Genomic DNA, 144,179 nt, shown 5'->3' on the forward strand with positions numbered 1-144,179 from the left:
TATAAATAAAGTTTATTTTAAGCATAAAACAACCATGACCTTGTTATTATATCTCGTGAAAAATAAAAAAAACTCTATGAAAATAATTTTAAATAATTTTAAGGCAAAGCATAGAACACAAGAATTTTTTCTGACATTTCTTTTTTTTTGTAAAGGATGAAATAAAATTTTATCAGTGCTATAAAATGTACCCAATAAATTTTGGGGTAGTTGGACATGCATTCATTTTTTTTCTAACAATCATAGATATTTGCAAAGGTTTAGACACAAGAGAAAAAATGGTAGCTAGCATTAGGCAAGGGGGTTAACATTATATAACAAGACCTTTTTAAAAATAATGGAAAGTGTGGCTGACTTAGTCAACTCACTTCTAGACTAAATTGTTGCTGTACAATTGGGACACTTTAAAACTGGAAAAAAATGTGGCTGAAAGTGTACCCCCTCAGAGCTGAGTAAAAATGAGGTATAAACAACACGAAGATACACAGGTCTCCAATAATTCAGTTATATCTTAAGTTCATGCTATGTTCTGTGGTTCAAAATATTTTAAGTTAGTGCTTTATGGAACTCTGGAAATTCAATTATCCACTTTTCAGGAAGACATTAAATATCATACTTTGAAAAACAAATTTTAAGAGCAATTATTAGAGCTAGGTATAATGACGTCCAATTTTACACATGGCACTCAGAAGACAAAAGCAGGACGATGTCTTTCAGTCTGAAGCTATATTAGCCTACATAGTAATCTCCAGACCAGCTAGGGCTGCATGATGGAATCATTTGTTAAAAAATTAAGAATTTAATTACTAAAATGAAATTGTGGTTTTATATTTGGTACGGATCTACTAATGGAGCTCTTTGAGCTGGTTTGAGATGCACATACTTCACAGAACCCTTGTTTTCCAAGTTGTTCTGAGTAGTTCTCAGCAGCATGGCAAATGGATGTATGCTACATTTTTAGGAAAGGGCTTAATATTCAGTGTGTCTTTGTTCATGCAGACTGAGTCAGATTCTTCTACATGAAGGGTGAGGCCAAGTAGAGAACTCTATTACATTATGTGGAGATAAAAGATAATAACCACTTTAAATCTCTGCAACTTCACCGCACGTAGACTTTGCAAGAAAGTACACCATTTGCATTTTGTTAAGGCACTAAATTAATTGGCTGTACAAAAAAACCTAGCTTACTCTAAGAATCATACCCTCTAAAAATGTAATTTTATTTTGGATAAAGTGACAGGATTAATATATAGTAGTTCAAAATATAGCTATAATCAATAAAAATAAGAATCAAAACATTTTTAGAATGAATATCATAAAAAATTTAAAAGGTTTTATTGATATTTTATAGAGAAAATAACTGAGCAATCTATACTATGCCTGGAATGTTTACTTCACACCACCGTGATATTTTATGATAACATTCAATATGATAACATTGTTTACATTGTCAGTGCAAGATGATGCCGCCATGTATCTATCACAGTTTTCTTCGTGGTTGTTAATTGGGAAAGTGAGGATGTTATCACTCCAGCAGAGGTCTTCTTTCTTTGGGAAAGCAATATTGAATTAGTCATTTTACCAAGTTGACTTTCACTTGACTGTACACAGCATAAAACTTGACTTAGAATGTTCTAAAATAGAGCCTATTTGGTTTTACACATTTAAAGTTTGCATTTAATTAGTTGCAGTATATTTAACTGTGTGTAAATTGAATTTCTTTGATGATAATTTACCATCCTATTTTTTATCAGAATTGTGCTGCTATGAATATTGAGACATAATTTGGGATAGGAAAAATGCAAGTAAGCACACATAGGATATGAGGAACAACTGGATTCTCTTATCAGAGACTTTTTTAGCATTTCTTACCATTACTCACTCCTCAATTGTATATATTATTAGCTATAGTTGTATATACCTAATTTCAAATGAAGTAGTGCTGGAAATAAGAATTTTTTATTACTTACTTTATCTTTTGTAGTCAAGTAACGGCATATTGATTGGAAGACAATTTTCTGTTCAAAGTTGTGTATGCTGTAGCTGTTTGTTAAATATACATGTGTTTCAGTCCTTGTTTCAGGTACCATTTAATCTGCTCAGAAGGATGTGATGTGAATAACATTACATAGGTTTCAAAAGAGAATGATGAGGCATAAAATGCTTCTGTTATCAGCCCAAACCAATAGTGCATCCTAAGCTTGTATATAAAGAAATATTAATTTATGGTGCTAAATAAGGTAGTGAATTAAACATTAACACTAAGTATAGATAATTATTATCAGAAATATTTTTATAATGTTATCTCAACTAGAACTCAGTGGAACTTGAGTGTAAATCTTTATCAGGTGCCATACTAATTTAAGTGAAACTGTGGTAAGGAACAAAAGCCTCATGCCTTCTTCATATGAGTATTTCCTCTACCTACTAGAGGACTACCATGCACCATCTTTTAATAGTTTCACACTGAGTCACAACAAAATCATAAAGACCTATTGTAGTGATGTGGAGAGCAGGCCTGCTTTTTATCCTGCCCGGATCCCACACAGTTAGCTTTACACCCAAAATAACAACACACAAATTTTATTCTTTTAAACACTGCTTGGCCTGTTAGCTCTAGACTCTTATTGACTAGCTCTCACATCTTGATTAACCCATTTCTAATAATCTGTGTAGCATCACTAGGTAGTGGCTTACCGGGAAAGATTAAGCATGTCTGACCTGGCCGCTGGCTCCATGGCGTCTGTCTCACTGCCTTCTTCCTCCCAGAATTCTGTTGTCTTCCCCGCCTTCCTATGTTCTGACCTATCAGGCCAAGCAGTTTTCTTTATTAATTAACCAATGAAAGCAACACATAGATAGAAAAACCACCTACATCAACCTTTAGTTTCAATTAGACTTTTCTCATGACTTATGAAATACTACTCTACTCCATTAGCTTTCCTGGTAGCTCTGTTTCTGATGATCTCTGAGTTGTACTTCCTACTGATGAGAGCCCCTTCTGTATCAAATAGTCACTAACACTATCTATTCACCTCAGAATATATACAACTCTAAGCTTCTGTAAATGAATTTTAGTTTGGATTCATCAGCATTGGAGTAAAAAGTAATTCCTGTAGCAACTTCAAACCCATGTAGTAAGTCAACTTGTATGACCGGGCCAAATTCCTCAATGGATAGCAGTGACAAAAGGAAGTGTGACTCACTTAAAATATGGTCTACTGAGAGAAAGAAACATATTTGTAATTTGTTCAACCAAATATCTTTTGATTGTGATTTTTTTCCTGTACTTCAATAAATACAGAGTTTAGTTTATTAGTTAGTTTGCTTGTATGGGTTCTGGCTGTCTTTTTCAGAGATAATGCCTTCATCTAATCTTTATAAGAATAGTTCTATATACCATTTTTTCAAGTGTCTCAAACATGAGTGAATATGTTCACAAGAGTTTTTGCTGCTGGGCAATGATAAGACATCTAATATTTCATTCAAATGGAAGTTTTCTTGGATGTACAACAACAACACAAGCATCTATTATACCTATGAAGTCATTGGATTATCCAGTAAGAAAAATATCTGAAAGAAGCTACTTAAGGGAGTACAAAGATTTTTAGTTGACCATTTCAGATAATTCCATTCATGGCTGATTGACCAGAGCTATTGGTTACAACATCATAGTGTAAGAAATCAGGAAAACATAGTTTAGACAGTAGGGAGATTACAAAAACTAAGACAAAATATAAAGAATAAAAAGTCAGCCGGGTGGTGGTGGCACATGCCTTTAATCCCAGCACTCGGGAGGCAGAGGCAGGCGGATCTCTGAGTTCGAGGCCAGCCTTGTCTACAAGAGCTAGTTCTAGGACAGGCTCTAGAAACTACAGAGAAACCCTATCTCAAAAAAAAAAAAGTCATGCTCCAAGTGACTTACTTCCTCCAACTAGAGCCTAACTTCTGAAATTATCATATTCTAAAATTATTTTATTACTTGAATACTAAATCTTCAAATTTAGAGTCTTGGAATAGGTGATATTTCATGTCCATTTCATAGTTATTGAACTCAGTGGACTTTTCCACTTTCTTTTGTATATAAATAATTTGGTTCAAATATCATTAATCTACATGGAATCTCATGGAAAATTATTCCCCAATGTGACATCAGGACCTTAAAAATACTTAAGAAATTGGGATTATAATTTTGTAAAAGTTTTAATACAGGACCCAGTGAAATAGGCTTGTTATCTCAAGAGCTAATGTTTATACTATGAACCACACATCTCCTTAATCTTTCACTTATCTTCTTCATCATATTTCCTAGTTAGTACTTTGACCATTTCTTATGTGTGTTATAACAAGTAACATTCACAAGAAGTGAAATAGTTATTAGTGCCATCATTTTGGACCTCCAAAACAATGAGCTAAAATCATATGCTTTCTTTGAAAAATACCCCATCTCAAATACTTTATGATTGCAATGGAAAAATGTTACAGATAACAAAAAGAGAGAAGAAAATTATATGCGATGAGACATTCAGTGAAGAAAGGCAGACTCACTTTAGAGTGGTTAGAGAATGTTTGCATTAGTATCTAAGTTGCGGTTTCTATTCCAATGGTAAAATGCCATATCCAATAGCAACTTGGGGACCAGGGAGAAAAAGACTTATTTCAGTTTACAACTCTTTGTATAACTGAGAGAAGTAAGAACATGAGCTGAAGTCAGGAGATTGTAAGGTGAAACTGAAGCTTGTTGCTGGCTTGGTATCTAATGCCTTCATCACCCTGCTTTCTTAGAACACATGCTGGTGCCTATGTTTGGCACCACTCACAGTGGGCTGCTGCCCCCACATGACATGCATCCTTATTTACAAAAATTCCCAATATAATATTTGTAGGCCAATTTTATGGAGGCACTTTCTCAACTGAAGTTGTCTCTTCCTGAAAGAGTCTAGTTGGTTGCTAATGTTGGCAAAACACTAATCAGAACAACTGACTTCTTGACAACTTGATACACAAAGACATTACTGTTCAACTATAACCTTTGTTCTCCTGCTCACCTTGAACAGATTCAAATTTCTGATTCATCGTTGTGATGCCAAAAGCAAAATAAAGTTCCAAGATCAGGATGGCTCAATTTTATGCTTTCTTCTTCAAGGAAAATGTTCTCTTAGGCTCATGATCAGCCAAGCACACATGCAGCACTATTTCTAAGGGATCCAGTGGGAAACTTTCAGTATTTAGAAACTTTGCTGTTCATTCTACAAGACCTTATTCCAGGAAATAGAAAGATTTTTGACAGAATAGTTACCTTCAGTTGCCTGTGAACTTCAGAGAGAATTGCCACTAGTTTTGTACAAGCTGTTCTGACGTTCTTAGATCAGTCATGTGTCAGAGGAAGGACATTTTGTCTTCATTTCTGTAAAGCTGTAAATGTATCAGAATAATTGAGGGTTCTGGCTTCCTTGGGCACCTCATCAGGTTTGTCTGCTTCCATGCACTGGCATCTTTGACATCAACAGCATTTTCTTTTTCATACACTCAACACTCAGTAATTGTCTCCTACTCTGAGCTGATAAAGAAGTTATAAACAATATATATGTCAAAATTTCTGCATTAACTTGAGAGAAAAATCATACAGTGAAGATATTACTAAATAACTAAATTTGATGTGTAAAGCTGATATTTTAAAAAGACACAGTGAAACAAGAACAATACCTGTAAGACTACTTAGTAGAATCCAGTATAGCTCACATAGAATTGCCTAATGAAAAATAAGCACGATGTTGTACAACACATCACAGGCTGGATGAACTGAAGTAGGTTAGTATATTAAAATATACTAAAGACCTATATTCACAGTGTAAAAATCATCCCAGAGAAAGCGAAGAAGGCTAAAAGCCTTTTGAAGTCACAAGTAACAGTGCTCTTCCAAAAAAACATAACCCTTAAATCATAAAATCCACAAAGAAACTATCAAGTAGAGATGCAAAAGTAAGGAAAAAGGAAAATCCCTCCCAAAATAGGGCCCAAATCTATTCATTTAATATCATTAAGAAACTAGATTAAAAAAAAACCTCAAGACTTTGCTTGATGATAATGCAAGCCATTCAGAAGAGTAAAATAAGAACTTCTCTTAATGAAGTGGGCCAGCTCAGTACAAAAGTTAAATTCAGGATGAGAACCTGAGTAGTAACAGAAACTATATCAATGTTTCTGATGCTCTGACCCAAGGGGATGCATTCTGAGATATGTTAGTAAACAATTTTATAAATCTGTAAGCATTGTAGGATGCTTCCAAGAGAACCTACACAGTATAATATTCTGCACACCTTGGCTCACCACCATACTCTCCTGCTCTACCTGCTTTGTTTCTGTGACATATTTCTTATTTCCTAATTCCTTATTGAACAGTTACTTTAAAAGTGATTCCAAATATGTCTAAGTCCCTTTCATAGCAACAATCAATGACTAACAATTTACTTTCCATTAGTAAGTAATACAAATGTTTGAATCTTTCCAACCAACTACCGAGATCATGCAGTAAATAGTAAATTGTACATTGTCACTGAGTTTGATCCTTTATTTCAACAAAGTTTTTTTTGTTGTTGTTGATGATGATGTTGCTTTTTGTTTGTTGTGTGTGTGTGCTTTGTTTTAGTTGCCATAATCTTCATGGTACTTAGAGATAGGTTTCTGTTGAAGACATACATGGTGGTATCACCTTCTCTATTGATATCTGGGCTACAATCCAGGTCAGAAAATGTTTGTTATGTCTAATACACACTTTCTTAAACATTCCTTAGTCTCATTGTATTCAATGAAGTAGATCTCATAACAGCTACTGTCACTGTGTGCAATTAGTTACTGGGGCATTTAGTCTTTAATAATTTTTAATTTCACTTTAATATTAATTGAGTCATGCTTTTTACTTTTAAATATGAATATATTTTTCTTACATTTGGCAGCCACACAGATGTAATAGCCCAGGGTTAAATCAAATAAACACAATCACGAGGCTGTTATTTGGACAAAATCACACAAAGATTTAAAGAAATTATATTTTACCTAGTATGGCAAATTTGCTTATTCTACAACTACAAATACCCCCAAAATGGGTTGTGCTACAGTCTTGTTGAGCAACAAAGTCACTAAATGGAATGTTTTTTAGTTTCTTGACAATCTTAAATATCTACTTACACAAATTTAATCATTGACAGAAATGTCATTATGCCATTCAAAACATATGTTTATACATGTGTATGATTGTGTGTTGAGTGTGTGCAGAAAAAAGAAAATCACACACTGATAAAATAATTAAGATAAGCCCACATTCTTTGATTCTAATCAAATAAAGTATAAAAATATTACTTTTTGGAGTCAACTATTAGAAAACAAAGAAACAGAATACTTTAAAAGTGAATAAGGTATAAATTTAAATATAGAGAAAAAAAATGATCAAAACAAATTTGGTACTTAGATCAGATGTGCAAAGCATCTGTTCTCTTAGTTCAGTTTCACTAGAGCGTTGGGAGATCCAAAGTGGTAAACATTAACAACACAAAAGCAGCAGCCAGTGAACACGACTATAAACATAATCTTTTGTGATGTAAATGGTTTTATACAAACTAGAAATTGAGGAAAATATTAAGTAGTTATCAAAATTTATGCTTAATCTTAGTTTTCAATTTTAGTTAAGTGGTTTAAGTTCCCAAATGCTTTCTTGATAATATCCCTCTGTGCTTTGGTTAGTCTATATTGTTTCAGAGGCAGAAAATGGAAAATAGTGAAGGACAAAAGAGAAAAGGAGTCACTAAAGAAGCTGACACCTCATTAGATTTAAAAAATGCACCCTGTTTTTCCATGAATATCATTAAATCCCCAAGAAGACTAAAAAGTCCTATCAAATTCCAGATGGTAGAAACAAGCACAATAGCTCTACTCGTTCAGAAATGTGCACTCTACCAGAACAGAATGAGAATTAATTCAGCAGCCTCCTAGGCCACACCATATTTTTTAAAAAAATTGTTTCCTCATATAGTAAAATATTTGACTTCCTAAATATCATGAAAATATTCCAAATAAAACTACTTCATCCCAAAAAACTCAGAGAACAAGGAATAAGGTAGAAGTCTATTATATACCTAGTGTATGAGAAGTGAGGTGATGTAGAGATATATTTGCAGCAGAAAACCACACTCTAGGGTAGATAAAGAATCCCTAGTCTCAAGGCAGTTAATACTTCTTAAGAAAGTAAATTGTATGAATTAAGAAAATATAATTAGCCAGGTAGTGGTGATGCATGCCTTTAATCCCAACACTTGCAAGATAGAGGCAGGCAGATCTCTTAGTTGGAGGGCAACCTGGTCAACAGAGCAAGCTCCAGGGCAGACATCAAAATAACACAGAAAAAACCCCTATAGAAAAACAAATAAAATAAAATAAAATAAAATAAAATGAATGTGTGTGTGTGTGTGTGTGTGTGTGTGTGTGTGTGTGTGTGTGTGTGAAAACACTAGAAAGTAAAACAAGGAGACCTAGAACATTGAATGATAACATTCAGGCAGGTGAGATGGTTCAGTTTGAAACATGCTGGCCACCAACCTGTTGACCATCTTAATTCCAAGAAACCATGGAGTGGAAGGAAAGAATTATTTCCTGAAATAATACTATTACTTCTATACATCTGCTAACAGACACAAATAAACACAAAGACATAGGCATAGGCACACAGAGAGAGACAGAGACAGAGAGAGAGAGAGAGAGAGAGAGAGAGAGAGAGAGAGAGAGAGAGAGAGAACAAGAAGAAAATAGGATGCAGCATAGTATTTTCATTATTTGGTGCCTGGCCTTGGTCATGTCAAGCATCTTCTTCTCTCAGTTGTAGGCAGAGCTTCTCCTTGTCCCAGCAGATGCTCGCAAATGCTCAGTAAATAGCTCAGGCTTATTACTAGCTAACTCTTTCATTTTAAATTAATGCATTATATTAATCTACACTCTGCCATATGGCTTTATTTTTCTTTAATCTTATATCACCTGTATCTTCTCCATGACCAACTGGAGACTGCTCTGACTCCACCCTTCTTCTCTCCAGTGTCCTCGGTCTGGTTTTCCCATCTAACATTATCCTGTATAGGTATTGGCCAGTAAGCTTTTATATAAACCTAATCACAGTGAATCTATCCATACAGGGTAAAGAAATAATCCACATTTCTTTCTGTTCTATTAAAAAGAAATGTTCTAACTTTAACATAATAAAATTATATACAAAAATAGTTATTAAGTAACAACTATAATTATAAAATCCAGTCCATTTTTATTTAGCAAATTTAGAGAAAAATGGTATATTATTTATCTTTGTGAGTGTAAATATTTATACCTAATTTAGTTTTATCACAACTAAGGAAAACTTTATGACTTTCTGGTCTTCAACTCTATCAAAGACCCCAGAAAGATGAAGTATTGCTTAATGGCTAGGACATCTGGCTGTTACTATCTCTTTTTTCAGTAATGTTGATATATATAAATTTGGCCTACAATTTTGGCACATCTGACAGACATTTCTGAGAAGCAGGGAATTTTTAAAGACTATCTCACCGTGTATTGGCAAGGTTTAGCAGTAGCTTTTATGTATCCTGCTGTTCCAGTTTGTATAGTATACTGCCCGAAATTAAGGAAGAGCAGTTTCTTGCCCAAGTGACTAGCTTTTATCATAAGGGAAGTAAACTGTGTATGGAGGTTCTTTGGTGTCCACTGTCCTTTTTCAAGTAGATTGGTGTTGTCAGGAGCAGACACACCTCACTGTCATGAAAAGTCTCAGGTTATTAAACCAACTATCATGCCATATTCTATAGGTCTTTGTAGTGTTTAAAGACCATATATATCTAAATATATATGTTTATGGGCTTGAAAACATACCTAAGATGGTTATAAGTTTGACTATTATAGATGACTATTAATTTCTATTAAGGGATTGAAAGATGGCTCAGAGGTTAAGAGCACTGACTGCTCTTCCACGGGACTTGAATTTAATTCCTGGCAACCACATGGTGGCTCATAACCATCTATAATGAGATCTAATGCCCTTTTCTGGCTTGTAGGTATAAATTCTATTTTAAATGAGTTGCATAAACACTATATCCAAACAAGAGTAGAATCATATATAGATTATAACAAAATTAACTTTAAATTTATCAATAAGCCAAAATCCATACCATTTTAAAATACTTTGTGATGAGTAGACTTTTTGGTTTAAAGTAGATTCAATAATCTATACTTTTATTTTATCTTTTTTATTATATCCCCCTTTTTTCCTTAAGAAAGAGGTCTTTGAATTTAAGCTCTTTTGTGTAGCTTTTTTTTTATTATGACTAATAACAACTTGTATCCTATCCGTCTAAGCAAGGACAGTCATAGTTGATTGGATAACCAATGCCTGTCTATACCCCATCTCCTGGGAACATGGGTATCATTCTCTAGATGGCTTCTTCTTGTCTGTGCATGCAGTTGTCTTTGGTGGAACCTTGAAAAAGTCAGAATAATTGTTAGGTCTTGACTGGAGTATTTTGTAGGAATGGATCATCATGGCCAGAAGCCTATAATTGTTCTTACTGCTGGATCACTTGACCTTCTGTTTTTATTGGTGTCCTGGTTCCCTTGCTCTGAAAATAATTTAAAAAGGTGTTTACATAACTGCATAAATACAAGTATAGTCTGTGTATTGTACACAAGCCAAAATTCATTTTTTTGTTTTATGTTTAAGCAGGCAATTATACATAATATGTCTTAAGTTCTTCTGGGTTTATTTCTTAATGTTTGAAACAAAGACTTCTAGGGAGTCTTCTACTATCAAACCTGATCCATATCAATTTGGAATGAATCAACAGCTTTCATTTCCTGTGAAAATAAAAGTATATTCACTCCCCCAAAGTGACACAACTTTTATATTAAATTTTAAGCCATTTAAATATATGTATATATATATATATATATATATATATATATTAGTTTAATCTAGCAGTTTTTATAATACAGCGTGTTTTAGTAATTAGAAAATTCAAAGGCAGCACAATACCATACAGGATCCAGAGTCTCTGTTTATATCTCATCTTTACATGACTTTTCTTTTATATCAATTTACTCCCCTTTTCATAGTTTTAGTTGCTACTTTCATATTATATATTTCTTTTTATGACTGTCTATAATCTTTTCCTTTTATTCCTCAAGCCTTTGTGTACTTTTAACTATACCATATCCCATTTGATGTTTTTCTTATGAATCTGTCATTATTGTGTATCTTTAATCTTTTTCTGACTGCATGAAACTGACAAGAAGTGATATGGGGTTTCCCTCTGTGTGCTATGATTACCACTGACAAATAAAGGAACTGCTTTGGGCCTATAGCAAGCTATAAGGGAACAGAGCTAGGAGTGAAAAACTAAGCTGAATGCTGGGAGAGATAAGGCAGAGTTAGAGAGATGCCGTGTAGCCTCATCAGAGACAGATGCCAGAACATTAGCTGGTAATTCATAGCCACATGGACATACACAGATTAATAGAAATAGTTAAAATTAATATGTAAGAGTTAGCCAATAAGAAGATAGAGCTAATGGCCAAGAAGTCAATTAATTATTACAGTTTCTGTGTGATTATTACAGGGCCAAGTGACTGGGAACTAACTAGCAGCCTCCTAATAACAAAGAAGCATGGCTAGGACCTCTGCTTTTACTTTGACTGCTGGCTCTACCCTGATTGATTCCCTTTGAGCCTAGCTTCATGATGGAGATACCAGTGCTAGCCATGTTTACCAACATCTCTTAATGGTAGAAGTCATTTGTTCTGCACTTCCTATTTACTAAGATAATATATCCTTCTCATGTCTTTCTTGGGGCCAGAGACTATATAGTTATAGGCAGAGTTCTCGTTAATCATGGTAGAAAGTAAATTATTGATGAAACTCTGAACTCTTCAGAGAAGGACAATTGATGGAGTATTTTCTTTATTTGCCAAAAATAAATGGACTGAATATTGTAACTGAAATTCTTAAGTGATAACAGTTTTGTTATATATGGTTTTACAATGTAAATTAAATTTTTCCTTTTTAATTAGATAAAAAGGGGTGTAGCCTTCTAGAATACTCCTTTTGTACACTGTGGAAATGTTCATAAAAAGCTTATTGGCTGCTAGCTAGGCAGGATTTTTGGAACAGAGTGAATGCTAGGAAGAAGAAGGGTAGAGTCTCGGGAGTTTCAAGCTAGACACAAAAGAAACAACATGAGTTCATGGGTGAGGTAAAAGAGCCCCAGAGCAGCACATAAATTAATAGAAATAGGTTAATTTAAGTTGTAAAAAGTTAGCAGCAGGCAGATCTCTGTGAGTTCGAGACCAGCCTGGTCTACAAGAGCTAGTTCCAGGACAGGCTCCAAAAAGCCACAGAGAAACCGTGTCTCGAAAAAAAAAAAAGTTAGCTGAAGACAAGCTTAAGCTATTTGTTGAACATTTATAATTAATAATAAATCACAGAGTGGATACTTGCGAGTGACTGCTGGAACACAGAAAATCTCTGCCTATACTCTGTTGGTCCTAATACTAAAGCAAATGATAAGATTTATATAAAAGTTCTAGTTCTGATGAGAGGATTGAATGAGGAAAGAATTATGAGTATGATGTAACAATTTCAAGTTGCCAAAGATACAGATGTTTTGTGGGGGCATATTAATTGAGTTTGAATGGTTTTGTTGTTCTTCTCACAAAACAGTTCTAGGAGGATAAATGAAGAGGCATTTTATCTCTCACTCTAGGTTCATAATTCAGACAATTCTTGGCTCAAAGATATGAACATGAATTTTTGTGTATTTTATAAAGATAAATATATGGAGCATAAAATATGTAATTGTATATAATTATCTTTAATCCTCTGTTTCTAAGACAGATCTTTAAAAGAGGCTCTGAATTTAGTGTTTACCTATTTCTTTGTTTTTTAACTTGGTTTGTGTTTGTTTCTATGTTTATATTTTTCTTAGTTTCAAGGTGGAGATACAAACCAAAAAGCTCTTCTCTTCCAAAAGTTCCAAATGTGGAGCAAAGACAAATAATTATTTCCTTACATGACTGCTTAATTATAAGTACACATTTATATTTCAAGGAGTTGAATACATCTAATTTAAAAATATATTCACCATATACCCACACAAGTTCATAAATTCAGAGTCTTTTGACATCTCTCAATGGAAGTATTTCCTGGTAAAATGAAAGTTCTCCTTTACCCTCAAATCAGAGCCATCTGTTGTGTTTATTCCTTACATTGAGTAAAACAATTGAAGAAAATTATGTTTTGAAAAATAAAGTCATAACTTTATGCTGTGAGACATTGTTCTGTATTATGTCAATTATATCTTAAATAAATGCTGATTGTCCAGTAGCTAGGCAGGAAGTAGAGGCAGGACAATCAGACATGAAGAAGAAGCAGGTCAATAAAACAGGAGAATTTGGGGAAGGAGAAAGCCCATTCCTCTGTACTCATGACCAGCCACAGAAGAAGTAAAATGTGACTGCCTTGCTGAAAAAAGGTACTGAGCCATGTGGCTAACATAGACAAGAATATGGGCTAATATAAGTTATAAGAGTTAATATGAAGCCTGAGCTAATAGGCCAATCAGTTATAGTTAATGTAGATCTCTAGGTGATTTCTTTGGGACTTAATAACTGCAGGAACTGGGCAAGACAGAAATCCAAACAATTTTAGAATAAATTTTGGTCATAATTTTAATGATAAATAGTCACTTGAAGTAACAGATTAGATTTCTAAAAAATATGTTTCTTGGAAATCTTGCATTTTTTTCAGAAATGGTTTCAGATATATTAAATTTTATAATATTTTCTTAGTCAAACATTACAAGCATAACAGGAATTTCTTAAGGTAACATAGCTATCATAACTTAAAATTTATAATCTAAATAAAAGATTTAAATACAAATAATTTATTCAATATTTAATTTACTGGTATTTTTGCAAAATTTCAAACCTTGGAAGAAGTGGCTGAAGTTACTCTGGCCACAAGTTTCTCCAATAATTCATCAGTAGCTAGCTCTCACACAGTATAGATACCCTGCATTCTCCTCTAGCCTGAAATTTCCAGCCTAAGGCTTGGGCAGTCCTTTCTTCAGTGGCTCTTCCCTATATAATTCAAACATTTTAATTATATGTGCTTTTCTATCTCTGGTTTTTTTTTTTTTTGTTGTTTGGCCACTTCATTTGGTTCTTCATTGTTTCCTTTCTTCACATGGCTCAGAATCATGTCTACACTTGGCTAAGATGCTTTACTTTCCTCCAAATTTAAAAATAATTATATAAATATGTTATGAAATTTTCTCAATTATTTCAATTTATCTTTTTTTCTGATAGTTATCTTGAAGTGCCTGCATTCCTACTATGCTCACTTAGAGAATATTTAATCAAGAAATTTCAGTTAGATTATTTATGTACTTTTAATTTAATTTTTCATGATTCCCATTTTTTCTTTTGAAACTGGCTAAACTTTCCACTACCTGGTTGTAAGAGTTTTGCTGCTATTTTAGCATTCATGTAACTTCTGGTTATGCTTCTATTTTCTTATTTTACTCTAGGCTAGAAGATACATTCTGAAAGTTCATTTGGGTCTGTTCACTTGGATTCATTGTTGAACATTATGACTATTTTGCAGTTGGACATTGGAAATTTTATAATTTTAAGACTATTGATTTTCCCATTCTTCTGAGGAGTAACTTACATTCAGAAAAACGTTCTATTTTCAGGCCTGATGTTATTATTTTCTAGTATAATATTAAAAAAATTCTACTTTCCATGTCACTAGTATTTCCTTAATGTAAGTTACGATCCTCCTGGATATCTACAGATACTGTGAGAGTGTAATGGAGTCTTTGCTCCAGTCAGAGTATACACATGGTGTTGGACAATGTGGCACTTATGACAGATGTTGTTAAAGTTTAGTCTTACCCTGTACAAATGAACAGATCTGTATTCCATAAATGAATTGAAAGAAAGCCTAGGGCAGTCTAGAACTCCAGAATTGGTAACTCAGTCTAGTTCTGACAGCTCATCTCCTGAAATTCTCCCTTTTGTGCCCTAGGATGAATTATTATAGCACTTTCCTCCATGCGTTTTCCTTTCTTAATGACTACAAGATTATACTAACTTTAATTCAGAAAAAATAAAATGCTTCTTCTGCCCATTGGTGTTGGCTAACTTAGAACAAGATAGAAGGAGGAATATTTTGCTACGGATTCTCCTGCCCTGTCTACAGAGTTGGATGCTTCCTGATACACACCCATGCATAATCTATTTTAGAATCATATTCCATCAATAAAATAAAAATATCTTGCACAAATATTGTTATATAAATATTTGCATTTTCTATCCTTTGTCTGTATTATCAACATCTCCTTACATGAGCTCATGCTGCACTGGTAATATTGATTATGTATAGTTTCTGATATATTTAGTCCATCCTTATGAATATGATTAGGTATAAATCACAAATCAAAGAACTTTTGTATTTAAAATCAGAATAGGTGAAACAATATAAGCATTAAAATGTGAAAAGTTGCTTTTCATATCTTAGACAGTGTGTCACACCTATATTGCCTGGAATTGTGGTTCCTTGGTCAGTGTACATGTAGAAAAGATGAACATACATACAGAAAATCTGCGATTGTGACAGTCATGTGCTCTGACTGTGATGTATGAGTATTAGCACAATTTTAGACACAGCAAGAGTAAGGAGGAAGGAAAGTAGCTAATCTTAAACTGTGGAAGATCTTGTCTTTCCTCTGAACTTGTCCTAGGGAAGACCTTTCTATTTTCATATGTCTGAGACACCAGGGTCTTTGACATGGCCACACTCATGTATGCCAATAATAGACATTAGTTCTGGACTTCATCTGCTCCCCACATATGGTAATGCAATTTCTACATTTTTTCTGTTTATTTTGATGTACCTGATCAAGGTTGATGGAGGAAGAATAAGGGAGAGCTTTAGGGTGAGCCTTCATTTGTCTGCCAAGTTATATCAATTTTCTTTTCTCCAATGAATTTCTATCACATTATTCTCATGCTTTCATACAACAATCTAAATGTTCCTATAATATGGTGCAAATTAGGAGGCTGTGGTCTTATATAGAAATCTGAAAGTAAAAAGATATACCCAAATATTGTAACTCATCTTATAATTGATCATTAAACTGGAGTATCTAATTGATCTATGGCCCATCAACTAATAATTTCATTTATTTTACCCATATATTTTTTGTCAATTTAAATAATTAAATTCCTGCCTTCTTTTAACTTCTGCTGACATTTATTCTTTTTTCTCAAAAATATTTTATTTTAGTGTGTGTGTGTGTGTGTGTGTGTGTGTGTGTGTGTGTGTGTGTGTGTGTGCATGCTTATGGGTTCATGAGTGCATGCGTGTTTGTAAAGTTGGAGACCAGAAGACCATTCTTTCAGGTGCCATGACAGGTAATTATGGGATTCTCTCTTGTTATCTGGGTACTGAGGTCTGAACTTCAATTCTCATGATTGCACAGCATATATTATGAACCTTTTCTATCTTTCAGAACTTCATTTTGTTTGCACATGCTGTGGAGTTCCTGTAAGCCATTATTATTTCTTGATGCTCAAAGTATAATACAAATAATTGATTTTTGGAAACATCATTGAATATTAACATTTATTTTTGTTGTTTTTGAGATTGTATCACAATATTTTTCTTTTCTTTCCCCCCTCTAAACTTTCCAATATACCCTACCCTATTCTCTTTCAAATACATTAGTATTGTATGCACACATTTATATATACATATACATATATATTCTTAATATAACTTCTTTAGTTTATGTAATCATTTTATATATGTGTTTTATATACAGGATACTGTATGATGTACAGCTGACTGATACTGGTAAACCAACTGGTGTGTTCTTCCCTCAAGAAGTTACCTCTCTATTTTCTACTTTTCATAGTTGTCTATAGTTCTTTGCATAGGGTTGAGGCCATCCCATTTGGCATTTTCATCGGCATTATTATATTGTTCAGCTCACATATGGTTGTTCATATTGATGAGGCTTTTTGGGTATTGCATCTGATATTACTGGGGGACACAATATTTCATCAAACTCTTTGTGCTCCTCTAGCTCTAATAATCTTTCTGCTCCTTCATCCTCAATATTCCCTGAGCTTTAGGTGTGGGAATGCTTTGTAGATGCATTTACTGGGACTGCAATCCACAACTCCACATTTTAATTGGCTGTGCCTTTCTGTAGTTGTCTCCTTTTAATATATTATTTTTATATATATCCTGAAAATTCTTTTTTTTTCTTTTTAAAAATTTCTTTTATTAAAAATTCCCTTCTCCTCCCCTCCTCCTCCCCATTCCCTCCCTTCCCTTCCGCCCATACCCCCACTCCCTCCCTCTCCAGGCCAAAGAGCCATCAGGGTTCCCTTCACTATGTTAAGTCTAAGGTCCTCCCAACTCCCGCCAGGTCCAGGAAGGTGAGCAACCAAACTGACAAGGCTCACACAGAGCCCGTCCATGTCGTAGAGACCAGGCCCATCGCCATTGTCCTTGGCTCCTCGGTCAGCCTCCACCATCAGCCACCCTCAGAGAGTCCGATTTGGTCGCATGTTCCATCAGTCCCATTCCAAGTGGACTTGGTGGTCTCCCATTAGTTCTGTCCTGCCGTCTCAGTGGGTGAACGCATCCCTCATGGTTCTGACTTTCTTTCTCATGATCTCTCTCCATCCGCTCCTCATCAGAACTTTGGGAGCTCAGTCCGGTGCTCCAATGTGGGGCTCTGTTTCTATCTCCATCCATCGCCAGGTGAAGGTTAAGGATCACAGTGAGGAGCGGGCTCACTGTGAGCCTTAACCTTCACCTGGCGATGGACTCTACAGTATCCTGAAAATTCTTATTTACATATAATGTGTTTCCACCATATTCACCTCTTCCTATTTCTTTTTTACTTCTAACTCCTTCTAGATTCATCACAAACTTTTTTCTATTAATTTAAAACCTTAATTTTTCTAATTAGTGTTGTGCATATGGTCATGGATATAAGGTTTTTCACAAGTACAAAGCATAGTTAATGTACCAGGATCTGCAAACCTAAAGAAATCTGATTGCCTTTCTCTAAGCAGCAATCAAGTCTCACTATCTCTGCAGCTGTGCATCCTGGCTCATGTGGACCCATAGCATATGTGCTGGAAGGGTGATTAGCTTGATACTGGCCAGGTCTTAGCAGGCCACCACAGATGCTGTAATGGGATGTGGGAGTGTGATAGTTCTGCAGTCGAGACAACACTGATTTGTCCTGCTCTCTCCAGTCTCGGAAGCAAACACACTCACCGCCCCATCTTGAGTGATGTTTCTGTAGCCTTGTGGGGAGGGTATGTTATACAGATGTGTCATTTATGGGTAAACACTTTGCATACTTTTAATCGTTTTATTTTGACCAAGTGTGAATCCATTTATTTAATATTATGTACTACACACACACACACACACACACACACACACACACACACTCACACAGAAGAACTTCTGTTGAAGAGTGAGAACTGCACTAATCTATGGACATAGACATGAGGAAGTCAGGACCGCGAGGGGTGTGCCCACCCACTGAGATGGTGGGGCTGATCTAATGGGAGCTCACCAAGGCCAGCTGGACTGGGACTGAAAAAGCATGGGATCAAACCGGACTCCCAGAACATGGCAGACAATGAGGGCTGCTGAGAAGCCAAGGACAATGGCAATGAGTTTTGATCCTACTGCATGTTCCGGCTTTGGAGGGGCCTAGCCTGTTTGGATGCGCACCTTACTAGACCTGGATGGAGGGTGGAGGACCATGGACTTCCTGCAGGACAGGGAACCCTTACTGCTCTTCGGACTAGAGAGGGAGGGGGAGGGGAGTGGGGGAGAGGGAGGGAAATGAGAGGCGGGGAGGAGGTAGAAATTCTTAATAAAAACATTTAATATTATGTCTATTTAGAAAATAATACTATTAGGTTCTCTACTCTGGCTTCTCCTTGGTCACAGGTTCTTGGCAAGACTTAGAGTGTTCTCCTATTGAATGAGCCTTAAATGAAATAAAACATTTTCAAAATCTAAAGTAATTCCCAAAGTAGCCATATAAAAATAAGTTTTCATAAATTATGATTAAATAATTGAAACATTGTAAAATAAATAATATAGTATACATTGTTAATTTTGTAAAGTGTGTACAAACATAATTTTATAGCTCTATTCTATAGTATCTAGTATAATATGTATATAATATAATATTTTGTTAGCATTTATTTTTGAAACTTAATATATAAAAAGTTTTTAAATTGCCACTGCTTTAATGGTAACAAAATACTTTGAATTGATAAAACATATTTGTCTGTAGATAGGTAGACAGAAGTGTGGATTGGTGATTCCTCTTTTCCAAAACAAGCCCAACTTTGAGGTTAATAACCATTGCACAAATGTCTTTGCTCTTAGAACCTCACTAATATCTTTTACTTCTGGAAAAAACTTTTAAAAGTTTCATCATTCAAACTCAGTTTATACTAATACTTCCCTGAATGAGTTTTGAATTTATAATCAGAGCCATGACTAGCTCAACTCCAAAGGGGGAATTTACCAATCAGTATCTACAACCACACACGATAGTGCTCATCCTTCTCTGTACAGTAGCATTTTTCAGAGAAGGCTGCAGGCAGCAGGTGATTCTAGAGTCAATAAAAAGAATTAGATAAACAACACAAAGGTAGCAGGTTACTTGTGATCAATGAATCTGATTTTTAATTTCAGTTGTAGCTGATTTCTTTGAAGAACAGCTTCCCAAAGGTATAAAGTAAATAAGCTAACAAAGCCACCAAGCATATTAGATATATGTATGGAGCGCAGTCAATTGTTTGATCAGCAGTCTCAGCATTATAAGAAACGGAGGATGCATTAAACAGTATTTTTATGAATTTTCCTACATGGAAAACTGCCATTTTTTGAAATATTTGTATCAGAATACACTTCTCCAAGACTTGAAGTTAGTGTCTCACTGTATATTGTTTGCTATTTTGTGCTCCTGAAAATGAAGAATGTGATTTCAGGTATTCTAGCAATCTCAAAGAGATCATAAACTTGACTGTGTAGTATAGTGTAGTCATTAGAATGTAATGGCAAAAGTATACAAGTTTTTTCAGCTAGAGAACTGTTATTTAAACTCAACATGCTCACCAGGCTTATGATTAATCAGAATTCATCGTGGCTAGGATATTCAGACATACTGCAGAGAGACAACTTGTTCATCTTTGTGTAAATGTCCTAAATGCAATGTGTTGCTGGAGGAACAAGGATACAAGATAATATAATTTAATTAAACAAATATGTTTCCTATTCTAATGGAGTGTCAGTCTATTTCCTTTAGTTCATTGTTTGTCATTCATAACTTAAAACTTATATTCACTTGTTCAACCTGCATTAATTCCACACTACGATACAGTTACTATACAAAGAGTAGGGTGATGTCCATGAAGCTCCATATCTTAGGGATATTTTGTTCTTCTGAGAGGTGGGAAATAGGTCAGATCAAAATATTTTATATATGCCACATTATGTCATTAAATGTGCTGTAAGTTTACTTTTTTGATGATACCACAACAGAAGATTCTTGGGTTAGAGTGACTAAAGTATGCTCATGCAGTATATGATAAAAATCTGCTAGTATTAGTTTATTATCTTCAAACTTGAAAACTGGGCAATTAATCTTTTGAGGTATTTTAAAATTCACAGAGACAGTTGAAAATACTTTTACGTATTTCTTTGGCACACACATGCTTTGTTTTGCTTTTATTTTCTTTTGATGGCAAAGCTTACATTTCTTGCATGAACAGCTCCATATTTGAAAAAGATTATTTCTGTTCAAATAATAAAGATTGTTTCTAATCTTGACTCACATAACATTAGATTCCAAATCAGATACCTCATATGCAGTATGTAATTTTTGAGATATTGAAATTTTTTTAAAATACAATTTTCCTGAAAAATACAATCAACTGGAAAACAGCCACTTCAAGAAAAAAGCTAAAGTGTTTCTAAAAAGCTATGTATTATTTTTATAATAAATTTAAAATAGCAAGAGTTACAGTATCATTAATTTGACAGAACATTGTCAAAGCACTAGTCCCATCCAATATTAACATAATATGTTGTGTTTTTCATTAAATTTTTGTGTGATTATAAAATAAAGTTTGATTCTAAAGAAATATAATAATATTTAATAATTTTACAAATATAATGTTAAACTTGGAATTTTGATTGCTTTAATCTTTGAATACTACTGTGGAAAAATGGCTTAATAAAATTTAAGATACCTCAAAATAAAGTTAATTTTTAATGTTTTATTATTTTAAAGTTTCATACATTTTAGTACTATCTGCTTCCAACTCTCTCAAAGGGCCTCCATAATATTTATCTCAAAATAAACAATGTCTTAGATACTTTTCAAAATAAAATATAATAATAATAATAATAATAACAATAATGATAATAATATGATTATTTCCATTTTTCCTCTCTTCAGTCTCTTTAATTTAACCCTCATCTTCTCTATCTTGACATCTTGGCCACTTTCTATTTAACTGTTATTGGTATAGACACACACACTTATATATAAATGTATATATATATATATGTATATATATATATTGACTAAATATATCAATATATTCTGCTCAGTCTATTTCATGATTTTAGGATTGACCACTTAGCATTCTATTGGACAATCAATTATAGACTTATTCATGGATAAGACTGACTTTTTGCCTTTACCTAAGGCTCAAGGAACATCTGAAAAGGGGAGCAACAAAAAATTTAAGAGTCAGAGGACTAGAAACCTGCTGTGATATTATGTCATTTAAAGTGATATAAAAGTTTCCATGATACCTCATGATGGTGGACTAAAAACCTTTGAACAACTATACCACCAATAGACATGATATAATAGAGAGGAGATGTCTCATGGTGTCTCACCCCTAGAAAAAACTACATGTTTTCTGTTTTAATGTTACTGTTGATCTCCTGAGTGCAGTTAGTGCTGTCCATATGGTCATAAGTAAGTGCATATATCATGAAGCATGGGCAACTTGCCAATGGATAGAAAAATATTTGTAAAACATATATTTATAAGAATTTTATTTTTACAATTTGTGAGCTACTCATGCACACTAAAAAAAAAAATCACCTAAAGCTGATTGAGATAATATCAGCCCAGAGAATTGTGACAGCTATGTGAAGAAACACAAAGTTCCAAATCTGACCAACAGGTTGTTGAAAAGGTGATCATCAAGAGGTTCAAAGCTGCAACAGGACAGCTCTCACATATTGGTGTCCATCACAAACATTGAAAAGGAAAGAATTATTGGGTAGTACATCAGGAAAGTTGATGAAACCATTGTAGACAGTAATATGACAGCAATATTCAAATTCATGAAGAGTCAAAGCTAAAATACAACTATATGATTCAACAATCTAATTCTAGAAAGTTTGCAATGTCCATATAATTGGTAACTTAGTAGCAAGTGTACTTAGGTAGGATATCTTAGAAACTACCCCATTGTTGATCATAGTATTTTGGTGTGCAGTATATGGGAAAAACTTGGTGTGTGCAATGGAAAAATATGTTAAGAAAACTAAATTAAAAATTATCAGAAAATATGATATATAAAACACATGGTCTTGGACACCTTAAATGAATACCCTTGTGATTCTGAAACACAATTGAGCTGCAATGATATTATGCTGCATGATAAAGAAAAGAACTTGAAGAACCAAGACTTCTCATTCTCACCTATAGGTGGAACAGATAACAGTGGGACACATAGGAATATAGATGGGGAAATGTTACCCAGGATGATGATGGGAATAATGGAGACATCGTGGTTAAAGGGGCGAGTCCTTCAGTATATGATGCTCCAATCTTCCTCCTCTGAGAAAGTAAAATTTAAATATGCTCATCATATACATCAAAATGAGGTTAACTACATGACAAATAGGATTTTCATGAATCTGAAAGGATGACCAAAAAATAATGTTGAGCATCTTAAGTATATACTAACTATGGTTAGTTATTCATCAATGAAGTTTTCAATAATCCATTTAAATTAATATATCACATGAATAAACATTTCTTATCATTTAAGTGTTTAATCCTCTTAGAATTCAAATATTTAAAGTCTACCAATAATCTGAAGAAAATTAGGTTTTGAGTTTTGGAAACATGATTATGTTATCTTAGAGCAGACTGGAAATATTAATCCTGTTAGAATTCAAATATTGAAAGTCAACCAATAATCTGAAGAAAATTAGGTTTTGAGTTTTGGAAACATGATTGTTATCTTAGAGCAGACTGGAAATATTCTTTGTGAAATAATGTACATACATGAACATTTTGAGATTAATTAGTAAAGATTGGGAATATAATCATAGCCTACAAAAACATTAACAACAACAATGGCTAAAATGAACTCTGAATAGTGGTAACTGGGAATGACTCTCTACCTGGAATAGAAAGTTGGCTTCTCTGTTTGGAAGTTCATCTAAGTTCACTGATCAGCTGGAATGGTAAAGTCAGAACTAGTCTTGCAAAGCAGATTTAGGCCAAATGTTATATTTAAATGTATTTTTCAAATAAATTTATTCCCTTCACAGATGGATACAATAAAACCTAAATAGGAAAGGAGTAACTTATGAAATCACAGCCTTTAAGGAGTAAGGAGTGCGCGCAAACCAACTTTTTACCTCCTTTTTGATGTGGGCATGTCTTTAAAAATCCATTGCAGTTTCATTAAGCCAGTTGATCTTAAATTGCACATAGAGGCTGATTTTGTATAATTTCTTTGATATTTTATAGTTCTATAGTTTTATGAGCACTATAAATGACACAAGCTTATAAATGGCATATAAGAACACCTATCCTCAAGAACAGGGAGCAGCTTAGCTACTGACTTTGGAAATCTATTAGCAGTCAGTACAGCTTAAATTTCAACAGACTTTCTAACATGGCCATTCATTTAGTGTAACATTAACTGAGTACTTTGATAATAGATCTTCATTACTTAAATGTTCTTTTCCTTTTTCTTTCTCTGAGCAAGTAATGCCTGACCCATATAGAGAATGATATCTTTTGGTGTCTTTATGTTAACACCTTAGCAATACATCTCCAAGCACAGCACATTACATCTCTGAAGACATGGGACACACTAGAAGGCAAAAGGATAGATACCCAGAATACGAAGCTGTTAAAGTGTAAATGTAAAACCTATCATGGTGGTGTTTGTGAAATCTGGAAGCAGTGTTGTTTCCATCAAGTACCTAGACCTGTGGGCCTATCTCTAATATTTTCCAGACCATTCAAGAAGTTACATGTGGAAAGCACTCAGAATGAGGCATTCTAAAAACATACAATTTTCATTTTGGTTCTTAAAACTTAACTAAGACTCTGTTTATCATTTAAACTATTGTCTCCATTGAATCAAATCTACCTAACTATATTTTTAGAGAAACAACAGGAATGCTAGTGCTGTCAGTACTAGATACAATTTCCTTCATTATAAGTGAAGTCACTCCTGCTGAGCCTGAGGACTCTTCAGCACTTTTGCTTTCCCTGAGAGAGCAATACTTGATTATTCCAAACCTTAACATTGCCACACAGGATACACCTGCAATGTCTCCAGATTCACCTGCAATGCTTTTGCTAAGTTTAGCTTTTCAAAAGATGATATAGATTTCATAAATAGATTATTACAGTATGTGTTCAGAAGCAGAAGGCTCACACAAAAGGCTGAAAAGGGAATCATTTCAACCTCAAGCAGAAAGTTATTATTATCTCCATCCAGGATCCCAATTAAAGAATATCCAAGAGAAAACAACACTAGTGAAGTTAATAACCAGCATTTCAAATTAGAACTGCATGTTTAAAGAGTAAAAATAAGGGAAGGAGAGCCACCTCTCACAAATTCCATAGCAGTTATTTGGAACATAATCAGTATATGTAAAATGGAGCTATGAACAGATGCCCTTAAGGTCATCAGATCAAATTATTTTGCTCTTAAATGTAGTCAAGCAAAGTATAGCTTTACGTTTTACACAAATTAAGTAGAGTGATAGGAAAAGTATAGAGTACAGTGATTGGCTTTTATCTTGTGTAATGGACAAATTGATAAAATGAAATTCTTAGCCACTTGTCAAATATTAGGGACTTAGTTTTTCAGAAGTTTGGGTACAATTAAAAGTATTTTGGATGACTAATTATCACATTGTCAGTCTTTAAATAGTGATATAAATGTTGATCGTGATAAAGAGATGTGTATATATCAAATATCAAGCCATTTTTAATTACTTAAAAAATCCTCAAAACAATGCTCAAAGAAAAAGTAAAGAGTATTATAACATTTTAGGAGACTACCGGTGACACTCTCCCACTGACAGAGCTGGCAAATTCCTCAAGCAAGGTAATAGTCGGTACTAGTCTTACTTCAATTTCCTTTCGTGTGTTCAGCTGATTTTAAACATAACCGTTTTTGTATAAAGACCACTATGCATTTTTCTAATGAACTGGAAAACATCACTGCCTTGTGAAGTATATCATGATGGATATTTCTATTTTAAAATGATACAAGAAATTTTCAGCAAGGTTAAACAGGTGTTTTAAAAAAGCACAAGTAATGATAAACCAGTATAACTTCATCTTGGGCTTGAAATCCATCTTATAGTAAAAAAAAAGCTAGATTCTTTCTTGTGTATGTTTAAGTCTCTGTTTCTCAAGGGTTGGGCTATGCCTTACTTGTAATCTTAACTAAAAATTGTATTGTACTGCCTACTCCAGAAGTCAGAAACATTGAATTTGTTTCATAAAGTTGTTGTTGTTTCAGGAGGTTGTTATGACTGTCGTGCAATGCTACCTTTGTTTTAAAAAGTTATTATGACCACCTAGTGATATGGTCACCTTGCTATGACTAACTTATTAGAGGTACCTTGTTATGACCATTTTTTATGTTCTGCTTCTGTAACCCCATTTATTTGCCTGCCAAATCCTCAAATTGAAAATCCCAGCACCTGAACAATAAGAAGTCAGATATTATTGTCCTCTCAAGATCTGCGAAGAATTTTTTTTTTTTTTTTGGTTTTTCGAGACAGGGTTTCCCTGTAGTTTCTAGAGCCTGTCCTAGAACTAGCTCTTGTAGACCAGGCTGGCCTCGAACTCAGAGATCCGCCTGCTTCTGCCTCCCGAGTGCTGGGATTAAAGGCATGTGCCACCACCGCCCGGCCATGTGAAGAATTTTGATGGGACCTTGATGGGAATTACATTAAATCTATACATTGCCTTTGGTAGAATTACCATTTTTTACTATATTGATCCTCCCAATCCAAGAGCAAGGGAGATACTTCCATTTTCTGGTATCCTCTTCAATTTCTTTCTTAAAAGACTTTCTTCAAAGAATTTCTTCAAAGTTCTTGTCAAATAGTTCTTTCACTTCTTTGGTTAAAGTTAGCCCAAGATATTTTATGCTATTTGTGGCTATCGTGAAAGGTGATGCTTCTCTGATTTCCCTCTCTGCTCTCCTATCCTTTGTGTATAGGAAAGAAACTGATTTTTTGGAGTTGATCTTGTATCCTACCATGTTACTAAAGGTGTTTATCAGCTGTAGGAGTTCTTTGGAATTCTTTTTGGAGTCGATTATGTACACTATAGTATCATCTGCAAATAACGAAAGATTAACTTCTTCCTTTCCAATTCAAATCCCCTTGATCCCCTTATGTTTTCTTATTGCTATTGCTTGAACTTCCAGCACTATATTGAAGAGATATGGAGAGAATGGACAGCCTTGTCGTGTTCCTGAATTTAGTGGGATGGTTTTGAGTTTCTCTCTGTTTAATTTGATGTTAGCTGTCAGCTTGCTGTAAATAGCTTTATTATATTTAGGTATGATCCTTGTATTCCTGATCTCTGCAAGACCTTTATCATAAAGGATTGTTGAATATTATATGGAAAAACAAAAAAACCAGGATAGCCAAAACAATCTTATATAATAAAGGAACTTCCGGAGGCATTACCATCCCTGACTTCAAACTCTATTACAGAGCTACAGTATTGAAAACAGCTTGGTATTGGCATAAAAACAGAGAAGTCGACAAAAGGAATCAAATAGAAGACCCGGATTTTAACCCACAAACCTAGGAATACCTGATTTTCGATAAAGGAGCTAAAAGTACACAATGGAAGAAAGAAAGCATCTTCAACAAAAGGTGCTGGCATAACTGGATGTCAACCAGTAGAAGAATGAAAATAGATCCATATCTATCACCATGCACAAAACTCAAGTCCAAATGGATTAAAGACCTCAATATCAATCTGAACACACTGAACCTGATTAGAAGAGAAAGTGGGAAGTACCCTACAACATATGGGCACAGGAGACCACTTCTTACATATAACCCCAGCAGCACAGACATTAAGGGCAACATTGAATAAATCGGACCTCCTGAAGCTGAGCAGCTTCTGTAAAGCAAAGGACACTGTCACTAAGACAAAAAGGCAACCTACTGACTGAGAAAAGTGCTTCACTAACCCCGCAACAGAAAGGTCTGATCTCCAAAATATATAAAGATCTCAAGAGACTAGACTTTAAAATGCTAATTAACCCAATTTAAAAATGGGGCACTGAACTGAACAGAGAATTCTCAACAGAAGAACTTCAAATGGCCAAAAGACACTTAAGGTCATGCTCAACCTCCTTAGCTATCAGGGAAATGCAAATCAAAACAACTTTGAGATACCATCTTACACCTGTCAGATTGGCTAAAATACAAAACACCAATGATAACCTTTGCTGGAGAGGTTGTGGGGTAAGGGGTACACTCATCCTTTGCTGGTGGGAATGCAAACTTGTGAAACCACTTTGGAAAGCAGTGTGGCGGTTTCTCAGGAAATTCGGGAACAACCTACCCCAGGAGCCAGCAATCCCACTCTTGGGAATTTACCCAAGAGATGCCCTATCATACTACAAAAGCATTTGTTCAACTATATTCATAGCAGCATTATTTGTAATAGCCAGAACCTGGAAACACCCTAGATGCCCTTCAGTTGAAGAATGGATGAAGAAAGTGTGGAATATATACATGAGAGTACTACTCAGTGGCAAAAACAATGACATCTTGAATTTTGCATGCAAATGGATGGAAATAGAAAACACTATCCCGAGTGAGGTAACCCAGATCCAAAAAGATGAACATGGGATGTACTTACTCATAATTTTTTTCTACCCATAAATAATGGACACTGAGCCTATAATTCATGATCCTAGAGAAGATACATAAGAAGGTGAACCCAAAGAAAAATATATAGTTATCCTCCTGGATGTTGGAAGTAGACAAGAGTGCCGGGCAAAAATTGGGAACTTGGGGGTGGGATGAGATGGAGGTAAGGGGAGATGAGGAGAGAAAAGTGTGAAGGGGAGGATGGGAGAGCTCAGGGGAATGGCATGGTTGGGATAAAGGAAGGGTGGATATGGGAGCAGGGAAGTATATATCTTAATTAAGGGAGCCATTTTAGGGTTGGCAAGAGACTGACTCAAGAGGGGTTCCCAGGTATCTATCACCATAGAACCTTCATCTGGTGTTGGATGGAGATAGAGACAGAGCCCCACATTGGAGCATTGGACTGAGCTCCAAGGTCCAAATGAGTAGCAGAAGGAGGGTGAACATGAGTGAGGAAGTCAGGACCGCGAGGAGTGCACCCACCCACTGAGATTATGGGGCTGATCTAATGGGAGCTCACCAAGGCCAGCTGGACTGGGACTGAAAAAGCATGGGATAAAACCAGAACATGGTGGAAAATGTGGGCTGCTGAGAAGCCAAGGACAATGGCACTGGGTTTTGTTCCTACTGCATATACTGGCTTTGGGGGTTCCTAGCCTGTTTGGATGCTCACCTTTCTAAAACTGGATGGAGGAGGAGGACCTTGGACTTCCCACTGATCAGGGAACCCTTACTGCTAATCAGACTGGCGAGGGAGTGTGAGGGGTGTAGGGGAGAGGGAGGTAAATGGGAGGCAGGGATGAGACAGAAATTTTTAATAAAAAATAATAATAAATAAAAAAGAAGTCATATATTCTTTGTTGTATTATATCTTGGTTATTCCTATTTTCTCTTTGTGGCCTGGTCTTCTCTGAAGAGGAAATAGAAGGCAGAGGTGGAACCTGGTATGAGAGAAGGGTACTGTGTTTGGAATGTATTTTATGAAAGAAGAATTTATTTCCAATAAATAGAAAAAAAGAAAAGAAAACAAAAAAATTTTTCATGCATCCAAGGCTGATCTCTTGAAGCATGCTTTAGGGAGAGGAAGACCCAATACAGAAATATAAAGAGAAATAAAAAGCTTTCTTTATTTAATTTGGTCATTATGATTTAGGTCAGTGGTCCTGATCTTCACAAGATTACTGTCTGCTATTATTGGAAATACTCTCTGAGTACTTGGTAGGGTTTTTCTGAGGCTCCAGTTTGGAGTTCTGGCCAGAATGTTGTAAGAAGGTGCACAATTACAGCTAACGAAGTTGGAACCATCTTGAGCAGCTGGTACACAAAAATGATCTAATAGTAGTGCTATCAGTGTCATGACATCATATCAACCAGGTGGAGTTGATGGGGGGTCCCATCTTCTTTCTGGAAATTTTAAAGATTACTGTAGAAAAATTCATTATTCATTGTGGAATATATATATATATATATATATATATATATATATACATACATATTCAATGGAATGTATGATATAGACAAGAGTAGGTATGAAGAAAAGTATAAAATTTTTCCAAAATTCTTTCTTCTTTCTGTCTCATACAAGATGGCTAATGATATGAGACAGAAACTGAATTTTCTTTTAATAACATGCTTAGATTTAGAGAAAGGTAGCAATTTTCCAACACCAAAGCCATTTTTATGTGAGTCATGACTATTATTTTACTAGGCAGTATATATACATTCAGAGATTTTTACCTTGCAGATGACCTGTCCTCATAAGTCATAATTCTCTTTGCTTGGTGTTTTTTTCTGGATAATTATCTTTTCTTCTTTAGGCATCCAAACATCCAGGGTCTCGACTATTTTTTTTTTGGAAGGAAAGATTTCCTTTTTTATTAAAAATTTTCATCTCCTCCCCTCCTCCTTCTCATTCCCTCCCCTCCCCTCCACCCATACCCCCACTCCCTCCTTCTCCAGGCCAAAGAGCCATCAGGGTTCCCTACACTATGTTAAGTCCAAGGTCCTCCCAACTCCACCCAGGTCCAGGAAGGTGAGCAACCAAACTGACAAGGCTCACACAGAGCCCGTCCTTGTCATAGAGACCAAGCCCATCACCATTGTCCTTGGCTTCTCGGTCAGCTTCCACCGTCAGCCACTTTCAGAGTAATTGGTTTGGTGAGATGTTCCATCAGTCCCATTCCAACTGGACTTGCTGATCTCCCATTAGTTCTGTCCCGCCGTCTCAGTGGGTGAACGCATCCCTCACTGTTCTGACTTTCTTTCTCATGTTCTCTCTCCTCCTGCTCCTCATCAGGACCTTGGGAGATCAGTCTGGTGCTCCAATGTGGGGCTCTGTCTCTATCTCTATCCATCGCCAGATGAAGGTTCTATGGTGATATGCAAGATATTCATGAGTATGGTGATAGGAAAGGGCCATTTCAGGTTCTCTCTCCCCAGCTGCCCAAGGAACTATCTGGGGGCATCTTCACAGATACCTGGGAACCCCTCTAGAGTCAAGTCTCTTGACAACCCTAAGATGGCTCCCTAAATTGAGATATATATGCTTCCCTGCTCCCAATCCACCCTTCCTATATCCCAAGCATCCCATTCCCCCAAGCTCTCCCCATCCTTCCCTTCATGCTTTTCTCTCCCCATCTCCCCTTGCCCCCATCCCACCCCACCCCCAAGTTCCCAATTTATGCCCGGTAATCTTATCTACTTCCAATATCCATGAGGATAACTGTATGTTTTTTTTTTGGGGGTTCATCTTATTGTCTTCTCAAGGATAACAAATTATAGGCTTGATGTCCTTTAATTATGGCTAAAAACTGATTAAGAGTGAGTACATCCCATGATCATCTTTTTGGGTCTGGGTTACCTCACTCAGGATAGTGTTTTCTATTTCCATCCATTTGCATGCAAAATTCAAGATGTCATTGTTTTTTACCGCTGAGTAGTATTCTAGCATGTATATATTCCACAGTTTCTTCATCCATTCTTCCACTGAAGGGCATCTAGGTTGTTTCCAGGATCTGGCTATTACAAATAATGCTGCTATGAATATAGTTGAACAAAAGCTTTTGTAGTATGATAGGGCATCTCTTGGGTAAATTCCCAAGAGTGGAATTGCTGGCTCCTGGGGTAGGTTGATCCCGAATTTCCTGAGAAACCGCCACACTGCTTTCCAAAGTGGTTGCACAAGTTTGCATTCCCACCAGCAATGGATGAGTGTACCCCTTACCCCACAACCTCTCCAGCAAAGGTTATCATTGGTGTTTTGTATTTAGCCAATCTGACAGATGTAAGATGGTATCTCAAAGTTGTTTTGATTTGCATTTCCCTGATAGCTAAGGAGGTTGAGCATGACCTTAAGTGTCTTTTGGCCATTTGAAGTTCTTCTGTTGAGAATTCTCTGTTCAGTTCAGAGCCCCATTTTTTTAAATGGGTTAATTAGCATTTTGAATTCTAGTCTCTTGAGTTCCTTATATATTTTAGAGATCAGACCTTTGTCAGTTGCAGGGTTGGTGAAGATCTTTTCCCAGTCAATAGGCTGCCTTTGTGTCTTAGTGACAGTGTCTTTTGCTTTATAAAAGCTGCTCAGCTTCAGGAGGTCCCATTTATTCAATGTTGCCCTTAATGTCTGTGCTGCTGGGGTTATACATAGGAAACGGTCTCCTGTACCCATATGTTGTAGAGTACTTCCCACTTTCTCTGCTATCAGGCTCAGTGTGTTCAGATTAATATTGAGGTCTTTAATCCATTTGGACTTGATTTTGTAGAATATATAAGGTCCAGTTATTGTTATGTCATGTGCCATGAAGTAAAGGATTCAAATAGTTCTCTTTATAAGTTTAATTCTCTCACTTTTGGGATAATTGTTATTAATTTCTCCTAAAAATTAGCACAACCTTTTTGCCAGGGTTCATTGTCTTCTAACAAATTTTTAATTTCATCAGTCCTAAAGGGCACTATAAACTCTGCTGGGTTGATTCCTGTTTATTGATGAAGATTCAGTTTTTATTTCAGAATGGATTCAGAGACATTTTCCACATAAGTATTATTTTTTACTTGGTTTATGTGGTAAAAATATCCATTGTCAGATAATATCTTCCCCATGCATTAAAATTTCTGTAGAAGTAATTTTGGAATGCTATATGACAAGAATGCAAATAAGATTTTTATTAATCTAATTCATGTGTGCCTCCTATAATTTTCTTCAATAAGAGTTAATTCTTTCTCAGTTTCAGCTGTTAATCACTTGGGACTATTTAATTCTTTGTCACCAACTAAAGTTTTGTTTAAATGAACTATTAGATCAGGTGTTATCCTAACAGCTGGTGATAGACTAGAAATGTTTCCCAACAATCTTTGAATGTCATTATGACTTCAAAATTTTTCTCTCCTTTTTTGTGCCTTTTGTGTTCAAATTTTTGTAACCCTTTTCTATAAACTAGATAATTCACAGAATTTCCTCTGTGTATTTTTCCAGGAACAATTTTTAATACCAATATAGGACAAACTTTATTTATTTCTTCAAGCAGTATTTCTAAATTATCTAGGTTTAAATCACATAGCAAAATTTCATCTATGTAATGGTAAGTTATAGATTTAGAAAATTGTTTACATTTTATTTCCAAGGGCTAACTTACAATGTATTGGCACAGGGTAAGACTATTGAGCATTCCTTTTTGGAGCATGGTCATTAATATCTCCTACTAGGCTGAGAATTATTATAAATAGGCACTGTGAAGGCAACATTTTTTTCTGTAATTTTCTTGTAAAGGTATATTGAAGAAACAATCTCTTAAATCAACAACTATAAGAGGCCATACTTTAGACTATAGGGAAGGCAAAGGAACTCCAGACTGTAGAGGGCCCCTAGGTTGAATTACCTTGTTTACTGTTCTTAGATCTGTCACCATTCTCCATTTTCCATATTTCTTTTTAACAAGAAAACCATGAAAATTTAAAGTGCTGGTTAATACTTTAATATGGTGAGCATTTACTTACTCCTTACCAACTGTTCTAAAGCCTGCAGTTTCTCTTCTGTTAAATGCCACTGTTTAACCCATATTGGTTTCCCAGTTAACCATTTGAAAGGTAGGTACCACTGGTGCCTAATAAAGTTTTGAGAGTTACTTTGTGTCCTTGTACAAACCGAATCACTGGTGATCTTTGTTTATAATATCTTTCACAGAAACATGAGGAGTTTTTATATGGGTATTCCATTGCTGCAGCAGATCACAACCCCATAAATTCACTGTAATATTAGCCACACATGGCCTCAGTCTTTCTTTCTGTCTTTCTGGCCCTATGAATTCAAAGTGTCTTGTATTTTGTTTTACTTGAGATACGGTTCCAATTCCTAGGAATTGAACATCTGCCTCCAGAAGAGGCCAATACAGATGCCAGGATTCTGGAGTAATGATAGTCACATCCATACCTGTGTCAGCAATTCCTCAACTAAAATGTTATTTACATGCAGCCTTAGATTTGATCTTTCATCATTTATAGAAGTCTGCCAAATATATGGTCCCTATTTCCTATTGGAATTTTTGATACATTTTCCATGTTTATTCCATCATCCAGAACAGTTTTTTTTCAGCAGGCTATGGATTTTTAAATTTTCCTGGTGAGATATGTCCTCCACAGTGTCTAGGAATGACAGGACCATGTTTGACTTGAGTGCCTACAAGGGCCCAGAAGGATTTCCCCAATGTTATCAGGTTGACTTGTCTGTCTTTTGTTGATCTAAATTTAATGGTATTGTGGTGACAATTGCCACATCTTCTATATAATCCAGAAAATTGAGACCTTCTATCTCTGTCATTCCCAGAGGAGAAATTATTCCTAGGAATTTCTTGTCTACAATCCCTTCTCAAATGTTCTTATTTTGCCACAGTGGAAACATTTGGCATTTTGCTATCTCCTCATACCTGTGGGAATTGCTTCTTCCACCCAAGATTCAGTATTAAAGTCAAATGTTTCAACATTTATTGTATGCAGGATCCATTCATCCATTATTACTGTTCTTACCTTTAAAGGCCCAAGTATATTTTTGCATTTAAAGTTGGCATTTTCAAGCCGGGCGGTGGTGGCGCACGCCTTTAAGCCCAGCGCTCGGGAGGCAGAGGCAGGCAGATCTCTGAGTTCGAGGCCAGCCTGGTCTACAAGAGCTAGTTCCAGGACAGGCTCTAGAAACTACAGGGAAACCCTGTCTTGAAAAAAACAAACAAACAAAAAAAAAACAAAGTTGGCATTTTCAAAAGCCATTAGTTTAATACATGCTCATCTAGCTTCTGGGTCTGTTACTCCTATTTGTACAGTCTTAGTTAATCTTTGTAAAAAGTCACTAAAGGTTTCTCTTTGGCCCTGTTTAACACTATTATATGATTCAATTCATTTCCTGGTTCTTAATTCCCATTACTAAATTTTGATATTTGATGATATTAATTCTGTCAGCTAGCTGTTCATTATTAGTCTGTAAAGACTGTATCATTACTAAAAATTACTTATTCTTGACTGTCTTATCATACCATTTTTAAGGATATAGTATGAAAAAAATAAGTCCTAATATTCAATAAATATATGTAACAGGAAAACCATATAATCCTTTCAGAATACCATCCATACTATAAGCAAAAAGCTTATTAAATTTCTGGATGGTAATACTATATGAAATTATATAGTTTTCAAGTTCATTGATTTATTTATTAATCAAATAGTTACTTTTGTTATAAGATTTCAGCAAATTGTAGGTGTAATAACTGCTATTGGCCAGAAGGTGTGACCATTGCAGCTGCAACCAGTGGTGGCACAAACAATCCCTCACTGCTTTGGTTCTGTGTGATGGTGTTTGTTCAACATTGACAAATATGTTTTGCTTGAGAAACTAAGAGAAATTAAATCAATTCTGTATATGGATCAAGGAGCCCAGAGCTCGCTAGTAGGGAACAAAAACCAGGAGTTGCTCAAGTCATGCTATGACAGGAAAAGCATCTGTGGGGGATAGTGTGCATGAGTCTGGGAAATTGCCAAGTAGCCATGTAGTAGCTCCACTATGGCCAGGTTCTGGCAAAGTAACATGGATAGTATGTGAAATCAAGCTAGCCAGGCAGGAGTGGGAGATCTTCTGAGCTGGAGACCTTTTGGGTTTTTCAGGCCAGCCCACCTGGTAGGCAAGGAGTTGGGATTCCCGAGGGTGGCGGATGAAGATGGAATTTATAAGGTAATCCCTCACTAGCTCAGAATAGAGTATAATAAAAGGTTCTTTATTCAGGGACAGACTCATAGGTCACAGTCCTCAGCACAAATGGGGAACAGGACCCGCAGCAGTGGAGATAAAGCGCACATGTGCACAAGCTTTACAGCTGCATTTATAGTATAAGAAACTACACCCAAGTGGGCTAGTATCTTAAAGACTATTGGCTGAGGAGTTCCCAAAGCAAGTGTGCACCACTACTGCCCAGTGTCTATGGTTAGTGTTGCTAATGGGATCAAGGTCTTGTGTCACTATTCCCTGAACTATAAGGCTAGTCAATGAGGCTGTTCTACTCTCTGAACTTCAGACAAGCTTCATTTGTTAAAATAGAAATGAAATATGACTACATTTCCTGAATTCCCATATATACACTTTGCAGTGTTTAGATGAAATTAAATGAGCTTTGACATTATAACAGCTATTAGAGAAGCACACTATGTTCTGCTCTACAAATGATTTTTACCCTACTCTCAGTGTCACTCAAAATGTAACCAGTATCACAGATTATACTAGTAGTGTATATTTTAAATGAAACATCTTAAAGGCTGGGGATGTGGTTCAGTCAGTAACATGTCTGACATGCGAAGAAGACTTGACTTTAAATTTCTATCATTATAAAAACAGAGTCAGACATGGCATCATGTTTCTATATCTTTATTGCTTGTTAGGAAAAAGTAGTAATATCCAAGGATTACTAGAACTTTTTGCTCAACCAGTGTATGCTGCAGTGATTTTTGGTACAGTGAAAATGCATTTTTCAAAAATAAAGTACAAAGCAACTGACTAAAACAGAATTTAATCTTTTGTCTCTACCATCCACATGTGCACACACACATTCTATATATACACACAAAGAGACAGAAATGTGTGAGAGAGAAATAAACATGCATAGAAACAGGCAAAAGTGGAGATATTGAGAAGGGGAATGCTTGTACACAGATCCACAGATGCACGCGCACACACACATACACACACACACACACACACACACACACACATACAAACACACACACACCACCCTAAACTTAACTTTAAATCTTATTTGGTTAAATTTGTCTAGCTGGAAAATTCTATACTAAGGTACTCTTTTTCCAGGTGAGGTAAGACAAAATCATTGACATACTTGTATACTTGACAGGTTGTTCATAAACAGGATTAATCATCTATCACTATCTTGACAAGGCAGACAACTGTGTGGTGCAGGTTATCTATAACATGAAATATAAATGTTCTCCAAAACTCCCTGTGCACAGAACAGCCATGTAGAGTCATATGAGAGTTAGGTAGAGGATGGTAAGAAATGAAATGGTAATTAACACTTATCGTAAGGAGTTAAGATATATATATATATATATATATATATATATATATAGAGAGAGAGAGAGAGAGAGAGAGATGGTTTAAACCTTGAAGATCAAATCCCCAACAATCTATTACAGCAAGTTGAACATTCTTTTTATTAATTTAATTAATTATTAATTATTTTTTATTAATTATTTTTATTAATTTAATTAATTAATTTTCTTCTCTTTTATTTTATTTTTAAAAAAACAGACTATCTTTTACATTTTACATATGAATCCTAGTTCCCACTCCCTCCCTTCCTCTCATTCCCTCAAGCTTCCCTCCCAACTCAGCCCCCATCTACTTCGCAAGAGGGCAAAACACATTGTTCTGAGGAAGGACCAAAGCCCTCCCCACTATATCCAGACTGAGCAAGGTATCCCTCCAAAGAAAATGTGTTCCAAAAAGCCAGTACAAGAAGCAAGGAAATCCTAGATTATTTTACATACTGACCACAGATTCCCCTCCCTTCTCACAAGCTGAGAATTCTAGATGACACTTTAAATTCTTGTGAAGCTCTGCTTTCAGAAAACAGAGAACAGTTGGTAGTACAAAAGAAAATGAAGGCTTTGACCATGCTTATGCTCTTAGGTGCCCTTTCTGCCCATTAAAGGCTTGCTATTGCCATGTTGACTCATTTTTGTTCTTAGAGAATAGAGTTCATAGTTCTGATTATACCATATTACTCAATTTAAAACCTTAAGAAGGTCAACATACCTACTCAAAATAATGAAGCACACATTCATGGAGCCAGAATTTTAAGTCCACTCTGAGCATACATATACTTATCGAAGGTGAAGAAAGAACTGTTGGGCTTCCAGATTGTTAAGAAATAAAATAAGGCTGTGCAGCACACTATGATGGTGGCTGGGAAAAGGCAGCACATAATCATGAGGACCATCATATAAAATTAAACCCTGGGTTAGGGGGAGCCTCTCAATATGTCTGGGCCCCAGGATGTCTTTTGGCCAAAAATTCTGTACCTGTGTCAACCAAAGATTCGTGGGGCTCTGCACATAGCCACTTCGACCTGGGAGAAGATATTTATCTTAGCATCAAATATTACATTGCCAAAGGGTTTGCAGACCACCAGTCACAATAACCAGCAAATTATGACCAGGGCCAGAAGTTTGTGATTACACACAGGGAGACAACATAGCCTTCCATCACACACAGAGGGTGGCCTAGCATGAAGTTATGATACTTTTTATTAATAACACGGATAGTGCTGACCATGATGGTCTCTGCTAGGTTAGCAAATACTTCCAGGTCTGGAAGCCTATCTGAACAGTAGCAAAGCATCAGAAGGGATCAGAATGCACCCAGAAGATAGAGAATGAAGTTTGAAACTGCATCTTTTAGCTCTTTGGATAGAAAGTTGATAATAGCTCTGAGCTTTCTGTCACCTCCAAAAGAGAAGTCTTATCTGTTTCTTCAATGTCACCTGCATGAGGTTTGTCTCCACCATGTCCCATCCACCAAAACTTTGGCCATGCTTTACCTCCCTATTCCTTCATCCCTGTGAAAGAAACATAATTTCTTACCCAGACAACAGCTGTAAAATCAAAACAAACAAACAAAATCAAGGTGGTGCTAGGAATATTGAGGAGTATTGAAGTTGTGGCTGTACTTTGGTGGAGCTATTCCCCATGAGTAGAAGCTTAAAATCAAATAAAGCCTTTGTAAGAAAGAAACACAAACTGAAGTTTGAATGTTAGTAAAAGTTGCCTTCTTATTGAGCATGGAGATAATGCTGGGCATGCAGACATATGTAATGAAGAATCAAAGATAACTTTGGTGATATCATTTGGGGAGTCATCTTACATTAAGTAAATTTTTAAGGAAAAGATGATATAAACAATATTTATTATACTAGTATTATAAATTACTTTAGGCATTTCTTAGCATGTGCATTTTTGTTCCCAACATAAGATTTTCTATCAATGCAAACTGCAAGGCCTAACTACCTATGCTGATAATAAATTGTAGCTTTAGAGAAATTTATTTTTTTGTTAATAACTAAGTATATCATGAAAAATTCAAATTTTAATAAAAAGACTCTTAATTTCCATTTACAGCCATTTTTTGTACAGATAAAAGCAAACATATTTATTTCTCTGGACACAAACAGAAAAAAAAAACAAAAACAAAAAAGAAACTAGGCATTTTTTCAATAATTTCTTACTGTCTTCAATATCATCATATTCATTTATAAAATCTCATTACAAACAGTTATTAGTTATCAGATATAATTAGAAAACCTTAAGAACTTCAGTGCTATCCCATTAAAAGTCTTATAATTCCCCTCATAGACAAGTCACCATGCAGTTATAATGGTTAGAAATGTAACATGTTTTTCTGTGTAAAAATAAAATTATGTTCATCTGATCCATTGGTAAGGATATTTACCAGGACTCTCCAAGTAGAGTTTGATGATAAGCCTCAACACTGTAAATGCTGAATATCTAGAGTATAATACACATGTTCTAATTGCACAAAAGTGGCAGGGCAGTGGAACACAATGTTTTTTTATCTGCAAAATGTCATTCTTTATAAAAACAAGATACAGTTGCCAATACTACGGCATTAATCTTCACTAATGTAAAATCAATATTTCATTGTAAACTAATTACAATGGACATTAAGCAACAAAACTCTCCTTTCTATCCTAGTGACTTAGAAAGAAAAGGCTGCCAGAGAACAAGTCATCTATGGCGAAATGTTAATTAGTGCACTGAAATTTATCACTTTTATAGAATAAGTCATTTATTTGGTGATACTATTTTAATATTATGTTACTGATTTACAGAAATACCTTAGTTCTCCTTATATACTATCTGGCAAGCAAAGAACACTAGGAATTCATCTGGATTTGAATATATGGGAACTAAGAATCCACATAATTCAATAAGATAGAAAAGGAGGGCTGGGGATCTGACTCATCCGATAAGCATGCTTGCTCCCAAAGACTGAAGCTCTGTGTTAAGATCTCCTGAATTCATATCAAAAGACCGCATGTGGCTCCCTTTGCTTGTAACTCCAGTGTCTGTGAGAATCCCACTGTTGTTATAACAAATTCCCACAAAGAAAGTGACTTAAGATGCATTTTTCTTGTACTAAACTTCTTGAAGTCGACAGTAGTTCTCAAGTACTATATGTACTAACGGTTTTAAAGTTTAGAAGTCTATAATAGCTCTCAAAAGTCTAAGATGTCATGCAGGCCACCTTTTTTCCTGGAGCTTCCTGAGGAGAACTTTTTTTCTACTATCTGGGGCCCAACTACTAGTATTGGCTTGCAGCTTCTTTCTTCATTTTTAAAGGTAGCAGTGCTGCATTTTTCTGACTTTTCTACAGACACATATTGCCACAACCACATTCCGGACAAGGGCCTGACTTGTGTACTACAGAATTATTTCCCAAACCAGTATCTTCTATCATAAATGTATGTTCACAATATCCTTGTAGAGACATTTTGGGTAGTTGTACGCTCTTCACTTACTGTGATACACTCTCAAGTGCGTACATGAAAAAGGAAAAGGTCATGACCAATATGATCCCAAGAAATACTGTTTTCCCTCACTACAAGGGGGGAAGGAAAACTATTTTAATAGCTTTACACACCTCTCACTAATGCTTTCTGAGGGCAGACTGTATACCACACAATATTAGGTGCATGTGAAACTGGAAAACATAGTTCTTGAATATTACTCCTGTTGATAACCAGTATAAGAAAATGAAATAAAGACAAATGGTGATTGTTAAAGGAACATCTAACAAATAGTAGGATTATATTTAAATAATGAATATGAGACACAATCCAAGCCTTAATATGGACTATTTCTAATCTAGTTAATTTGGTTATGTTCCTGATGTAAAGTTTCAAGTTGTTATTTTACCTCAATTTATTAAAATTTCAATCGCTATGTCTCTGTCTTAGACCATTAACCTCTGTTTCTGAGAACTATAATATAGTTAGAAGACTGTGTCTTAACCAGAGCCGTGAGTTTATGAACTGGTTTCATCTTTGGAGGCGTAGAACAAAGATACACAATGGAAGCTCTTTACAACTGACATGGCTGTTAACTTAAGACTGGGAGGCAGAAAAGATGTACTCTTACCTTTCACAAACATATTTGGTAAAACATTGTGACTTTTCCATTTTTTTCCTGGTTCATAATGGTATAGATCTTGTACAGTTGCAAAACTGGGCAAGGTTCTGACTTTATTTTACTTTAAATGCAAGGTTAATTGGAACTTTAAACTGGTAAGTCATAAAACTTACTATTATATTATAGTTTGCCTATTCCTATCTACTAAAGAACTATTGTCTGTTTTATTTAGCATAGTAATTATTCTAGTATATGTAATTGATAATAATAAATGTATGCAAATATTGATCATTCTGCTGTCTCTTACACTTTTTCCTTCATTTATATCTTGTATGTGACATTGTGTTAATTCAGAATTGACATTAGAAGTCAACCTCTCTGACAGATAATAAATTACCCCGAATACATGCTAAAATTTTTCCTTGTGTCACTTATATTGTTCAATAAGTCTTTATTATGGAAACATCAAGTAAATTAAGAGGAAATGCTGGCTTTTGCTTTCATGCTCATGTGACAGTGGCCACATTAAAGCACCCATTTCATAGATGGTTATTCAGCCACAAAGTGAGATGCGGAAAGAAGCAGAACACGGCTAATAGAAGAGATTTTATTGTCACCAGACACTGGAATGCTTTCTTTTGTCAGTTTGTGTGCTTTTTCTCTGCGATATTTTTGACATTTGGGAAATAAAAGGAAGTCGCATATCCTGGGAGCAAAATGACATTGATAACTTGGGAAGCTTGACTGCCATTTCCCCAATTTGAAAGACTTTTCCCTTCCAACACAGAAAATGAAGTAGTTAGAAATGAAAAGCAAACTTAAAAGAACACTTCTTCAAAGGAAAAATGTTTTATATTTAAAAATAAGAACCACAAGAAATTCAGGTTTATAAAAGTACTGAGAGAAAGAGTTTTCTTTTTTCTTTCTTATATAAACAAATGTGAGTCTTCTCCTAAGGTATAATTAACTGAGATGGAAACAGAACGCTGAACCAGATGGGAAGTAGGTCAGCTCATTTGAGGTTCTGGCTGCATGAGCTTGACAGCTAGCTGAATATTTCTCTCTATATAGGAGATATACAGGTTCCAGTGATTTATTGGTCTTTCTTTCCCTAAAGCCTCTTATATAAAAATATAGAAAAGAAAATCCATATTTTTTCCATCTTGCTTAGAAGCAACCTACATTGGGGACTTGCATGTAATTATGAAGTGCTATGTGCTGTGCTCAAGTGCTTTGAAGATATTGCTAATTACATTCAAACGTGAGGAAATATGATGGCTGTTATAAAAATGGTAGTATTTTATAAATACTACATTTTATACAACATTTAATTTAAATTAATGTATTCATTAATAATTGATACTTAAAGTTAGATTTAATCCTTTACATCACTAAACACCCATATTTATCTTAAAAACAGAAATATTTGTGTGCTTCCTTTGCTAAAACATACTCTTATTTTAATTTTGCCAGCAATGGACTACTAGAAGAAGTTGAAATAAATCTTTCACAGGAGCAAACTCTACCATGATTGATCCATTAACACCATCTGTCCCCTGTGGAGGACATCAGGAACTATTCATCATGTGCACCTCCCTCAGTGCTGTTATGCCTTTGCGGATGGACACATGCTTAGTTTTGTTCTCCAGTTGCCAAAAAAACCCTGGTTCTAGAATATATTGAAAACCTGTTCTCTCTAAGTCTGCAACTATCATGAGTATATTGCATGATGCCTACATTCCAGCTCACAAGTTACTCGCTCTTCAGTCAAGAAATCCTCATCATCCTGTTCACAAGCTTATCTGCTTTTTATGTCATCACATGTATTCCTGAAATGAAAAACAGGGTTAGTGATGAGATATGTGAGATATAAGTATTATACATTTTACCTCCTACTTAAGAACAACTAAATTGGGGATGTGAGCATAATTATGAAATGGTATATGCTATGTTCAAGTACACTGAAAATATTCACAATCACATTTGAACACAATGGAATATAGTGGGTGAAATATATAATATATTCCTTTAATATTTGTTAAGAGACCATCATGGCCCATAGAACACCCCCCCCATTTTTTTGTTTTTTTGAGACAGGGTTTCTCTGTTTTCCTTTGGAGCCATTCTGAAACTAGCTCTTGGAGACCAGGCTGGCCTTGAACTCACAGAGATCCACCTACTTCTACCTCCCAAGTGCAGGGATTAAAGGCGTGTGCCACCACCACCCAGGCCCATGGAAAACATTTTGGCATTAAAAAGTCTTACAAGTTTTTCATATGGAAGTATTATCTGTGACCTTTAGCTTCAGTCCAACTAGAAATGAATTCTAAGTGAACAGATAGAGAAGTATACTTCAATAATACGTATTTAGTTTATGTTTTATGAAGAAATGAACTCTGGTTTATTTAACTGGATAGAATACAGAAAATGCTTATATGTGTTACTTTTGTTAGTAGTATTTTTAAAGAAACTCTATTTATTATTTGATTTTTCTTCTGGATATTTTGACCTTGTCCTACTCCATTCTTCTTAGAATTATTGCTTTCATTATAACCCATGCAAGTTTCTGCTTACTTTACTGCAATAGACATTTAAAAGGTTTCTAATGTTTCCAATGAAGTTCTTGAAATTTTTTTCAAAGTGTTCTGTTAATAAAAATAGTCACAATATTTATCTATTTAAACTCATTCTCATTTCACATGTCTTTATGAAATTGTTGAATCAAATAGTCAACATTTTCTTATACTTCTTCAATTGTACCTGTACCTCATCTGTTGTATGCTTCAGTCACATTCAATTGCTTTCAATAGCCTGAATGGCCATGCCCAGAGTTGTGCTTGAGCTTTTGATTTCCAGCATCATTCATCCTGCCTCTAGTTGACCTTGATTTACATTGCACATATTTGTATTTCAAAATTCAGACCAAGTATTCACCCAGGTATATCTTGATTCTTTAGACAGATACGTTCATCACATTTTTGTATGGTTTCATAATATTCTGAGTATTTCTTCAATGTACCATATAATAGTTCATGAATTATCAAGCAGTTAACTGACTATAGACTGTAACTCTCCTAAAGTCTAATCCAATGTATAAAAAAGGTGTGAAAATCATGATAGAAAGTAATTAAAGTGGTAGACTATTTTGAATTCAATGTAAGGGAAATGGCTATATGTTAAACTCACTTGTATATGAATCAAAATTATGTTAATCTTTGTGAACTGCTCTGTTCATTAAAATCATTCATCATATCATTTTACTATGGCAAATGCATTTTGGCAGGTTATCTGTGTTGACATAATGGTTAGAAAGTAGAATCAAGAAATGAAATATGTGTGTTTACTTAAGAATGTTATAAGCATAAGTAGTCATCAGTGTTCTTAATCTTTGCTATTCTTACAGGTATAAGATGGAATCTCAGAGTTGTTTTGATTTGCATTTCTCTGACAACTAAGGATGTTGAGCATTTCCTTAAGTGTCTTTTAGCCATTTTAGATTCCTCTGTTGAAAGTTCTCTGTTTAGGTCTGTACTCCACTTTTTTATTGGGTTATTTGTTCTTTTGATCCCAATTTCTTGAGTTCTTTATATATTTTGGAGATCAGACCTCTGTCTGATGTGAGGTTAGTGAAGATCTTTTTCCATTATGTAGGCTGTTGTTTTGTCTTGTTGACTGTGTCCTTTGCTTTACAGAAGCTTTTCAGATTCAGGAGGTCCCATTTATTCATTGTTTCTCTCAGTGTCTGTGCTACTGGGGTTATATTTAGGAGGTGGTCTCCTGTGCCAGTGCAGTTATGTGTACTTTCCACTTTCTCTTCTATGAGGTTCAGTGTGGCTAGGTTTATGTTGAGGTCTTTGATACATTTGGACTTGAGTTTTGTGCATGGTGATAGATATGAATCTATCTTGAATTTTGCAGGCAAATGGATGGAGCTAGAAACCATCATTCTGAGTAAGGTTACACAGACTCAGAAAGACAATTATCACATGTACTCACTTATAAGTGGATTTTAAGCATAAAGCAAAGAAAACCAGCCCACAAATTACAATTCCAGAGAATTGAGACAACAATGAGGACTCTAAGAAAGACATATATAGATCTAATCTACATGGGAAGTAGAAAAACCAAGATCTCCTGAGTAATTGAAAGCATGGAGGCCTCGTGAGAAGGTTGAAAGGGAGAGCAGAGGCAGGGAGGGGAGCAGAGGAAAACATAGAGTTCAATAAAAATCAATGAAAACAGAATGTTCTATCATCACATCCCAGTGCTAATTCAGTTAAGTCTTCTAACCTCAAGCATTATAAATTGGACAAAACACAAAAGGTGTGAAAAAGGAACCTGGAACCAAAAAGGCTTATCATCCAAATATCTGTAAGTCTTGGTTAATAAGTTGGCACAGGAGATAGAAACACTTGCCTCCCAAACCTGACAACTCAGTTTGAATCTCATACACCAGAGTGGAAGAGGATGACTCACTAATAAAAATTTTCTGTGACATCATGAATAATATCAAAATTTATAATTTAATACCTTACCAATTTCATTAAAGTATTTAAAACTTTATTCTAGTAAGTCTGCCTAATTAAAATACTTTAGTTTATAACTCAGGGTGAAGAATAATTTATGCAAATATGCCATATTTTTTCAAGACTGTGGCAATAAATGTTTCAAGTAGACGTGCCTTAAAATTTCCTCAATATACTTTTAAACAACGAGTTAACAATGCAGCTTGAGAAGAAGAGAGATGGAATTAGATAAAGCAATATTTCAGAGTAATCTCAGGACCCCTCTGGCAAGTGGAGGATGTCTTGCAAAATACTTTATACTTTTCAACTGGCCTTGTTCTTTGAAGAAACTAATTTCTTCAAATTGCCCAAAGTGTTCAAATATCGTACTATTGTACTTACAAATGTGACACTGATACTTCCTTTGTTCCTGGGAATCACATTTTGAAATGATACTTCAAAAAATACATCCTATGTGCATTTAGTCCTCCAAGAGATTTTAAGATTTAAACAGTCCAGGAAGGTTAATTAGTTTACAGTATACATTTGTGATATACTATAATTCGATTATTAGAAACCATGACCCATATATGAGCTACATAATTTCTTCATCTTACAGTGAATAAATCATATGGCCAAGCTATGAGCCTTGTTATACACCTGGAAGTCCCAACATCCTACCCCAGAGATACTGGCTTATCCATGTTTATTACCACTCTATCCACAAAATCTAAGAACCGGAAACAGCCCAAGCACCCTTTCATTGGAGATGAATAGTTAAGTGAAAGTGGAAATAGGAAAAATAACAGTCTTTGGTAGGGAATGGGGAAGTAGGTAGCAAAGAGGGATAGAAGAAAGGAAAATAAATGTCATTAAAGATGTTTGAAAAGCCATAGGGAGTCAGGTAGTGGAAGTACACTCCTTTTATCACAGCACTCAGGAGAACTTAATGCTGACATTTACCCTGACCTAAATAGTTTATAACTCTATTCTATTATCCTTGTACCCACAGTTAAATGGAGCTTGCATCTGAACCCTTTTATCCAGGATATGAAGACCATTAAATGAAAGTATAACAACCAAAATGCAGAGAATAAGTGACTTACTGTACCCAACCTCAATTGATATATTTATAATAAAACTCCCACACCCATGGCTTGGAAAAAATGAGGAATAGAGACCAGGAAGAATTTCAGAGACACAGACAGAGGACTAGGATGTCAACTATGCAATATTGTCTTTGTGACATGAGACAAAGCTGCACCCATAATATCTCAGCAGTGTGGTTACCTAAATAGCAAATATCAGTTGATGTATCAAAGCATATGAGTAAAATTTCACAAAACCTTGCTACTAGGTGAAAATCTACAGGCAGTCTCTGACAGCTAAGAAAGAGAGTCTTCTCCCTGTTGATGAACATCCTGACAGGTCATAATATTGAGAAGGAGTATGGGATAGTAGAAGGGCTTGAAAGGGGAGAGGAAGGGGTGGAAATATTATAAAAACTAATGTATGTACTACTCGTACATAAATTCTCAAAAAAATTTAAAATAAAAAAGTTTAATCCATAAGTCAAATACAGTTCATTGCTTGTTTTAAAAAGTAAATTTAGTTAGTTCACTGCTATGCCTACTTATTCCTCTTCTATTTGTCTTCTCACAATATTGAGATAGTAGAAAAATTTGGGGCAAAGTCTATATGTCCCAAAGTACCTCAACTATTTATATTTAACATCACTTGAAATTTTTTGCTGACCATTGCCAAAATTTGCAAGAAATAATTGCCTTAATTACTTTTAAAAGCTCTTTGTAAACCACAACCTTTTTGCCAATATAAATGTTCAAATGTTTTAATATGTTTATATGCACACAGAGACATAAAATCAGACAGATGCATTCGCTCATTATTGTATGTCTTATTTAAGATGATCTAGCCCACATTAAATTGTCTTCCACAAAGTATAAGATCATCAGTGTTCTTTGCATAACAATTAAAAACTTTTATCCATTATTTACATTTTTTTTTGCAAAAATTGGCATTGTACTTTGAATTCTTACCAAGTATACTGAAATCTAATATGTAGTAAAATGAACTTTAAACTAATTTACAGATATGATTTTATACACTTATATTTATATAAAACGGTCAATTCCAGTATTGGATTTTCCTGCGTGTGTGTTAGCTGTTTGGGCTGTGTTTATTCCCTATTATTTATGGATTTTTTTTGACTATCACAGTAACAGTAAAAACAGGAATAAAGCAGAAATTCTCAGTAAGGAATGTAGTCAGACTGGCTTTTGAGGACTAACAAGGCAGGGTCCCGAAAAGATAAGCTTGAAGAGAAAGAACTCAGGGGGAAAAATTCAAGGGTTCTCAGTCATTGTTGAGTTAAATACACAACAGCTCACTTATTTGCAGCCACTCCCTAAAGCTTGAAAAAAAAAAACTAGAGGTTGAGATGAACAACATCTTGACAAGGTGAAAACAATGCTGCTGACTTCAGTCACAAGAGCGAGAACATCAAAAACTCATTAAGGTAGAGAAAAGCATTAGGATTATTAACATAGGAGTAGAGAATTAAACTAAAACTTGCTTCAGTGGGTGAACCCATCATGGTCTTGATCTCTTTGCTCATATTCTCATTCCTTCCACTCTTCAACTAACTTTGGGCACTCAGTTCAGTGCTCCGATGTGGGTCTCTTCCTCTGTTTCCATCAATTGCTGGATGAAGGTTCTATGGTGGTATTTAAGATAATCATCTGTCTGATTATAGAGCAAGTCAAGATTGGGCCCCCTCTCCTCTATTGCTTAGGGCCTTAGGTGGGGTCATCCTTGTGGATTCCTGGGAATTTTTCTAGAGCCTGGTTTCGGCTAACTCTATAATACCTCAATCAACATATCTCTTTCTTTTCCCTCATCTCTGTCCTTCCTCCATCTAGACTATCCCATACCCTCAAATTCTCCTCTCCCCTTTCCCTGACCCCCTCCCCTCCTCTTCCCCTTCAACTCTCTCTTCTCCTCCACCCCCATGCTCCCAATTTTGTCAGGTAATCTTGGATATTTCCAACTTCCAGGTGAGTCTATACATGTTTTCTTTGTGTTTACCTTATTTCTTACTTCTCTAGGATCATGAACTATAAGCTCAATGTCCTTTGTTTATAGCTTGTACCAACAGTTTACCTGAGTGAATAGGAGCTCGCCAACTCCAGCCAGACTGGGAAGGAACAAGCATAGGACCAAACTAGTCTTTCTAGATGTGGCTGACAGTTGTATAGCTGGGGCAGACTGAGGGGCCACTGGCACGGGCATTGGGATTTATCCTACTGCATGTACTGGCTTTTTGGGATCCTAATCTCTTTGGATGTATACCTTGCTCAGCCTAGGTATACTAGGGAGGGCCTTGGTCCTTCTACAAAGCAATGTGCCTTACCCTCTCTGAGGATTAGATGGAGGGGGTCATTGGAAGGATGTTTGGAGGGAATGGAAGGAGGGGAGGGAGTGGGAACTTGGAATGTTATATTTTTTTAAAAAAATCTAATAAATAATAAAACAGATTCATATCGACATGAAAAAAACTTGCTTTGACACTGTACTAGTGGCTTTTGTGCTATTGTGACAACAATAATGGAAAAAATTACTTAAAAGTGGAAAGACTTATTTTCAGTTCATATTTTTAAGAGTTTTGGGCCATCAGAGTAGGTAATGAGTGATAGGGAAGCTCACATCGTGATGGTAATCATGTGACAGAGTATTCACATTGTGATAGATAAGGAAGAAGAGCAAGACATACCCTAAACAATGTAAATTTCAAGGTCCTGCCACTAATGACCTAATACATCCTTTAGATAAGCCAAACTTGCTACAACTTTCACAACCACCTAAATGAGCACCAGTAAGAGACAACATATTCAATAAATTTACCTATGAGCAACATTTTTTATTCAAAACATAATAGACCCTAGTTGAAAGTGCTTGTAAGTACCAAAGAATCAGGGCAAATTCTAGTAATTCAACTATGTATCTAAAAATGGTCAAGAATATTTAAATAAATACAGCTATAAAATTTCTAACAATTCATGCTATTTTAAAACTACCAAAAAAATAAAAACTACCAACCTCAGAAAATGAAAGAAGAGCAAATTATAAGAAATATAAAAATTACATATTTGGATTTAACAAGTATGCCAGGTGTGGCATTGTGTACTTGTAACAGCAGTACTTAAGAAATAGAAACAGGAGGACAAGAAGATGAAGGTCAGCCTTGATAAACATACTAAGTTTGAAGCCGTACTGTGATAAATGAAATTCAGTCTCAAAAAATGATATAGAAGAAACCATATGATAGAATTAGTATGCATATAATTGAATACTTTTGAATCCATGTTAGAAATTTGGCTAAGGGCAGGTGATGGTGGTACACACCTTTAATCCCAGCCCTCAGGAATTAGAGGCAGGTGGATGTCTGTGAGTGCAAGACCAGTCTGGTCTACAAGAGCTAGTTCCAGGACAGGCTCCAAAGCTACAAAGAAAACCTGTCTTGAAATAATAATAATAGTAATAATAATAATAATAATAATAATAATAATAATTTTAAAAAGAAATGTGGATAAAAGAATTCATATAAGTATAGTTATAGACTATACAAATAAATGCCAAATGGAAACTTTTATATTTTACAAACTAATTTGAAGGAAGGAAGAGGGCCCCTCTCTGTGGCTTAGAATTCCATGGATTTATAATAGCCAGAAAAGTAAGGAGGAAAGGTTAGAAAATGCTAATCATATTGCACCAACTGTCAAAAAGTAAAAAGAAATGAATTATTGTGTTTGGCATACTTTATTACTACTTTTATTTGTTTAATTTTATGTATACGGGTATTTTGCCTGTATGAATGGGTATGAACTCGACACCTGCCTTCTGCCCAAGGAGGACAGAAGTCATTGTCAGGTCCTTTATATCTTAAGTTAAAATGGTTGTGAGCCACTACACTAGCTCTGGAAATTGAAACTGACTGTCTGATTATTTTAACCACTGGAGGATCATTTCTCCAGCCACATCTCACTTTATTTGTATTCATTCCAGGAATCTAAGATATGCAATAATAATAATAATATCCACATTTAATATAGGTCTTCTCATCAGAAATTTCTTAATCCAAAAACTTCCTCATAAGCATACCACCATTTTTTTCACAGTGATTCTAATGCTAACATGTTGAGAGTCAAAAATGTTTTGTGTCATTATTCTTGTAGAAAACTGAACAAATGTCTATTCATCCAGCATATGGGAATGAAAAGAGATGAATACATGGATATCATCGAGTTCAATCCATTGCTGAACTGCTGAGTTTTATTGGCTCTAATTATAGGAGTATGAAGAAGAAGTTACAGAATTGAAATGATTCAAAGATAGCTGCATCACCAAAGTCCACCACAGGATGAACAAGATCTCACAAATGCTTGAAGCCTAGAGAACACTGCACAACCTGGAAACAGATAACCAAATTAGATGTGTCTTTCCTAGTATCTCAGTTGCTCTGAGCCTCATTCAGTCAGTTTAGTCTGTCTCTACCTCTTCCAAAGAGCTTAGCAAGTCCCTCGCAGTCTTTACTGTTTACCTAAGCTTAGAAATAGAAGAGTCTAGTGCATCTACACAGTTTCAGGGACTCTCACAATCCCTTGAGTTGGCTACTTCTTGAGCCTTAGGAGCTCCACTGCAGAATGGAATGTTTTCCTTTCCCCTAAACATCCTGCTGCTTTACTTTCTTTATAGCAACCAGTGTCTTGAAGTGATTCCAGTTTAGAACATTCTGTATTTTCAGCACCATTGAATATCTTGATGTAAAATGTTCTGTGTTCCAGCACCTCTTTTGCATCTTGTTTCACAATGAAATTCTCCACAACTTTTGGGTTGTGAGAAAACTGCACTGTAACATGATTATCAAAACATCACTTTTTAATTTGATAGAAAAATAAAACATTATTTTAAAGCTTTAACATTTTATCTATTGTGTCTTAGGATCAAAAAAATCTAAATTTCAGTTCTATTTAAAACACATATAGAATTTATCAGTTCCACAACAGTCTACAACTCCAAAATCAAAGTCTGTCCTGACACTACAGGCAATCACTTCAGTAAGCTGTTACTACATCAAGAAAATTTGTATACGTAGTTCAAATACATGGAACAGAGTAATCCTTTATATTCCAAGAGGGAACATTATGGACATAGTAAAGACTGATGAGATTAAATCAAGACCAAACATCAACCAGTACAGCAAATACAAAGTGCTAGAGATCTATATCTGATATTGTTAGCTTAAAACAGAGCTTTTTAGGCTCTAGCATAGTCAAAAAGACCATCCTTTCAATTTTTCTGCCTGTAATACACAGACTATCTTAGATGAGTTCCATTCCACTAAATTCCTACATTATTCCTTAGAGGATATCCCCATGATCTTGACTTCCCTGGTATCATTGTACATCTTTGGGATGCTATTGCAGCTAAGGCTTCATATTCAAAAGACTGATCAGTGACTTATTCTGGGAATTTGACCCAATTGGATATTTTCTGATCTCGGAAACACTGTAGAAGAATGGTACAAAACGCCATGATCCCCTGATGAATGCTTATTTCCTGGCTACAAAACTGATGCCATGTGCTCAATGTTATTGAGCTTTATTGTATGCTTTGTATAGAGCGTGACATCGTTAGGCAACTATTGCATTGGCTTTCATGTATTGAACTAGCGAAGACACTGAATTTCTAGTTTTTAGCAAACAAGTTCATTGACATCATTAATTTTGAATCTACTATGTTGAATAAATTTTCATTTTCACCAAATGTAGCCTTTGATAAGTAAACTTTTACTTTGGGATACCGCTTCTATTGTCTCATGCAGAGCAGAAGTTTCCAAATTCTTTTAAAATTACAAATATATAATCATTGATATATTCCTTCTCTTTTCCACAACTTGACCTTGCTCATAAACTTTTCCTTACCAAACTTGTTCTTGTTCTTATCTTTATGGTTAATATTTTGTTCCTTTAGATGAGAATAAAGATTCAAAATTATAAATAAGTAAATAAAAAGCACATAAGAGAACAAACAACTTAGTTACTATGTGTGCTTTTATATGCAAAAAAATCTCAAAGAAATCTAGGCAAGAATTAGACAATCTTATAAATCTACAAGCGTAGGCAGTTACAGAAGAGAAAGGTAGAGTAGTAGAAGTAGAAGTTCCCTTTTTTGACCTGAACTTCAAACTTGTTATTAATTACCAGTAAGAATTTGGTTGAATAACAGGTGATAAAAAATTATAGATAGCCATTACTGAGAGTTAATAATTCAGAAAATGCAGAAAAATAAGTTATTTGAGGTCAGGAGAGCAAGATTTTCTTTTTTTAAATGGGATGTGGTGGTTTGAACAAGAATGATCCCGTATGCTTATGTTTGAATATTTGGTCCTCAAATGGTGAAACTGTTTGGGAAAGATGAGGACAGACTCAAGACAGACGTTTTAGTACCAGGAGTATGGGTGTTATTGTCACAGGCCTAAAAATGGTTTTAGGAAAATGTGGATGACTTTTTAAATATAGACTATTAAAGCAGTTAAATGTAAGCAGAGCTTAAGGACCTATCCTTATAGGTAGTTTGAAGACAATAGTGCTGTGAGCAATGTGAACAATCGAGAGCCAGCTCACGAGATTTCAGAAGGGGACAATATTAGCAACCAGGCTAGACATCTTTCTGGAGATATTTTGAAAAAGACTGTGGCGATTTTGTGTTTTTTCCCTAACACTTTGCAAAATGCTAAAGTGAAGAGTTTCAGCCTAATATTAATTCCAATGCTTGAACATTACTGATCCCTTTTATGCAGATCTACAATGAAAAAGTTCAAACAGAGCAAAAAGAAATACAAACATAAAATTTGAGGAGAAAAAGAAAAACAGAAAATAAAATTTTGAAGCCAAGGTTTGGGCTGAAATACATGACAGACCTATGTGAAATGGAATAAACCTAGTATTAATCTTGGGGCAAGGCCTTACTGAGTTAATGTAAGGAAAGGGTCAATGGATTTCCTCCACTGAAAATGTGACTATAAATAAAATATTATGCAAATGTAATTCAGGATGGAAGTCACATTCCATCCTGATGTGCCATCCTAATTAGTCTTAATAATACAATCCCAGAGTCAGATATAGGGATAAAATGCCTTCACCTCTTACCTCTCTTACTGCTCTGACCAAAAAGGCGTCAGGCTTTTGTCTAAGCTTGCCTTATCACTCCTCTCTCTGACCTGTCATTCACTTCTTGTCTCTTGTCTGTACAGATCTCCAGATCCTCTGATCTCCATGTAAGCTTTATTTGTCAGAATTCAAACGAAACAGCACAACTCCATCCCAAGCAGACAATCAAGTTTAGCAGCAGCAACACCATGATTCTGGCTATAAAATACGTTGGTGAAAAGAGGTTGTGGAAATTTCCCCCACAATTAAGGAAAGCTACCAAGGCCAGGCATGTCTCCTTATGTAATCCTTGAGAGAATATTGAATGAAGCTGCAAAAATGAAGCCTGAATTGTGTTGGACACTCAAAGAAGTTGAAGATGATAGGGTCACTGAGATACCTGCCAATGGAAATTGCATACAGATGGGAGAAACAGCATAAAAGAGAGAGAGTGAGACAGAGACAGACAGACAGACATACACACACATACATACACACACACAGAGAGAGAGAGAGAGAGAGAGAGAGAGGTTTTAGTGAGAGAGAGAAAGAGAGAGAGAGAGGAGAGAGGAGAGAGGTTTTAGTTTGCAAAGCAAGAAGGAAAGTTCCATCTAAACCACTTGACCACTGACATAAAAGTACATTATTTGGAGTTGTTTTGATGCACTTCATTCTTGCTTTGGTATAGTATTTCCTCACTATGCTCCCTTTCCTTCCTTTTGGTGTATATTTCATATGTAATTTGCTTTTTAAAAATAGTAATGCAGTTACAATTAAGGGATTGTCTTTAGTTTGAGAATGGATTTTAGTTATTAAAACTATGCTGACATGATAAAAGACTTTGGGGACTTTGAAGTTAGATTAAGTGCATTTTGCATTGGAAACTATAGGGGTCAGAGAGTAGTACGCACTGGCTTAAATGAGAACCACCATCATAGGTTCATTTGTTTGAATATTTGGTCTCCCGTTGGTGGAACAGTTTGGGAGAGAGTATAGGGTATGATTTTGTGGAAGAAGGTTTGTCCCTGTACCTGGGCTTTGCCATTCCAAGTTAGCTCTCTGTTTCTTCCTCTTGATTGTGTCTGTCTCAAGATGTAAGCCCTCAGTCACCGTGCTAAGACCATTTGTGGCTGCTTTTAGTTATCATACCCACCTTGATTGTCATAACTTCAACCTCTATAAAATGTTTTTTTTTTTCTTTTTCTGCTTGGTCATGGTATTTGTCCTTTCGATAGAAAAATAAGACATTGAAATTCTTGGTTCAATTAAATTGAGGAGCTTTGAAATGTATCAAAACCTTGGTTAACAATCCAGACTTTTGATTTCATTAGATAGGTGAAAAGGGGGTTAGAGTCATTATCACTAGTGCTATGATATTGGAAGCTCTTTCTGCAGAAGCAGCAACAAAATCGCACACTAGCCATACTCTGTTATAAGGGACTTCTATACAAATTTTCTTGACTACTCTATGTGTTGCACTTTGTTCCAGGCCTGATCCATAGGGAGGCATCTTGGTATAGCAATGGTGTGGGGCTTGAATCCTTTCCTCTGTCATGATTTATACCCCCGATTTCATGCACCCTCTGAACAAGCAACACTGGCCAATGAGTTAGGATTCCTCCTCATTCCTTCCCTTTGAGCTTTAATGTACAGACTTTGGCATATGGATTGTGTTGTAACCATTCAATACCACAAATCTCCACCAATAAAAGAGAAAGTAGAATCTATTTGTTGGCAATTGTGTGGCAAATACTGCGCCCTTCCCTAAAAATTATGGCAAGATTCTTGGGTCAGTTAGGGTGGCTGCTGTGATGAAACACCATAACAAAAAGAACTGTACAAAGAAAAGTCTTGCTTGACTTGCATTTCCATATCACTATTCATCACTCGTTGAAGTTAGGACAGAAATTAAAACAGGTCTGGAAACTGAATGAAAGAACTAATCCAGAGGCCTTGGGGTGGTGTTACTTACTGGCTTGTTCATCAGCCTAACTTTATTTTTTATAACCCAAGACCACCAGCCCAAGAATAGCAACACCTAAATCCCACAGGGCCCTCACCCATCAATCACTAATTTAAAAACTTCCCTACAGTCAGTCTTATGGAGGCATTTTCTCAATTGATATTCCCTTCTTTCAGATAAATCTAGTTTGGTCAAGTCGATGTAAAACTAGCCAGGATAACTTGAATTTTATCATGTTTCTGAACCATTATGAACAAGTAAATAAAATAACTTTTTTAGTTTGCTCATTCTATAGTCTCTATTCTTTGCACATTAACAAGTTTTGAGTTATTCTCTGCAATAATCCCTATCAAATACACAAAAGAAGTTGCTTTAATGTTTAAGAAAAGAAGATTAGTGGGTAGGTAAAGAAATAGAAAAGTTTGGAGAATGTCAACCAAAACTAATGAGGCATAAAAATAATTACGGCAATATGATTAATAAGTTGAAACTTATTTTGAAGCATAAAATTAAAAGTCATTTGAAAATGTGCTACATGGATCAAATTTCTGATAAAAGACAGAGATTATTGAAAAAAATCTCATCACCAGGAATAGGCTACCTCCTTAAATTTTATTGTTAGGAGGCAGCTGAGGCTTCCAAATCAATATAGCATGTATTGTAAAAGCTAGTACTCTACTATATTGAAAAATGTAAAAGAAATTGCTGAATTTCTAGATGGATATGACCTATCAAAAATAAAAGAGATAAGAAATTTAAACAGAGTTATAATAAGCAATGTGATTGAAATAGCAATAAAAATTTCTCAAGCTCTCTCTCTCTCTTTCTCTCTATCTTTCTCTCCCTTTTTTCCTCCCTCCCTTGACCCGCACTGTGGAGCACCCCCCTTCCCTTAATAACAATCCTCCCATGCAAAAAAAAAATTTCCAGTAAAAAAGTTGAAGTCTGTTTGGATTCACTGATGAAATCTATCCGACTTTTTAAAGGACTTAGAGTAAGGTTTTTCAACTTATCGTCTAATGTAGAAATGGAAGGATCATGACAAAATTGTTTGATGAGGCAAGTTAACTCCCAATTTTACAGCCAGTTTGGATACAACAGTAGAAACCTACAGAACAATTTCCTTGATGAATAAAGGTGAAAAGTTCACATAAAAATGTTTCTTAAATTAATTCAAAAACATTACCAAACCAGTCAGTGATGTAAGAATGATATAATAAATATACAGTAACTCTAATGCATCAATCACATACATGAAATCAAGGACAGAAATCACAAAAATGTTTGAAAAGATATGGGAAAGTGTTTTAATAAAATACGACATCTTTTCATGTTGAAATTCCTGGAAAGTTAGAAATAGATTTAACATACACTAATAAATGATTCTTATATATGATAAATTTAAAGCCAACATCATATTAATTGAGAGAAAAAAAGCACTTCTATGACAATTAAGAGGAAGACATGGATGTCATCCTGGCTTTTATTCACAATAGAGTTTGAAATATTACTTAGAGCAGTAAGAGAGACAAGGTTAAAAAAGAGGAGTGAAAATAGGAAGGATGACTTCAAATTATAATCCTTCACTCAGTAATGATTTATTTAATGTTCACATTTTCAATTACAAACACAAAGTAGAAAGAGCTAGTAGAGGTAAGGTGAAGCTATAAGCATGCTATGCTTATCTATTCCAAGGGGCGTATTTCCTGATGCAAGGCTGTATGCACTCAATTCCCTGTTCCTCTGTAACTTCACTGAAACCAATTAATCAAATATACTAACTTAGGAGAGACATATTATCCAAACCACTGAAAATCGCCCCCAAAATTTTAATGTCATTCTCCATCTTTTGTGTCTGTGGTAATATTTCACTGTTCATTTCCTATTCTGTTCACTTGGGTCTTCTTTTCTTAATTTGGTTTCTTGCTCCAAGTATCTGTAAATCTTATTAATTTTCCTGCAGGACATAGTATTAGATACATTGATTACTGGCATTGTTGTATTTGTTTCTAGTTCAGTAATTTCAGGGTCTGGTTGCCATATGTGATGTGTGTATCCTGAGCTAAACCTGGAGTTTGGGGTAGTAGAACTTGTGGCCGAAGATTATGTATGTAAGACAGAATTAGGCAGACTTCATTCAGCCAGACTCTGGCAAAGAGTGCTCACATTCTTTCTGGCCAAAGAGATTATTTTTATGGCTTGAGAGAAGCCTGTAAGTTGATAGAGTGGGTCCTGGGAAATGCTTAGTAGTTAGAAACTGTGCAGGCAGAGAAGGCAAGAGTTGGATGGGACACTGGATGTAGGTATCCAGGTTATGTCTGATGATTGGGGGAGGTTATATGGACATGAGTATCAAGTGTATTTACCCTTCTAGACCCTGGGGAAAGATGTGGGTGATCTGGATACCCATTGTATTTTGTGAACTTGAAGCAAGAACTTCAATGTGTATTGCAACTCTACCTGGAGGCATGACACAAACATTATTTTTGGAAGGTTTTTTATTACCCTGCTTGGATTGGGTTGTCATTGTAGTTTTTAGTTTGTCATTGGGCTTAATTATTAACACCAAGAAGAACCCTAAAGTTCATCCTTCAATCAAGGCAAGCTCTTCCTTACCTCCAACGTGGAGACACCATCTAATTCCTTTCCTGCCAGTAATCTGTATCAGTCACCCCCTCCTAATGCATAATCCCTGACTCAGTCTTTTGAATAAAGATGCTAAAGATCTTGATGTGGTGAGGAATAAGTCTTAGCTTCCAGTTCAATGGAAAGTTTGCTATGTCTCTTGAAAGAAGTATTTACCACTTGATGGAGGAGGGTCATCTGTCTATGTGTTACTTTCATTAGTTAATAAAGAAACTGCCTTGGCCTCTTTGATGGGACAGATAATTAGGTAGGCAGAGTAAACAGAACAGAATGCTGGGAAGAAGGGAAGTGAATCAGTCACCATGACTCTCCTCTCCAAGAGTGACGCAGGTTAAGATCTTTCCCGGTAAGACACCACCTCGTGGTGCTACACAGATTAATAAATATGGGTTAAAGCAAGATGTGAAAATTAGCCAATAAGAGGCTGAAACTAATGGGCCAGGCACTGTTTAAAAGAATACAGTTTCCGTGTAATTATTTTGGGTAAAGCTAGCCGGGTGGCGGGAAGCGGCCTGAGGTTCCTTCTACAACCACTCTGGACCTGAAACTTCTAGTGCATAAGAGCATAGTGGCATGGCAAAAAAAAAAATCAGGCATTCTCTTTCTGTGTCACTAGGAGGATAACTAGTAGCATTCTATTGTTTTTATTTTTTGTGTTCCAAAAAGTGAATGTTCAGGCTCTATTATAATCCATAGTCTGCCATGATCTTTCAGCACACTAATATAATATGGATATATTCTGCCCCAAATGGTACTTACACAAATAAGATTATAGCACCTTTCCTAAGGAAAGGATTTTTTACTTATTTTTAATGGGCCAATGAACAAATTTAATCAAAGAAAAATATAAATATCTAAATTTAAAAATATATGAAATTGTCTCGAAAAACCAAAAAAATATATGAAATTAAAAATAGAAAACTAACAAGTGATACACAAATTTTCCCATTATCCATTATGATCAAGAACTTCTGATCCTATATATTTAATCAAGAGAAATGAGAAGATACATTTAAAAAGCACTTCAGATGAATGTCGATAACAACAGTGTTCAATAACTAAAATGGGTGGAATCAACTCAGATGCCATAAAGTGACTCACACTAAGCACTATGGGAAACACATACACAGAAAGGGACATGCTCCTAACATAGGCAACTACTTAGATGAACCCTCTACTCCTCAAAAATAGTGCTAAAGGAAGGAAGATAGAAAACACTACATATGATTTCAGTTATATGAAAGTTCTAAATAACTATACTAAAGTGACCAAAAGCAGTTACATTGGGGCTGCTCACATTTTAGGTGACAATGAGATATTGAGTTGTGAGCTTTCCAAGCTACTGCTCCCTATTTGGTGATTGTAAGTATAACTTTAAAAGTCTATTTAACTATTCTATCAAGTAAACTGCTTTAAAGTGTTAGGAAACATGATAAGACAGTTAACTCTATGAGAATTCTTCAGCTTGAAATTTGTTCCTTAGAAGAATTATAGTATGTTAAATATGATTGTAGCTAAAACATTCTGTAAGTTCATAGATGGTAGTCATTATTGTTAATCTCAGTTGTGCATTTTTATTTTATCTGGGTGAATTTGGAAAAGTATGCCCTGGAAGGGATAACTGGTCAGAGATGATGCATCCAAGAGTGGGCAGCACCATCCAGCAGTGACTCAGATATAAAGACTTCAGAGAAAATATTTCCTATGCCTGTCTACTTGCCCTCATTTCTTTCTAGGGACTGAGTCTACTTTGTAGGTACAGTTGCTCTCATCTTTCTCTTACACTAGAGATAAATTTTGGTTGCCTTCTAATTTTCACTGAAAATTCTTATTCTTCAAGATTCCTCCTGGTTCCATTCACAAGACTGGGAATTATAGGCACTCAGCCTTGTGGAACAAGCAGCAGTAAGTTCTGATCATTTGCAAAATGAAGACAGACATGTTTGGTCTATTAGCCAACTATGCCAAAATTGTGTAAGCCAAGGTAAAAATAATTCTTTTGATTTTTTATATATGTATACAATACATACTGCAATATATATGTATATATATATATGTGTGTGTGTGTGTGTGTGTGTGTGTGTGTATATATATATATATATAGATAGATAGATAGATAGATAGATTGCCTTATAGATATAAAGTTTAATAAACCCATGAATTAGAGAGGTAACGATGTACAGCCTTGCCAGCTGAAAGAAAATTATATCTAGTGGCCCATATGGACAGGTAGGAGAGAAAATCGTTTTTTAGATCAATAGCTGATTAATACATGCCAGGAAAATTGTTAATCTTCTCTAGCTAAGAACTGAATCTGGTATAGCAACTGCATTTGGGATAACTACTTGATTAAGTTTGTGATAGGTAGTCCTGAAAATGGATGCCATTGAGTAGTTTTCATACAATGAAGTGAATGATTCTAGTACTAGGGACTCAAATGGTTTCCACACATTCTGAAAATTTAAATGGGTAAGTATGTCACTAACTCACACGTGGTAGGCATAAGCTGTGAGAGGCTAGTATTTGTAGGTAAGCAGAAACAGAATTATGGGATAAAATGAACTTTCACCTCAGTATTAGAACATAGTTTCTAGAGATCCTGATCACTGATTTTTTCCCACCAGTTATCATAGTAGTTTATTATATTGATGACATAATGCTGACATGATACAGACTGTAGCAACAAATATGGACTGCTAATAAACAAATGTGTATTAGAAGATGAAAAATAAATAATAAAATTCAAACCATAACCTCAGTAAAATATCTAGTACCTGTGATAGAGGCAAACAAATAAATTTTTTGTTTCAGATTAATATGCTTCATCTAGTCCTTCATGTCACCAAGAAAGAAAGACATCACTGGTGTTCTTTAGATTAGAGGACACACTTTCTGACTCTTTGTGTTCCTATGACTGATCTAAGATGGTACTTAGAAACCAGATATTTTTCAGTGCAGAAATATTTCCATCAAGTCTAGGTTGCTTTGTAGCCCACTCTGCAATTTGGGCCATATGATCCAGAAGAACTGATCAACCATGGGGGAGTCAGTGAGAAATAAGGATACTGTTTGTAACATTTGTAGACCCCCATAGATGAATCACAGCAGCAAGCTAGTAATTGTGGAGTTTGCTGCTAACATGTGCTGAGAAGCTCAATTGCAACCTGAATAACTTTATACTAGCTACTAGGCTATAGGTCCCTTTGGAAAAGGATAAGAGAGAAGTTAATGATAAATTTTTGGCATTTCGTACCAAAATACTTAGTCAAGAGGACCAATAATTCCAGGGGCTGTGGTCTACAAAGTAGCTCAAGTCTGGTACACATATAACAAACTATGATTATCTGTTGCCCTCAGTCAGAGTAGGCATTTGTTCTGGATGTTCCCTGCTTGTAAGACTAAACAGACACTTAATAAATTTCCAGATTATTTCTCTTATGTCTCTACCATGACAAAGCCAGAGCTCTATATGAATCACATCATTGTGAGTATTGCTTTGAGTATGCTGTTCATTACAATAAGCATGCTCACCTCTCATTTATTGATTCAGTGCTGCTATTTAGTCCTTGTTTCTATAGAAATGCATCACATTTAATCAATTGAATTGTGCCTGATCTATCTTACATGCTAAGAAGAGGAATGACAGATATCATCATAGATGCTTGTACTCTTTTTTATACAACTGTCTCTTATGGTTCTAGTGAAAGATATGCTATAGAGACTCTTTTGTTTGGAAAGAGTTTAGTTTGAAAGCCAAAACTACTAGATTATTAAATTTTACTTGAACTTTTTGGACCTCTCATAAATAGTAAATCCATATCATCTCACAGTAAGTCATCCTGTGTCCCATACTTCCTCCATTCAATAATGTGAATCATTATTGTCATTTTTTAAGTAGACCAGTTTAAAATTTAAACATGTTCTTGATGGTCTCATATTTACAAACTCTATTTGATCTAGTTTTATTTCCACTTTTTTCAATATATTTAAAAGCTATTCATACAAATATTTGCCTGAGCTCTGTTTGAATACATTAGAACACTAATGAAGTTCTATAGAGTGATGACATTTTATTGAAAGGTCACACTTTCTACTTCATGTCAGGGGCCTTGCTTACTCTTGAGCCTGAGTATTGGCAATGATGGCCTCCTAGGCATCATGGGACATAAATATTTGGTGTGCCAACATGTGGCTGACGACAACCATGTAAAACCTGAGAAAGCTTGGAAGGAATTCCAGACACAAAAGAACAGAGTTAATCATGGCTTCTGGATAGATGACATCTTTTTTTTTCAGGTGGGCTCTGTTTGCTGGCAGTGAGTAGGGATGCTATGGCTACTTTAAGAGCATTCCTTCCCGGTTCATGCTTCCAGCATGAAGTCTGACTCTTTCAGGAAGCTGAGCATTTACATGGGGCTTCTGAGCAGCATGCTACTAGTTGCTTAATGGTGACATAGACCAACTGTGACCCTGGAGCTGGGGCAGCACGCATGACTCTCAGAAGCAGAAAACTCAGAGGCAGTGCCTCTGCCATGTTTGACTGGGCAGAGCCGAAATGTAGAACTGCAGTGTTGGTCCTAGCCATGCCTGCTTAGCCTAACAAAAACAGGAAAAATTTGATCCTTATCAGAAAATAATTACAGATACATAATAAAGACAAATCCAGATGGAAAAGACATCTAAATGGGTCATGGTGTTGGATAAATTTATATAGGCTTGAGAGAGAGCAAAGAAATAGTTATTAAACACAAGTAAATGGTTTGTTAAAAAATAAAAGTCTTTAAAGGAACTGAGTACAGACTGAGTCATTGATTTAAGAAGTAAAGAAAAATAAGCCACATAAAGATGGAAAATACATAGAGTCTGAATTATGTATATTATTCTATTTTTTTTAAATTCTGGGGACTGCTAAGCTAAACCAACATATATACATTTAGATAACTTGACTTTCAAATCTGGTCTAAGGATAGGTTGCTTTGGAAAAGAGGTTCTACTTTCCTTCCACAGAGGATGAGAACCTGTATATTTCTTCCAGACTAATGTGGTTTTATAGAGCAAGACCCCTAAAAGGTCTCCATAATCCCCTAAAATCCTTCGCCCAACAAATATCAGGAAATAGTTTGGAGAAAATAATATCCAGATTTCCAATTTTTTATAAATGTTTGTTTACATTTAAAGGGGGTATGATATAGAGATGAATAATTTGCATTGGTATGGATTTTTGGTGATTGATCCAATTTAAGATAATTTCGTTATATGTATGTTCTGGTCTTGATTAAGTTATTTTATTTGTGAAGTTCATTTAAAAATGTAATCTATAATTAAGAATACAGGTTAATAGTAGTCATTTAATAATAGTCAAACTTGTAGTCATGTTACTTAGGTTTTCTAGATAGACAGAGATGTATTTTAGATGGATAGGTATTCTTCAAGCCTTTCAAAGATTAAAAAAATATGGCATTTAAGATTTTTAAGAATTTAGGACTTTTCGTGATAATGAGACACATCTGCTCCTGCAGCACCAATTGCTTCAAGAGGAAGATGAACATTGAAGAGTCTCCTTACGGAGTTTGTTAGCCATTTGGGCAGAAATTGCTCTTGTCTGGACAGCTTGTTGTAAAGTTATATGAACTGGGACATGCAGGGCCCACAGAAAAAAGGACTGCTGAACTTGTCTAAAGGTAAGATGATTCTTCATGGTTCCTGCTTCATGAAAGAGTCTGTCAGACATTCTGCAGGACAAAGAAAAAAGTGACTGACAAACACCCAATATAGGTGGAACTGTCATTGAAATTTCCTGCTTTGTTTAAAAGTCTGCCAGATACTATAGGCCTGTAGACTGAAGATGGGTGCCCCAGTGTTAGAAAAAAAAACTTTGTATGACTATACAGGCAGTGATATGTCTTTGGTCAATTCTAGAGTTTTGGAAGTTGCTTAAGATGCATTTTCTGTTAAGTTAGACAATATTATATTCTTCTAGTGTTTTTGGTGGATTTGAAGAGTAGGTAGTAATAGTTTTTCTTAGTTGTGATAATGTATATATATATATATATATATATATATATATATGTATGTATAAGTATATATGTGTGTGTATGTATGTACATATATACATATATAATTATTGCTTGATAACTGTTTTGTTGTATGCAGTCTTGTTATGGCAAATAAAAACCTTGTTTTTAGACAGAAAAGAGGAGGTGATTTGGGATTATCCTCTGTATGTTGTGAATAGCATTGGTAAGTAAAGAATCTACTTTGGGATTATTGCAGCACAGAGTGGGGGCAAAACAGGAGTACCAAACAGATGGAGGAAGAGACTGTAGGGGGAGGCAATGAGATGCCCTGTAGGTGCCAGAGGAGACAGACACAGGACATGGCACAGAAACTTACTGGTAGGCCGCAACCACATGGCAATACACAAATTAATAGAAATGGGTTAATTTAAGATATAAGAGCTAGCCAATAAGAAGCATGAGCTAATAAGCAAGCAGTGTAATTATTTCAGGTCTGGGTAGCCTCTGCCTCCAAATATTTATTATACTGACATTCTTTCAGGGATTATTCCATTGTGGGATGAACAGAAAATACAGGATTAATTGACTCATACAATACTAGAGAGGGCAACACTGTAAAGGTAGGGATTTTGATGCATCTTCTAATAAAGAAGTAAAAACTATTTCTCCAGACAACATAAACTCATCAGAAACTGAGACCTCAATGTTTTCAGACCCATTTGGGGCCTTCCATATATCTATGCCACAAGCTACAAATCAGGCTTCTTAATTTAAACTACTGACATCCTTCTAGGCTGGATATTAAACTTTCGTGATTTGTCTTCCAATTTATAATGAGACTTTCATTTGGACGTTGGCAATGTGATGTTAATGTCTACTCAGCAGAAGATGCCTTTCTCCCTGAAAAGCATAGAAATACTTAAGAAATTTATGTGCTTCATGAATTGAAAAGTCCTGTCCTCTGAGGTCATTATTTACCTCTGGTACTTTATTCAGAGATGTGAGAAAAATTAAAATTTGGCATCATTATACAACTTACTTTCTCACAAATTTTCCCTATATTATATACAGAAAATATTCAGTTCCTTGAGCCTCACAACAAACTAATTCAAGATTATTAGTTGGAAAACATTGCTGACTGGTCAGAGGTTGCAACCTCTTCATGACTGGGCAGTTTTTCTTAATAGCTCTGCAACATGGAACTACCTCCCTCCAGCATAACCTCCTGCCTCTACATGACATTATTTGGAGAATATCATGGGGACTGGAGGACTGAACTTATCTGAAAGTTATTTTCAAACAATATGCTTGTCTCTAATCTAGATTCCTGATATATCTTTGGCTTAAACTTTGTCAGATTCCTGATAGATGATTTGTGCTAGCAGTTCTATTGTGGGACCCTACTGTTACATACAATGCCTTATAATAGAAGCATGCTACTTCATGCAAATTAGGGTTAGTCAACCAGGCTCCCCAATTCCTATATACTCTTGAATCCTTATACTCTTTGAATAAAGTTGAATTAATTTACATAAATCTCTCTTCTGGGATCTGTCTCCATTTTATGCTCACAGACTGTATACAAAGCTGCCCATTGGTGGTTTAAAATTGTCCTTTCTTTTTTTTTAAACTTTCATTATTTGCAGATGATATGATAGTGTACATAAGTGGCCCCCAAAACTCCACCAAAAAACTCCTACGGCTGATAAACTCCTTCAGTAACGTGGCAGGATACAAGATCAACTCCAAAAAATCAGTTGCCCTCCTATACACAAAGGATAAGGAAGCAGAGAGGGAAATCAGAGAAGTATCACCTTTCACGATAGCCACAAATAGCATTAAATATCTTGGGATAACTCTAACCAAGGAAGTGAAGGATTTTTTTTTTTTTACAGTTACAATATTTTATTTGTATTTGACAAAATTAAAGAAAATACTCTATTATCTATTTTATCTTTGTGAGTCTAAAGTTTCATATCAAATTTGTCTTTCATCATAACTAAAAAGACATACTTATAACTATTATATTTCAACTCCATCAAAAGACCACAGAAGAATATAATATTACCTAAGTAAACAGGAAGTGCATTGTAAGAACTTTCAAAATTCTAGAAATGACAGAGATTTATGGCTGCCTGGACAGTCAACTAAAGTTCTTCTGTAACATTGGAGCATCCATCTTCAGTCTAGGCCTAGAGTGTGTCTGGGAGACTTTTCATTGAAGCAGGAAATTTGAAATTGTCTCACCTATATTGGCAGTTGTCAGTCATTTTCCTCTGTGTCCGGCATAATGTCTGGCAGACTCTTCCATGAAACAGGAAACTGTTCCATCTTGTTTTGCAAAGTACAGCAGTCATTTCCCTTGGGACTTCTATGTCCAGTTTTCTATCCTTATGGACTCTATCACTCTAGAATTATTGTTATTATATACTCTATCATTCTAGAATCATCGTTATAGACTCTATCACTCTAAAATCATCGTCGTTATGGACTCTATCACTCTAGAATCACTGTCATCATAGATTCTATCACTCTAGAATTATGGTCATTATGTACTCTATCACTCTAGAATCATTGCCATTATGGACTTCATCACTCTAGAATCATTGCCATTATGTACTCTATCTTTCTAAAATAATTGTCATTATGACTCTATCACTCTAGAATCACTGTCATCATAGATTTTATCATTCTAGAATTATGGTCATTATGGAATCTATCACTCTAGAATCATCACTATTATGGACTCCATCACTCTAGAATCATTGCCATTATGGACTTTCTCACTCTAGAATTATCACCATTATGGACTATATCACTCTAGAGTCATTGTCATCATGGACTTGAGCACTCTAAAATCACTGTCATTATGAACTCTATCACTCCAGAATTATTGCCATTATGGACTCTATAGCTCCAGAATCACTGCCATTATTGATTTTATCACTCTAGAATCATTGTCATTATAAACACTATCACTCTGGAATCATAGTCATTATATATTCCATCATTCCAGAATTGTTATCATTATAGACTATATCTTTCTAGAATCATTGTCATATACTCTATCACTTGAGAATCATTGTCATTATGTATCCTATCATTCCAGAATCATTGTCATTATGTACTCTACCACTTGAGAATCATTATCATTATGTTTTCTATTACTCTAGAACCATAACTATGTACTCTATCACTCTAGAACCATAAGTCCACATAAACTATTTTAAATATTTCTTGGTCATGATATTTTATCAGTGCAACTGAAAAGTAACAATGTAGTAACAACCAAATTTTGCATTTTTAAAATCAATAATAGAAAAATATCTTCAAGGGATATGCACATTTCAGAGTACCTGAATTAAACACTTCATTCCTCAGCATAAGATAGTGAAACTGTATATCAAAATTTGTTTAAAACTACTGTAATTTATGGAGATTTATGAAGTAAGATGTCCCTTTCAAATATAATAGGAAATATTTTGATACTCCAACCCAAATCTATTCATTTTATATTTTATAATCTAAAAGCAAGTCTCATAGTAAGTAGGATAAACAACATACTAGGTAGAAATAGAGAGCTACCCAAAAGAATATAAAAGATCAAATGGTGATTGTTTCAACAACTGGAAAAGATTTTTCAATTTTAGTTATATTTAAATAAACAAATAAGTATATAAATTACAGTTCTGAGATGGGTAAGAGGTTAATATTTGTTGCTCTGGCAAATGTCAACATTAACCATTTACACAGCTCATATCCACCTGTAATCCCATCTTAAGTGATTAGACAACCTATTCTGGCTTCTACAGACACTCATGTGTATAAATACAGACCCACATACATATAAATAAAAATAAAAATAGATATTAAATATCAACCATTAATTGAAAAGTATACTATATTACATAGATAGGTGTTCATTATATAGTTAAAATAATAATGAGTGATTAAAACAGTAGAAAATATGGGGCTCTGTCATTTTCTCCATCCAATGCCAGGTGAAGGTTCTATGGTGATATGCAAGATATTCATAAGTATGACAATAGGATCTGGACATTTCTGGCACCCTCTCCTCAGCTGCCCAAGGAACTAGCTGGGGGCGTCTTCCTGGACACCTGGGAACCCCTCTAGAGTCAAGTCTCTGCCAACCCTAGAATGGCTCCCTTAACTAAGATATATATTCCTTGTTCCCATATCCAACCCTTCCTATATCCCAACCATCCTATTCCCCCAAGCTCTTCCATCCTCCACTTCACACTTTTCTCTCTCCCCATCCCCCCATCACCCCATCCCACCCCACCCCCATGTTCCCATTTTTTGTCCGGCAATCTTGTCTACTTCCAATATCCAGGAGGATAACTATATGTTTTTCTTTGGGTTCACCTTCTTATATAACTTCTCTAGGATTTTTTACGAATTATAGGCTCGATGTGTAGGAGCACCAGACTGAGCTCTCAAGGTCCTGATGAGGAGCAAAAGGAGGGAGATCATGAGCAAGGAAGCCAGGACCGCGAGGAGTGCTTTTACCCATTGAGACGGTGGGACAGATCTAACAGGAGACCACCAAGTCCAGTCAGAATGGGACTGATGAAACAGGGGACCAAACCGGACTCTCTGAATGTGGCTGACGGTGGAGGAGGACTGAGAATCCAAGGACAATGGCGATGAGCTTGAACTCTACAGTATGGATGGGCTCACTGTGAGCCTTGTCAGTTTGGTTGCTCACCTTTCTGGACTTAGGGGGAATTGGGAGGACCTTGGACTTAACATAGTGAAGGGAACCCTGATGGCTCTTTGTCTTGGAGAGGGGTGGAGTGGGGGTATGGGTTGGAAGGGGGGGGGGAGGGAAGGGGGAGGAGGAGGGGAGGAGATGGAAATCTTGAATAAAAAAAATGAGGGAAAAAATAAAAAAAACAGTAGAAAATAAAAGTATATTGTAGGATTAATATAGACAAGGTAGCAAAATATCACATATAAACACACTTTACAGTGTCAAATAATACAATGAGCTAAATTGCACTGAATATAAAAATTTGTTTCTTAGACCATAAAATTATAAGCTAATGAGACAAAGTAGCACATCAAAAATATTAAAGGTAACTCATTTAAAAGGAATTAAAGAAAAATATTACAATAAGATGTGAAAATCAACTATTAAAGTATATCTACTGAATATGAATTAAATTTATTATGACTATAAGTGGGTAAAATTTGCCATTAAAAAGATTAAGATTTTAATAGTAAATACAAATATGAATGAAATGTTAGGCTATTTTAAAGAAATACAAAATAATTCAGTAATGAATAAATTTTAGAAATTAAAACTGAAAGGAATTTATTAGCTGATAATTAAATCAAAATTTAGCCTAGTTGCAGTCATATCATATGAAATAAATATTAGAGATAATGATATTATCAACATAAATATACACATTTATATGTAGACAAAAATTTAACATATGCTGGTAGAACAATCGAAAATTACTATGTAAATACAATAGAGCCTTAGAAAACATAAAATAGAGTAAGTATTTGCAAGAAGAAATCGCTTGGATTATGAGAACATCAAGAATTGTGGAAAGTATTCTTTAGGTATCTGTATGTTATATTAAATGGAAATGTTTCAGTAAGAATGCCTTAGTAATAATATCAATCATTGTACTATCAAGTCACTTCGAACTGAATATCCAACATAGTAACAAAGTATTTTATTAAATTTAAAAGAACTAAACATTATTCTAATCATATTTCCCATAATAAATTACTACTTAGAGACATCAATAATAAAAAAGAACATGAAAATTCCTGAACATGAAATTAAAGAACAGAATTCTAAATAATGTATACATAAGAAAGATTTCTTAGATGACCTGAGAAATTACTTTTAACTGAACAAAAATAAAAACAAATATAAATATAACAACATAGGATTGTTTCAAATAAAACATTGCAGCATATTATTTGGTAATAATAGTCCTATGGCATGAGGGAGTAACAATTCAAATATATCAGTAACTTTTGAGAAATTTATGAAAAATGAATTAAATTACATAAATACAAAACCATATCACATAAAAGAGATCATGGGAGAAACTGAATAAAAAGGAAAGAGGAAGAACAATAGTATCAGTACTATCCAAGTTTAGTGCTTCTGGTACTTCTTTACAATTAAACTATTAACCTGTCAAAGAAGATTAGACATAATTATACCATTATCAGTGTGAAAGGCAACATCACAGATGCTTTCCATGTTAAAATGCAGTGATTGGCTATTTTGCAACCTTTATGAATATTTCAGACATCATCTAGTATCTGAAACATACTCAGTATTAAATAGCTATTATAAAATTTTAACTACTTCAAAACAGTATTACTTTTTAGCCACTAAAAAGGAAGATATCATAAGAAAAGAAAAGCACTATACTATGTTAGCAAAATAAACACAAATCTTATGAAAATTAACCCAATTGAAAGTTTCACAACTCAGTTTTTTCATTAATAAGATCCTTAATAAAGGTTTTGATTGATCATAGTTTCATCAGCAAAAATCACTTAAACCTATATTTTATTTCCCAGTCATATTGCACTGAGTTTCTGAGTCGTTGATCTTCTCTGTCAAACACATTGCTATTCAAGTTTGCATCTTTTCAAATGCGTTCAGATCAAGTCTTCTCAATTAACATGAGGTGCCAACTCTCAGATTATACTTTTAGGGAGTTTTAATATATAGATCTTTATTTTCTTTGGAAGTTTTTATACCTTTTTTCTTTACTGAGGCATATCTAAAGTGCTTTGGATCTGTCACCATTTTGTTTTTTGCTTTTTTTAAAATATGAATTTATTTATTTTACAACATAACCACAGTTTTCCCTCTCTCCTCTTCTCCCAGTCTCTTCAGCTCTCTACCCGCCAATCCACTCCTTTTTTTTGTTGTTCAAAAAGGGACAGGCTCCCATTGCTATCACCATAGCCTGGCATATTAAGTTGCAATAAGACTGTGTGTCTCTATTGTATAAGGCTGGGTGAGGCAACCTGGTATGAAGAACAGGTTCACAAAAGTCAGCAAAAAATGAGAAAACAGCCTTTGCTCTCACTGTTAGAAGCCTGCAAGTAGACCAAGCTATACAACTGTCACATATATGCAGAGGGGCCTAGGTCAGTCCCATGCAGGATCCCTGGTTGTAGTTTCAGAGTTAGTGAGCTCCTATGAAGCCAGGTTAGTTGTATTTGTTTTCTTGTGAAGTCCTTGACCCCTCTCACTTTCACAATCCTTCCTCCTTCTCTTCAGTAGGATTCTGGTGAGTGAGGCCTACTATTTGACTGTGGGTCTCTGTATCTCTTTCTATCAGTTACTGACTGAGGACTCTCTGATGACAATTGGGGTAGTCACCAATCTATAAGTATAGCAGAATATCTTTAGACATCATTACCAAGACTTTGTTTTCTTAATTGTTATTTCTTTCTACGTTAGGTATCTGGCCATCCAAATTCTGGGTTTTATTGCCATAGACAGTGTCAGTAGTGGACTCACTCTCATAGCATTGGTTTGCAGGCTGGACCAGTCATTATTGGACACTCCCACAGTCTCGTGCACCACCCTTACCCGTACCCCATTACGTCCCATAAGCAGGGTCAGACTGTAGGGCAAAAGTTATACAGCTGGTTGGTGTCCTAATTCCTTCCCCAAAGAAGTCTTGCCTGGTCACCAAGGATGGCCAGTTTGGGCTATTTATCCATTGTTGCTAGCAGTCTTAGCTTGTGTCTGTTTTGTAGATTCCTGGGATTTCCTTGCACTGGATTTCTACCTGATTCCCAAATAACTCACCTTCCAGTCATATCTTTCAGTACTCTCCATCTCCATTAACATTAGCAAAATAAATACACAAATTTCTTAATAAAAAATAACTCAAAAAGGAGGGGAGAGTCATGAGCAGAGGAAGTCAGGACCATGAGGGGTGCGTTCAACCTTGAGACGGTGGGACAAGATCTAACGGGAGACCACCAAGTCCAGTTGGAATGGGACTGATGGAACAGGGGACCAAACTGGACTCTCTGAATGTGGCTGACGGTGGAGGAGGACTGAGAAACCAAGGACAATGGCGATGAGCTTGAACTCTACAGCATGGATGGGCTCACTGTGAGCCTTGTCAGTTTGGTTGCTCACCTTCCTGGACTTAGGGGGAATTGGGAGGACCTTGGACATAACATAGTGAAGGGAACCCTGATGGCTCTTTGGCATGGAGAGGGAGGGAGTAGGGGTATGGGTGGGAAGGAGGGGAGGGAAGGGGAGGAGGAGGGGAGGAGATGGAAATTTTTAATAAAAAAATGAGAAAAAAATAACTCAATTAAATTCTTCATAATTCAGTTTTATTTAGCACATTTATATAAAATAAATTTTCCAACACTAGTCACTTAATTATTAAATATTATTATTAAGATATCAAAACAGCAAAAAATAATAGAAAAATGAGGTAATCTTAATTAATGATAAAACTCTTTAGTAAAAGTCAGTATATAATCCTAATAAAATCTAAGAAATGTATATTTTAAAAAGAAATATCAAATAATAAAAGAGTAGATTTTGCAAAAACAGAGAGACCAACTAAAAACCTAAAACTTTCCAGCATGTATGGGACATGATAGTAAATATTTGATGAAATTTCTACTAATAGCCAGAACAGATAATAATTTCTGCAATCATTCCTATAGTCTATTATTTCACTGGATATCATTGTAGTGGCAGAATAATTAAAATGCATCAGTATTAGAAGAGGCAAAATGGTATTCACATATCAATATTTTATAAGTTATTAGACATAATGAAGGTATTTAGAAATTTTTTTAATTACAAGAAAATACATAAACAATTGTTTTCTATCCCTGAGATAGTAACAAAATATAAAATGAGTATTATCATTATTCTATAAAAACTCAATTAAAATGTTGTACATTAGTATTGTTCTTTTAGTGTATACACAGTTTCCCTTACAGATTAAAAATTACCCATTTTCGAGGAAAGACCCATTAAGCACGTGATGTTGGGGGGTAACAGAATTTGGGATTTAAAATACAGGAGTAGAAGTGGTAATTTGTGGAGGTTTCTTCAGGAAGAACATAAAAAAGCCACAAATTCTTAGGCTCATTATTTTGAAAATACATTTAAAACTAGCAATATATGACTGAAACATGCAATTTTTAAATAATGTAATGTTTATCACATTAACCAAATAATGTCTTAAGTAAGGTTCCAGAAAAAAATGACAAAGTAGTGTAGGGGGACTTATACTATCGCGAATTTTCTAAGCATTTCAAAATTTAAAAGAAAATGTTTTTGAAATGGATATATATCTGTGGTAGAGACAGTGGATTTTCTTGAGCCCCACTGTCCCCCAATTTTCTTCTAATTTTTACTGATATGTGTATTTAATGTTATCTTTCTTTACACACATGCACACACAAACACACACACACACACAAACACACACACACATATGCATTCCATAGTTTATGAGTGTTTCCCTAAAGTTCAATTTCTAACTGGTCTGTAATAGTAAAGATCTGTTGAAGTCAGTTTTTGAGGAGTGAAAACTTAAAGATCAGAGAACAGAGCAGGCAGCACTACTTACCCTCCTTGAAATCCTCCAGCTGAATGGAGTATCCATTTCTCTTCAAGCTTCAGACTGAATACCATAGGCTCTTGTCCCTCCTCCTGTCCGATTTTCTTCTCTCTGCCCAGCCATAACCCTTCCTGTTCTTAATCTCCTGAGTGTTGGGGTTAAAGACGTGTGACTCCCAAGTACTGGGATGAAAGATGTGAGCCTCCATGGCCTGACTGATTTTATCTTTTAGTTAGTCTCCATCAATCTACAAGTAAACCCAGGGAGGCCTTGAACTCACAGAAATCTCTCTGCCTCTGCCTCCTGAGTGCTGGTATCAAAGATGTATGCCACCACTACCTGACCTTTATGCCTAACTAGTAGTTCACTCCACATACTGATGCTCAGGCAAGTTTGTTTCATTATACCTAACAAATTGTCCACCACATTTTTCTGTACTTGGTATATGCTCCTATATCCACCCCTGTGCTTGTTGCCCTCAGTGTTCAGAAGACAGAGCTAGATCCCCTGAACTGGAGGTCACAGAAGGTTGTAAGGGTGGTATGAGTTGCTGGGAACCTGAACTCATATCCTCTGCAAAGAGAAAGCAAATGTTCATCTTCATTGAACCATCCTCCAACTCTATGCTATTTCATTTAAGAAATTTAGAAGACAGCATTCCAAGCAAACAAAAATAAACCATGAAAAAATAGGCAATCAAACCACACCTTATTTTAAGCTTACACACTATTTATATTTCCTTCAAAAAACAGTCATAGATTTCACCGAGTTGTTGCTCCCAGCACATTTTCATCATTCATGGTTAAATTTGAACATTCCTGGCATTTCTACTCTTTTCAAGTCGTATTGATTTAAAATCTGAAGCACATAACCACCGGATTATATGACATCTCTAGACTTTAAGACTTATCATTCTTTATTTGTAATGACACATTATATTTCAATAGATTTCCTTGCTGTAAGTTTAGGTCTAAGATGTCTTTGGTAGTAATTGATTTCAAAATCAAATGCCAGATTTATATTGATTATTACCATGAACCACTCATGATTGCTGTGACTTCTCTAACATGATGGTTAATTTTGTATGGCATGTCATGCTAACCTAGAGTAATGAGAACTGACATTCTGTCTGGCTTAAAGTGATTGTTTTATCTACTACAGAGTGAAAAATTACAGTTTCACCACTGTAGCAAATTAGGTAACATGGTGGGACCAACAATTTTGATTAAAAGACAGCTATGGGGCAAGGTTAGAAATCACTGAGAGACTGGTACATAAAATGATAGGTCTGATTAATTTGTAAAGAAAGTGGCATTTAACAAATAGCAGTTTATTATCAATTTCAGATAAATTGCAGATATTAATTGCTTTTATAACGTTACTTCATGAGAGCATCAAATGTTTCCAAGGTGGTTGACATGGTGAATTCTGTAATAGGTACTTGCATTTAGGTCAAACAGGGATGATATATCTTTATATGTGAGATGATTGCATTTTAACAAAGATTAATATAATTATTTATGACATAAATCATTGGTCAATATTCAAATAAGTGTAGTTGAGATGCTGGTCATAATATAAAATAAAACTTTTAAAAGGCTGGCATTCTAAGTCCTAAGAATTGCTGTCATAATCTAATTCACAAAGATCTCCATGATGAAGAGCTTTCTCTCTGCCATCAAGAAGAAATAGGATTCCTGATTCTTTTGTCAGGCTGTTATTTAGAAAGAAAGAAAGAAAGAAAGAAAGAAAGAAAGAAAGAAAGAAAGAAAGAAAGGAAGGAAGGAAGGAAGGAAGGAAGAAAGAAAGAAAGAAAGAAAGAAAGAAAGAAAGAAAGAAAGAAAGAAAGAAAGAAAAACATTTGTGTGCTTTGTTGCTGTTGTCTGTCTTAACTAATTGGGATTCTGTTGAGGAAAAGCACTTAATGTTAGAGTTATTTCCCAATGACTGGAACAAATAATCAATCATGTGTTTTCTTTGTAACAATTATGAGAATGTGCAGTTTCTGCTGTGGAAGAAAACTAAGAAAAGTATTGTGGAGACATAGAAAATATATCATATTAGTTCCTAAATATAACTAGAATATGTGCTGGAAGACTATTTATGTAGTAAGGTGGTAAAACAAATGACAGACACTCACACATGTGTTATAGAAATGACTATATACTGAAGGAGAAAAAAATAAAAAGAAAGATTTGAAACAAACCTGGAAACTATCTAAAGTTACTGTGAGATGGGGTTTCTGTATGATGTGAATATGTGTTGCTCTCATGGGTTGATAAATAGAGCTGCTTTGGCCTGTTGCAAGGCAGGAGGGACATACAGAAAATCCAAACAAAGATACTGAGAAAGAAGGGTGGAATCTGAAAGACACCATCCAGCTTTCCAAGGAACAACATGCCCGAAGACCAGAAACACCACATCCCCATGGCAATGCTTAAGTTAATAGAAATAGGTTAATTTAAATGTAAGAACTAGCTAGTAATAAGTCTGAGCCATCAGTCAAACATTGATAATTCATATTAAGCCTCTGCTTATTTAGAAACTAACATATGGAATAATAACCCTCGATTTACATAAAGTTAATCATTACTCAGTTTCAGAAATTTATAAAGTGTTTATAGTATGTTCTTTGGTCATGCTAGAAGAAAAAAGCAAAACACAATACAGAAAGATGAATTTGATATGAGTAACTATGTAAGAAGTATAGTTTTTCTTTGAACTCATTGCCCTACAGTTAATTAAGTTGGATACTGAGCATATTCTAAGTTTTAAAATGAACATTGCTTCTGTACATAGTTGTGAAAATTATATCATATATCACATTTAAAATGCTTTAAGTCTGTAATTGGTTTGCTGAATATGAAAGGCTGTAAGCTCTCAATTAGACGCTGGCATTTCTGGTCCCATTCCCCTGTATCTTGCATTTGGATATCAATTGGATTTAAAATTTTAAACTTCCATGTACTAAACATAATTAACACAAACAAGAGACATTCTGCTCTGCTCACTCAATTTAAGCAGATGCCTAGTTCTGTCTGTAATTTAGTATCATGGCTGTCTAGAAGTAAAGATTTTCAATTTGGTGGCAAAATATAATTAGTCTATAAATACACTCTAAATTGAACACAGTTTCCCCTGACATCTAAGTCTAAGTAAGTTTTAAATGAAAATTTCTTACACTAAAGGAGAAAAACTAGGTTCTTGAGGGCATGTTTTGTAGATTTTATATAACTAGGAATTTGAATTTTTTTCTGAATTTCCATTTGCAGTCCCCTAAATATGATCTCATTCTTAAAGCTTAAACTCTATTTAGAAGACTGTAAAAACGAGAACACTTACTATTTTTTGCAATTTTTTTTCTAGACATTGTACTTTAAAATATCAAGGATGACTTAGGTGTTCCTAAAACATAGATATCATATTATATAAGAGCAAAGAATTGCATAAATGCTTGGAAGAATTTGATTAACAGAAGTACATTTAACAAATTAACAACAGTAACTACTTAAAATTGTTCTTCTCATGTAAACATAAAAGAAAATTGAGATTGGAAAAGCTTTTGTTTCTGATTATCAATTATATATACAGGAAACCGATACCTTCAGTACTTATTTCAATTTTCAAAGTTTTTCACATTACTGGTATTTTAAAGTAAAATCTGTAATTATATTAGCAAATTCTGTTGTCAAAAATGAGACATGGCTGTTTGTCAGCTAAGAAAATAAACAGAGCTTATTTACTGTTTTGGTGAGGCACAGATAATAGATTCCCAGAATGAGTTGCGATTTTTATAGTTTCCAAGTTTATGTCCTCCACATGCTAATTTTTTTCCGATTATGTTAGTATGAGTTTTACCAGTTTTATGCCAGTTCATCTGCTTCAGCATTCAAAGTGACTGCACTGCATTCCATCCTTCATAGACACAAATCCAAACCAATGTTAGAAAAGGCATCTCTATTTTATATCTAGTAATGATGCAAAAGAAGGTGTCATCTTAATGTTTTGTAATAACAATCAGAAGCAATTACTAATTCATCTAATCAAAATTATTTTTCTGGAAATGAGTTTCATGATTCCCTGTCTTTATCATCTGGATCACCAACATCTCTTCTTGTCACTTAATAAATAACTAAAATATACCAATACAATTTATTCAACATCACATATTGCTATATAAACTGTGTGAACATTTACATATTATTATACAATATGTGTTTGCCAGTCTGTGACAGTGTTAGCATTCATATTGACTGGAAATCTGGTGGTAATGGCCTTAATGGCAAAATACCAAGACTTTTTTCTGTGTAATAATCCTGTACACTGTAAAAATGTCCTGCTGTCATTGTTACCAAAAAGCTGATTGGCCAGTAGCCATGATGGAAGTATAGGTGAATTAGCCAGATGCAGAGCAATCAGGATGTGTACAAGTTTGAAAATATGCTTAGGCTTGGGAGAGAGAAGAAAGTGAATATAAGCAGTCTTAGATTAAAAATATAGTTTTAAAACAATAAAAATAAAGCTCTTAAAAGAATATAGTAATATAAAAAAACAAAGCTGCATAAAGATAGATAATACACAGAGATTATGGATATTATATGTTATTATGCTGTTTTTAAATGTTTTGCATGCTAAGAAATACTGGATTATAAAAGCTGCTAGATTAAACCAACATATACATTTAAAAAATATCTTTACTATGGGCTGGAGAGATGGCTCAGAGGTTAAGAGCTCTTACTGCTCTTCCAGAGGTCCTGAGTTCAATTCCCAGCAACCACATGAGGGCTCACAGCCATCTGTAATGAGATCTGGTGCCCTCTTCTGGCCTGCAGGCATACATGGAAGCTGAACACTGTGTACATAATAAATAAATAAATCTTTAAAAAATATCCATCTTGACTACAAAAAGTTAAGTCAAAAGTTGTGTTATTTTGGGAAAGAGGGAGAGTCTGCTTTTATTTCTACAGAAAATAAAAGACTATGCATTTATTCAAAGTTAAAATTGATCATGTTCATTCAAAAAGACCCCCTGAAATTCTGACTACAAATATAAAAAGTAAATCTAGAACTACAATGCATGTAACATATATTTTACCTGCTTGATGTAATTTTCCCCTATGTATGTGGTGAATATGTTTTATTACCTTTGGTTAATAAAAAAAACTGTTTTTAATAAAGAAGCATCTTTGGACCTATGTAAGAACAGAATAAAGCCAGGTGGAAAATCTGAAAAGAGATAAAGATAAAGATAATAACTAGGCAAGCTAATTATGCCCACATCCGCAAGAGATAATATTATGGATATTTATTATTCCTTATGTGGGGATGGTTATTAGTTGTCATTGGTAATGATCAGAAAAAAAGCTGAGCAAATGAGTTAATGCAAAGATCTCTTTCAGAAAGAGAAAAAGGAGAAGTTGATATAGAAGTTATAGAATAAATGTGTAGATTACTGAATCAACTTTTTAACTAAAAATAACTATTAATTTCAAAGTATTTTACATGATATTTATTTTGGTGTATTGATACAAATTTAAAGTTATTTTTGCTATACTATATATATGTTCTCTTGTTTGGAGTATTGTGCTTATGAAACTCATTCAAAAATGTATAATTAAAACTGCTCATTAAAAGTCATCTATAATAAAGTTATACTCATGTGGTATGTGTTCAAGGTCATAAAACTGATATATTTAAATATCTGGTCTTCAAACACTTCAACTACCTACAGAATATAGCATTTATTAAGCTTAATAGCCTAAGTCTTTTCATGATACTGAAACATGTCTGCTCCTGGCATCACCAATCTACTCCAGAGAACATGATGAACATCAAATAAACTCCATATGGGGTTTGCTTTCTTTATAACAAAAGCTAGCAATGGGGGCAAAGAAAACTGCTCTTGCCTCATTTGTTGATAGTTACTGTTCAAACTGAAGCAGCAAGGTGCAGTAAAAGCAACAGTCAAATATTGATCAGACACAATAGGATAGTTTTTCAAATATCCTTGATACTCAAAAATTTCTGTCAGATATTCTGCTTATATGCCAGGAATGGATGGTCTAAGTTTACAGAGGATATTGGGTGACTGTCCAAACAACCAACTATTTCTGTCATTTTCTCAACTTTTGGAAGCCACATTCTGTGCACTTCTTGCTTACTCGGTTAAAATTATATCCTTTGATGGAGTTATTAGATATAGAACTTTAGACTCACCAAGATAAGACAGGTAGTATAGTATTTTCTCTAATTTTACCAAATGCAAATGGACTAGATATTGTAACTGTAATTCTTATTAGATAACTATTTTGTTATATATTGTTTTACTATGTTAAAGTTAAAATTTTGATTTTTAATTACTAAGTTGAAAAGGCTATGCTAAAATTCTGTACACTGTGAAAATGTGTTACTCTCATTTTTAGTAAAAAAAAATATTGGTAGCCTGGCAGAAATTATAGGCAGGCCAGTCACTCATAGAGAGAATAGACCATGTACAATATGATATGTAAGCCATGAGCCTTGTGGATGCACATAGATGATCATAAATAAGTTAATTTAAGTTATAAGACCTAGTTACTAATGAGCCTGGTCTATTGCCTGAGCATTTACAATTAACATTAAGACTCTGAGTAGTTCCTTGGGACCAGGTGCTCGGGACAGAAAATCCCCACCTACAACCTTGATATGAGATCTCTCAGTTTCTATATCCAGAGATCATGCCTCTATTCTACCATTGGGGATTCTTAGCCACTAGGAATTATAAGCAAAAATAAATCATTTCTTATTTAATAAGATTTTGTTATGGTGTTTGATTAATTTAACAGGAAAATAGCTGAAACAATGAGGTAGATTATGTCATAAGAATTATATTGTGCTAAGCTAAACACTCAAACATGGGTATATTTAAGCTCAGTCACTCGATCTTTGACAAAAGTATCAAAAATATAACTGGTGAAAAGAATATTTTCAACAAAGGATTCTAGGGGAACTAGATATTTACATTCAGAAGAATAAACCTAGATCTGTGCCCATCATTTTGCAGAAAAACAAATGTCAAATGAGTCGAAGACCTAGGAGTGAAACACGGAAAGTGTTGAAAGAAAACATTCTGTCTCTCCATGATGAAGCTACAGAAATTGTTTCTGGACAGCTTTCTATATACCTAAGAATTAAGACCACTCTTGACAAGCTGAATTCATAAAATTAAAAAGCTTCAGCACTGCTAAAGAAACAACCAATCAGGTATGGAAGAGGCAACATAAAACAGAATCTTGGCCAGCTATATATGACAGGTGATATATATTCATCCCAAATATATAAAGAACTAAATAAACAAAGACCTAATAAAACAACATATACATTTGAAGATATGGCCTTGGATGTCAATGGTGAGTTTACCAAAGAAGAATGTCTAAAAAAATACCTCAAAAAGTATGAGCAAACCTAGGAATTAGGAAAGCACAATTCAAAGCAACTTTGAGATTTTATTTTACTCTAAATATCATATTCAATATGGTAACCCAAAACTTGACAGATAGTCATTATAGGCTGCCTCTCATCAGAGGCTCTTAGTGCCAAATCTACATTAATGAATACAAAACCTGGAGTAATTATAGAAAAAGGACATGTAAAAATGGACCATTTCCAGAATATGAGGAGTAGGGGAGCAATAGAGTAGAGGAGTAAGGGAAAGAGAATTTGATCAGATAAAGGGGAAAGGTAGGTTGCCCCATTAGGATTTGTGTGTGTGTGTGTGTGTGTGTGTGTGTGTGTGTGTTTGTGTTAGGTGGATGATGGTTAAATAAATCCATACTGTTCAGGCTTTCAAATTTTCCATTGAGATATGGGGTATCAGGTGATATTTGATTGGTTTTCCTTTGCATGTGCCTTATGTTTGTTGTTGTTTTGGTTGTTGTAGCTCTCAATTCATTTTGCTATGTCTTCTTAGTGTTTTATTTATGATATGCCACAGAGATTTTCTTTTCTTATAATGTATGGGCAAGTTTTTCAATTAGTTTTGGGAAATTTTATTCTATGATCTTTTTGAAGATTTTTCTGACATTTACTTGGGATTCTTCTCAGTCATCTATTACTATAACTAAAAAGTTTTGATTTTTCACAATGTCCCACTTTTTCTGTGTTTTGTTTTTCTATGTGCTTTTAACATTTTATATTATTTACCTATTTGATCTAGGGCTCCTCTTTTATTTTTCTGTTTTGATTCATGCTACTTATTAGGCTCTGTTTGACTTTTCTTGTTGAGTTATAAGGTTTTCAATTCTATTTCTATTTTCATTTCAGATTTTGTCTTCTTCAATCTCCTTATTGAATTCACTCTCAAACTCTGGACCTTATTTTCATTTCTATTAAACTTATGTTTGTATTTTCTTGTAATCAATTACACATTTATTCTTCTCATATTCTTTCTCCTTTATTTCATTAAGCTATTTTTTGTGTTTTTGTGTGTTATTATGTTTATTTTATTTTTATATTCTTTTTATAAAGATGTAGTTGTTCTTTTAAATTCTGTGTCTTACTAATTTTGTATTCAAATATTACTGTCAAACATTTCTGTAGGACTGAAGAGAAGACACTGTTTTGAACAGACTCATTTTTTTATTTTTTGCTGATATCTGGACATGTGGGCTTCTTTTGTACAGTTCTAAGTATGATAAGGACAGAGAAAGTTAGGGAAGAATAGAGGATGGTTAGGTCAATTAGACCTTATAGCAGAAAATTGCTTGGGTAGAATGAAGTAGCATGAACAGATGAGAACAGATGGGCTTCCTGGTGTAAGCCTAGAATGTGATGGTAGATCATGTTTGGTAGAAATTTTGGATGTGGCATGGGAGGGGTTATTGATTTGACAAATATGAAGGGACGATCCTGGCAGCAGTCAAGAAATCACAGTATGTGGGGGGAGTTGGATTATTCAAGAGCATTCTGTGGGGCAAGTTAGATCTTCTGGCTAGGGAGAAGGTTTGGATTGATCATGGAGTATTGCATGTATAGACCCGAGAGAAGGTTAGGGAAATTCAGGCTTGGTGAAGACATTAGAATCAGCACAGAACAGATCTGAAATTGGGGACAGATATACAGGACCATTGTATAAGCCTAGATATTACTTTTAGCATTTTGTGTGGTGGTCAGACAAAGCCAGGATAATCTGTATGACTGGAAGGAAAAATGGTCCATTCAGGAAAATTCATCAAGCTATACTGAAAAGTCTGCTAAGATACTCATCATTAACAAAAGAAAGGAGATATATTTATATATAACTTTAAAAGGCTAGCTCTTTAAAACAGAAAAGTGGTTATTGTTTATTTAATCTCTATTTTATTAAAAATTAGATTTTATGAGTATTATATCAATTCCCCCTTCCCTATCACATATCTAACTATTTCTTGTCTTTCACACTCTCTTTCAAATATTTTAAATTATTGAACAATTATATTTACTATTGATTATATAATCATATAATATATACATTATATAATATTTATATTATTATGCATCATATATTTAACATATAATATGTATATATTTCAACTTAATTGATTTAGTGTTTCTGATATTTATTTGTGTGTTCCAATATTAGCCATGTGTGATTTGATAACATACCAAAGGGATCATGCCTGCAGAAGAGTGAATTTTCTTCTCTCAACAGATAGTAATTACCTATATCTCCTCATTAAAGGGTGGAACCTTATGAAATTTTACCCTCCATATTGGTTTGTCAAAATTGCATTAACTTCATGATTCACCTTCACTAGCAAATTCTACAACTCAGAATAGATTTATTTATAGGAAATTCCATTTTTAATTCTGAGTAAATTGTTGGAAGACATTCAAACACAACTAGCATTTAATTACTGAGTCATTGCATTGCGATGATCATGGAGTTTCATGGTTATTTTGCAACTAGAGAACATTTTAATAAGTTTTATTTCTTAAGAAAATAAATTCTTATTAATGCTTTCCAAGTATTTCAGCCTATGACTTTTTCCTATAATAAAGAGCATGGGGAAATCTCTACAAACAACGCACTATTTATGTGTTCTTAATTACCATGTGATATAGCCTACATTGCTACAATAACATATCTATGAAAATGTACCTGTACTATGTAAGGGTTTCTAAACATTCACTCCTTCTTTAATAATAATAAAAGAAATGCAGGAGATTTACCTTAAATTTCTTCAAATTTCAAATAAAGCACTATTAATCATATAGGCTGACAAGACAAATTAAAGAGATGCCTTGTGGTTAAAATATTTTTAACATACTTTTGATACCTTGAGTACTATGGTCAGTTTTATTTCTCATATTTGCACCCAAAGAAAGGCTGTTACAAGAGAACCAGCAGGAAGTTGTTTTAATGTTGTTATAAAAGAAAAGAATAGAAAAACCCATAGACTGCATAGTTAAATTAAAAAATAGTTAGATATTTCATAATGGAAAATAGCTTAAAATTTAGGGATATACATATTTCTAATAGACATTCCTTCATTCTGGTTAGATTTTAATGGAATCTCTATAAATATGGTGGAATGTTCTAAGTCTCAACAGATTTTTCTCTACATTCTGCTGTTGAAATAAGTTTCCAGATTGCATGCCTCTTCTATATATGTCTTGCTTGCTTTCCTTAAGGCAGTGTTGCTAGCCATGTGAAATTCTTGCTCTGAACAATGGTTCCTGCCCAGCACAATATAGAAGATCTGTTGTTATACACCGAGAAAAAGTTATTTGTGTTTCAATAAAAACCAGTATAGAACAGTCTTTCAAAACACCCCATTTTCTCTGCTATTTTTTAATTAATTGAGATTTAATTGAGGAAACAAATGAAATACATTTCTACTTAAATTTAATAATGGCAGTAGCAATGTTTAATTCTAATTGTGTCAACTTTGTTAATAATCCAGACATTGTTACATGTAAGACAGGTTCTCTAGTATATGTGGCACATAAATTAACACATTTCATCTTTAATAATGAATAATTTTATAAACCAGGGTTCTGGTTTTATTTCTATTGTTGTTATAAAATGGGTTGGTCTCCCCCCACATAACAAAAAAGCCACTTTGTAAAAAAATGAGTTTATTGAAATTTCAATCCCAAGTTATTGTCCATTTTTGTGAGGAACTTAAGATAGGAACTTCAAAAAATAGAAGCGTCACATTCACAATAAGAACAGGGAAAGGAAGTGCATATATATATATATATATCTCCAATGATCCTTTGTTTGATTGTGACCACTACATTTCTCTATTCTTATACAGCTCATGTCTCCTTGTCTGGGAATGATACTACCATAGTGAGAAAGTTTTTATTATATAAACAAACTTAAATAAGAAATTCCCTACAGATATATAATCAGGCTAACCCAGCTTCATACTGAATGAACACCTAAAGTGATAGACTTTCAGTTTTCTTTCAGAAAAGCTAGGAGGAAAGACTGCTGTTTGGCTTTTCTAGGTTTTCAGAGGGTAGTTAGAAGTTCTGCTGCCTTTTTTTGTCTGTACTAATCAATTAGCATTGAGGATACAGATTTCAGTATTTTCATTAGTTATCTTGTAATTATCTTGCTTTCTTCTGTGTCCTACCATATGTCCAGCAGGCTCTTTCATGAAGGAGGAAACTTGAAGTACTGTCTCACCTTTAGGCAATTTCAGCAGTCACTTTTCTGTAGGTTCTGCTTGTCCACTTCACACAACATATCATAAAGCAGTCTGGGCAAGAGCATTTTCTTACCCAAATGGCTAACAAACTCCTTAAGGAATCTCTTCGATGCCTATCATCCACTGTAAGTAGGTTGGTACTGCCAGGAGATGTGTCTCATTGTCATGAAAAGTCTAAATTCTTAAAAAAAAAAATAAGTGCCATATTTCATATTATTTGGAGTGTTGAAGATTATCTATGTAATTTAAATATACTTAGAAATCTATCTACTTGACTACTATTTTGGAATATTATAAATGGCTATCTATTAATCTGTATTTCTTAACTATACATTAAATTTTTAAAGAACCTACACAAACAAAATACTTTAAACAAGAGGAAAAAAAGTGTAAGAAAATTGACTTTAAATCTGTATCAATAGACTAAAATCCTACCCATGTAAAGTATTTATCTCTACATCATATTTCCTTTATTATTTATTTATTTATTTAGAAAATGACTGTGACCATTAAAATGAAAATAAACATTCATAAACAATCATTTTGGAAATTTCAGCATAGTTTTCTCCAAAACACTTGCTGCAGTTTGTTGGGTAAAGTAAGTATTTTTAGGAGTTAACAAAGACCGTGAGGGGCCTTATTCCATTCATCAAACCACATTAGCCTGGAAGGAATTGACAGGTTGCCATCCTCAAAGCAGAACCTCCTTTCCAAAGAAACATATCCTTAGACTCAAATTTTTGAGTCAAGATACCTTTAATTTATTTAATTTAATTGATTTAGCTTAGCAGTTCCCAGAATCAAATATCTCTCTGCAATCAAAAAGGTCAATGAAACCACAGTAATATACACAATTCAGACTCTTTCTATATATTCCATATTTATGTGACTTATTTTTTAACTTCAGAGGGAGTAGATTATAGGCATAAATAACTTACTTTACTGTCCCTTCATTGTTCACATGCTTCCTTATAAACTTTCTACTTCCTTCTTGGTGGAACTTACTTGATATATAGGAAAAAAAATGAAATCAAAAGATCTGTTTCTTGGGAAACTTAAGAATAGGGGATTCTTTATAGCAAATTAATATTTTCTTCAGGGATAAGATAAGAAAGAAAATGTTTCCTTTAATGAAAAACAAAAGAAGAATAAAAATCATATCCATGTAATGTGCTTTGAAAGCAAAGAAATTAATAACAATAAAACCATACTACCGGAAACGACTATTTGCAGAGAAGATATACAAATTGAAAGAGAGAATGTGTAAGATACTATAATTAAGAGGTAGTGACTGTGCTAGAGTTATATTTCTTTGCTTACAGCCATCTGATCATTGGGTTAATGTATTAGAAATGCATCAGTTTTGCACATATATGTAAGACTTGTTCTTCAAGTATTTATATTGATACTTCAAGGATTTTCCCCAAAGTTTCAAATGAAATTCTTGTTTCCTCATTCATATCCGGTAAATAAAGCACAATTGTGGTCTCCAAGGAGTTTTGATGAACAAATACCTCAACTATTTATTCAAATCACTATTGGAACAAAGAGAGAGAGTCCTTATTGGGGTAGTAAGATATTGAGATTCTGTTGTGCTTTAATGTTAACTAGTGAACAGATTCCTTTCCTTTCTTCTTTTCCCATTTTCTTACTCTTGTTTCTCATATAATCTTTCATATAATCTACTGAGCTCCAGGCTATTGTCTGTCTCTAATTAAGGTAAAAACAACATTAGCAAGGTAAAGAAATATATTGTTAGAATAAACTCCCAAGCAATATGCATATAACGTGAAAATAAAAAGTGTAATTATAGTGCAAGTGAGGCAAAGCAATAATAGAAATCAATAGCATCTAGGTGTGGAAGTAAGGAACATGTATACATTTTCTGATTGATATGATATAAGTTCATTTAAATAAAATTAGAAATGGAAAAGGCATAAATTTAAAAATCTATTTTTAAAAATATGAATCTGAGTGTTTTTGTGAGGACATGTGAACATGAGTGGAGAAGCTCACAAAGTCGATAAAAGAGAACCAGAGACCTGCGTGCTAGAGTTATAAGCCCTATATGGATGCTAGAAACAGAAATTCATTTTTCTGGATGAGTAAGAAGACGTGATAACCATTGAGCAAGTTCTCAGCCTCTTAAAAATTTTTCTTCAAAAAAGAAACAGGGTAAATACATTAAATTATAAATGGTTTAAATCCTGTAATTTCCAAGTAGCGTGATAATATGGAGCACTGGACTGAGCTCCCAAGGTCCAGATGAAGAGCAGAAGGAGGGAGAACATGAGCAAGGAAGTCAGGACCGCGATGGGTGCATCCACCGACTGAGATGGTGAGACTGATCTAATGGGAGCTCACTAAGGCCAGCTGAACTGGGACTGAACGAGCATGTGATCAAACCGGACTCTCTGAAGGTGGCTGACAATGAGGGCTGACTGAGAAACCAATGATAATGGCACTGGGTTTTGATTTTACTGCATGTATTGGCTTTGTGGGAGCCTAGTCTGTTTGGATGCTCAACTTCCTAGACTTGGATGGAGGGGGAGGGACCTTGGACTTCCCACAGGGCAGGGCACTGTGACTTCTCTTAGGACTGGAGAGGGAAGAGGGGGAGTGGGGGTAGTGGAGGGGAATGGGAGGAGGTGGAAATTTTTAATAAATAAAAATTAAAAAATGGTTTATTAAAATATATTTAATAAAGCACATATGATTGTAAATGACTCCAAAGATTTCAAGAGTCATTTTAATTATAGAATAATTTAGAGTTTAGAAGAAGTTTCTTGTATGACATAATTTTGCTTTGTGAATTTATAAGATATAGATCTAGACTATTAAAGGAATCATTGTCATTCTAATAGATTTTAAGGCCAAAAAATGTGATTAAAATGATAATTACAAATGCTTATGTTTTTATGAAGTGAGATTCTAAAACAATTTATTTCAAAATAGGATGTCATTAATATCATAGTTAAATGTTATAAAACTTTCCCAGGAGTTAAAATAATTCCAAAATCATTATCAGCAAGAATGACTTGAGAAAAAAATATGGATGGATCTCTGAGTATGAAGCCAGCCTGGTCTACAGAGCATGTTGCAGGATAACCAGGACTACAATGAGAAACAATTCTTAAAAAAGAACAAAAAAGAAAAGTATATAAGAAAATAAAAGATATCATAAATGTAGAAAAATAACATATACTTTATGGAGATACTGTAAAGGTCATTTAGTATTATAAGTTCATTGAAAACAAATGTTATAAAAATAATACATGAATACTATCAATAGCATGAATTCCTTGTATATTTTCTGCATATTCAACCTACTTTCAATAGAAATGAGGAGTTTTAATCATATTTACTTTTGTTATATATCCTTGTAGAGATATTTCATTTGTAGTTTAATAACAAAACCTTGTCTGAAAACCAGAACACAAAACAGCCACACTAGTCTGCCATACAGGCCAGGCAGTGCTAGCACATACACCTTAATCCCACATATCTTCAATCCCAGCAATCACACTAGTTAGCCATAGAGGCTGGGTGGTGCTGGTATACACTTCTAATCCCAACAACACTGGAGAAGGATGAGGCAGGATGACACAGGAACTAGTTCTCTCTTTCAATCTGAAGATTTCTTAGATGTATGAGTTCTCTAGTAACTTGGCTGCTTTGCTTTTCTGATCTTCAGGTTGAACTCATTATCTGTTTCTGAGTTTTTATGACTCTTTCTGCACATACTAGTTTAAAGAAAATAAATACTGGCAGTCTGGAACTCACAACATACTTACAGTATTGTCAGTTATAGTTCTGTGCACATGAACTTGGGTACAGAATAATAAAAGAGTGAACAACTGATGTAGGATTTCCCTCTGTGTGCTGTGATTACCATTAATAAATAAAGAAACTGCTTTGAACCTATACCAGGGCAAACCTTAGCTAGGCAGAGAAAAATAAGATTAATGTTGGGAAGAATAAAGGTGGTGTGAGAGATATGCCATGTAGCCCCACTGGAGATATATGTAGGAATGTTAAACCCAGTCACGTGGAGATACACAGATTAATAGAAATGGGTGGAATTAATATGTAAGAGTTAGCTAATAAGAAGTTGGAGCTAATGAGCCAAACAGTGATTTAAATAATATAGTTTCTGTGTGATTATTTCAGAGCTGAGCTGCTGGGAACAATCACCCCTCCTTACAACAACCAACAAAGCAGAATTTTTAAAAATGCTTTCTTTTATATTTTTTCTTCATTTATTTTACATACTGACCACAGTTTTCCCTCCTCCTGCTCATTTTCTTTACTGACCTTCTACCCCTAAATCCACAGCTCTGTCTCTATTCAGAAAGGGGTAGGCCTTCCATAGCAAGTCAACAAAACAGGGAACATCAAGTTGACTTGGGACCAAGCTCCTCCCCCCTGAATTGAGGTAACCTAGTACAGGGAACAGGTTCCCAAAAGCCAACTGAAGAGCCAGGGGCAGGTCCAGATCCCACTGCTAGGAGCCCCATAAAGAAGCCAAGCTATGCAACTCTCACACATGCAGAAGGTGGTAGTTGGTCCTATGCAGGCTCCTTGGCTGTTGCTCCAGAGTCTGTGAGTTCCCAGAAGCTCCGGTCAGCTGTCTCTGTGGGTTTGCTTGTCATGACCTTGACCCTCTGGCTCATACAAACCTCCCTTTCTCTCCTCAATAGCTCTCCTGGAGCTCAGCCCAGTATGTTTGCATCTTTACAAACCAAATGTCTTACAAAGCAAATGTCTAAAAATGTCACGTTAGAATCAGAGTCATAAAACCGAAACAAGATAATTTGAGGAATTGTATATGAAATGGCCCTATGTTCTGAAGAAGGAAACATTTGATAATATTAACTGAAAATTTGCTTTGTAAAAGAGTAAAGAACTAAGGCCAAAACTCCACTTATATAGTCACAATTGTATCTGAAAAATATTCAGATTCAGAATACATAATGATTGTTCAAGAAGCATTAGATATTTTTAAAAGTCTAGATTGAGTTTTATTGTTATATTTAACAAAAGAGAAACAATATTCTATAACTGTTAGAAATAACCAGGCTTTATAGGCAATGGGAAATAAAAATTAATTCTACACATTGCACACATCCTGCTTCACATCCTACAGATACATTATTAGAAACAGATAAATTCTTTTTGTCATTGACTTTGGAATAATAATTTTATTACATTAATTTATGATAGCATAAAACAAACCCCATTAGGAAATATTTAATCAAATTATGATGCATTGAGTTTACATTTTATTAAAAAAGTACTGTGAATAATAGTATAATATTAAATGCTGAATATAATTTTGCTCTGTGTCTTAGTTAGGATTTCTATTGCTGTGATGAAACACATTGATCAAAGCAATATGGGGAGGAAAGGGTTTATTTGATGCTTGTCTCATCATAATCACAGATGAATCTTAACCCCCAGCTGTTGCATATTTATTTGGGTCAGTGTACCATTTTCATAAGGACATCATAAACTCTTGTTCATTCTCTATTCTCTCCTCACTTTCTTCACTGATGCAAAATGGAGATAAGCATAGTAATCAAAATAATTCAGATTTAGAACAAACACATTCAGAAAACTGTACTTATTTCTCATTTTTTATTTTTTAATTTTTTTTATTTATTTATTAAAAATTTCCACCTCCTCCCATCCTCCCATTTCCCTCCCACTCCCCCCACTGCCCCTCCCCTCCCTCTCCAGTCCTAAGAGAAGTCAGGGTGCCATGCCTTGTGGGAAATCCAAGACCCCCCCCCTCCATCCAGGTCTAGGAAGGTGTGCATCCAAACAGACTAGGCTCCCAATAAGCCAGTACATGCAGTAGAATCAAAATCCGATGTCATTATTATTAGCTTCTCAGTCAGCCCCCATTGTCAGCCATGTTCAGAGAGTCCAGTTTGATCACATGCTCATTCAGTCCCAGTCCAGCTGGCCTTAGTGAGCTCCCATTAGATCAGTCACACTGTCTCCATGGGTGGATGCAACCCTAGTGGTCCTGACTTTCTTGCTCATATTATCCCTCTTTCTGCTCTTCATCTGGACCATGGGAGCTCAGTCCTGTGCTCCAATGTGGGCCTCTGTCTCTTATCTAGTTCCTTGGGCAGCTGAGGAGAGGGAGCCAGAAATGTCCAGATCCTATTGCCATACTCATAAATATCTTGCATATCACCATAGAACCTTCACCTGGCGCTGGATGGAAAAAATGACAGAGCCCCACATTGGAGCACTGAACTGAGCTCCCAAGGTCCTGATGAGGAGCAAAAGGAGGGAGATCATGAGCAAGGAAGTCAGGACCATGAGGGGTGCGTTCACCCATTGAGATGGTGGGACAGAACTAATGGGAGATCACCAAGTCCAGTTGGAATGGGACTGATGGAACAGGCGACCAAACTGGACTTTCTGAATGTGGCTGACGGTGGAGGAAGACTGAGAAACCAAGGACAACGGCGATGGGCTTGGACTCTTCAGCACGGACAGGCTCACTGTGAGCCTTACCCTTATTTCTCATTTTTAAGCCCTGGATTTTATGAATAATAAATACACTAACAAATTAATAAAAAAATAAAAATAAAAGAAATAAAGAGAGAATTAATCAATGGAAGAAATATAGAAGGCTGATAACATTTCATAGTTCAATTGTAAGGGTACAACCATATCCCATCATACACACATGCACATATAGCTTATCCAACAACTGTCAATGACAGATCACAACTGTCTTTTTCTCCAGTTACAAAGGGGTAAAAAGAAATCTGGCACAGACAAACTGAAAAATAGTAAATATAAATTTATATCAAGAAAAAATTTAGATACATTTGACCAACCTTTTTATATTAAAAAATTGATGAATGTGCACATACATGATACAAAGATAGTAAGAAGATATTCCTTGGAAGTGGAAGGGATACACTTATTGTTTTTAAGGAAGATATAAACAGTCCCTACAATATATTCATAAGATCAGATTTTATATAAATAATTAACTTATACAGGTGTACATGAAAATACACATGACATGAAAGTAGAGAGAATCTTGTCTTGAGGAATGTAAGGATCAATTTATTGTTTTTAAGGAAAGTATGAATGTGCCCCCACAACATGTTCATGATATTTTCAACATTAGAATTTAACAATAAGCAGATAAAAATGGACAAAGTAAAGAAAAACTAGAAATTATAGTATATATTAAGAATCCAATTTTACAACTATAGTATTCATGAAGTTGATCCTAAAACATGTGTTTCATCAAGCACAATGCTAATTATCTGGATTTTATATGTGTCAGTTGAATATCTTCTCATTTAAGTTGGAAACCATCAGGGGTGGCTTACCAGGTGTATGGTGGGGGATGCTACAATGTTTGCATTCCAACAGGACAGAATCTTTGATTGCCGTATTAGAGATAAAATTACAACTTGTCAAATTTTTTAGCTTTAATCACAGATGAGAACTCAAACAGAGGATCAAAACTGAAACTTAGTCGATATGATCGTCATGCTTAAGAAAAGAAGATGGTATCACATATAATGAAGAAAGGGGAAAGATATTGGGAAAGATTCCCTAAAATGATGTAGGATACAGATACTGGGTCTCCTACTTCACAAATCATGAGAGTCACAAGAGTGGGAGTGCTAGCCCTGATCCTCACTGGTTGTAACACACAAAAAAGCAGGCTCTTCTACCCACCTGGGCAGCATCCTAGAGCTGACCCTGTAGTCAGTGGTGCAGTTGATCCAACCCTGATGGCATAAGAGCAGGAGAGTTGACCCTGACACTCCCTCATATTACCCTGAAAAAAAATCAAGAGAGACGTGTAGTGAATCGTTTTTTTGTTCTTCCATCCAGCTCCCAAATAATAAAGAAATTTCTTATTAATTATGAAAGCTAGGTCTTTAGCTTAGGCTTGATCCTAATTAGCTTTTATAACTTATATTAACCCAATTATATTAATCTACATCTGTCACTTGACATTAACTCTCTTCTGTCTTGCTCCTCCTGTTACCACTTGCGATCTCCTGCCCCTTTTTCTTCTTCCCAGAGTCCTCTCTTTCTCCAGAAGTCCTACTTAACCTATTCTGCCTAGCTTCTGGCATTCAACTCTTTACTAAACTAATCAGAAGGTGACTTAACAAAGACACATCTTCACAGAGGAAACAAATATTCCACAGCAGAATGGGCTTTTCACTGTGCCTGGACAAAACAGTAGAGATGGCCCTGGTGTTGTCAATGAAGGATATCTAAATCTGATGGCCTGAGAACAGAAAAACTGGCCCTCCTCCTTGCTGTAGGCTGCATTGGGTGAGTTGCTGAGCTTGCTAGAGAGCTTGCTTAGTAATGACAATAAGGGAAAGCTAGTGAGCTGAACAACCCAGTTACCAAATCCCAGACTCAGAATAGGGATTTAAGTTAGCCCATCCCAGTATTCACGAAATCTTTGAATTGTTGTAGCATGTGAATGGGAAGAACCTTTAGATTCAAAACAGTAGGCTCTCTATGACCCACAACAGCAGGATATCCAAGAGAAAACCCAGTGGTGTAGCAGAAATCAGAGGCCTCTAGCCAGATTAATGAATCATAATCATGAAAATGAACACTTAACAAGTAAAGATGAATGGACTACAAGATAAACTATGTAACTCAATAGTCCATACTGTAGTGTCCACACACAACAAGATGATTCTTCTTCTTCCTCCTCCTTCTTCTTTCTTCTCCTCCTTTTCCTCCTCCTCCTTCTTTTGTATGTCTTTGGTTTTGTTTCTTTTCTCTTTTGTTCTGTTTTTTTGTTTGTTTGATTTTGGCCTCATATATGTGGGTTTAATTGTGGGAGGTTGCAAAGGCAGATGGCAGACTTGAGAAAATAACAAGTAATAAAAATCAAGTAGGCTGGGCGGTGGTGGCGCACGCCTTTAATCCCAGCACTTGGGAGGAAGAGGCAGGCAGATCTCTGTGAGTTCGAGACCAGCCTGGTCTACAAGAGCTAGCTCCAGGACAGGCTCTAAAGCTGCAGAGAAACCCTGTCTCGAAAAACCAAAAAAAAAAAAAAAAAAAATCAAGTAGTACTTAACCTTAGATATGCTTAAGTATATTTTATTTAATTTAAAAATAACTGTATTTATGATCAGTTATTTAAAAATTTGCTGACATAGTTATGCTTAATTAATAAATGCTATAAAATAAATCAAGTGATAATTTTTAACTTAAAATTCAGTACAATCTAAAAGAAAGAATTTTATTCCAAATTAGTGCCTCCTGAGTTACTAAAAATATTGATAAAGTTTGTTGATTGAAATTCAATTCTCTTATTTTTTGATATTTAAAGAAAAAATCATCGAAAATCTAAAAAATAATACAAATAGACTTTTCCATAAAATTGTGGCTCCACTCAGCATTGAAGGGATTTAACTTTACTAATGACTTTTAAATCCATGCCGTGAGTGGCTTTGTCAGTCCCATCAAAGGACACTAACTCAGAAGTCTGGGTTAGAGAACCATACAAGAACTGAGAGAAATGAAGAATATTTTGGAGGAATCATAGAAATTTGAACGAATGGAATCTTTCTATTTTCCTTTCACTAACTTTTCTTTAGGTTATGGTTTGAGACTTGTCTTTCATTATTATATAAGTGGATAATTCCTCAGATTTCTAAATTTTAGGATTCATAATCGATGAGGATATAGCTCTGGATACCTACAAATTTAGTCTTGCTTTCACATGCTATAAGGCAGATTAATCACTTGTGAGAAGAAAATGCTTATTTTCTTTTTATGTTGAAGCATGATAGAATGTCAAGAGTTGGTTATAATTTTATACATTCACTATAAAATATGACACCTAGTAAACTATGTTCTCTAAATATCAGGCTATTTAATGAAACAGTTATTTTATTTAAAGATTATATGCATATTGTTGTTTTTACAGTCTGTATGATTGTGCACCATATGCATGCCTGATGCATTCAGAGACCAGCAGAGAGTGTCAAATCACTAGGAACCGGAGTGAGAGACAAGGGTGAGACACCCTGTAGGTTCTGGAAGAGCAGATCATGCTCCTAACCAGTTAGCTGTCTCTCCAACAGCTAAGAAAACCATATTTAGTAGCTAAAGAATAACACATTGTTCAAACCAGATATCCTCTCTACTTGCTTGCATGTATAAAGTTGGGATGAATATATTGATCTTCAACTGTAATACTCTCACTGTGAAATCAGCATGGTTACCTTGATAAAATATCTTAAACTATGGTAGATTCATGAGAGCACAACCCACTTATTTCATAAATTTGTAACAAAAAAAATATGTAGTATTTTAAAGGAGAGGGAATAGGGAGGTATAAAAGATTAAGTGAGGCTGGGGATAAAAGAAAGGAATAATAACTAGGTTATCAAAACTTAAGAATGGGCTAACACAGATAAGAATAATGGGCTAATATAAGTTATAAGAGCTAATACAAAGCCTGAGCTAATGGGCAAATCAGTTTATAGCTAAAAAAAACTTAAAAATGTTTTAAAGTGTTTCCTGAAAAATCTATTAGTAATGAAATTTTATATATATAACATTTGGCTTGGTGAAGGTGATGAAGGTTCAGAAATATTAAAGTTAACCTGATTTATACAATAAACACTGTAATGGTTGCAAAAAATTTAAGTGTTGATTAAATGCTACTTAGGAAAATATTGAAATTTAATTCAAAAGTTAATTTTCAAAATGCATAATAAAAACTACAAAAATTAAATGAATGGAGATATATTTATAGTTGTAAGTAGTAGAAACTTTCTACCTTGAAAAAATCGTAAAAGAGGATGTACAAAAGCAAAATAAGAGGCCAAAAGAAAATAGTGTTCTTGAGAAGGTAATCATTTTCTCTCAAATTAATTTACAGTTTTGAGTTTTGTTTAGTAAAGTAGAACATATATTCATTTCTGTTTTAAAACTCAGGGAAATTTTTTAGCTCAATCATTCAGTACAAATAGAGAGTCATATTCATTCAAAGTGTTAAAATTTGTATTCAATTTAATGAGGAAAGAATATTAGATTATATATAGGTAAAAATCAAAGTAGAAAAGTGAATATTGAAATGAGAAATTTTGAAACTGAGAGGGACTCTAAGGTATGAGAGAAATTAGGGGGTAGAATAATTGGATAAAATATTATATTACTATATTATGTAGAGAACTGCATTAGGAGAATGCAGTAGTTGACAATTACTGTTCAGGAGGACAACCCATTAGATGCATGATTCCTTGGTGGGGAGTTTCACATGGAAAAGCTGTAGAGTCACTGACTGTGGAAACCAGTTTCCCCTGTCCGTAATCTCTCTCATAAGTCACCTAATTTCTCTCCTAAGTATTTCATTTCTTCCCTAATAACAGCTCTGGGCATTACCTCATGTATACATTCCATCTATTGGGCACACATTTGGTTGTGGATGATATGTTTAAGTTATATAATATTGATGAACAGAAATAATACTAGGATATTTTTCATAACTCAGACTGACTTAGGAAAATTCTCAGCTACAAAGACAACCTTTTACAGGTTTAGTCAAGACCTCAACAGATTCAAAGCAAGTTGGTTGTCCCTAGAGAGACAAACACAAAGAAAACACATTTCTCCAGGTGTTCTTTACAGATCCAAAGCCAGAGTTCAAAGCAACTTTAGTCTGCATGCACCCTTTACTGATCAAGGTCCAGCTAAATAGTTGTTCTTGTTAAGTCTTGATTTCTAATGTCTTTTTCTGTCTGGGAAGCCTCACCAACATAGAACTATGTGTTTGGGTCACTGTGACATTTCTAGCCTGAGAGAAACTACGTGACTTATGTTTTCGGTTTGGATAGGGTCCTGTAATATAACCTATAATTGTTCAGAGTTTGGTTGTGAAAGGATGGAAAGCAGAGAAGAGAAGGCAGTTAGGCAGAGAGCAAGAAGGCAGAGGCAGCAGAGGGCAGAGATGTATGAAGGGAAGCAGAGAGCAAAGGGATCCAGACAGCAGAGAGGAGAGGCAGCAAAGTATGGTGAAGGATGAGCAGGGAAGAACCAGGCAGAGAACAGCAGGAAGACAACTGGACAGAGAAGAAATGAACTGGACAGAGCTGAAAATACAAGATACTATGTAAGGCTAATTAGGAAGCTATAACCCTCAGAGAGGATTTAAAATAAAGCATATGTTACCAACAGATAGCATATGTGCATATTTTCCCTGTCAGATAAAAAGGTCTAATGATTAGATAAATCTGAACTTTTCCTATGCTATTGCCACATTTATGGTTTTTCTCGCATATCCTCATGCTGACTTATGGGGCTGGATACACAAACAGTGATAATATTACATTCCAATTAAATAATATATTAGTGGGATAATAAAATACATGTGATATTTTTAAAAGGAGGGAATGTGAGAATTTAAAGAATTGAGTGAAGCTGAGTATTAGGAAAAGGGCTAATAAATGGGTTAAGAAAAATTAACAATTGTTGCGGGAGCTCCTTCTGCTCCTTCAGCCAATAGCCGCTGAGATACCAGCCCATTGGGGCGTGGTCTCTCTTTTTAAAAATGCGGCCACTTCCCTCCGCTCACTCTCTGGCTTCCGGCTCCGCTTCTGACGACTAGGCTCCCTTCCTGATTGCGCAGAGGGCTGTTGTCTGGGACGGTGATCTGTAAGTTTTTTCCCCTTTAAATAAATAACCATTCTATTAATCATAATTCCAAACTGGTGTGGGATTGTTTGTGATTTACGCCATCATCTGGTGCCCAACGTTTGGTTTTAAGACCCCTCCTTTCCCCGCTCGGCTGCCTACCGCCAGCGCGGCTTGGCGCGAGCCCTCCCTCCCTCAGCGGCGGCCTGTGCCTTGTGCGTGGAGACAGCGATTAATGTAAATTACACACAGTGGCTTTTCTTGCTGAAATTCTTTATATTTTCTCTTTACACACCTCAGATTGACTCCAAGTCCCACGCACCCTATCGTTTGCCTCCCCACGTGGATTTAAACTCCACAGGCCCGCACAGTCTCTGCCCGCCTGGCCTACTCTTTTCTGAGACGCTTTTAAATCTCCCTTGCAAGCGCAGCGCTTGGGTGGCGCAAACCAGCGTGCAGGCGGTTGCTGAAAAACTGCAACCCCTCAGGGCGACTCTGTCACGTGGAGGCCATACACAGCTGCAGCTTCCAGGTTACTCTTCTTTTCCCTTGGATTCTGGGTTTCTAGTTCTGTGTGTGGAATTGATTTAATTACATTTTCTTTGTTGAGCAACTCGCATTTCCCAGTTTTTAACAAATACTAAGGCGGACACTGAAACAGGACCCCGTTTTAATCAACTTTGCAGCGGTTCTAGTCGCGACTCTGCAACAGCACCACCGGCTGGATAATAGGTAATATGGCAGTTTTCGTTTCCAACGCAAATTTTACTGTTTTGTTTATTAATACATTGGACTATATCATGCAAGGTTTATATGATTATGGGGATACCTTAATTTGCTTGTTACTAGGTTTCAGTTTTATTTTCCATATTCTATCATTAAGGAAGAATAAGGCACTCGTAAAAACAATACAATCTCTACGGACTAATAATGAACAACTAGTAGAAAGGATTAAAATTATTGAAAATCAGAGGTTATCTGAACAAGTGGATACTATGATAGACAAAATTGACTCCATATCCAAGGGTACTAGGAAGTTACCTGAAAGGGTTCAGGCTGTTGAATTTGATGTTCAGACGTTATCACAAAGTTTTGATAAGGTAACAGACAGAATGTACCTCCAAGATGGGAATCTACATGATATACAAGAAAAGTTTAAAGAGGACATATTATCTTTGAAGGAAAAAATTAAAACTTTGGAAACACAAGTACAGAATAGAGACCAAAAATTTGATACCTTAGTGAAATCACTAGAAACACATACAGGTCAGGAGATTCAGGATTTAAGAGAGATGATGATAAAAAGATTTGAAAAGATTGAAGAACTTATTGGAGCTGGTGAACAGAGTAAGGAGGCACAAGGACAGGCTACAATGCCACCACCAGCTATTAGAACTGGCTTACCCAGGGTTTTAGCGACATACCCTGTAATTAATTCTGACAAAGCATCAACTTCCAAAGGCTCAAAGGGAGTCAAAGATGCTAGATGGAAGCCAATAGAACTGAATGATCTAAAAGAAATTAAGCAGGCTGTTGTTAATTATGGCTTGCACTCTGCATTTGTTAAGGAAATGATAAAGACTTGGGCCTCTAATGTCAGAGCTACCCCCCATGATTTCTCTCAGTTAGTGTCTGCAGTTTTAGATGATGGACCTTCCTTGATGTTTGGAATTTATTTCAGAGAAGAATCCAAACATATGGAACAGCAAGGAAGAGCAAAAGGTGTGGAGGTTTCCCAAGATCAAATTCTTGGTGTAGGAGCATATGCTGATTCACAGGTCCAAGCTCTTTACGACGAAGAAGTATTATGTCTATGTCACCAAGCAGCCTTAAATGCTTGGAATAGAATACAAGATCCAGCGAAAAGGGTCGAATCTTATACAAGGATTAGGCAGGGACAGAGAGAACCCTTTATTGACTTTTTGCAAAGATTAATTAAGGCTCTGGACATAGGGGTAACAGACCCAGAAGCTAGACGAATACTTCTTGAATCTCTAGCTTTTGAAAATGCAAATGTAGATTGCAAAAAGATAATTGGGCCTTTAAAGTCTAGATCAGCACCTATGGATGAATGGATTCAGCATACGATGAATGTTGAGACATTTAGCTATAATGATGAATCTTGGGTAGGAGAAGCAATTTCCAAAGCAATGAGGAGACATCAAACTGCCAGGTGTTTTAATTGTGGTAAATAAGGGCATCTGCAAAGGGATTGCAGACAAAGAACTTCTAGGAATAATATCTCCTCTGGGAATGACAAAAATAGGAGACCTCGGCCTTCAGGTATATGTAGGAGATGCGGTAAAGGCCGACATTGGTCCAACGAATGCAGGTCAACAACAGACAGACAAGGAAACCTGATACCATTGGGAAACCCCTTGAGGGGCCTCTTGCAGGCCCCCAAGCCAACAGTGGCCCAGTCATTCCCAGTCACAGTGGAGAACGTGCCTCACCAAGAAAACTAAAAGCTCCAATTTCTGCTGTAAAAAGTAATACTGGTCTAAATGATGAATTACATGTGGAGGACGAGTCAAAAAATCCAGTAGGACAGAGTAAACGTATATTTTGGCAGACTTCTATTAATGATCAAAGACCAAAGCTAAGAGTCTGTATAAATGGCATTTTTATTGAAGGCTTATTAGACACAGGTGCGGATGTAAGTATCATTACTCCAGAATCTTGGCATCCGAATTGGCCTCTTCAAGAGGTAGATGTTCAGTTCCTGGGAATTGGAACCCTGTCTCGTGTAAAACAAAGCACAAGATGGGTCGAATGCATAGGGCCTGAAGGGCAAATAGGAAGACTAAGGCCATATATAGCCAATATTGCAATAAATTTATGGGGCCGTGACCTGCTACAACAATGGAATACCCAGATTAACATTCCTGCAGTCTCAGGAACTCATAATTCTGGGAAGGATGTAATAAAGTACCATGCACAAAGGTCACCAGCCATTCAGGCTGTACAAGAACATAAAGCAACTAACAAACCTTTAGAGGTACCAACAGCTCTACCTTTAAATTGGCTAACTGAGAAGCCAATATGGGTTAAACAATGGCCTTTAGCTGAAGATAAATTACAGGCATTGGAACAGCTGGTACAAGAGCAACTAGATGCTCACCATATTGAGGAATCAACCAGCCCTTGGAATTCTCCTGTGTTTGTTGTAAAAAAGAAATCTGGTAAATGGAGAATGGTGACAGATCTAAGAGCTGTCAATAAGGTAATTCAACCTATGGGCCCACTACAATCTGGAATTCCTTTGCCTTCTCTATTACCAAAAGGATGGCCTCTTATAGTTATTGATTTGAAAGATTGTTTTTTCACTATACCTTTACAAGAAAAGGATAGAGAAAAATTTGCCTTCACAGTGCCTACTTATAATAATTCTCAGCCTACTAAGAGATATCAATGGACTGTCCTCCCACAGGGAATGCTCAATAGTCCCACATTGTGCCAATATTTTGTAAGTAAGCCATTGGAAATAATTCGTAAACAATTTCCCAAGTCAATAATTTATCATTATATGGATGACATTTTGTTATCTGATTCAAATAAAGATACTTTGGAAAGGATGTTTGAAGAAGTAAAGAAAGTCTTGCCTAAATGGGGATTACAAATTGCCCCTGAAAAAATTCAAAGAGGAAATTCTATTAATTACCTAGGTTACAGAATAGGGTTAGAGAAAATTAAAATGCAAAAGGCACAAATTAGGAGAGACAGGTTACAGACTCTTAATGACTTCCAAAGATTGTTAGGAGACATTTCCAGTCTACGACCAGCTGTTGGGATAACACCTGATCTAATAGTTCATTTAAACAAAACCTTAGATGGTGATAAAGATTTGAATAGTCCCAGAAAACTGACAGCTGAAGCAGAAAAGGAACTGACAATGATTGAGGAAAAATTACAGGAGGCACATGTGGATAGGGTGAACCCAAATATTAGCTGCATCCTAGTCATATTGCCTTCTAGAATTTCTCCTACAGGGATTTTAATGCAGAGGGAAGATACTATTTTAGAGTGGATATTTATGCCTAATAAACCAAGTAAAAAATTAAAAACTTATGTGGAAAAAGTCTCTGAATTAATTATAAAAGGCAAGCTGAGACTTCGTCAACTAGCAGGTATAGACCCAGCAGAAATTATAGTGCCTTTTACTACTGAGGAAATAAAAAAGTTATGGGAAGACAATGAACCATGGCAAAGAGCTTGTGCTAATTTTTTGGGAGAAATTAATAGCAACTATCCCAAAAGTGATAGACTTAACCTCATAAAGAGAACTTCTTGGATTCTTCCTAGAATTGTACGTGATGCTCCAATAACTGGAGCCCATACGTTTTATACTGATGCAAATAAATCAGGGAAAGCTGGTTACAAGTCAGATGAATTGAGTAAGGTGGAACAAAGCCCTTATAATTCTGTCCAAAAGGCAGAATTATATGCCATTCTTATGGTGCTAAGGGACTTTAAAGAACCTCTTAATATAGTTACAGATTCACAATATGCTGAAAGAGTTATCTTGCATATTGAAACTGCTGAATTTATTCCAGATGACACAGAGTTGACTTCATTGTTTATCCAGGTACAAGATATAATTAGGAATAGGCTTTGTCCAATGTACATAACACACATCCGGTCCCATACGGGTCTGCCTGGTCCTCTAGCACAAGGTAATGCAGAGATTGATCAATTATTGATTGGAAGTGTGTTGAAGGCCTCAGAATTTCATAAAAAGCATCATGTCAATAGTAAAGGCCTAAAGAAAGAATTTTCCATTACATGGCAACAAGCTAAGGACATTACAAAGAGATGTCCTACTTGTTCTTTCTATAATCAAACACTGTTGCCTGCAGGGAGTAACCCAAAGGGTACTCAAAGGAATGAAATCTGGCAGATGGATGTGTTTCACTTTATGGAATTTGGTAAATTAAAATATGTACACCACACCATAGACACATATTCAGGTTTTCAATGGACTACTGCCCTGAGCTCAGAAAAGGCCGATTCAGTATTCACACATTTATTAGAAGTTATGGCCATCATGGGTATACCTGCACAAATAAAGACAGACAATGGTCCAGCATATGTATCTAAGAAAATGAAACGCTTTTTTGATTATTATAATATAAAACACATTACAGGTATACCAAATAATCCTACAGGTCAGGCAGTTATAGAAAGATCAAATCGTACTATAAAGGATATGCTGAACAAACAAAAAGGGATGGAAAGTACCCCCAGAAATAGATTGCATAATGCTTTATTAACCTTGAATTTTCTTAACGCTAATGAGAAAGGAACAACAGCGGCAGAAAGACATTGGATAATGGAAAAGTCTGCTGAACTAAATCAACCAATTTATTTCAAAGATGTGCTGACCTCTCAATGGAAGCCAGGAGATGTGCTACGTTGGGGAAGGGGTTTTGCTCTTGTTTCCACAGGAGAAGAAAAATTGTGGATACCATCAAAATTAATAAAGGTTCGATTTGAAGAGGAGAAACCTCTTGGAAAGGTGAAATGACAGCTCATCCACAATGATGATATTCATACAGGTGGTAAGAAAAACATATAGAATGGGGGCAGGGTTCTGTTCTTATCTCCACAGGTAAACATTCATCTTTGAAAAATTCAAGGGACTCTGGATGTTTGAATTCTGACAGATGGGAAAATAACTGCCCAATAGGGATTATCAAGAAAACTGAAAGGATTCTGTAAGTAGAATATACTAAATCATATTTCTAAATTTATAGAGCTGGTTTTGGAGTTGGACTCTGGCTCAGTCCCTCTCTAATTCCAAGCCTGTTGTTAAGAGAAAACCCAGAGTTTCTGGAGTTTCTGTCTCATGTCAAGAGCCATGATATGGGACAGAAAGAAAGATGAGTTTAGAAAACATCTTTGCTTTTCTTCATACCTCTCATACTTTTCATTGAACATATCATGTCTTTCATTGAATATATGTATGTCTGTATATGTCTATATGATTAATGTTTGAGCTTTTCACAATGAACAATGAGTTTTTCCTGCAGTGACATTTGAAGTTTCCAGGAAGAAGATGGGGCCCCATAACAACAACTCTACTTGGTTGATATGACGTCATGATACTGATAGCGCTACTACAAGACTACAAGACCTGTTTTGGGTACCAGCTGCACAAGACAGTTCCAACTTGGTTATCTGAAATGGTGCACATCTTGTACAACATTCTGGCCAGACCTACACAAAATACTCAGAGACTATTTGCAATTTTAAAAGATATTGATCTTGGAATTTAACCATCATTTTACTTTCACAGGATCCCCCAGAAAGACATCGCCCCCATGACAGCTGGAAGTAATTCTAGAGGACGACATCCCCTTTCCCCGTAAAGTTTGTCCTTGGGTTTAGGGACATTATTTAAGGGTTGATTATAATTAGTATATGGTTGAGGGTTTGGGGGTTGGAGGAGGAATTTTATAAGCTCAGGGATCTTTTTGAAAAAAAAAAGAGGGATAATTGGATGATGGGATAATAGATTTGTAATTGTGAGTTACAGTTTTTAGACAAATAATTTGGTATCAATTCTTGTATATTGATACAAAGTTAAATTATATTGACTATTGTATGCATGCATGTTTCTACCTCTGTTTAAACCATTTATGTATTGATATATATTGTATTGATATATATATTGTATGTATTTACCATATTGCATTGTATATTTGTACATTGTTTATATTTGGAGGTCATATTGTCCTCATTTATTGCACAGTTGTTTATTGTCTTAGTCTTTAAGTTAGATAGGTATTGAGAATTATATAGATCAGTAGTCATCTATGTTTGTCATTTATAATTAGACTAATCAGGTTTGTTAGATAGAGATTATACTCAGAATAGATAGATAATCTTCAACCTCTTCAAAGAGCTGTAGAAAATGGCCTTTAATTTAACTCAGAGTTCCATGGTAGACAAATAATTTGGTAGTGAGACACAATTTCTCCTGGCAACACCAATCTATTCCCGAGAGAATGTTGAGCACCAAAGACACTCCACGTGGAGCCTTTCTTCTTGGCAGAACTGGCCTTTGGGCAAAGAAATGCCCATACCTCAACCACTGACAGATACAGAGCATCCATAAATGGATAAAACAGGACTGTCATATCCTGCCAAGACAGGGTAAGATAGTTCTGAAACGTTTCTTGCCTTTGAAAATGGTATGTCAGTTACGTTAGGCCTTAGCCAAAGTTGGTTGCTTCAACGCTGCAAACGTGACTTTGGGTGATTGTCCAGGTAGCTAGTTGTCTCTATGATTTGTTGCATGTTTAGAAGTGGTTTGAATGCACTTCCTAATTACTCAGGTAACATTATTTTCCTTCTCAGATCTTTGATGGGGTTGAAGACTATATAACTGTAGTTACTTTCCTCTCATGACTTGGCCAAGTTATTTATTATACAAGACTTAAGCTAGTTGGAATAGGATATTTGTGCTTATTGTATATAATTTCATAGTAGGTTTAGAACTCTCTTACTTAAACAAAAGGGGGAGGTGTTGTGGGAGCTCCTTCTGCTCCTTCAGCCAATAGCCGCTGAGATACCAGCCCATTGGGGCGTGGTCTCTCTTTTTAAAAATGCGGCCACTTCCCTCCGCTCACTCTCTGGCTTCCGGCTCCGCTTCTGACGACTAGGCTCCCTTCCTGATTGTGCAGAGGGCTGTTGTCTGGGACGGTGATCTGTAAGTTTTTTTCCCCTTTAAATAAATAACCATTCTATTAATCATAATTCCAAACTGGTGTGGGATTGTTTGTGATTTACGCCATCAAACAATATATGAAAATATATTAGTAATGGAATTTCTAAAGATAACAAAATTATTTTGAATGGTGGTGTCCTGTATGAGTAGCAAATTCTACCACACACACAAACACAAAGAGATGAGTCTTTTAGTAAAAATTCTACTAAAAGACATGGGTTTTTATCATGTTACATGTTATTGTTCATGAAGTTCCAGAGATTTCACAAACAAGTAAACTGCTGTCATTTTAATAGTTGCCCACCATAACTACATGGTAAATCCCATTGCTGAAGACAACACATAATTTGGTTGTTGAACATAGGGAAATCAATCTCAAACTCGCGGGGTAATTTCCTTCATGATTTCTAGCTTTAATGGTGTGAGAGGTTGCTGTGTAGGCTGCTGGCAGTGAAAAGTCACCAGGGGTCATACACAGAACTGGACCTACATGCTACAGTGTCGATGTGCCAGAGAACTTTTTTGGTTTCCAGTGGGAAGGAAGCCAGTGCAGAGGTATGTAGCTAGTTAAAGAGATGAGAACAGGAGATTTAGCATTGGGTCATTTAAGACAGTAGGCTCTCAGCACCTCCCTTTGTCGGGGTAGTAGGAATTAGCAGGCATATCTGGCTTTTTATGTGGGTGTTAGAAACTTGACTTAGGATCTAATGTTTCCAGAAAAAAAGTATTCTTACCACTAAACCAACATTCAAAGTCCCTTAAGTATTTCATCTTAAATATAATTTTTATAAAAACTGTATTATTTACTATTTTATCTCTACACATGCATTCCTTTACATGTATCATGCACATAAATAAAATCTGCATGTTAGTTTCATTTGCAATTTGACAATTATTTAAACAGCTAGTCACTTATGTATACACGCAGGTTTAATTAAGGAACAAAGCTGTGCTCTCATGTTTAGCAAGGTTAAGTCCTTAGATAATATTGAAATTTAAAACTGTATGTTTTAAACATGGCTAGGGATAAGAAGCCAATTACAAAATAAATGGCTTAATGTAATCTCTGGGAAATTGTTGCACACAGGAATGAATCATGAATTGCAGTAAGATGCAGTCAAGAAATTGCTTTATATGGCTGCTAAAAACAATAAAGAGAAACAAAAATTGAAGAAACACTATGACGCATCACAGATGCACTTGTTATATTTATTATTTTTATTATTATTATGTTTATTATTTCTTTGATTGGTAATGATGAATTTCTGCTCATGTTTTCTTGAGTTAACACCTGTATGAAGAAGAGCAGCCTACAAAGAGATCTTCTGTTTTTTATTTAATTTTCTACTTCAAAAGTGGTGTTAGTTCATTATTTAATGTCTAGTAAAGGTATTGACAACCTTGTGTTCCTATGTTAAGGCAGCAGGTAAAATAGAAATATTAATGTCATCTTTCAGTGAAAAAAGGTACTAAGCTCTCTCATGAGTACCATAATATCTATCAATTTTGCATTAAAAATAAACACATAAAACACTGCTCCATATTCTATTTATTCTATGACGTTGAACATAATATATACAACAGTTACAGAGTTAAATCTTTTGTTTTAACTTAAATCATTTGAAATGTTCATTTTGTTTCTTTTATAAAGTCCTCCAAATTAAAGATATCTAATCATTGCAGAAATCATGTCACATACCTTATACCTTGGCTCTTATCTCCAAATGGGAAAATATTAACACTATTAACACAAGTACTAACTGCAAATCTTTACTAAAAGATACCTCTAAAACTTTAACTGAAAGAAGCAAAAATTTTGCCTGAATTCTCTCTCACTAACGTGCCCTCTTCCCAAAACAGTCAGCCAAGTTTGCCATGCCATGAGCATTTTGTGAGTAACAGAATCTTGCCCAAACCAGAAAGAAGCAGTAGGGTGACTAGTTCCTTTGAGGAAGAAGATGGTACAAGAATGTCCTGTGTTTTGAATGTATTCACAAAATATCACATTTTGCTATGACCTTGTATCACTCAACTAGAAGAAACCTTTCTTATAGGAAGGGCAATGAGATAGGGTTGATAGTTTTAGACCATATGAGTAAAGTTAGCAGATAGAAATCATAAACTGTGTCCCTCGCTCAGGTAAATATTGCTGTTCTCTATTTAATAAAGTAGAAGGCATTTAACTGATGCAGCAATTGCTTTTTACTAAAATTACATTATAATTTTACTTCTAAGGCTCCTGAAAACAGAGAGAGTTGCCATTTGAAATGCTTTTACTAAACGCACACACATGCATGATATCATGAGCATTATTAATTGGGTGTCTTTGCAGCAGCATAAAGTCCATAAAACACCACTGTGCTGATAAGAAACCAAGATAAGTCCTCAAGGAAATACTAACAAGAAAGGAGACTATCTGATTTTCTAATGATTTTAGCCACATACAAGAATACATCTAATTGATCTTACTATTTAGGATGAATTTCTTTCTTTTTTTGATGATCCCTTCTAGCACCTTAATAAATATGAGAATATTCATCTCACATAAGCCTTTCAACTGAGAGAATTTTGTAGTCCTAATGAGCATATTTCATGTATCCCATCTTATTTTACTAGAAACTCAATATTCATCTGTAAGTTGCAAGATATCTGACAACATATACACTGTTGATATGTTTAGCATCCTTTAATTGGTAGATTCCCTATATTATTAATCTTTACCCAAGAAGACTCTATTTTAAAAGGGTATTGTAGCTTTGGGAAAGACTTATGAAGATTTGCATGGGAAACAACAAAAAACATTGATCATTTTCTTAGGCTATGAATATCCTAATTAGCTTTACATAGTTAATAGCTATGCATATATTAGACATATATGCAGAGACAAATGGAATCACAATGAATCCATGTGTAAAATACTCATAGGTAAGTATGTAATAAAATGCAATCACTTATTATTTCACTTATTATTTTATAAAGTCACTGAAACAAGGGTCTATAATTCCAAATCATACAAATTTGGAGTTGAGTGATAATGATAGAAAGACAAATATTATATTGATTGAAGAATATGACTTTAAATCCATAATTCTTAAATTCAGTTTAGTTAGTTCATAGAATTTTTTTAATTCTCAGAAAATACTATGTGATCTATATTTGTTACAACTCTCTACTGGGAAACTTAAATCACAAAAAAAATTAGAACACTTTTTTTTCTTGTTAGATAAGAAAAAACTGGATAGAAAGCAGGAGAAATGGTAAACGCATACACCGCAGTTATAGCCATAAAGATCGGCAAACGACCTAGTTTCTTTTTCACTTATAAAGTCATCTGCAACAGCAGAATTGAGGATAGGGTTTTTCTCTCCTGTGTGTGCAGCAACCCAGCACATAGCTGCAATGCTCATTGCAACGATATGGACTGAGGTCTTGTTTTTATCTTGTTTTGATTCCTAATGAAACTAATTAGGTTTCCCTTGTCCTTGAAGTAACCAGAAAGAAGAGACAGGACTAATATTCTAATTGCAGACATTTAGAGACTATATAGGTCTCTGAACACAATCAACTGGTGTTGAGAAGGAATTTATCAGATTAAGTGACTAGAAGATAGAAGAGAACTAGTAATTTCCCCTACTCTTCATTTGATCTCTATTTCCCAATAGGAAGATCTCTCAAAGAATAAGATTTGTCTTAAGGCAATTCTAGTTTGGGATGTGAACCTGTTATTTTTACATCACATTAAGAGGTCATTTTAACCTCCAAGGATGAGCACAGAAGCTGCGAAGACACATTTCCTCTTCATTGCATTTCTGTCTGTTGGCAAACTAATTTAACCTAATTCAAATACGTGCAGTACCTAATTGCCTTACCCAAACAATCTGTAGATATAAACACCTGAAGTGCTATAATTAGAAAAAAGAACATCATCTGCTTATTCAATAAAAGTAATTTTCCCCATCATTACACAATAAATGTCTTTGTTAACTAATCATAGGATGGCATAAGGCACTTCTAAAATATTATACATTTGTTTTTTTCTTCTTCTTCTGTTTTGAGCATGTGGTATTATCTCTGCCTCTGATGCTATTTAGAGTGACATCATTTATGACATCTGGAGATCAAAAGAAGGTGCATTTGCAATTTCTGTGTAAATTTCTAGTATTGTAGAGAAAATGCCCAACTTTAAATATGGTTATAATCAGAGTTATATTCATTTACCTTATGAGTGAGAGTCCCATGCTACCTCACTAGAGTCTCCTGCATGTTCCATGGTGAGAGGAAAATGAAACAGGAAGGACAGATTTTTAGCTTGATTTCTTGGTACTGTTCTCTGCTATAAGGTATGTTTAGAATTTTATAAGCTCTGTAGTACTTCCTACTATATTAATTTAAAATAATTCATCATTCACTTTGAGCAGGAATAATTCTCTGAGTTTTAAAATTTGTTTCAACTTTATTATCAACTGGTGACAAAATTCTGAAATTATTATCTACAATCAAAAGTGCTTTTACTTTCCTCCTGGAAAACAAAATGTTTTGGGTAGGTAACATATTCCTATAGAACATATTCAGTGATAAAGCGCAATAACAATCCTAGTAAAAATGTAGAGAAATATTTTACCTTCCTATAGTCTGCCTATAATCCTTAAACACTGATGAAATCCACTGTCATCAATACATTTTGTTCAGAAGCAATTCATGCAATAAGCATTTACAAAAATATGTAAAAATTCAGCCCAATCAAGTATATTAGGAAATACTAATTCTTTCCTCACTCTCAGTCAATTTTATCTATGTTCTTTGTTTAAAAACCTGTAAACAAAAATGCCTCATATAGCACCCACCACTGTATCTGTCTGCAGGCTAGACAATAAGAGCCCTTCACAGAATACACAGTAGTGTAAGCAGAGAACAGGTTACAGCAGAAAGTGTTACAGAAATCACTCTATCGCTCTTAGATATGTTCATATCCAGCAATATTTATATACAATGCTTTGTTTTATATAAAATACAATTTTCTTGAACTATTTTATTTTCTCTTTACAGCAAAAACAAAGATTATGAGATTTAGCAGTGTACTGAGCAATAATTTCTGAAAACACTGGTACTAGGAAATAGATTTTTTAAAAGTTTCTGAGGCAGAGTATCTTTGGGTAGCAGTCCTACCTATCCTGGAACTTGCTTTGTAAACCAGGCAGGCCTTAAACTCATAGTAATCCTACTGCCTCTGCCTCACAAGTTCTGGGATTGAAGGGGTACATCACCACTGCTTAGTGAAACAAGATCACTTTTAAAGATTTAAATTTATGCTTCAGATTGCTAAACAATGTAAAGTTCATGATGAGGTATTTGGAGGTTTCTGCCAGTAAAGACCTGATCTCTCATTTCCTAGCACTCTAATTATATCCTCCAGACCTGAAAAGTGAAAACATGCTATTAAAACAAATTTTAATGTTACATCAGTTTTATTAATTCTCTGTGCTGGTATCCTAAACACCTACCACTGGGCTCTACTTTCTCAAACTATGACACCAGTGACTATTTTCAACCTTTGAAATTTGTAGGTAATGAATACTATATTTTTATTATTATATACTAGAATTTTATTACTGATAAATTATAAAGCTGGATCCCACAGTTTTAAATATTCTAATTTCAAAAATTGTTTTCCCTCCTTGAATATGGCATCTGTATGTTATGATTGTGTAAATGCTTGATGGAGCTTTGGCTTATGAGAATTTGTCTTTGTTCCAATAAATACTAAATGCCTATGTTATGCACAAAAACATCCAAGTGTAGATTAATCAAAAATTTTCAAATCGAGTGAGGTATAATTTTTAGTCTTTTATAGTGTTTTATCTTTTCCCTTAGAAGAAAATAGGAAAAAAAATCATGTTTTTGATTTTTACATATATATGTTTATATTATATTATATTATCTCTTCAGTGTTTAACTCACTATTTTTAATTTGTGCAAAATTAATAGTAATTTCTGTAATTTTTATTTGAAAGTATAACATTCTCACATATTACAACTACATTTTAATATGGTACAATATTATTGCAGCAAGTTTTAAAATCTGCAGTTAGATCAATTTTTAAACAGTCAATTCAGTGAAATATATTTGCTTTTCACAAAATTGTTGTGGATAGATTAAATAAAAGAAGAACAGCAAAGAAAATACATAAAGGGGACAGTACTCAGGCAATATGATCAGCGAATATTTGTAGATACAAATGTCATGTTTTTCTTAGGGACAGGAATTTATTATTGCTTTGGACGTAGATACCAAATGGAGAAATGCACACTGGTTACAGCACAAAGTAGCATAATGTTCTTAGCACCATATTAATTTTCCTTAGATGAGTCACTCACAAATGTCTCCCTATATAAGAAAATCATAGTCTCTGGAGTGATGCCCTTGGGAAGACAGTTAGAGACCAGAGAATTTGGATAGATCCTTAGGTCATTGGAACAAGGATTTTGAGGTATTTAAAAAGATTCAAACAAGCCATTGCCTTTGTTTCTTGACTCATTCTGATCGAACACATATTCCTGTCATATTCCATTATCATCTTCATCACTGTCCCAAAGTGGCCACCTCCTCTTTAATGAGATTCTGGAACTGGCAGCTAAATATGCTTTTCTCTAATGAGGCAACTCCTTCCTTTTCTAATTGTGGCTCTAGGTTAATAGTTTCCAATCCCCAAGCATTTTCTATAGCAATCCATGAATAATTTATACATTATTACAGACATAGATGAACTTAAATCATTATTATACTGTAAAAATCACAAGCAAAGTTTCCAGGACATATAACTCCTGTTTTTTTTTTTCCTTTTTATAGTTTTTATTGAGCTATACATTTTTCTCACTCCACTTACTTTCTCTCTTGACCCTTGTATCCTCCTCCTGACCTTGTCATTGTTTTCAGTTTACTTAGGAGATCTTGTCTTTTTCTCAACCCTAAATGTCTCTCCTACAATCCTGTTGTCTAGGTTCTTTGGGTTTTGTGGATTGTAGGATGGTTATGCTTTGCTTTATGCATAATATCCACTTATGAGTGGGTACATACTATATTTGTCTTTCTGGGTCTGGGTTACCTCACTTAGTATGTTTTTTTTTTTTTTTTAGTATGGTTCATTTGTTTGTACATTTGAAGATATCATTGTTTTATTTCGAGTATTTCTAGTTTTATTACAGTGTAGCTTGAGGCATGAGGACATACTTTTTAAGATTTTAGACTTAAAAGTGTTAAAGTATGTTTTAAGAACCCAAATGTGGCAATTTGGTAGTGTCAGGTTTTTTACTGATTTTATTGAACTATACATTTTTTTCTGCTCTCCTCCATTCCTCTCCGTTCCCCTTCTACTCTCTCCCATAGTCCCCATACTTCTAATTTACTCAGGAGATCTTGTATTTTTTCTACTTTCCGTGTAGATTAAATTCATTTATGTCTCTCTTAGGGTCCTCATTGTTGTCTAGGTTCTCTGAGATTGTTAATTATAGGCTGTTTTTTCTTGCTTTATGTCTGAAAGCCACTTTTGAGTTAGTACATATGATATTTGTCTTTCTGGGCTGGGTTACCTCACTCAATATGATGTTTCCTAGATCCATCCATTTGCCTGCAAATTTCTAGATGTCATTAATTTTTTTTACAGTGGAGTACTCACTCCATTGTATAAATGTACCACATATTCCTTATCCATTCTTCAGTCAAGAGGTATTTGGGGCCGGGCGGTGGTGGCGCACGCCTTTAATCCCAGCACTCGGGAGGCAGAGGCAGGCGGATCTCTGTGAGTTCGAGACCAGCCTGGTCTACAAGAGCTAGTTCCAGGACAGGCTCCAAAGCTACAGAGAAACCCTGTCTCAAAAAACCAAAAAAAAAAAAAGAGGTATATTTAGGTTGCTTCCAGGTTCTGGCTATGACAAGCCATGATGCTATGAACATAGTTGAGTACATGCCCCTTGCATAAATGTACCACATTTTCCTTATGCAATCATTAGTTGAGGGGTATAGGATGTTTCAACATTCTTGCTATTACTAATAATGTTGCTATGAACATAACTGAGCAAATGTCCTTGTGGTATGATTGAACATCCTTTGGAGATATGCCTAAGAGTGGTATTTCTGGGTCTTGAGGTATATTGATTCCTAATTTTCTTTGAAACTGCCATACTGATTTCCAAAGTGGCTGTAAAAGTTTGCACTCCCACCAAAAATGGAGGAGTGTTCCCTTACTACATGTCCTCTCTAGCATAAGCTCTCTTCAATATTTTTGATATTGGATATTCTGACAGGTGTGAGATGGTATCTCAGAGTTCTTTTAAATTTGCATACTCTGATTGCTAAAGAAGGTAAGCATTTTCTTAAGTGTCTTTCAGTAATTTGAGATTTGTCTGTTGAGATTTCTGTTTAGAAATCCATTTTTAACTGGATTATTTGATAGTTTGGTGTCCAGTTTCTTAAGTTCATTGTATATTTTGGGGATCAGTCTTCTGTCAGATGTTAAGTTGGTTACAATGTTTTTCCATTCTGTAGGGTACTCTTTTATATTGTTGACCATATCCAATGCTTTACAAAAGCTTCTCAGTTTTAGGAGATCCCATGTATTTATTGTTGCTCTCAGTGGCTATACTACTAGAGTTATATTGAGGAAGTGGTCTATGGTTACAAAGAATTTTAGGATACTTCCCACTCTCTTTTCTATGAGATTCAGTGTGGTTTGTTTTATGTTTAGGTCTTTGATCATTTGTACTTGAGTTTTGGGCATGGTGATAGATATGAATCTATTTGCATTCTTCTGCATATTGACAGTTATGCTAACACCATTTGTTAAAGATGCTTTATTTTTTCCATTTTATAATTGTGGTTCTTTGTCAAAAATCAGGTGTCCATACTTGTGTGGATTAATATCAAAGTCTTCAATACAATTTCATTGTTCCTCCTCCTGTTTTTATGCCAATAGGAAGCTGTTTTCATTACTGTTGCACTGTTGTAGAGATTGAAGTCAGAGATGGTGTTGCTTCCAGAAGTTCCTTTTTGTACAGAATTGTTTTGGCAATGCTGGGGTTTTTGTTTTCCATATGAAGCTGAGCATTGTTCTTTTAAGGTCTGTGAAGAATATTGCTGGAATTTTGATGGGTATTCCATTGAATCTGAAGATTGCTTTTGTTAAGATTGCCATTTTTGCTATGTACTCCTCTCTATCCAGGATGCCAGCCCAGACCATTATAATCAGCAAAGCTTTCAAACAATGTAAGCAAAGAAAACAAGATAAAACCAGATTAAATTAATAGCTACCCAGAAATCCAGTGCTACACTAAGTACTAGAATGAAAACTTAAACCTAAGGAGTTAACTATACCCACAAAACAAAGGAAATAGATAATCCCAAACCAGCAAATTCCAAAGAACTGAAATGAATACACTGATGAACGAGTGTCTATGTGTTAGTTTCATTATTAATAAAGAAAACTGCCTTGGCCCTTTAACAGAACAGAAAATTAGGTAGGTGGAGTAAACAGAACAGAATTTTGGGAAAGAGAAGGGCAGACGCTTCAGGCAGTCGCCATATGCAGTCGCCATGCTTCTCCTCTCTGAGATGGACTCAGGTTAAGACCTCTCCTAGTAAGCCACCCCTCGTGGTGCTATATAAATTACTAAATATGGGTTAAAGCAAGATATGAGAATCAACCAATAAGAGGCTACAGATAATGGGCCAGGCAGTGTTTAAAAGAATACAGTTTGTGTGTTGTTATTTCGGCGCATAAGCTAGCCGGCAGCCAGGAGCAGGGCAGGGCGAAAAGCAGGCCTGCCCAAAGTCCTCACTACAGAAACACACAATACCTGTGGGCCCATATTTCATACAAAATGTTTACAGGCAGGCTCACTGGCCACTAGGCAGCTGCAATCCTGTCAAACAAGCAAGATAGCCACCTAAGAAAGACCAGGATGTATTGCTCCTTCTCTTTTGTTAAAAGGTAGATCAGGGAAGAGCTGGAGAGATGATTCAGCAGTACATATCGTTTGCTGCTCTTGCAAAAGACATGGGTTTGGTTCCCGCAGCCGCATGGTAGCCCACAATCTCCTGTAAGTACAGTTCCAGGCTACAAAATCCTTTTCAAGCCTTTGCAGACACAGACTTGCACATAGTACAAACATGTATATGAAGGCAGAACATTTATACACATAAAACAAAACTAATCTTTTAAAAATGTATATGCTCTTATATTACTAACATTTCCTGATACATATTTGTCTTACAGATATATAGAAAAAAAAGAAAAAAAGAAAAAAAAAAGGTAGATCACCTGGGGAGAGGTGTTTTCCAAAGCTGGTGACTTAAGTTACAGGTGTTTGACTAGCCCCGCATCCTGGAAAGAGAATATTAATGAGTATCCACCTTGTTATACCTGGGGGATAAAAGGTGTTATGTAGAATAAATGCAGGTAGATCTTCAGATATGGATGAAGCCTGAGATGCCCTCTTGAGATGACTCTGTGAACTGTGTCCCGTTATTTCTCTTGCCTCCGTACTGGTCCAGTTAGGGAAAAATAGTTTCTGTGTTGAGGCTTATGGGCCCTGACAAATACCACCACCACCACTACCACCACCACCACCAATAACAACAATTACAACAAAAAAGGATAAATAATCACTGGTCATTAATATCACTTAATATCAATGGGCACAAATCACTTATAAAAAGACACAGGTAAACAGATTGGATAAAAAAGCAGAATCTATCCTTCCTTTGTGTACAAGAAACATACTTCAACTATAAACACAGATATTACCTCAGAGTTGTGGGGTGGAAAAATATTTTCCAAGCAAATGGACCTAAGAAAGAAACTAGTAAAACTATCCTAATATCCAACAAAATAGACTTCAAAAAAATAAGTAAAAAGAGATGAAGAAGGTCATTTCATATTTATCACAGGAAACACTAATCAAGATGAAATCTCAATACAGAACATCTATACTCCAAATACAAGGACATCCTCATTCAAAGAGGAAACATTAATAAAGCTTAAATTACATATCAAATCCAATACAATAATAGTGGAAGACTGCAATACATGACTCTCAGCATTGTACAGTTCTACCAGACAGGAATTTAGCAGAGAATTAAAGGAAATAACAGATGACATGACTCAAATGGGCTTAGCAAGCATCTATAGAACATTTTACCCAAACACAAAAGAATATACCTTTTCTCAGCACCTTGTGGATTCTCCAAAACTGACCATATACTTAGTAAAAAACCAAATCTCAACAGACACAGAAACATCGAATAACCCCTGTGTCTTATCAGATTATCATGACTTAAAGTTAGAATTCAGGAGCAACACCTATTGCAGAACGCCAATAAACACAAGGAAACTGAACAATGCTCAAATTTATCACCACTGGGTCAAAGAAGATATAAAGAAAGAAATAAAAGACTTGCAAAATTCAATTAAAATTACTGCACAACATACATGGTACTTATTCTATATTACAATCCTCAGACCCATAGAAGCTAAATGACCCAGGAAGGCTCAATGGGGGTTGCAGAAATATTACTATGAATGGAAAATAAAAAAGATATCATAGCAGGACTGAGAGACTTGTCCTGTTGGGGGAGTGGACTTAGCAAGAGGAGGAAAAGATCAGGAGAGGATGGAAGGAGACAGTACTGGAAAAGACAACTAGAATTTGGGTATCTCTGGAATAAGCTAAAAACTATTTATTGGAAATTCCCAAGAATTTATGAGGAGGACCCATACCTAAGATGCCTACCAATGGGAGATATGGAGTCTGAACTGTCAATCACCTGTAACTAGGCAAAATTTATGGTGGAGGGATCTAGACTGCAACCCAGCCACATTACATTTGCTATACATATTTCCCTGTTTGTAAAATATGTTGAGATAAATGTGTTACAGAAATTATGAGAGTGGCCAGTCAATGATTGTTACAGCTTGAAACCCATACCATGTGATGGAGAACATCCCCGACACTACCTGGCACACCAAGATTAAGAGGCTATACTGCCCTGAGACCTAAGCTAGAACAAAACATGAGTGATATAAATTAATTAATTAGTGTCAATGAAATGTTTGCTAATGATATTATAGTATATACTCAGATGTGTTGCCTAGCCCAATGATGATCAGAGAGGTTTCACCAAGCAAGTGATAGAAACAGATAAAAAGACCCACAGCCAAAAATTCGGCAGTCCGTAGGAATATCTTCAGGGAGGAGAAGGAAGGCTTATGTGTTGCAATTTATAATAAAATACTCCCACACTAGCCTAGGATGAAGTATAATGAAGGTTTATTTATTTTGGTGGTAGACTCACAGAAAAAGCAGTGATTAGTAGTCCTCTGAGTGAGCAGAGAACTGGAACTGAATTCAGCAGTCAACGGGACCCGCACATGCTTTTTGTCTGCATTTTATAGTACATGATATCACACACAAATTGGGCTGGAATCTTAAAAGCTATTGGCTGAAGGAGTTAGCACAGCACCTCCTCCTTTTGTCTAACTAAGAGAGTTCTAAGACTAATACTAAAACATATTCAATAATAACTAATATCTAGTATTGTTCAGAGAATAGAAGAGGCAAAAACAAGAACACATATAAAAATTGGAATTACAAGCATGAACAACATCAATTAAAAACCATACACTAAATGATTCAATAGTTATCCTACCTTAGGAGTCTTATATTAAAAATGGCTTGACTAAGTCATGAGAGGAAATGAACTTTGACTGTATTGTCTTCAACCCCATCAAACTCCTGAGAAGAGAAATAATATTACTTGAGTAAACAAGAAGCACAATCAAGCAGCCTCCAAAAGGAACAAGAAATGACAGAGCCAACCAGCTCCCTGGGTAATCACCCAAAGTCTCATTTGCAATTTTGGCATAACCAACTTTGGTTAAAGCTTAGAGTAAGTGACAGATCATTTTCAGAGGCAAGAAAATTTTTAAAATTTTCTTACCCAGTTTTGGCAAGGTTTTGGCTGTCTTTTTCTGTATTGTGCTTGTCTAGTATTTCCAATGGCTGACTTAGAAAATATTAGCACCAGGTGAGGCTATTTAGCATTCCCTCTGAGGGGACACTCTATTATTATCTCCTAGTAGACTGAGAATTATTATATGTAGGCATTGTGAAGGCAAATCTTTCTGTCTTTTTATTGTAAAGATATAGTGAAGACACGATCTTTTAAATCAATAACTATGAGGGGTCATTCTTTAGGTAATAAGGAAGGCAAAAGTATTCCATTTTGTAAAATGCCCATTGATTGAATTACTTGTTGACAGTAACAAGTTCTTATATTTCTCACCATTCTCCTTTATCCAGATTTCTTTTTAACAACTTATACAGGAAAATTCCAAGTGTTGGTTTTATTCTCTAATATGGTGAACATCTAGTTGTTCCTGTACCAACTGTTCTAAAGCCTGCAGTTTCTCTTCTGTTAAACACCATTGATTAATCCATATTGGTTCCTCTGTTAACCATTTTAAGAACCACTGGTACCTCTGAACGTTTGCTTGTTGTTTTGTGTTTTTGGACAGTCTGAATGGCTGGTGACTGTTTTTATAGTATCTTATACTATGTTTCCCAGAAACATGAGGTGCTTTATGTTCTGTTTTGTGACTGCCGGAATATTAAACTTTTTATCCTATTGCTGCAACAGATCACAACTTCATAGATTCACTGCTATATTAGCCTCATATGAACTCAGCCTTACTCTCTGTCTTTCTGTCCCTATGCATTCTACCTATCTTTTGCTTTGTTTTGTTTGAGATATGGTCCCATTTCCTAGGAATTGAACACCTGCCTTTTTAAGAGGCCAATTCAGATGCCAAGATTCTGGAGTAATAATAGTCATGTCGACACACATCCAGTAATCCTTGAGTTGCAATTTTATTTATTCATAGTCTCAGCTTTGGTCTTTGATTTGTTGCTATTTTCTATTAGAATTTTTGATTCATCCTCCATATTTATTCCATAATCTAGAACAGTATGTATTTTTACAACAGGCATTGGATTTTTAAATTTTTCTTGGGAGACATAGCCTTTACAGTGACTGAGAATGACTGGACTAAGTCTGACCTGGTGGTCTGTGAGAATCCCCTCAAAAATGTTCTGGGTGGAAACAGGCTGCCTTGTTTACCTCTTGTATATTGATTGGTCCAGTGTCAGCCTTTGCCACATCTTCTACTTAATCTAGAAGATTGATATGTTCTATTATTTTCATTTCCAAAGGAAACATTATTTCTAGAAATACCTTGTTTACAATTCCTTCTCAGATGTCATATTCTATCATAATTAAAACATTTGGCATTTTACATGCCTCTTCATATCTTTGGAAATTGCTTCACAACACTTACTGAGTGCAGAATCTATTCATCCATTGGTGCTGATCTGACTTTTAAAGACCCAAGTACCTTTTTATCATTGTAAGTTGGCATTTTCAAAAGCCAGCATTCAATTAGTACTCATCTTGCTTTTGGATTTGTTACTCCTATTTGTACAGCTTGCGTTCATCTTTGTAAAAAGTCATAAGAGTGTTCTCTTTGGCCTTGTTTAACCTTAGTATATGATTCAATTCTTCTTTCTTGTTCTTAAATCCTATTCCAAGCATTTAAGGCTTCTGTCTGGCATATGGACAACATGGGTTTATTATAAATACCTTGACTCTGTAGATCAGAATAACAACCCTCACCAAGATACCTCAATTCCTTTGACCTTCCTTGCTTTAGAGGGCTTTAGTCTCCTCTCTGTAGTAGCACTTCTACTGTAATTGCAGCCCATCTTCAAGGACTGCTGAGCTTAATTGAGGCCAATCATATGGAGTAACTTTTTTTTCTTTTTTCTTTTTTTTTCCAGTTTATTTAGTTTTTATTAAAAATTGCCATCTCCTCTTCTCCTCCTCCCCTTTCCCTCCCCTCCCCTCCATCCATACCCCCACTCCCTCCCTCTCCAGGCCAAAGAGCCATCAGGGTTCTCTACACTATGTTGAGTCCAAGGTCCTACCAACTCCCTCCAGGTCCAGGAAGGTGAGCAACCAAACTAACAAGGCTCAAACAGAGCCCGTCCTTGTCGTAGAGACCAAGCCCATCACCATTGTCCTTGGCTTCTCGTTCAGCCTCCACCATCAGCCACTTTCAGAGAGTCCGATTTGGTCGCATGTTCCATCAGTCCCATTCCAACTGGACTTGGTGGTCTCCCGTTAGTTCTGTCCTGCCGTCTCAGTGGGTGAACGCATCCCTCATAGCTCTGACTTTCTTTCTCATGATCCTTCTGCTCCTCATCAGAACTTTGGGAGCTCAGTCTGGTGCTCCAATGTGGGGCTCTGTCTCTATCTCCATCCATCGCCAGGTGAAGGTTAAGGCTCACAGTGAGCCCGTCCATGCTATAGAGTTCATGTTCATTGCCGTTGTCCTTGGTTTCTCAGTCCTCCTCCACCGTCAGCCACATTCAGAGAGTCCGGTTTGGTCCCCTGTTCCATCAGTTCCATTCCAACTGGACTTGGTGGTCTCCCGTTAGATCTGTCCCACCGTCTCAATGGGTAAACGCACTCCTCATGGTCCTGACTTCCTTGCTCATGATCTCCCTCCTTTTGCTCCTCATCGGGACCTTGGGAGCTCAGTCCGGTGCTCCTATGTGGGGGTCTGTCATTTTCTCCATCCAATGCCAGGTGAAGGTCTATGGTGATATGCAAGATATTCATGAGTATGGCAATAGGACATATGGAGTAACTTTATTGCTTGAACCCATGTCTTAATCATCTCCCTAAAAAATGGTGAATGCTTGCCATAAAACATTACTGTTTGCTTAATCTCTTTTAAAGCTTTCTTACCTGTAGGTTTCCATTTACATTCTTTGTATCCATTTGGATATTGAATATTTGATGGCTTTTCAGATGTAATAACAGGAACAGTAGATAAAACTCTTGGTAAATCATGTCTGACTGTGAGAGGTATGGTGATGCTAAATCCTTTGCCTGTACCTTCTCCCCTTGCTTATCAGTTCTGACAGTTTCCTTAATTGATTCATGTCTTTTAATCACTGTCATTGTAAAAGCTTGAATATATTGATCTGTGAATATTTCTAAATGATTTCATCAAATCAAGTAATTTCTGGTCCTCATTATGAACATGTGATTCCAAGGTATTAAATTTTTCTATTAATGATTACTTTTCATGCTTGGATATTATTTAAATGGCATGAAAATTGCCTTCCTGGAGAGATATGCTTCCCAAAGCCAGTATGTGTAGTAGGATCAAAATCCAGTGCCATTGTCCTTGGCTTCTCAGCAACCCTCATTGTCCGCCATGTTCAGGAAGTCCGGTTTTACCACTTTGTAAGGTTTCATGACCCATCGACATGGATTGAATTTTGTCTCTCAAATTGTGATTATCATTTTCAGTGGTATGAATCCTTTCAGCTAAATTCTCAATACCTGTCTGTAAAGACAGTTTCATTTAAACGACATTAAAAACTCTACCAAAGAATTCCTAAAGCTGATAAAGACTTTTAGTAATGTGGCAGGATATAAGATCAACTCCAAAAAAATCAGTTGCCCTCCTATACACAAACAACAAGGAAGCAGAAAGGGAAATCAGAGAAACATCACCTTCCACGATAGCCACAGATAGCATAAAGTATCTTGGGGTAACTCTAACCAAGGAAGTGAAAGATCTGATTGACAAGAACTTTAAGTCTTTGAAGAAAGAAATTAAAGAGGATACCAGAAAATGGAAGGATCTCCCATGCTCTTGGATTGGTAGGATCAACATAGTAAAAATGGCAATTCTACCAAAAGCAATCTATAGATTCAATGCAATCCCTATCAAAATCCCAACAAAATTCTTCACAGACCTTGAGAGAACAATAATCAACTTTATAAGGAAAAACAAAAAACCCAGGGTAGCCAAAACAATCCTGTTCAATAAAAGTACTTCTGGAAGCATTACCATCCCTGACTTCGAACTCTATTACAGAGCTTGGTATTGGCACAAAAACAGAGATGTTGACCAATGGAATCAAATCGAAGACACAGATACTAATGTACAAACCTACGAACACCTGATTTTCGACAAAGGAGCTAAAATTATACAATGGAAGAAAGAACGCACTTTTAACAAATGGTGCTGGCGTAACTGGATGTCAACTTGTAGAAGAATGAAAATAGATCCAAATCTATTACCATGCACAAAACTCAAGTCCAAATGGATTAAAGACCTCAATATAAATCTGGCCACACTGAACCTAATATAAGAGAAAGTGGGAAGTAGTCTGCAACACATGGGCACAGAAGACCAAGTCCTATGTATAACCCCAATAGCACAGGCAATAAGAGCAACAATAAATAAATGGGACCTCCTGAAGCTGAGAATCTTATGTAAAGCAAAGTACACTGTCATTAAGACAAAAAGGCAATCTACTGACTGGGAGAAGATCTTCACCAACCCCACATCAGACAAAGGTCTGATCTCCAAAATATATAAAGAACTCAAGAAACTAGACATTAAAACTCTAATTAACCCAATTAACAAATGGGGTATTGAACTGAACTGAGAATTGTCAACAGAACAAGTTCATTTGGCCAAAAGACACTTCAGGTCATGCTTTACCTCCTTAGCAATCAGGTAAATGCAAATCAAAACAACTTTGAGATACCGTCTTACACCTGTCCGAATAGCTAAAATCAAAAACATCAATGGTATCCTATGCTGGAGTAGATGTGGATTAAGGGGAACATTCATCCATTGTTGGTGGGAATGGAAACTTCCACTTTGGAAATCAGTGTGGCAGTTTCTCAAAAAATTGGGAGTCAACCTACCTCAGGATCCAGCAATTCCACTCTTGGGAATATACCCAAAAGATGCCCAATCATACTACAAAAGCATGTGTTCAACTATGTTCATAGCAGCACTATTTGTAATAACCAGAACCTGGAAACAACCTAGGTGCCCCTCACTAGAAGAATGGATAAAGAAGGTGTGACACACATATACTTAAGAGTTCTACTCAGTGTTAAAAAACAATGACATCTTGAATTTTGCATGGAAATGGATGGAAATAGAAAACACTTTACTGAGTGAGATAACCCAGACCAAAAAAAGGAATATGGTATGTCCTCACTCATAAGTAGATTCTAGCCATAAACAAAGGACATTGAGCCTGTAGTTCTTGATCCTAGAGAAGCTAAATAAGAAGGTTAAACCAAAGAAAAATATATATTTATCTTCCTGGATATTGGAAGTAGACAAGATCACCGGGCAAAAGTTGGGAGCATGAGGGTGGGGGGTTGGGGAGAAGGGGAAATGGGAGAGAGAAGGGAGAAGAGGAGGATTGTGGAGAACTTGTAGGAAGGGGATGGTTGAGATGGAGGAAGGGTCGATATAGGAGCAGGGAAAAAGATATCTTAACTAAGGGAGTCATTTTAGGTTGGCAAGAGTCTTGGCTATAGAGGGGTTCCCAGGTATCCAAGGGGATTTCCCAAGCTAGGTCCTTGGGAAGCAGAGGAGAGGGCACCTGAACTGGCCTTCTCCCATAGCCACACTGTTGAATATCTTGCATATCATCATAGAACCTTCATATGGTGATGGATGGAGATAGAGAAGAGACCCACACTGGAACACTGGACTGAGCTCCCATGGCCCAGATGAAGAGCAAGGAAGAAGGAGGGAGAACATGAGCAAGGAAGCCAGGACCACGAGGGGTGCGTCCACCCACGGAGATGGTATGACTGATCTAATGGGAGCTCACCAAGGCGAGCTGGACTGGGACTGAATGAGCATGGCATCAGACCGGACTCTCTGAATGTGGCTGAAAATGTCAGCGGACTGAGAAGCCAATGATTTTGATTCTACTGCTGCATGTACTAGCTTTTTTGGGAGCCTAGTTTGTTTGGATGTCACCTTCCTAGACCTGGATGGAGGGGGAAGGGCCTTTGATTCTCCACAGGGCAGGGTGCCCATACTTCTCTTAGGACTGGAGAGGGAGGGGGAAAGAATTGGGGGGAGTAGGAGGGAAATGGGAGGATGGGAGGAGGCAGAAATTTTTAATAAATAAATAAGACAGTTTCATTTACACAAGTTTGTCATTCTTTACTCTGTTAAAACAATTTCTTTAAGGATATAATATGAAGAACAAAATCATGCCTCATAATCACAAAAAAGTATGTGCAGGGTAACTCCTGTAATTCTTACTGAATTCCATCCATAGTTGTTACAAAAAATGTTGTTAAATTTCTGGATGCTGATATTGTCTGCGATTATTTTGGGGTCTGTTTGCAATTTTCAAATTTATTTATTTATTAATCAAATGAACTTACATCCATTAATTTTTTCAGAAATTTTTTTGTAGTTGTAATAATCTTTATTGGCCTGCAGGTGTCAAGGTTTTTGGCATCCAATAGGGAGATGAAAAAAACTGCAGCATGATCACTGTCCTGACGTGGTTCCACCATGGTGATGGATTAAATATTAAAAATACACTAGCAAATTAAGAGAGATTAAATCAGTTCTGCATATGGAGAAAGTTCTATTGGAACTTAGAGCTTGCAGACAGTAGTGAACCATGAGGTTACTGGTTGGGGCTCGAGTCGGGCATTCATGCATCCAAACTGGGAATGCAAGCTGGAGACCTCACCCCCAGAAATAGAACTAGGCCTGAATTAAGCAGGCCTGGCAGAAAACAGAGAAACTGTGAAAGGGTTTCAGCAAAAAAAAAAAAAAAAAAAAAAAAAAAAAAAAAAAAAAAAAAAAAAAAAAAAAAAAAAAAAAAAAAAAAACCCACTTAGCATGTGGGATCAATTCACGTAGGCAGGGATGGGAGAAGGCCGCAGACCTTCCGGGCAGGTCCCAGTAATGGCATATACTCAGGATCCACATGGGTGCCAATCTGTTGCAATTTATAATAACATAGTCCCACACTAGTCCAGAAGTAATACAAAAAAGGCTTATTTATTTAGTTATAGACTCACAGAAAAAGCAGTTATCAGCAGTCTTCTGCGTGAGTGAGGAACTGGAACCGAATCCATCAGCCAAAGGGACCCATACAGGCTTTTTGTCTGTATTTATAGTACATGAGACCATGCCCCAAATGGGCTGATCTCTTGCTGGGCTCCTAACAGTGGTAGCTAGGACTGTGTCTAACTACGTTATCTGCTTTTGAGAACCGGTCCTCCTAATGGATTGCCTGGTCCAGCCACATTAGGAAAAGAGTTGCCTAGTCTTACTGCAATTTAATAATTTATGGCTGACTGATATACATGGAAGGCCTGCTATTTTCTGAAGAGAAAGGAGGAGGAGGAGGAGGAGGAGGAGGAGGAGAAGGAGCAGGAGGAAGAGGGGGGGGGGATGAGGTTGAGGTGGAGAGAGGGATTATTGGTAAGGGACTAAGAACATTGAAGGAGGAAGGTAAATAGGTGATTGGGCTTTTAAAAAGTAGTTTATTAATTAATAAAAAGAAAAATAAATGTTTTACTTATGCTTTATTCTTGTAGAATCAAAGTTTCAACACTTACATTAATATCTTTGATTCAGTTTGAATTAAATTTTATATATTAATAAAAAGGTGTCACTTCATTTTTTATAGAAGTTATCTATTTTCCCCAAAACTATTTATTGAAGATACATTCCTCTACCTAATGTGTGATCCTGAAATCATTCTTGGAGGTCAGTTTTATGTAGATTTGCAGATTAATTTGGGTATATATATATATATATATATATATATATATATACTAGATTTATAAACATCTGCTTTTATGCTTGTACAATAAAATTTTGTCTCAAAAATAAAAATGCTTTGAAAGTAAACATTGTATTATATCCATCTTGAGTATTTTTGAGTTTTCATTGACTGTTTTTGGATATTTTGTTGAAAAGACCAATCCTAGACTCACTGACTACACAATGAATAATCAATAGAGTAATGGTATCTAAATCAAAAGAAGGAAACATTACTGTCCTCTTTAAATGGTTGCTACCTTTGATTCTTCTATCAGTAACTGCCACTCTTTGGCTGCCAGCCCCAGTTATACTGCAAGATCTTGAGCCTCAGGGAATTCCATTTTCTTATTCAATGATTCTTTCAAAGCTATAAAGGAACCTTATCTAAATATCTGTCCCTGTAAAGAACTGAAAATTCAAAGGTTTTGGTGGAATTCTGCTCCTCAGAGAGCCTGAATAGCAAGTAGCTAAGCTTTTCTCCTTCTCCCATCTCTCCAGAAATCACTGTGCTTCTTTTTGCTGTCCTTTAGACCCCTTCTCTACCTACATTCTCTTTACCCCTTCCTGTCAGCTAGCTGCTGACTCAGCCTCCTGACTGCAGGTTAATCTTATTTACTCAAACGCATCTTTGCATCACTAATCAAATATTTCAGAAAATAAACAAAAGTAGCACACCTTAAAAATATCCTGCAACAAAACACAGGTATACAATGCCCAAAAAGGTTACAAGAAGGGTACAAGTTAATGAATTGAATATAGTACACTTTTAGTGAATCATTTATTCCTTACTGTATAGGTTTTTGTCATTATTTTTAAAACAATTAAAGCCTTATGTCACTATTTTAATTCTGTACATTCTTTTCTTATTCAGTAAAATTTTCAAAGAAAATTTGTAACAGATAAGTTAATCAATGAACAACAACTTTGTTCAGAATTATTACATTAAGAGAGACAGAACTTGCAATTACTTGAAAGGAGAAGAGGTCAAAGACAAAAGTGGCTCAAATAGTCAAATAGAACTGAAGAAGGTTAGTTGATCTTATTCATATACAATTTAATCACGAGTTAGTGCTTGACATGGTGACATCGACTTTTAATTTCAGGTCTCAGGAATAGAGGCTGATGGCTCCCTAGAGTTAAGGTCTGCTTGACCTACATAGTGAGTTACAGGCCAGCTAGACAGACATAGTGAGACACTGTCTCAAAAGACTAAAAACAAACAAGCAAACAACAATAAGACCCAAACCCAATTCTTCAAATGAACCTAAAATCAACAAGAGTTTTTCTATCTAGTGATACAAACGTTGTATTTCTATTTCCCCGTACACTATAGAGTGGATACTGAATGTTAAAGGGTAGTCATCATTTTCAGATGAAGATATTCCTGGGTCACAAAACTGGCAACAAGTTTAGAGATGACATAAATACCAAAGAGACAGTACTGTAGATGGAGACTACTCATTCATTTCCCAGCCACCCAGAAATGAATAATAACATGTAACTACATTAATTACAGCACTGTTTGGCCAATAGTTTAGTAGTTATTAGCTAACTCTTACATCTTAAATTAACACATTTTATTAATCTGTCTATCACCACAAGGCTGTGGCCTACCGGTATGGTACTGGCTGGTATCTTTCTCCTTATGCAGCTATGTATCATCTTCCTGTATCTATCTACTTTCTCTCTACAACTCTGTTCATATTTCCTGCCTAGCTTTACTCTTGTAAGCCATTGGTCAAAACAGCTTCTTTAATAACCAATGATAATAAAACATATTCATAGCCGGGCAGTGGTGGCGCACGCCTTTAATCCCAGCACTCGGGAGGCAGAGGCAGGCGGATCTCTGTGAGTTCGAGACCAGCCTGGTCTACAAGAGCTAGTTCCAGGACAGGCTCCAAAGCCGCAGAGAAACCCTGTCTCGAAAAACCAAAAAAAATAAAAAATAAAAAAAATAAAAAAATAAAACATATTCATAGCATACAGAGGGGAATCCTATATCACAGTATGTAATTAAATGTTTTCTAAATTAATTCTTTCAAAAGTAATAAAGAGCTACAGGATACCATGGACACAAAGATATTTATTTAAATTTAAATCATTCTAAGAAAGACATCGATGTCACTTTAGTCATGTTTGAACATATCCAGCCCTTAATATGTCAAGGAATGTCAACAGTGGAAATTATTTCTATAGCCTTGATTTTATTTTAATTGATTCTTCAGAAGAACTTTGACTACCAATATTCCCAAATTTTCTTTTCAAAATATTGACACTGTTTTCTCTCACAAACTTGAATTATTCTATTCTTTCTAATTTTCTATTGATTTTACCTTTATAATTATAATTTTTTCTCACTGCCTGTACTGAAAACCTCATCTGAGGATTGCAATTACTTTTCAGGTTCAGTTAGCAGCGTTCAATAAATACAATAACTTTCTGTTTTTCAACCTCTTTCTTAGGAAGCAGAATTTCAATGAATTTACTCACAGTCTTCTATGATTGTAAAGTGCTATTTTTAATTTAACTGTATGTCATAGAAAATACTTTGTTTTTCAGGGATACTAGACACTAATCTTTGCTGATCTCACTGTGGCTAATGCTCTAGTATTTTAGAATGTTTTGCCAAATGGCTGTAATTATATCATTGATAATCTGCATTAAAATACTAAGATGCAATTGTAAAACTTACTTAAAATTTGCTGTTTTGGTACCCGCTATTGACCCATTTTTTTTCTTCCTCAGGAGACTCTGATATACATCTTCTTCTTCTAGAAGGAAACTTTTTAGAAGTTCACAGAAAAAGCTTTTAAAGAGTTCTAAAGTTTCTCACATTGGCCACTAAGTAATTCATTGTGAAAATATATATGTCACTTCTACTTACATACCATAAACTAATAGAGACATTTTTTTTCATCCAAACAGATTTCTCAAAAAATGTTTACACTTTAAGATTAATAAATATTAAAATACCAGAAAAATACTTATCAACAATAACTTTAGATTTTTATCTTCATTTACATTTTGATGAAGTCACCAAGATATATTTTTAGTTATTTATTTTATGTGTAAGAATGTCTTGCTCACATATATGTCTCTGTACCTTATTATTTCTGGTGTCCATGGATACTAGGAATGTGCATCATTTATTCAAGAACTTGAGTTATGGATGGTAGATGAGTCAACATGTGGGTGCTGGAAATAGATAGAACCCAGGTTGTCTATAAGAAGTAAACCTTTGAACCACTGAGAAGTCTCTCCAACTCCAATAAACAATATTTATCAAGAGCTAACTGCCAACAACACTAATCATCATTAATATTAAAAGTCTACTGACATTAGACCTTTACCCCAGTGTTGAGCCTCGCCACATTAAAAGATTCTCTCCTGAAGACTAGCTCCAATGGTTCCAGAAAAGACTATGTAAGATGTCAATTCTATTTCATTTAAAAACATATTGAAAAAATGTAATAAAATAGCCTCATTTGAATCAAAATTAGTGACACATAAAGTTGAAACTATGAACATTGCACCCTTATTTTCAGAATAAAAGTAAGAGTATAATAGCCAATTATGACAGTAGTCATTAAATTATAGAACATTGTGATGTACATAATATAGAGTGAATTACTCTCAATAAATGGGATTTTAGGAAAATGAATTAACACGACTGTGACCCAGAAGTAATAGTGAAGCTTCTGAATTCCAATGCAGGGGAACTTTCAACTAAGGTTGAGCCTATTAGAAAGATGGATTTAGACGCCTTTCTTCTGCTGTCATTCTCACTGTCACAGCTGTGAAATGTGATTCTCTATATCTGTCATTAGGCTCAAAGCAAAGGAAAGAACAGGCCTTTCAAATCAGATGCAGGTCCTCAAATGTAATCCCCATGTTGTTAGGTCAGGACAAAGCTCATGAGGGATTTCAGTGCTCTGTTCCTCATGTCTATTAAATCGATTGATATAGTCAAAGAATTGTGTGTGTGTGTGTGTGTGTGTGTGTGTGTGTGTGTGTGTGTGTATGAGATCATCTATTTGGAATTCATTTTATGTTTAAGAATAATAAGAAATAAAATATGATGAGATATTGAAAAAATAACACACCTTGCTTAACACTGAATGACTGAATGTATTGTTTTCTTGTGCCTTCTTGAATATTGTGCATTAATCACTGGGTGATTAGGTTTAGTTTGAACATTGTCAGATTGCATAGTCAGAGAATGTCTCATATGGAATAAACTCATTCAGAGGTAATGTAAATCTAAGAACAGGAAATTTATTATATTGTCGATTATAATTGTTTGGATTCAATTATACCATACAAATGTTGTTTAATAGTCCATCTAAATCCATAAAATTCTTTATGTCAAGACTAAGTTGATGTACAGTATAGGAACAATTAAGAGTATTTTATTTGATTCTAATAAGCAGACTCTTTGTAATATAGCACATGCTTCTACCTCACTTCATCACCATGATATTTTTGTAAGTTCCAGAAATAAATTTGTCAGATAACTCATTGTTAGAGGACTTATGTTATAAGTACAAGGCATGAAATTTAACCTCGAGTCACACTGTGTGTGTGCATGTGTGTGTGTGTGTGTGTGTGTGTGTGTGTGTGTGTGTACATAATAAGACATAGGTAATTTTGAAGAGTTAAAAACTGTTTTATACTCCTATACTATCAGTACTTGAGAAGGCAAAAGAGGATGGTATTATGTTCAAATCCAGCCTGTTCTATTTAGGCAAAAATACCAAGAACCTGGTCAAATTAAAAAAAAAATGAGTAAAATTTAAGAAAAAAAGAATGTATTTTGCCAGTAGTGAAAAAACTAAAGCCTTAAAAAGTTTGGAAGTTTTATTCAAAAGAAATTAATAATTTTCCTTATTTAGGCTCATAATTCTTAACTAATAGAACCTTACTTATGATTAATTTCTTTCAACTTAGTGTTAATTTGAATTACCTAATGAGTATTAATTCAGAAGTTACAAGTTAGGAATTAACAATGAAGACATTTAGAGATATTTGATTATATTTTCATTAATTGTTATTGAATTGGACATAAGTAGAAGGAAAAGTACTATTGTCTGAGTTCAGATTTTGATGTTGACAATGAGCATAAAATTACTCTTCCACCAATGTGTGAATGCCACTTTATGCACCTTTATGCAAACATTGGTATTCTGGTAATTGGATGTAAGGCATAGTCAACAGAAGGGAGATGATACCTGTTACTTGTAACCCACACACCTTTGCTGGAGTAGTGAATTCATGGATGTCAGAAAAGAATCTACTATTACCACTTTGCCTGACCAGCACAATTCCTTATTGTACTAAAACATATCCTTAAACTCACAGGAATGTGAGACTACCACTCTTTATAGAGAAGTTTGTCTTTATAGCAAATGAAGAAAATCATAGAAAGCCACACATGAAAAATGTGTGAAGATCAACAGATAATATAGAGAGTTCATCCCCCATCAGATACATCTAAATCATGACTCCTGTATGTGAGGTTTAGGTAACCTTATGAGAGAAGCAGGTGGTCAAAAGATTGTAAGAGCCAGACCATCAGAGAATCTTCTGTGAAACAACCTTTCCTAGAAATAGTTTAAAAAACAATACCAAAGAAATGACACTATCAACAGATACAACAGATATACTAATATGGGAGGGAAAAGTTACATTCCATTATTGACTGCTGGCGAAGGAGAATTTGTGTCTCCATTATCCAATGAAGAGTGATCAACAAAGAAACCATAGCACTAACAAAATTAGATGCAGTGGGCTTTATTTATTTATATATTTGAGTTTACATGTGAGTGCACACAAACATACACAGAAGAAACATTCATGTACACCTACACACACACACACCAACACACACAAACACCCTCACATATCACTAATAGTAATTGAAAGAGACTACTAAATTGAGAGTGTGGGGAATGGAAATGTTCAAGTGATTGTAACTGGAGGAGTTGGGGTAGGATGGAAAGGGGTAGGTGTTGTAATACATTGCAGTTGAAATCATCAAAATGAATGAAATCTTAAATATTACACTCCTAAGTTATGGTTATTTCTTATTGTTTAATGTGTTTACAATGTAAAAATTTCTGAGAAAATGTTTTTCCAAATTCAGTGTTAGATTTTCTGTAATCAACCTGTGCCTGGCAACAATAAAGCTTTCTTCATTTCCACAAAAATAACTTGTAGAATGTGTTGGGGTTACTACTTAGTTTCTTTGCCAGAAGGATTCTCTTTGCTTATCATACCATTTAAAATTGTTGTGTATGGTTTTGTCAACTTTTTTTAAAAATTTAATCCAGGAAAGATAGCTTTTCAGATTTCTTAATTATTGATAAGATTTTTTTCCTTTAATATATTCTAATTACTGCCCTCCACAACTCCTCCCAGATACTCCTAAACTCCCAACTCACACAATTTCACATCCTTACTTGTTCTCTCTCATTATAAAAGTCATCTTGAAAATGAATACGTACATTTAGTGTGTGTGTGTGTGTGTGTATAAATATACACTAAAATAAGATAAAAATTTTAAAAAGCAAAACAAAACAGGACAAGAAAAATAAACAGAAAAGAAGACCCAAAGAAAGGTTTAAAGAACCAGAGGAATCAAGAATATCACAAGAAAAGTTACAGAATCAAATAATGTGGACTCAAAGAAATTCATAGAATCTGAATCAACAACCAGGGAGTCTACATGTGACAGTTGTATCCTTTGGTATTTCTGTGGGACTCTTAGCTGTGGGAGTAGTGGTTGTCTGTGTTTTGCAGGCTTTTGGGGTCCTACTCCTCAAACTGGTTTGCCTTGCCCAGACTTAATACAAAAGGAGTCTTTTAGCCTTACTGCAACTTGATATGTCCTATTTTTTTTTTCTCATGGTTTATTTTTTTTTATATTTAAAAATTTCCATCTCCTTCCCTCCTCCTCCCCCCTCCCTCCCCTCCTTCTCCCCTTTCTCTCCCCTCCTTCTCCCCCTTCCCTCCCCTCCCCTCCACCCATACCTCCCCTCCCTCCCTCTCAAGGCCAAGGAGCCATCAGGGTTCCCCACTCTATGCTAAGACCAAGGTCCTCCCAACTCCCCCCAGGTCCAGGAAGGTGATCGACCAAGCTGAGAAGGCTCCCACAGAGCCCGTCCATGAAGAACAATCAGAGCCCAGAGCCATTGTCCTTTGCTTCTCAGTCAGCCCCCGCTGTTGGCCACACTCAGAGAGACGGGTTTGGTCGCATGATCCATCAGTCCCATTCCAACTGGAGTTGGTGATCTCCCATTAGTTCTGTCCCACCGTCTCCATGAGTGAACGCACCCCTCTCGTTCCTGACTTTCTCCCTCATGTTCTCGCTCCTTCTGCTCCTCATCGGGACCTTGGGAGCTCAGTCCAGTGCTCCAATGTGGGGCTCAGTCACCTTCCCCATCTGTCGCCAGCAGGAGGTTCCCTCACGGTCCTGACTTTCTTTCTCATGTTCTCTCTCCTTCTGCTCCTCATCAGGACCTTGGGAGCTCAGTCCGGTGCTCCAAGGTGGGGCTCTGTCATTTTCTTCATCTATCGTCAGGTGGAGGTTCTATGGTGATATGCAAGAAATTCATCAGTATGGCTATAGGAACTGGCCTTTTCAGGCTCCCTCTCCTCAGCTGCCCAAGGAACTAACTGGGGGCGTCTCCCTGGAAACCTGGGAACCCCTCTAGGGTCAAGTCTCTTGACAACCCTCAGGTAGCTTTTGTCGGTATCCATAGGAGGCCTGCCCGTTTCTGAATAAAAACTGAAGAAGAGTGGATGGGGCCAGAGAGCAGATAGGGGTTGAGAGAATGGGAAGGGAAACTGTAGTCAGGATGTAAACTAAATAAGTTTTCAAAAAATTAAAGAAAAAGCACAAGGAACACATCTAGACACAGACACGAAAATTGGCGCAGACAGAAAGCCCATAAAAACAAAAAATCAGAAACCATAGTATATAAGCAAAAGATGTATAGAATAAGAATTTAAAAACTGAGAGCCAGAAAAAGCATTATAAAACAAAGTACACAAGTTCTTGTATTGGCCATCTACTACAATGTATGAGGCCTGGGCTTAAGAGTATTTTAAATACCCTGTAAGACTCGGTTGGAGAAAAGTAAATTTTCATATGTGAATAGATATCAATTGGAAATAACTTCTGGGGTAGGTATTGGGCTTGTGTCCAGTTCTCATTAGAATGGGATGTCATCTGTAACATATCTATGCAGGCCTTGTGAATGTTGCCACAGTCTGTGTGAGTTCATATATGCTATAACTCTGATGTGATTGGGTCTATAAGACCTTGATTCCTTGGTGTCCTTTATCTTTATTGACATTCAAAATCTTTCTGCTTCCTTTGTGCAGGGTTCTTGAAACCTGAGGGGAGGGATTTTATGGAATCATACCATTTAGGACTGAGTATACCAAGAACTCTTGATCTCTGCACATTGTCTGGCTGTGGTCTCTGAATTAATTTCCATCTACTGCAAGAGGATATTGTGTGATGATGGTTGATCAAGGCACTGCTCTATGAGTATATCAGAATGTTGTTTGGAGAAATTTTATAGCTTTGTTTCTTTAGCAGAACAGTAGAATTTGGTATTTCCCAAGTCCCTGGACTCTTTGGCTACAGGACCTTCGTCATTTGAATAGTATCAGGTATTTGTTACATCTCATAGAATGGGTCTTAAATTCATCAGCTATTGATTGATTACTACTACACATTTGTGTCTCTGTAGAACTATATTAATTTTTGGCCTGGAAGTTATCATTTTAGAAAAAACAGTTTGTGCCTGGGCTGGTGTTTACATTTGTCCTTTGGTACAATAAAGATTACCTACCAGTACTCTGATACTAGTTGATATGGGTGAAGGCTTAAAGTTGACACCAGTTTGACTTCTCAGTGTTCAAAGAGTTGTGAGAACATCATCTTCAGCAATAAGCACTTACCATCAGTTTTTCAAGAGAAACCCGTAGCCTTGGCAAATGTTTAGTTTATTTGGGATTTCCAATGGGGTCTCTTTGATCTAAAATAGGCTAGATTCATCCCATTTATTTAATTTCTGTAAAGAGAGACTTATTTGACAATGAAAATATCACATTGGGGTTCATTTTCTCTAATATTTAGTAATCCATTTAGATTACCTTCATAAATGTATGTATCTTAGAGTCTACTGTGTTAGGTTCTATATAATCCCTCAAAACACCCTTAGTTCTAGATGTCCTCCCATATCCTTTTCCCATACAGCTCTTCCCTTTCCCTCCTAACTTGATATAGCTGTTGCATCACGGCATTCCATCCATCTATAAATATCTAACCTATTTACCCCTATTTCTTAGGGTGATAAATGATTATATGCCACATTTGTCATTTTGAACCTGGGTTACCTAATTCAAGATTCTTTTTCTGTCTCCATGGCTTAGCAGAGTTTCATGATTTTTGACAAATCAGGTAATACTTCCCCTCTGTGTTTTCCAAGAAACCCCAGCATAACCCCAAATGACCCTGCTCACAGAAGCTTCTTGCTCCACCAAAGGCAAGACCAACAGTCTGAAGCCGAGAGACCAAGCCAGCACCCTTAAAACCTGGTAGAAGCCTCCTATCACACTAGAAGATGGGCCAACATCTGCAAAAACAGGATTCTCAGCCAGAGGCTAAGCATATCATACGAACTCCAGCATCAACTTGGGTAACCAACTTCTGTTGGAGCAAAGGCCATCCAGAGCATCAGAAGTCCAGCCCCCAACTTGAGGAGAGACCCTCTACTCAATCATAGGCTACCCTGGCTAGAGTAAGAGAGGAAACAGAAACCAAGAAAAAAAAACACCTAACCAATGAAGACAAATACAGAAATCAGCACTTAGAACTATAATCACTCCAAATTCAAATGCCTAAACTTCAGTGTGAGAATGTAATCAAAAACAGTCAGGGCAATATGTCAACACCAGACCTCAGCCAACCAATTACAGCAAACCATGAATATTTCAACACATCTGAAGTACAGAAAACAATCTTAAAACAAACTTTATGAAGATGACAAGTGCACTTAAAGATAAAATAAAATTCCTTTAAATTAAAAAAATGATTATTAAAGAAGTTGAAGGAAAGAATATAAAAAATAGGGGAAATCAATAAAACCCTTAAAGAATGTCAAGAAAACCAACAAAAATCTGTTAGTTGAAGGAAAATAATTAAACTGTTCAAAAACTAAAAATGGAAATAGCAATAAACAAAACACAAACTTAGAATATTCTAGAAATAGAAAATTTAAGTAAGCAAACATCACCAACAGAGTAAAAAAAGGTGGAAAAAAGAATCTCAGGTACTAAAGATCTGATAAAGAAGTAGATACATCAGTCAAAGAAAATGTGAAACCTACAAAAATCCCTGACACTAAACATTCAGTAAATCTTGGACACTATTGAAAAACCAAACATAAGAATAATAGAAATAGAAAAAAAGGAGACAATTTCCTGCTCAACAACTCAGAAATATTTTTATTAAAATCATAGAAGAAAATTTTCCTAACCAAAAGAAGGACATGCCTATAAAGATACAAGCAGCTGATAAAACAACAAACAGATTGGACTAGAAAAGAAAGCCCTTTTCTCATAAAATAATCAAAAGACTGAAAACAGAGAACAGAGAAAGATATTAAAAATTACAAAAAAGACACTGTAACATGGAAAAGCAGTCATCAGAATTACACCTGTTTTTTAATGGAGACTCCAAAGCTTGAAGAGTATAGACTGATGCCATGCAGAATCTGAAACCACAGATGACAAGCCAGACTGCAATACAAAGAAAAACTTCAGTTACCATCAATAGATAAAACAAGGTATTGTGTGAAATTTCAAATTTAAGCAATAACAACACAAAAATTCATCCCTACAAAAAATAGTAGAAGAAAAACTCCAGTCCTAAGAGGTTACTACACTCATGAAAAGAGATAAAAAATATTCTGACACAAGCATGGCAAAGAGGGAAAACATGCACACACACACACACACACACACACACACACTCATGCATGAGCACACACACACACACACACACACACACACACACAACCACTGCCAAGCACTAGAAAAAAAAACACAAGAAATAATAGTCATTGGTCATTGATGTCTATGATCACTATTATTGGACCCAATTCCCTAATAAAAAGATACAGACTAACAGAATAGATATAAAAATAAGACCTTGCCTTCTGCTGCAAAGGAGAAATACACCTGAAAATCAAAGATAGATAATATCTTAGAGCAAAAGCCTGGAAAAATATTTTTTAAGCATATGATCCCAAGAAGTGAGCTGCTGTAGCTATTCTAATTCATATCAAAATAGACTTCAAACAAATTTAACCAAAGAGATAGTGAAGAAAACTTCAAACTCATAAAAGAAAACAATTTACCAAGATGATGACATTTCAATTATCAGTACCTATGCTCCAAATCACAGGGCACCTATATTTGTAAAAGAAACATTACTAATAATTAAATAACACAGCAGTTCTTGTACATTAATAGTGGGAGACTTCAATACCCCACTATCACCAATGGACAGGTCATCCAGATATAAACAAAATTGATAAATAATTGCATTAAAGGTTGTTATGAACCAAATAGACCTAACAGATATCTACAGAACATTTTACCCAAACACAAAAGAATATACCTTCATCTTAGCTTTCATGGAAACTTCTCCAAAATTCACCACATATTAGGTCACAAAGAAAGTCTCAGCAGATGCAAAACAATTGAAATAACTTCCTCTACCTTAGCAGACAACCATAGTTAAAGTTGGATTTCAACAACAAAAACAAAAAGCTTGTATACTAATGCAAACCAAACAACTCTATACTGAGTGACTACTAGGTCAAGAAAGAAAAAAACTTAAAGACTACTTTGAATTCAATGATAAAGAATGTACAATATAACCAAATTTATGGGAAAGAAGGTAAGTGGTGCTAATATGAAACTTTATAGTATTAACTCTTGCCATAAGAAAGTTGGAGATATATCATACTTGCTATCTGACAACATACCACAAAGCAAGAAGAAGAAGAAGAAGAAGAAGAAGAAGAAGAAGAAGAAGAAGAAGAAGAAGAAGAAGAAGAAGAAGAAGAAGAAGAAGAAAACTCATCAGATAGCAGTAGATGGCAGGAAACTATCAAACTGAGGGCCAAAATGAATGAAATAGAATCAAAGACAAAAATACAAAGACTCAATGAAATCAAAATTGGTTTATTGAGAAAATAAACAAGATAAACAAACCCTCATTCACCCTAATTAAAAGACAGAGAAAGCATATCTAAATTAACCACATCAGAAATGAAAGGAGGAACATAATGATAGACACTAAAGAAATCCAAAAATCATTACGAGATCCATTAAAAACCTACTCTCCACAAAATTGGAAAATATGAATGAAATGGATAATTTTCTCAATATCAATTGCTAAAATTAAATTAAGAGCAGATGAACAATTTAAACAGATCTATTACTCCAAGGAAATAGAATCAGCCATTAAAAAATAAAAACTCAGGGTACCTAATACAAAACTGTAAAATACAAGAAATTCTAGAGGTATCACTATCCCTGATTTTAAGCTGTATTACAGAGTAAAAGTAATAAAATCTACCTTGTATTGTCTTAATTACAGACAGGTTGATCAATGGAATCAAATCAAGGAACTCAAAATAAACCCACAGAACTAGGAATACCTAACTTTGATGAATAATGCTCAGGCTTCTTATTAACTAATGTCTACATCTAACCCATAATTCTTGTCTGTGTTAACTACGTGGCTCGGTACTTTTATCAGCAAGGCATTCTCATCTTGTTTTCTCTGCCTCTGGCATGTGGTGGTGTCACATGCCTTTAATCCCAGCACTCAGGAGGCAGAGGCAGGCAGATCTCTGTGAGTTTGAGGCAAGCCTGGTCTACAAGACCTAGTTCCAGGACAGACTCCAAAGCTACAGAGAAACCCTGTCTAAAAAAAAAAAATGAAATAAATAAGTAAAAAGATAGCTTTTCAGAGTAAAAAAAATTGCCATATAAAGAAATGCAGCACATCTTTGTACCATTAGACTAATATTACACAGCATAAACATGTACTACATCCCACACTATAATTCCACAACAATCAGATATTATGATTTTACTACATCCACATGTTTATATCATAAAAAATTACCCTCATGGATACACGAAATATTCTCTGCTATGCATATTTTATATTTGCATACAATTACTACAGTAAAACACAACAAATAATTTACTGTAGTTATTGTAGCTAAGTTTGGTCTACATAATCTCCCTTTTAAACACTTCAACATAATAAAGTGAAACTTTACATGACTACTCCCTTAATCATGACCCTAGGTAATATGAAACACATGAGCAATAAAGTAAGAGAATAGACAAAAAGATCAAGTGTAAAGTTATTTGGAAATAAAATAATTTTTTAAAAAAGGGAATGGTAACATTTTAAAATTTTATAGATTGCTTCTTTTGTCCCATTATTATTAGAAATAATTGCTCTGTGCATAGAAATAATTATTTATCTAAAAAGATATTCTAAATCATTAAAAATAGTGAAGAAGAGGAGAAGGAAACCATGTTTATGCACCAAATACAATAATAATGCTATTAGGATTCAGAATAGTCCAACTAAACACAAATATATCTTTTTAGGGTTTGACAGATATTCCAGAGTTTTATTGCCAAATACAAATGTTTGATATAGATAGATGTGGGTAAATTAGGGAGTAGAATGAAAGCAGTGGAGGGGAGTGACCTAAATGAAGGCTGGATGAAATAGCCTTAAAGTAACCTACTAATTTGCAAGCTAATTCAAATATTGTAACTCATACTAAGTAAAGTTAAACAGAAGTACCCTACATGAGAAGATAATAGTACTCTGAAAATACAGGTTATTAACAAAATCTCATTGCTAAGCATGAGCTATATCTGCACCAGTTAATAATGGACAATCAGCAAGGATATGAAAGAGAAAATTTGTTTTTTTTATTAAAAATTTCCGCCTCCTCCCTGCCTCCCATTTACCCCCTACCCCTTCCACTCCCCCTCCCTTTCCTGTCCAGAGAGCAGTAAGGGATCCCTGCCCTGTGGGAAGTCCAAGTTCCTCCACCCTCCATCCAGGTCCAGGAAAGTGAGCATCCAAACAGGCCAGCCACGCCCCCCCAAAGACAGTAAGCATAGTAGGATCCAAATCCAGTGTCATTGTGCTTGGTTTCTCAGCAGACCTCATTGTCCACCATGTTCAGGGAGTCCGGTTTTATCCTATGCTTTTTCAGTCCCAGTCCAGCTGGGCTTGGTAAGCTCCGAATAGATCAGCCCCACCATCTCAGTGGATTGAAGCACTCCTCGCAGTCCAGACTTCCTTGCTCATGTTTTCCCTCCTTCTGTTCCTCATCAGGACCTTGGGAGCTCAGTCCGGTGCTCCAATGTGGGGCTCTGTCTCTATCTCCATCTATCCCCAGATGAAGGTTCTATGGTGATATGCAAGATAATCATCAGTATAGCTATAGGATACGGCCTTTTCAGGCTCCCTCTCCTCAGCTACCCATGGAACTAGCTGGGGGCATCGCCCTGGATACCTGGGAACCCCTCTAGAGTCAAGTCTCTTAATAATTCTAAAATGGCTCCCTTAATTAGGATATATGCTTCCTTGCTCCCATATCCACCCTTCCTATATCCAAAGCATCCCATTCCCCCAAGCTCTCCCTATCCTCCCCTTCACACTTTTCTCTCCCCATCTCCCATTGCCCCCATCCCACCCCACCCCCAAGTTCCCAATTTTTGCCCAGCAAACTTGTCTACTTCCAATATCCAGGAGAATAACTATATGCTTTTCTTTGGTTTCACCTTCTTATTGTCTTCTCAATGATTATGAATTATAGGCTCGATGTCCTTTTTTTATGGCTAAAAACCGATTATGAGTGAGTACATCCCATGTTCAACTCTTTGGGTCTGGGTTACCTCACTCAGAATGGTGTTTTCTATTTCCATCCATTTGCATGCAAAATTCAAGATGTCATTGTTTTTTACCGCTGAGTAGTACTCTAATATGTATATATTCCACAGTTTCTTCATCCATTCTTCCATTGAAGGGCATCTAGGTTGTTTCCAGGTTCTGGCTATTACAAATAATGCTGCTATGAACATAGTTGAACAAATGTTTTTGTAGTATGATTGGGCATCTCTTGGGAATATTCCCAAAAGTGGAATTGCTGGGTCCTGGGGTAGGTTGATCCCGAATTTCCTGAGAAACCACCACACTGCTTTCCAAAGTGGTTGCACAAGTTTGCATTCCCACCAGCAATGGATGAGTGTACCCCTTACCCCACAACCTCTCCAGCAAAGGCTATCATTGGTGTTTTTGATTTTAGCCAATCTGACAGGTGTAAGATGATATCTCAAAGTTGTTTTGATTTACATTTCCCTGATAGCTAGGGAGGTTGAGCACGCCCTTAAGTGTCTTTTGGCCATTTGGATTTCTTCTGTTGAGAATTCTCTGTTCAGTTCAGAGCCCCATTTTTTAAATGGGTTAATTAGCATTTTGAAGTCTAGTCTCATGAGTTCCTTATATATTTTAGAGATCAGACCTTTGTCGGTTGCAAGGTTGGTGAAGATCTTTTCCCAGTCAGTAGGCTGCCTTTGTGTCTTCTTGGCAGTGTCCTTTGCTTTACAGAAGCTGCTCAGCTTCAGGAGGTCCCATTTATTCAATGTTGCCCTTAATGTCTGTGCTGCTGGGGTGATACGTAGGAAACGGTCTCCTGTGCCCATATGTTATAGAGTACTTCCCACTTTCTCCTCTATCAGGATCAGTGTGTTCCTATTAATATTGAGGTCTTAAATCCATTTGGACTTGAGTTTTGGGCATGGTAATAAATATGGATCTACTTTCATTCTTCTACAGGTTGACATCCAGTTATGCCAGCACCATTTGTTGAAGATGCTCTCTTTCTTCCATTGTGTACTTACAAGGGCCATTCCCTAAATATAATAAAGGCTATTTACAGCAAGCTGACAGCTATCATCAAATTAAATGGAGAGAAACTCAAGGCCATCCCACTAAATTCAGGAACATGACAAGGCTGTCCAATTTCTCCTTATCTCTTCAATATGGTGCTTGAGGTTCTAGCAATAGCAATAAGACAACATAAGGGGATCAAGTGGATTTGAATTGGAAAGGAAGAAGTTAAACTTTCGTTATTTGCAGATGATATGATAGTGTATATAAGCAACCCAAAAAAACTCCACCAAAGAACTCCTACAGCTGATAAACTCCTTCAGTAATGTGGCAGGATACAAGATCAGCTCCAAAAAATCAGTTGCCCTCCTATACACAAAGAATAAGGAAGCAGAGAGGGAAATCAGAGAAGTATCACCTTTCACGATAGCCACAAATAGCATAAAATATCTTGGGGTAACTCTAATGAAGAAAGTGAAGGATCTATTTGACAAGAACTTTAATTCTCTGAAGAAAGAAATTGTAGAGGATACCAGAAAATGGAAGGATCTCCCTTGCTCGTGGATTGGGAGGATCAACGTAGTAAAAATGGCAATTCTACCAAAAGCAATCTATAGATTCAATGCAATCCCCATCAAGGTCCCAACAAAATTCTTCACAGACATTGAGAGGACAATAAACAACTTTATATGGAAAAACAAGAAACCCAGGATAGCCAAAACAATCTTATACAATAAAGGAATTTCTGGAGGCATTACCATCCCTGACTTCAAACTCTATTGCAGAGCTACAGTATTGAAAACAGCTTGGTATTGGCATAAAAACAGAGAAGTTGACCAATGGAATTGAATAGAAGACCCGGATCTTAACCCACAAACCTATGAACACCTGATTTTTTATAAAGGATAAGAAAATTTATATTAAAACATCTCTCATTATTACCATGGACCAACTTCTTACATATTACTAAAAAAATTATTCACATTCCCTGGTTTCCTGATCAGGACAATCTAGACCTTTAATCTCTATCTTGGTTGACTCCTAACTTGGAAAACATATGCATGAACATCTGATTCAGATTCTGATAATTAAATATTCCAGAATGCATTGTCCTTCTCTAAGTAATAGTTTGTATGTGGCAGTTCTTTAGAAAGATGGGGACAATTAAGTTTCATTTATGTGACTCTTAGACATATTCCCCCAAATCACTTGCTCCTATCACAAAGACATTTGTTTAGCCATCTTTACTTCTGCTTTATTTATATCAACTAGGAATTGGAGACAACTAAGAAGTCTCTCAACAGAAGAATAGACTAAGAAAATATGTCAA

Source organism: Arvicola amphibius, chromosome 6 (genome assembly GCF_903992535.2).
Source record: "Arvicola amphibius chromosome 6, mArvAmp1.2, whole genome shotgun sequence".
Classification (NCBI taxonomy): Eukaryota; Metazoa; Chordata; class Mammalia; order Rodentia; family Cricetidae; genus Arvicola; species Arvicola amphibius.